Genomic DNA, 141,695 nt, shown 5'->3' with positions numbered 1-141,695 from the left:
CTTCTCTCCTCTCCAGGAGATCCTGAGAGCTTTGCAGTCCCTCTCTACCATCCCATACGACGGATTAGTGGGATGGGGGAGACCTCCAGGCTCTTGGGTGCCAGCCCATAACCTGGAGGGTGAATGCCCTTCCCCCCTGCCCCCCGCCTCGTGGCCTGCGACCCCGTAAGGAGCTCACACAAACCACCAGGGAGGGACGGATGAAAGAGAGAGTTTATTGTGGGGTAGGGGTTTATAAGGCTTTTAGGAGGGTCAAAAGGGGACCAATCACAAGTTCAGGGTCACATAGAAAAAACCAATCAGGTAAAAAGTCAACAACCAATAGGAAGGGGTTAACAAAGGCCAATGAGAAACATCTCAGGACATCTTCCCAGGACACTCCTGTATGGGAGACAAGTCCCTCACAGGGGGTGTCGGGAAGAAGAAACAGCGACTTTGCAAAAAATACAAAAAACCATTTTGAAACATGTTTAAACCACATTAAAACCTTCTGTTTCTGTAACATTTGAGCTGTTTTCTTCTTTTTCTTCACTAGTCCATCTCTGACAGGACTTCTTCCATCCTGAATATGGCAAATCCATTGCCACAATCCCATCCCCCCAGGCCAACACAAAAGCTTCTGGTCCTCAGGAGTTCTTTTTGCACTAGACACAGGGCCCACCCCAAAGCTGGGGCAGCCAAAAAGCTGTTCTCATTTCCCCTCCACTCCTGCTCTGCTGAGGATGGATCTCAGAAAAAAAAAATCAGTTTCTTACGATTTTTTTATTGCACTTGTGACACACAAGTTAAGGACACTTAAGTAAGAGGGAATAAATACCAGGATTTCTTTGAAGACAACGGCATCAGAAGCAAGGAAAAGAAATGTAAAAAAAGACAGATTTGGTCTGTCATGACATGCACTAGGAGCCACTGGCAGAGGGAGACAGACAGTCTGTGGCTGCTGGAAAGCATCATCAGTTTCCCCAGGGCATCCTTGAGCTCCTGGTTCCTCAGGCTGTAGATGAGGGGGTTAAATGCTTGAGGCACCACCGAGTACAGAACTGATACCATGAGATCCAGGGAAGGGGAAGAGATGGAGGGGGGCTTCAGGTAGGCAAATGTGCCAGTGATGACAAAGATGGAGACCACGACAAGGTGAGGGAGGCAGGTGGAAAAGGCTTTGTGCTGCCCCTGCTCTGAGGGGATCCTCAGCACAGCCCTGAAGATCTGCACATAGGAGAAAACAATGAAAACAAACCAAACAAATACTAAACAAGTAGTAACCACAAGAAGACCAACTTCTCTGAAGTAGGAGTGTGAACAAGAGAGCTTCACAATCTGAGGAACCTCACAGAAGAACTGGTGTAGGGCATTGCCCTTGCACAGGGGCAGTGAAAATGTGCTGGCTGTGTGCATGAGAGCATAGAGAAACCCAGTGGCCCAGGCAGCTGCTGCCATGTGGGCACAAGTTCTGCTGCCCAGGAGGGTCCCGTAGTGCAGGGGTTTGCAGATGGTAACATAGCAGTAGTAGCACATGATGGTGAGAAGGGCAAACTCTGCTCCAAGGAAGAAGAACTGCAAAAAGACCTGGGAAACACATCCTGTGTAGGAGATGCCCCCGGTGTCTCAGAGGGAATTGGCCATGGCTTTGGGGACAGTGGTGCAGATGCAGCCCAGGTCTGTGAGGGAGAGGTTGAGCAGGAAGAAGCCCATGGGGGTGTGCAGGTGGTGGTCACAGGCTATGGCGGTGATGACGAGGCCGTTGGCCAGGAGGGCAGCCAGGAAGATACCCAAGAAGAACCAGAAGTTCAAGAGCTGCAGCTCCTGTGTGTCTGCAAATGCCAGGAGGAAAAATCCGCCGGTGGAGCTGCTGTTGGACATTTCCTGTTTTTTGGTATAATAGCCTACTAAAAAAATAAAATAAAAGCACAGGGAACAATTGAGAGAGAGGTTCCTCTGACAAAGGCACTCCAGTTTTCATAGGAGTACTCCCAAATGAAATGCATTTCTTTTCTCTTGTTTGTTCTGGGGGGCACTTACCCCCCACTCCCTGCCCAGAGCTCTGCTGCCTGAAGCTGTCTCTGCCAGCAGCTGCTTCCCTGGGCCCAGGGCTGGGCCCTGGCAGTGCTCCCAAAGCCTAGCCCAACCCTGGGAGCTCAGTTCTGTCCTGCAGAGCCCTCCCAGCACAGGGCACTGCCCAGGGGCATCTCTGGCTGTGCAGGCTCTGACGCCAAAGGTCAGAGAAACCCTGAGGAGGCTGGAAAAACCACACTGATGCTGCCTGTAAGGCACAGGGTGCTGATTCCTGATAATTCCTGGTTTATTCACCTCTGAGAGAAGACAATTTGGATTCCCAGTATCTCACAATGAACTGAGAGGTGAATCTCTATGTGTAATTGCCCATCCAGGCAACCCAGAAGAGAAGATTAAAAAAGCAGCATTCTTCCCTTTAAGTCATCCCCTGCCTTGCTGTGCTCCCCACACCGTCTCCTTGGAAATGTCCTGGAGTTACATGGAGCTGGGAGCAGTCCTGACCGATGCAGCATCCTTGCAAGAAAAGAACATTTCCAAATCTTTTAGTCTGTCTCCTTCTACATCAAGCTTCTCCCTGCAGCACTGTGAGCATCTCATCACCTGGTCCCATAGACTTGTGAGGATCTAAGTGGCTCAGCAGGTCGCTAGCTGTTCCCTCCTGGATTACAGGGGGGCTGCTCAGCTTTCTGTCTCTGTCTACCAGCTCCGGAGGCCACTTGTCCTAAGGACAACCTGTCTTTCTGTTGAAAACTGAGGCCAAGAAGGTGTTAAATACCTCAGCCTTTTCCTCATCTTTGTGGACTCTGTTCCTCGCCATGCCCAACCAATCATGGAGGTTTTCCTTGCCCCTCCTTTTGCTATTATGTATTTGTAGAAGCACTTGTTATCCCTGACAGAAGTGGGAAGATTGAATCCAAATTGTGCCTTTGTCTCTCTAATTTTCTTTCTACATGACCTAACTATATTCCTGAACTCTTCCTGAGTAGCCCTTTTTTCCATATCGGTAAGCTCTCTTTTTTCCCCTAATTTCCTAAAAAATCACCCTATTCAGTCAGGCTCGTTGTCTTCCCCCCTGGCTTGCCTTTCGGCACACTGGGACAGCCTGCTCCTGTGCATTCAAGACTTGCTCCTGGAAGCATGTCCATCCCTCCTGGACCCCTTTGTTTTCAAGGGCTGTTTCCCAAGGTACCCTCTGAACCAACCTTCTGAATAGACTGAAATCTGCCCTCTGGAAATCCAGGGTAGAAGTTTTATTGATGGCCCTCTTTGTGTCCCTGAGTATTGAAAACTCTATTATTTTATTGTCACTGTGCCCCAGACGGCCTCCAATCACCACATCTCCCACCAGCCCCTCTCTGTTTGTGAACAGGAGGTCTAGCGGGGTCCATCCCTGGTAGGCTCATTTACCAGCTGGAGCAGGAAATTATCCTCCATACGCTCTAGGAATCTCCTAGACTGCCTCTTCTCTGCTGTGTGGAGATCCCAGTAGACATCTGGCAGGTTAAAGTCATGCACGAGAACAAGGGCTGGCGATTTTGAGACATCTGCCAGCTGCTTGTGGAATAATTCATCATCCTCATCATCCTGGTTGGGTGGTCTGTAACAAACTCCCACCAGGATATCAGCCTTGTTGGCCTTCCCCCTGATTTTGATCTACAGGCACTCATTGTTACTGACTTAACTTCTACAGAGTCAAGAGACTCTCTAACATATAGAGCCATCCCTCCACCTCTCCTGCTTTGCCTGTCTCTTCTAAAGAACTTGTAGCCATCCATGGCAGCACTCCAGTCATGTGAGTCATCCCACCACATTTCTGTGATGGTGACTAGGTCATAGCTTTCCTGCTGCCCGATGGCTTCCAGCCCTTGTAGGGCCTCTCCCCGGTGTGGCTGCACCAGTGCCTGATGAGGGTGGAGATGTGGATGAAGCTCTTCCCACACTCGGTGCAGTGGAAGGGCCTCTCCCCTGTGTGCGTCTGCTCATGCAGGAGAACACATGAACTACTCCAAAACCTCCTTCCACACTCAGGACACTTGTAGGGTTGTTCCCCCGTGTGCGTCCGCTGATGGACAAGGAGATGGGAGCTGGTCTGGAATCTCTTCCCGCACTTGGAACAGTCATAGGGCCGTTCCCTGGTGTGGATCTTCTGGTGGTAGATCAAGTTGGACCTGATGCTGAAGCTCTTCCCACGCTCCACGTCGTTCCTCCGTGTGCAGGCGCTGGTGGGTGATGAGGTAGGAGAAGTCACTGAAGCTCTTCCCACATTCCTCAAATACGTAGGGCCGTTCCCCTGTGTGGATCATCTGGTGGCAGATCAGGTGGAAGTTCTGGCAGAAGCTCTTCCCACATTTCTGACACTTGTAGGGCTTCTCCCCTGTGTGCAAGAGCTGGTGGGCTATGAGGCTGGAGTTCCAACTGAAGTTCTTTCCACATTCCAAACACTTGTAGGGCTGTTCCCCGGTGTGCAGGGATTGGTGGGTGCAAAGCTTGAAGCTCTGGTTGAAGTTCTTCCACAATTCCAAGCACATACAGGGCCCCTCCCCAGTGTGTACCCGTTAGTGGAAGAAGAGGTTGGAGATGTGCCTGAAGGTCTTCCAACATTCCAAGTACTTGTAGGGCTTTTCCCTGGGGTGAAACTGCATGTGGACCATCAGGTCAGGGCTCCAGCTGAAGCTCTGGTCGCCTTCCCGGTACAGGGTAGGTCTTTCCTCCTCAGAGCACCCTGGGCTGGCTTTGGAGCCCCTCCTGAGGGATCTCTGGGGCTTTTCCTCCCCGCTGCCTTCCTGCACCGTGGAGCCCTTCAAAACGGCCTCTCCCACCAGGGTCTGCCGGGGGGATTTGTCCTCCGGGCTCTCTGTCCTCAGCTCGGGGCCTGGGGCAGGAAGCAAGAAGGACAGGGAGGGGATTTGCCTCCGGCCCAGAGGGAAGGGCAAGGACATCCCCCCAGATCTGGCCCCGGCAGGACGTGGGCAGCAGCGGGGTTGTCCTGCAACCGGGGGTGATGCTTGGCTGGGAGATACAGGAAAAGAGCAGGGCAAAGGGGCACTGACTCCCTCCTCACCTGCCTGTGAGTCCTGGGGCATCTTCCTCGCAGCCTCGTCCTCCATCTGGCACAGGTTTGGGGAAGAGAAATCCTGGTTTGCAGGGAAAAACAAGGTGTGAACACAGTGGCTAGGGGGTTACTCCTACCAAAGTCCATATCTAGAAGTCACCGGCCATCTTGTATCCATAAAAACCTCCAAAGCCAAGATTCATCCCAAAAAACACAAACCCATGAATATTCTGCCTCAAAAAACCCTCCCAGGAGATTCCCTTCTCTGGTATCTCCACTTTGGGGTTCTGGGGTTCCCCCCTATCCAGGCTCCTGGTGGTCCCACACACATTGAAGGTACCCCCTGCCCAGAGTCCTCACCCTCTCTGGGCTTCCAGGAGTCTCACGAATCCCAGGATTGCCCCCTTTGAAGTCTCCCCACTTTGGGTTCCTGGGCTTTCCCCCCTCTCCATGGTGCCGCTTAAGGATATGGGGAAGTTTGGAAGTCCCAGGGGTCCCTTCTCCCCTCTCTCTCTGCTTGGAGGTACCGGGTTCCCAAGGTCCCCCCTCTCCAGGGTCCCACCCTCTCTAGGCTCAAGTTTCAGGGTCCCGGGGGTTCCCCCCCTACGTGCTCCCCCCCCAGGCTGCCGGGGGTCCCCCAGCTCTGCTCTCGCTTTGCTCCGCTCTCCCCACTCCGGGGTTCCTTCCCCCACCCCCGGCTCTCCCGAGGGCTCCCCAAACCCACTGGGTCGTGTCCGTCCGTCCCCCCCGACCCAGCCCCCCCGCCGGTACCCGGGGACAGCAGAGCCGGTGGGCCTGACCCAGGAACATCAACCTGCCGGGGCTCTGCCGGGAACCCACCCCGGGACCCCCAAAAAACACCTCCCGGGGATCCCCGATATCCCCCCAAGGGGCATTTGCGGTTCAGCTTTGGGGTCCTGCAACACCAAACATTCACCCCCCAAGAAAAAAAAAAACCAACCAACCAACCAAGGTTTTTCGGACGAGCTCCCCCTTCCCGGGCACCTGCGGGACGGGGCGGGCGATTCTCTCTCGTTTCCCTTTCCTCCTTTATCCCCTCCCGTTCCTCCCGCTCCGCCAGCTCCTGGTCCGTCCCTGAGGCCGCAGAGTCCTCGGGTGGGTGAGCGGAGGGGACACGATGGGAAAGGGGGGAAAGAGGGGGTAGGACCCCCAAACTGAGAGCGAGGGGCGGTGGGTCACCCCCAGACGGAGCCGGGAAGGAGTCGGGGTTTGGGGGCACGATGGGAAAGGGGTGAGAGAGGGGGAATAAGGGGAGGTGGGACAGCGGGAAAGGGGTTCCATTGGGACCTCTTCGTGTCCCCATCCCTTGGGCCCTGGAGAGGGGGGAGCCTGTTCGTTCTGAATTCCCGTCAGGCTGAACAAAGACCCGCTCCCGTGTCGGGAGCTCTTGTGTTTTCTTGTCCCCAACACTTGCAGGAGCTCCCCCCGCATTCCCAAAGTCCTGCCGGGCGCTGGCTCGCCAGGCCCAGCAGAGCCCCCCAATCCCCGCCGTGCCCCCCAGAGCTCGGTGCGGGGGTGGGATAGAACAGGAGAGCCGGGCTGGGCCCAGGGAAAGGCCGGGAAGGGAATAAGGAATGGCCCCGGTGCTTGGATCCCGCGTTGATGCTGCTGCGGGGCTGGGCCGGAGCTGGGAAACAGGGTCGGGCAAGAGAGGAGAGAGAAAGTGCTGCGGGACTCCAGAGCCGAGCCCCGAATGTCTGGGGGTGCCGCGGTCCGAACGGGGGAGGGGAATGGGGTCGCGACATGGCACGGATCCCAGACACAAAGGTGGGGTGCAGGTAGAATCTTTAATCCAGCGTGCACACGGGGTTTTTATCTGGAGGGAAAGGGTCAGAACATAGGGTGGAGCAGGAGACAGACAGGTCAGGGGACAAACCGGGATTGAGCCGTGGGCAAAACAGGGGGGGGGGAAAAGCGCAGGAGGGACCAGGGGAGGAGAGGGCGAATGGGGGCTGTCTCCTGACGCAGCTTCTCCAGCCAGTCGGCAGAGAGGACAGAGGTGCAGGGAGGTAACACACAATGTGTAAAGTCCATTCAATCGCTGTACATATTTTTCCATCTCCGGAATCGTTCCCATTCCGATTCCTGGTCCTCGACATGGGGGGGCTCTGGGTTTGGGGGTTTTGGGGTTTTTTTTTGAGGGAGAGGATGTTTGGATCTTGCAGGACCCCAAAGCTGAGCCGCAGGTGACTCTTGGGGGGATATTGGGGGTCCCCAGGAGGTGTTTTTGGGGGTCCCGGTGTGGGTTCCCAGTGCTGGGGGGGGGGTGCGGGTCCCCCCCACGGTGGGGGTCGGTGTTCCTGGGTCAGGCCCTTCATTGCCAGCCCGGAGCGAGGAGAGGGGGGACCCCTGGGACCCCAAAACAGGAAACACAGAGAGGGGGAGCCCCAAAGTGTAGAGACCAGAAAGGGGGAACTCCTGGGAGGGTTATTTTGGGCTGAGTCTTGGGAGTGCTGGGGAAAGGGGTTCCCAGGGATCCCAGGGCCAAGGAAAGCGGGGTACAGAGATTGGAGAGATGGGATGGAGGGTTAAGGGGGACCCTGTGCCCAGGAAAGGGGGATCCAGAGGTCCTCTGTGTTGGGGAAAGGGGAGGTCACCAGGTAGGGAGATGCAGACTGGCAGGAAAGGCGCTTCAGGGGGTTCCTCAGTGCTCAAACCACGGGGGTCTAGTGTTTCAGAAAGGCAAGAATGGGAGTCCAGGGGGTCCCAGGGTCAAGGAAAAGGGGAACATGGGGGTTGGGAGAGGTGGGATGGCAGGGAAAGAGGGTGCAGGGGGTTCCTGTGGCCAGGAATGGGGGCTCAAGGGGGGATCCCAGAATCAAGGAGAAAGGAGGAATGTAGGGACTAGCACTAGACTGGGTCTAGAGGGTCCCTGTGCCCAGGAAAGGGGGGTCCAGGGGCCTTCAGTGTCAGGGAAAAGTGGTTCATTGGGTGAGGAGACCCAGGATGTCCCAGAAGGGGGTTCAGGGGGTCCTGGGTGTTGAGGAAAGGAGGGGTTGGGGACTGGAAGAAGCAGGAATGGGGGTCCGGGGGTGCCAGGGTCAAGGAAAAGGGAGGGTCTGAGGTCTTGGAGAGGTGGGATGGTCGGGAAAGAGGGTGCAGGGGGGTCCTGATTCACAGCAGTGGGGGTTCAGGGAGTCCCAGGTTCAAGGAAGAGGGAGTGTGGGAGAGGTGAGATGACTGGGAAAGGGGAGGCAGGGGGGTCCTGGAATCAAAGAAAGGGGGTTCTGGGGGCTGGAAAACTGGGAATGGCTGGGAAGGGGGTCCAAGTGCCTGGGAAAAGAGGGTGCAAGGAGATCCCAATAAGAATAGGGAAGAGGAGGAGGAAACAATGGGTTGAGGCTCCAAGGTGCTGATTTCCTGTGACAGGAAGGTGGGGAGAGGGCAGGGAAGTGCCCCCAGGGAAAGGGATCCCTGAGCGGATCTGCTGGTCAGGGTCAGAGTGGGAACTGGGAACAAGGATTTTGGGAATGCAAGAGCAGCAGGAGGGGCGTTGCCCTCTCCCTCCTCCCCATCCTGTGCTTCCCAGTGCCCAGTCACTCCCAGTATGAGCCCTGTCACCTCCAGTATAAGCCTGGTGGCTCCCACTATATCCCACTTGCTCACAACATGGTCCCAATTGGCCCCGGTGTAGTGCCAGTAACTCCCAGTATGAGTCCAGTATGATCCCAGTCTCCCTCAGCAGGGTGCCAGACACTTCCAGTTGCCTCCAGGGTAGATCCAGTCACTACCAGTTGATCCCAGTTGCTGCCAGTGTAGTCCACTCACCACCAATATGGTTACAGAGACTCCCAGTATGATTCCAGTTGCCCTAACTGTGGTCCAAGTCCCCCCAGCATGGTTCCAGTATCTTCCAGTTGATCCCAGTTTGCTCCTAGCATAGGCCAAGAAGCTCCCAGTAACCCCCAGTAAGGTTCCGTTCACACCCACTGTAATCCCAGTTGCTCTGAGTATGGTCCCAGTCAGCTCCAGTATGATCTCAGTCACCTCCTGCCATTCCCAGTAGGAACCCAGTATCATGCTAGTTCCTTCCAGTCACTCCCAGTATGATCCCAGTTCCCTCCCTCATGGTTCCACTTACTTCCGCTATGAAACAAGTCACTTCCAGTATGATGCCATTTACTCCCAGTATGGTTCCAATTGCTCCCACTCACCCCCAGTATGATGCCAGTCACTCCCAGATACTCCCAGTATTATCCCAGTTGCTGGTTCCCGTTGCCCCCAGTATATCCCAGTCTCCCCCAGCATGCTCCCAATCACTCCCAGTTCCTCCCAGTTACTTCCAGCATGATCCCAGTTGCTCACAGCCACTCCCAGTCACCCTCAGTGTGGTGTCAGTCACTCCCAGTTTAACCCAGTTACCTCGAGCATTGTTTCAGTTGCTCCCAGAATATCCCAGTTGTTCCCAGCATGCTCTTTGTCCCTGCCAGTACGATCCAAGTCACTCTCAGTATGATCCCAGTTGCCCCCAGCATGGTCCCAGTTGCTTCCTGTTCCTCCCAGTGTGTCCCAGTTGCACCCAGTTGCCCCTAGCATAGTCCCAGTCACTGTCAGTATGATCCCAGTCTCTCCCAGTAGGTTCCCAGTCACACCCAGTTGTCCCCAGTATAGACCCAGTCACTGCCTCCCAGTGGCCCCCAGCATGGTCCCAGTTGCTCCTAATTTGATCCCAGTCATTCCCAGTATGGTTACAGACAGTCTCAGGATGGCCCAGTTGCCTGCAGCACAAACCCAGTCCTTCCCAGTTACTCCCAGTTGCTTCCAGCATGATCCCAGTTTCTCCCAGTTGCTCCCAGTAGCCCAAAGTGTGGTTCCAGTGCCCCCAGCACGGTTCCAACATGGTCCCAATTGCTCCCAGCATGCTCCTTGTCACTCTGTTACGACCCGCCCCAGGAAAAGAAGGGGGAGGGGGTAACCCAGGTTTTATCAATAATTCCTTTGGGGTGGATTAAAGCGAAGCGACACTAAATAATCGGTGTCTGAAAACATATATTGACAAGATTTATTTTAACAATTCCGCATCAGTAGGTATGTTAACATTTTGGGTGCTGTCATAACCTTTCTGGGGAGGAGAAAAATGCATAGGGGAGAGAAAGACAGGGTAAGAGTAAGGGAGAGCAAGAAAAAAAAAGAAGATGAGATAATCACCGCCCACTGGATCCAGCGATGTCTTGGTCCGCAGGTGGTGGGGGGAGAAGGAAAAGCAAAAACCCCGCCAAAACCCCAAAGTCACCAGTCAAAATCCATATCCTTTGCACCTCCCCTAGGGTGGGGAATTGTTTTCATAGGTTGGTGTCCCTCTTTTTGGTGCGGAGTTAACTCGGCTCTTCCCGCCTTGGCTCTTCCCGCCTTTTCGGGGCTTGCTGCACTGGAGGAGGGGGGGGGGATGGGCCCAGTTGCCCATCAGAAAGTCAAAAGCCTGCAGAAGTCTCTTAGAATGCATAAATCATTAACTGTTTCAGTCTCTGACACCACCCTGTGATTTATGCATTCAATGATTTTTTTTTTTCTTCTCTGTGAATCTTCTTTGTGGGCGGTGCTTCTCGTATAGTGGACAGGAAGACAGAAGAGTAAAGGAAAGGAAGAGATAGCCCCAAAGCACCACAATTCTCCTCTCTCAAAAAAAACCTTTATAATAAAATAGTAAACTAATTTGTATTAGCTACTCTCTCTCCACCCCGTGAGTAATCAGGGTGAGTAATGGGCTACAATCAAATTTCTTAACATTAATAAGGTTACAAACATATACACATACTTGAAATTATACATCAAAAACATTGAGTTACTTGGGAGCTGGTAAAAGGCTTTCTTATGTTCTCTTTGGGCTTAAATTTAGTTCTATTTGTTAAATTTAACCAAATATGAAATTCAATGCCTCTCAAGGTAGAAGGCTAATGTATATAATACATATTTGTATGATTTCAAATATGCATGAATACTTGTAGTAACTCCCAGGTTATATTTGGTTGAGTTTAGATATTTAAAAAGACAAAATAAACTTGGCAAAAATTAAACTAACAATACATCTCAGAAAAACTACACAAACAAGTTAACAATCCTTAATACAAGTAATTTTGGGATTAGGGGAACACAAACACAATGTTTGTGGTAGGTTCAAAACTATTAGGATCATAACATTTTTAAGATAAAACTCATGCAGACAACCAATGTGGTACAGAAAAACCCAAAAAAACAGTATAACTCTTCAGTTCTGTTGTCACTTCATGTTGTCGCAGGATAATGAGAACTAATGATAGCAGCAGTAGAAGGCTTTATCGGTATCATGTGGTGTGATCTCTTCTGCTGGTAGGTTTCTGCAAAAGGAACAAATCTGGCCCATTGCGGACCGATTGTTAAAAAGAAGGAACAATCCATCGAGTGTTTATTCGATGGTCCTTCTCATGAGCATCTGTGGCTACCCATGTATGAGGGTTAGCCGGGGTTTTTAGAGTGAGTGGCACCTGTCCCACAGAGGGTAGATTTACTAATACAGGTTGGCCTGGATAATGGAGTGGTTTTACAGGATCTTTACTTTTGTTTTCCCTCAGTACAATAGTGGGAGGTTCGGGGCAGAATGCTGTAATTCGAGGGCAACCATTTATTCCCCATCGGCTATTGATTTTGGTTACTGCATCAGAAACTCTGGAGGTCCATTCAGGGTTATGAGGTTTTATGGCTCGCTTTAGGAGCCCATTGGTACATTCCACAATACCATTTGCTTGTGGATAATATGGAGTGTGGAAGGTCCATTGAATTCCCTCTTCTCGGGCCCATTCTTGTACCACCCCGGCAGTGAAATGGCTCCCATTGTCTGATTGGATAGACTTTGGTTTGGGTAGATAACTGAACCAGAATTTTAGAGTTTTCACAGTATTCTCTCCTGTGGCTCGTCGCACAGCTTCAGCCAAGGTTAGTCCTGATATTATCTCTACCCCAACCAGGATGTATTGTTTTCCATAAGAAATTCTGAAAGGACCGATGTAGTCTACCTGCCAGGTATCCCACAATCCCTTGTTATCCCTCAGGTGCAGGGGTGGATCTTTCAGTGGATCATGATCTTTCAACCTGGTGCGGCATAGACTACAGGCAGAGATCACTGTGTTGCACAGTTCCCTGGTAACTGGCCACCCTCTACTGATTGCTTCTTTAAACAGATCTCTGTTTCCTGAGTGATCTCTTTTTACATGTAACCATTCTAACAGACGCTCCCAATTTTGTCCCTCTCCCTCTATTGTTATCTTAGCTAACCGTGTCAGTGAGTCTACTTGATTGTTTAACAGATGAGCGGGGTTGTTATCTGTTTGGTGTGCAGCAACCCATCCTACAAGGAATGTTTTTTGTCTAGCAATGTTTAGAATCTCTTTCCATTTTTCTTGTTGCCACACTGATACTTGATTCACTTCCCATTGATTTTGTTCCCAAAAAGGGAGCCACTCTGTACATCCTTTGAATACTGCATAGGAATCTGTGTAAATGTATGTGTCTCCTTCAGTGTCTGCTTCTCTGGTAAATACACTCCATACTGCTACTAACTCCCCTTTCGATAGGATCTAACCCGCCTGCCCAGTAGGCAGCTCTCTGGGTCAGCGGCCACGGTGCTCGGTTATCATTTGTGGTCAGGAAGACCCCTGGGCCCCAAAATCCTCTGGCCTCATCTTCACTTAACAAAATCCGATCCCCTCCTGTAAGGGATACTCTCCACACGTATTCAGTCTCTGATTCACTGGCCTTACGACTGTATTTTTCCTGAATTTTGGCCAGTGCTTCCCCCGTGTACGGGGTAATTTGTGTGGTAGTTTGCCGATCTGCCCCCTGGCCAGTGGTTTCGGTTTTAATGAGGGGACGCATATGTATTACCTCGTCCTCTGGGTAACTTTGCTTCAACTCTTCTAATTCCCCAGAGAGGTACAGGGATTTGTTAACATCTACCGGTTTAAGGTATTTTGAATTAATATCCCGCAATTCACAATTTTTCATTTCCAGTATCTTTTTAAGCCTTTTTAAGCAGGCGTTCTTTTCCTAATTGCTCCTGTAATGCCTTCATTGACTCTTGAAGAGATCTTATCACCTCACCGGTAGATTTTTGAATAGCCTCTTTTTCTAGCTGGTCCTGCAAAGTTCTCATTGACTCTTGGAAAGATTTTATCACTTCACTTACGGATTTCTGAATAGCTGATTTTTGCTTTTGCACTGCTCTAAGGAACACGCCTAAGACAGCACCCACAAAAACCAGTTCTAAACCAAGGATAACTATCAGGAGGGAATAATCCCCATATAGCTCAACCTGGGGTGTCATCCCCTTTGCCTCAGTCATTAACCCAGCTTAGGTTAATGTCTTTCTCCTCCTTAACCCTCTGAGGGCTGGTTTGACTCTCTCCTGGAAAACCTTTCAACAGGTCCAGGTACCAGAGAACCTTTCAACAGGTCCAGGCCACACCAGGAAACCTTTCAACAGGTCTGATGTGCCCGGGTCACACCGAGAGGAGAAAAATTCTCACTATAATTTTACAGTGAAGGGATAGTCACCATTTGACTCGCCCTCGGCATCACTTTTAGAATACACCGATTACTCCACCACATCCAAAGGACCCTGCTCGCTGCGCCAAAGAAATGTTACGACCCGCCCCAGGAAAAGAAGGGGGAGGGGGTAACCCAGGTTTTATCAATAATTCCTTTGGGGTGGATTAAAGCGAAGCGACACTAAATAATCGGTGTCTGAAAACATATATTGACAAGATTTATTTTAACAATTCTGCATCAATAGGTATGTTAACATTTTGGGTGCTGTCATAACCTTTCTGGGGAGGAGAAAAATGCATAGGGGAGAGAAAGACAGGGTAAGAGTAAGGGAGAGCAAGAAAAAAAAAGAAGATGAGATAATCACCGCCCACTGGATCCAGCGATGTCTTGGTCCGCAGGTGGTGGGGGGAGAAGGAAAAGCAAAAACCCCGCCAAAACCCCAAAGTCACCAGTCAAAATCCATATCCTTTGCACCTCCCCTAGGGTGGGGAATTGTTTTCATAGGTTGGTGTCCCTCTTTTTGGTGCGGAGTTAACTCGGCTCTTCCCGCCTTGGCTCTTCCCGCCTTTTCGGGGCTTGTTGCACTGGAGGAGGGGGGGGGGATGGGCCCAGTTGCCCATCAGAAAGTCAAAAGCCTGCAGAAGTCTCTTAGAATGCATAAATCATTAACTGTTTCAGTCTCTGACACTCCCAATATGATCCCAGTCACCCTCACTGTGATCCCAGTCTCCCCCAGCTGCTCCCAGTGTGATCCCAGGATGACCCCAGTTGCCTCCAGCATGGTTCCAGTGTCTCCCTGTTCCTCCCACTGTGATCCCAGTTGCACCCGGGTGCTCCTAGTATAGTCCCAAGCAGTCCCAGTATGACCCCAGTCTCTCCCAGCATAGTCCCAGTCACCCCCAGTGTGGTCCCAGTCACCCCCAGTATGGTTACAGGCACTCCCCGTATGATCCCAGTGTAGCTCACTTGCTCCCAGTATGATCTCAAGATGATCCCAGTGTAGCCCAGTCACTCCCAGTATGAGCCCAAAGCTCCTGGAACACCTGGAGGACCCACCCAGAGGAGGGTCCCTCCAGGTTCTGCAGCTGCAGAAGAGCCCAAGGAGCCGAGGTCCCCCCAGAGCCCCCCCAGGCAGGAGAAGGTGGTGACAACTCTCCAGCCTGGGATCCCGGGAGCACCAGGGGGTCTCCAGCCTGACCCCCCAGCAAGGGGCTCCCACAACCCCTCACGCTGCCCCCAAAATCCCTCAGGATTCCCCATCATCCATGTCTGCATGGTCCCCATCCAAGACCTCCAGGCTCCTGAGATGAGCCCAAAGGGGTGGAAGTGCCCACACAGTGGGGGCACAAACCCCAAATACACACAGGACTCCCAGCAGCCCAGACAGGGGGGACCTCCAGAATCCCAAAGTGCAGAGACCAGAGAGGAGGAGCTCCTGGGAGGGCTTTTTTGGGCTGAATCTTAGTGTTTTGGAGGTTAAACAAACTACTTAATTTATTCCCATTATTCGCTATCAGAAATTAACCTTATTTAAGTTATTGTTTCAACACTTTACCAGAACCGACCCATAAACAAATGGCTTTGAACCAAACTTAACAACTTGTTGACCTCAGGGTTTGTGCTCCTTAACTTTTGCTTAAAGGTGTTTCTAATATAGGGTTTGTTCTTGAGGGTTTTTATTCAATCTAAAAACACTTCTGTAAATGGAACTCCATTCAATTTAGGGTTACGTGTCTTCTGTTTTTTATTTAAGGGTGTTTGTGTATTTGTGAGTAAAATCAAAACATATTGTGAGTAAAATCAAAACATATTAATTATCGTATATCTACACACATATATGTATGGCCAGTCTTCGCGAACGAAGATTTGGGAAAGGTCTTTACCCTTCGAGCCTGCGCAGTGGATTTTTTAGGTGAGACACAGTGTGCGCTGAGCTGAGCCCACCCTTTAATCCTAAGGTTCATCTGCCGGGGCCGAGCAAGCTTGGACAGTGGCAGTGAGGTCCTCAGGACGTAGGTTTGTTTAGAGTGACCTTCTCTTAGATGGATGGCCTTACAGGGCTGACGAGCTCCATCTGCCCGGGGGACTTCTCTGACCGGGAATCGAACCCGGGCCGCGGCGGTGAAAGCGCCGCATCCTAACCACTAGACCACCGGGGGCCCCTACACATATATACATTTTCATTTATTCGCATTCCCACGGTGGCCACCACCATTCAAACACATTTTCACACAAACATACTTCTGAGTTTCATGTCACTGTGTTTTATGAATTAAGAAATTATCATTCTTGTGTTTTGTCCTCAGATGACTAAGATCTAATGATGCATTTCTATTTTTATGAAAATATAACCTGTAAAACACATATTTCTGCATCATGTTCAATTTAAAATTCAAATACATATAAACATTTCTATAGTGCAAAGATAAACATATACTCCTTCTGTTTCTAAAGCAAAACACACATTTCCCCATTCTAATGGGTTTTGGACTTCAAGGAGAACCTGTCAGTAGTCACTGCAAAAAACTTTAAAAACTCTACTTCCCCATTACATTTATGCATGTATCTTAAACCAATTTTTACTGTTTAAGTAAAGAACTTCAAAAAACAGTTAGACCATCTCCTGAACCTGTCTCTCCTCACTCGCCCCCCCCTTTTTTTTTTCTTTTCTTTTAGCTGGATATGGGGGGTGAGGAGGAAAAGGGTTGTCGTGTTGTCTCTCTGCTGTCAGCGTTCATGCACTGAAATTGGACTGTTAGGTTAGTTGTTACATGAATAAAAAGACTTTACAAAAAATGAAGAATAGTTCTTAGTTTTGCTGCTTTGCTTTGGTTGTTGTTGAGTTTGAGCTTGGTGTCCTGTGTAAGGACAAGTTCTGTTCTGCTGTTCCCCCAGCATGAGCTATCTGTTTTGTTATATAATTTGCCTGTGACGTCTACCTGGGCAGGTGTGGCCAGCACCGCCCACCTAGGAGGTCTTCAGTCCTTCCCCTGTTATGTGAGTGGTATTTCTTCTGTGCTGGCGTGTTGTATCTCAGGGGTCTTTCCTAAATGAGTTTGGGGGCTTACTTTATCATCTTCTTTTTCACTTTTTCTTTCAAATGCCTTTGGAGGGCTGTCAACTAATAACGAGGTACCAATTAATTTAAGTTTATACAAGATGCTTGCTTCAGGGACAAAATTCTTGTTTATCAGTGCCTGTCTTCTCACAGTCTGGCAGGAAAAGAACAAACTCTCACAAGTGGCTGGGCCAAACACAGACCAAAGCAGCAGCATCTAATTAAGCAGAAATACATTTCATCGCATGGTCTGTGGTTGGACAATGCCACTGTTGAACAACTTAAACAGCACATTGATGAAAAATAAGGAAAACAAGGAAAACAACATAAAATGTTCATAATGAGTGAGTTAACAGTAAAAGTTTAGACAATAGTATCTTTGTAATTGTATCTATCTTTAGTGAAGAGATCTGAATGTGTTCCAGCTGTTTCTGCCTCACTGGGTTAGCTAGGATCATCTGCTGTGGTTATGGGTAGTTAATAGGACTTGAGACAATTTTTTTTCTAGTTAACATACAGGGCGTCAGTGTTTCACCTTTGAACATAAACTTAGTTCCCAAGTTGGAACAGATGAATAGGAGTGCTCAATCTCACGGGTCTGGATAACACCATGAATCTAGACTATTAAACAATTTTTACAAAAGAACTTCAAATTTCAGAATTTTTGTAATTTGGCTGTATAAGAGGAATTCAGCTTTTATAGTATGAAGTGGTTGACCGCCAGTTACCAATAAAAGGCTGCAGAGAATTGTGTAGGACAAAGCAGGTAGTGCACTATAACCATGCACCAGGCACTGTCACTGTGTTAAATGTTCAGAGTCCATGTGCTGTGAAGAACCCAAGAGCATTCACTGAACACATACAGAGTAGGAGCAGGCCAACTGAAAGACTTATTTCTTATGTTCATGTGGCTGCCATTAACATGATAATAAATGCTCCATATTTAAGTATAACATAAGAGCATGAAGAAAAGTATCCAGGACATGATCAAAATTCACTTAACTAGGGTATTCAGTAAAGCAAGGCACAAGTTAGACAAAGCATTTAAACAACTTGAACAAATTATCATGCTATAATGTCTATCAGAAGATTGTAGGTATGATACGAGCTAGGGCCTGTGGGGGAAGGGGGGTGTCCAAAAAACATCAGCCTTTCATTTACAGTCTTGCCAACCAGCCACTTTCTTGCTTTCTAACACACAGCTCTTCTTCTGTGAGGCTCAGCACCTCACACATTGTTATTTCATGATCACGTAGAATCTTGTGTGGACTCGTAAACCAAAAGGTCTCTTTCATATGCTGCACCCGTCAGAGAGGAGAGAGGGATATTCTAAACAATTCTTGCCAGCTGCTGTAAAACTACTGGGACAAAACATATACAAACGAGCACTGCAAAACAATCAGTGCAACAAAACAATACCAATTTTCATGAGAGGCAACAGAAATATAATAATTAATAATCATAGTATTGTCTGGTATTTTGACAGTATTATCTGAACTATACTAGCTGTCCATTTTTTTGGAGTCTTTCTAGTTTGGATACTATGAAGGAAGTTCACTGAAGATATCTCTAAAGTCAGTGAGACATCTTCAAAAGTCACCTGATTTAGAATTTTGAGTTTGTTTTCAAATTTCAACCAAATTCATAATACAAATTCAATTATATTATGACCTTCTTTATTAGAGCCAAATGTAAGTTTGATTCCAACTCTGATTCTTGCTTACCAGCAATACAAACAATACATACAGAAAGAATAAGTTAAAATGGGCTAATGCATGGCTGTGGTTGCTGCCTTGATTAATGCAAAGATGACAAAAGCAATTAGAACAGTTTCCCCGATTTACTGTATCTTGCATCATCCTCCCAGCCCCTGGCCAAGCTCACTGGGAACCACAGTTTGGCTCCTCTGCTCAGGAAAACCAGCAATGACAGACTGAGAATGGATACATTCTGATTTGTGATACAACCAAACGAATAAGAATCACCTGAAGTGATATTAAAGGCATTGTCAGTCACACTAATCACAACATCAGGCATGGCCACAAAGGCATATAAGTGACAGATATACATCATGACTGAGTTATTATACCAGTTAGTAAGAATGAGTAGATGTAGAGGCGTGGCTAAAGGCACAAAGGATGTGCCCAGGTACAGAGCCAAGAGAGTATGCCCCAGAGTTAGTAAACTGATTGGTTAAAAAAGTCATGTGGTATATAGGGATATAAGCACCAGGAATTTTGAAATAAACGCTCTTTGTCCACACCACCGCATGAGGAGCGTACTTATTCCTTGTTATACAAGGACCCCGTCGCTACATATGGCGATCCGACAGGGACCCTTTTAGCTTATATTAAGCAGATTATATCTATCCTGAATCAGGAAATCAGCCGGTGGCTCCGGGATCGTCTCAATTCTCGGAGACGGGAGCCTTTACCGCAAAAAACCTTGACGTCAATAATCCGTGGTCTCAGTGGCGTCTGAGAAACGGAAAGTTAGTTTAGCGAGCTCGAAAATATTAGAAATAGTGCACAGGAGAAGAAGAGAAGAAAGAAGTTGAAGAAGAAGCCAAGAGGTCAGAGCAGGCAACCGGAGAGAGCGGAGAGGGTCCAACACAATACCAAAGCGGTGAGTCCAGCTGAAAGGCATTCCGCACGACTAGACTGCTCCCTGAGCGCCAGGTACCTGCAGCTCGGAGACCCGAGCCGCGGAGTACCTTAGGATCGTCAGGGAAAAGCCTGTTGGTCCCCCATGCATCGGTCCTCTGGTAAAGGCGGCTTGCCGCTGCCGAGAGCCACGGCCGGACCACGTGCGCAAAAGCGGCTCTGCCGCTACTGCCCGTACCATCCCAGCCCCACCGCACGACCCCCGCATTGCCTTTCTGCTTAGTGGAAAGCGCAAAGCTCCGTGCCGCTCCGCCGCCGGCCCGGCACCTAGTGCCTGTAGACTTTAGCAACTAAAAAAGCCGTAGTTTGAAAGTACCGGGGAAACGGCCGAGCCAAGCACATGTGCTGGCCACCCCGCCGCGCCGAGAGTGCCGCTGCCCCTGCCGAAACCGCGCTGCGCTCAAAAGCCACGTGGAAAAGGCAGAACTGCGCCGCGACCCTATCGGAGCCCCTGCTGAGTCCTGCGCATCGGAGGAGGCTGGTCGCCACCTCCTGCCTACCCCGCCTGTCTGTGACGACAGTGTAGACCCTCCAAGCTGAGGAAAAACTTTTCAGAAACCACGGAAACCCCAAAGAACTTTTTGCCGCTTTTTGCCGCTTGTTGCCGCTGGACCGGCGCTAGGACTGCCCGCTGGCCCCGCGCCACGCAGCGCCCGCCGTGTCGCGCCTTCCTGATACAGCGCTGGAGACCCCCGAGCTGCCCCGCGATCTGCCAAGACCTCGGAGCCGCACGCCAAGCTGCCTGCGTGCCGAGGACGTCCCACGCCAGCGTGCTGCCGCCGACCCCCACGCCATTGGAGCAGCACCGCACCCCCCCGCGCCACAGCCGAAACAGCCCGGACCCCCGCAGAGACGCCGAGAAAAAAACCGCAGAGAAAAGACTGCAGGACAAAACCAAACTGCTACAGAAAGACTCAGAACATGTGTGCTCCCAGCCGGTCGTAGATGAGGTAAACACAGACACTTGTTTCGATAGAAACCTCATTATACATTGAAACGAAACACAGACACAAACTTTTGCCAGTTTTTGCAACATAAAAGCAGTTTACTCGGTGATAAACTCTGCCTGCACAAGGCACACAGGGAAGAACAAAAAACCCACACCCCCACCCCCCTGCACACACTGCTGATAGCAGCACAACACAACATAGTAACAGAAACTCAGGAAACATACCAGGGGAGGGACGGGGACGGGAGTCGGGAGGACACAGTCGCTGGGAAGGGACAGAATTGCTATGCAAGTTCCTGGCCCATGGGACCACAGCAAGCAATTCTGTTACAGCGATTGGGGGGGTAATTCAGCGTGCCTACCCCATTTCCCTGCGGATGACCAGCGACCACGTGGCCCCGTGTGGCCGCAGCCACGTTCCCCACCACACGGCCCAAGCCCCGACCCTTCTCTTCCGGCCCAGGCGCAGCCCCGCCTCACCCACAGACACGAGGAGGGAGGCAACCCCCTACTCGCCCCCTGTACCACCCACCACCCCCCCACAGGGAACCGGTTACCCCGGGACAACAAAGAGGGAGAAATGGGAGGGATGGGGGGAGGGGGAGAAGGAGGGGGAGAAAGAACAAAACATGGTTTCAACGGGAGGGAACAAAGGGGCAAATAGAGAGCAATCAGCCAACATGTGGGAACAATGTCTAGACAAGGTAATTCACATGGAAAGCCTGAATGTTAATCAGGCATGCCCAGACGATATTAGCCAAAGCCAGCCCCCTCAGAGTCAAGCCCTGCATAGGGCCACAGAGAACCTGAGGCAATTGATAAGAGGTTCTGGTCTGTCTTTAACCAAAATTTTCGAATATTTGGAGGCATTGAGTTACACCTATCTTTTCACCATATATGACTGGGAAGAATTAGTAAAATTAGTTCTCAGTGACACCCAATATACAGTTTGGTTAACTGATTTTCAGAAAAATTGCTCTGTTCATATTAAATATCCACAGGCGAGCATCACGGCACACCAATTAAACGGGGAAGCAAATTATAATTTAGAATTACAATCAAAGTTCCATAGAGAGATAGCCAGGCGAGCCCTAAAAGCTATGGAAAGCATTTTCACTGCAGATCAAGATGATTATCTGTCCCCCATTAAAGGGTTGCAAAGTTATGCTGAGTTAAATTTAAGATGTGTAGACCGGCTGCAGTCTGCTTTAAACAAGCAAGCCAGAGAGATGCTGTACGAGCATTTGGCTTTTGAAAGAGAAAATGCAAGCAGTGAAAGAGCTTTGCAGAGACTTCCTGCAAGGGAGAACCATGACTTTATTGAGCTGGTCCAGCCCTATCAAAGAGCTAGCTCTGAGAAGCAGCTACCTGCCTCTTTAGCTGCAGCTTTAGATGCCCAGATAAGAGTACAGAAGGAAGTCAGACACACAGACAGTTGTTTTAGTTGTGGAGAAATAGGTCACTTTCAGGAAAGTTGTCCTTGGAAGCCCCTAATAGCAACATTCCATAAACACCCTAGCAACAGAGAAATGACTGAGTTGTACCAAGGGTGCCATAAGCAAGGCAAAAGATGTGCTGCAAGCATTATACTGCTTGTAGGAGCCCTGCTTGCTGTAATCCTTTGTGGTACTACTTTTCATGTGCAAGAAAGGAAACAAATTAAGGCAAACCACAATATGCAAATAACCAGCCCCCAAAATACCCGTGTACCCTGTACCCCAAAGAAAGGTGACAGGTGGAAAACACTGCCAAGGTTAACAGCAGAACACGCAGTCAAAAAACATGCAGAAGCCTTGCAGATCGGACTGCCCCTACCTATAAGGCTTCTAGCAAATTGGTCACGAGTGGTAACTGATTCAAAAAAACATTCCTTTACCATAATCTGTCACCCTGAGGATGCCCAGAAACCCTTCTTTTCCATCATGGTTTTAATCAGTGCACAATCTATGCAAAGTCACTGCTGGGCTGCCCTTCCTGAGGGGATGCAAAATACCTTGATAAAGTATCAAACAGCCATAATACATCATTATGCAGAGGACACATTAATAACCACGGCCACTAGAAATGAACTGCTATTTGTTCCTGCTACTTTAGCCAAAACTGCCCAAGGTACAGATCTTCAGGTTGTTTCAGGAAGAATCCGACAACCACAACTCTGGACTTGCCCGAGACAGGAGAACACAGCAAAAAGATTCTACACAGGTGACACAGCTCGAGGTAAAAAACATTTATATTTACACGAGTTGCAGAAGCCTCAGAGAGCTACTAGTTGCTTAAAACCTGTTTAACCATAACCATAGGGGACCTATACCCTCTCTTTGTGTTGCTAAGGGAGAACTCCAACTTAAAGTCTGACAAATCACTAGCTGCAGAGGCAAACCAAGTGTTAGAGAATTATACCAAGGTGATAAAAAGCAAACAGAACAACAGAGATTCTGAAAGGCAAATCTGCATAGTTTTTGTTTCCAGCAGGTATGAAGCATTGCAGTTTGTTTCAGTGGGATCAAACTGAGAGAAGCCCACTGTTGGTTCTAGAACAGCTTTTTCTGTCATACCACCAACTAAATCTGTGTAAGTTGCTAATGAGAGTTTGCAAGCTTGTCATTTAGGGCAGAGCACGACTGAGAAAACTGGACGGAGGAGATCCTGCCTTTACCAACATTCCAGCTTTGAAAGACAATTTGGATAGGATGACCGCTGAGGACACTGGATCTTAAGATACCCTGGCAAGTTTTAGTGGTAATATTTTAATTCATCTCCTTAAGCACAGATTGTGGCAGAAATCAGCAATTTACCTTTAAAGGCCACACTAGATGCAAAATTGAACCAATGAAAGGTCTCATGACCTTCACACATGCATCTAGAAAAACACAAAATGCTGCAATGACTTGAATAAATCCTGCCACTGATCAGTAAGAAAACTACAGTCATGAACCAAGCTTCTGTATAGTTCTGGAACTGATTGTCATTCGTATTACCTTGGAAAATTGTTGAACAATACTCTGATGTTATGATTGTGTTTATTTTGCTATAAGGTTGATATCCTGTCTTGAAAGTTAATTTCCTTGAGATATTGTTAACCCTTACCTGTTGTCTGAAATGCGTTCTGTTTGGTTCCTGTGAGTTACAAAAGGTATGATTTCTATACAAGTGCACACAAAATCACATCCTGACACACCACAGACAATAACTGACAGAAACTAAGAAGCTGCTAAGGCGGCAATGTTTAACACTATACCCAGAGTTTTAAGGCAAGCAATTGTCTCATTCACTACATCAGAATACAGGTTCTCTAAGAGACCATTCAAAGTAACAATTAATAAAAACTACATCATCAAAGTATACCCCCACTGTCAGGAAATCATACTAATGCCGTGTCAGAAAGCATTAACCCTAGCTGGTTAATGGCAAGTGAGATCTAGCAAACAGATATATACATATCTGAATTGGACATATTGAAATGTACATGCAAATAGATATACATCCACAAAACATAACTGCCACTACATCCACTAGACAAAACACAAAAGTGTAAAACACATGAGTTAGTTGCTTAGCAACCTTAATACACTGAAATGGATTAACATTAATAATAAGCAGCTACTTCCTATCAGATAGGAAAATTCTCACGTCACGAACATTTCACACTAAACCATAACACAGTAAAAGTAAAATCACATTTTGAAACACATGCTAAGTTTAAACAAAAAGGGGGAGAACCGGTGTAACCTGTAAAAACATCTGTAAAAAGTTATGTATGTTATCAATTTTTGAGTTGTGACAGTGCTGAAAGAAGCAGGTCTGAAAAGCAGCACACACCTTAGGCGTTTGTTTCTCCTAAGCTACTAATCATAGTAAGATTTGATTTCAGGACAACGGACGAGATTCCTAGATTTTATGACATGGAGAGAAAGCTATGCCTATGCAGATATAGAAAAAGGAACTCAAGCAGGTTTCTTCCGAGTGTGTAAAACCCTATTCACATATGTGACCACAACAGCAGGAACCAGAGCAATGCAGAAGTTTGAAAAGAGTTATGTTTCAAGTTTACATTAGAAAATGACCAACGTGGTGCAAAGCAGTCTCTGAAATGTGCGTGTGTGTGTGTGTGTGTTCGTGTGTGTGTTCAAGTGTGCGGTGGCCACCGATGAATGAGATGTGTGAATGAATGAAAATAGTTGTTTGACTGATCAAATAATAAAAAACAAACACTTCACAAATGACATTACCTCAGCCACAGGTCGCTTTTAAGAAATTGTAGTTTGCTAAGATTACCCTGTTTCTTAAAAAAAGTTGAATTCCCCAGTTATAAAAACCCTCAGATTAAGAAAAGTTATAGTTTATACACAGTTAAGATAAGACCCCTAATTTAATAAAGTTTTCCATCCAAGTTGCACTAACCTATAGGAATATAAGAAGGTTTTAAAAAAAAGGTTTACATTAGAGTTAAGAAACTGAGCAAAGCAATGTGCGGGATCACTGCGAAGCTTAGTAGTTTTATAATGTTCTGACTGTTAAAATTGTTGTTTGCATTGTTTTTTTGCATTTCTGTTCATACTGTTTTGGTGACTCCTTAATATAATTAAAAGAGGGGATGTGTAGAGGCGTGGCTAAAGGCACAAAGGATGTGCCCAGGTACAGAGCCAAGAGAGCATGCCCCGGAGTTAGTAAACTGATTGGTTAAGAAAGTCACGTGGTATATAGGGATATAAGGACCGGGAATTCCCCACCAGAACTAGTGCAGCCAAGCCAAGATGATTGACTGCAGTCTTGGGGGGACTGTGGCAGGATGTTCTACCCCAATAAGGCCTAGAATCTGATCAGAGAATGCAAACAGTACAAGCTCTCATGCAAGTTCTACTGCTGGCACCAGGGTGCTGTTTTGGTGTTGAATTGTGCTAAAACCATCCTGGTTCACCAAACCTCAAACACATATCCTGCTTTTTGAAGCAGGATTTGACAGATAAGCTGCTCACTGGCCTGTAAATCTGTAACTGCCAGTCCATCACTTTATACCTATAAAAGCCCAGTCCAATTTTCATATGGCAGTCTTCCACAGACTTCCTTGAACTGTGGAGCTCCTCCCCTGAAGCAGGGACACCTCTTCATGGTCACTCCCCAGGGATTAAGAGAGGGATGTGCCCACTGTCTCGTGTGGTTACATCAATCTCTATTTAATGATTGTTTCTTTTGACAGTTTTAATACAATTGCTTTAATATAATTGCTTTGATAGAGTGCAGTATACTACTCTCTGCTATAATATACCCTACTAGTAGGTTTTTAGTTTTCACACTCTGTAGCAAATAATTCTGATTAAGATCTTTCATCTGTTTATTTGTGTGTTCATTTCTCATAATAAATAATTCATTTTATATAAATATATTTCTTGACTGTGTTAACAGTTTCATTAATTTCCTGTAGCCTGCATCATCCTGCTAGGCTCTGGCTTGGTTCACTGGGAGCCACAGTTCAGCTCCTCTGCACATGGGAATTACCGATGATAAACCGAGAGTGGATATATTTTGATTCATGATATAACTAAAATATTGATCATTTACAGTGATGTTAAAGGGATTGTTAGTAACACTAATCACAACGTCAGGTGTGGCCAAGAAGGCAAATGAGTGAGAGACACACACCACGACTGAGTCATTGTGCCAGTTAGTGTTCATGATACAATGAAATATCCCTAGAATATTGTCTTCCATGTGACATCCAGGCAGGGCTTGTGCGGCTCAGCATTCATCGATCTCCTCCTGGGATTCTTCAGGGACAGGTTCTGCATTTGCAGGATCGGACTGTGTGTCGGGTCCACTCACGACAACATTTCATCAAACGTGTTGGAAGCCAGCAGGGTCCTGTGGGAGGCAAAACACAAGCATATCCCTTCCCCATGCTAACAACTCGATGGGACCTTATCATTAGATATCTTCTTGTGCGGTTTTGTACAATACTTATTGATCTAAATTCAAAAAATTCAGGGTAAATACAGCTTTATCTACTTGAGGTGTCATATTCCCCCTTTTTTGTTTTAAGACTATGGTTTTTAATACAGAGGACACATTTCTTGCACCGGGGGTAGGCTCAGGTGATAAGATTATATTTATGATTTTATGGGTTTTTCTTTCTTTCTTTTTTCTTTCTTTTTTTCTTTCCTTTTTCTTTCCTTTTTTTTTTTTTTTTTGTTTTGGGGGTTTCTTTTTTCTTTCTTTTTTCTCTTTTTTTCTTTTTTCTCTTCTTTTTTTCTCTTTTTTTTTCTTTGCTACATTGTTTTCTATCAGTTGTATTTTCAATGAATATTTAAACACATATCAAAACAATCTCCATGTACATATTTTAAGAGAAAAAATAATCTGGCATTATTCTAGGTTTGTGAGGATTTCCAAAATCACAAACACTGAGAAACAAAGGGTATAAGCAAAGCAACTTTATCCTATTACTTGTGATAGCAATTAATATATATCGACCCCTGAATTTCTGGAAAGCCGCTGAGCAGGAGAAGATGGAGCATGGCAGGAGGGGCAGGCAGGCCACGCACCTTCAGGGCGTCCCCTGGATCAAAGCAGTGTGCATCTCATCCTCCTCCCCCATCCAACCCAGAACCACCTCTTATATCCCCCTCACACGAGTGCGCTTCGACAGCGATTTTGGGGCACTCTGTGGGAGACATCCCCTTTGGGAGACCCAGGCCAGGCACTGGAACGGCCAACCGGAATTGCTGGAGGAGGGACAGATTCAGGTGGACACGTTTTGCCCGCACAACTACGAGGTGTCCACCCCAGTCCTCGTGAGCCGCAGAGGTGAGCACGGGGCAGAGCGTGTCCCCTCGGCCCCTGCCCCGGGAATGACCCTGGAGCCCCTCAAAACCTCCCTGGGAATCACCCAGACCCCTCCATCCTTGTGGTCTCTCACTCTATCCTCAGACCTCTCCTCTCTCTTCTAGCGACCCCTGAGTCTCTCTCAGTCCTTCCCAATCTTTCCGAGTCCATCCCAGCGTCCCCCCGCCTGTCCAGCTCGGCAATGCCCTCGTATTCACGCCCATCAGCCAATCAGAGCGCATCTCTCTGATGACTCATCAGTTGTCAGGCAGATCCTCAGTGCCAAGTGCCCCCAGCAGTACTCGGCCTCCCAGTCCCTCTCAGTCCATTCCCACTCCCTTCCAGTGCCCCCGTAGTCCATCCCAGTCCCTCCCAGTCCATTCCCAGTCCTTCCCAATGCCCCCCCCTTCCCCCTCTCTCCAAATGCCCCCCTGGCTCATCCCATTGTCTCCTCTGTCTCTCCCAGTGCCCCCCAGCGTGTCCATCTCGCTGGTGCCGTCGAGCTCCCAGCCCGGCCCCGGCCGCCTGCTCTGCTCCGTGATGGATTTCTATCCTGCGCCGGTGCAGGTGAGGTAGTTCCAGGATGGGCAGGAGCTGCCGGAGCACGTAGTGGCCTCCGACATGGTCCCCAACGGGGACTGGAGCTTCCAGGTGCTGGTGATGCTGGAAATCCCCCCCTCCCCGGTGCAGAGTCACCTACAGCTGCCAGGTGGAGCACGTCAGCCTGGAGCACCCCCTCGGCCGGTACTGGGATATGGCTGGAAAGCTGGGAGGGAGTTTGGGGGTTCTGGGGGTAACTGGGAAGGGGTTTGGAGGAGGTTTGGGGCAATTGGTACAGAGTTTGGGGGGTCCTGGAGGCAACTGAGAGGGAGTTTGTGGGTCCTGGGGGTACCTGGGAGGGAGTTGAGGAGAGCCAGGTGGGGGACTAGGGAAGTGATTTGAGCAAATGGGGAGGATAAGAAAGGGGGTTGGGGGCTCCTGGGCAGTCCGGGAAGGGACTGGGGGAGGGTTTGGGGACTTCTCAGGGGACCATGGACAACAGGGAGAGTGGTTGGATGATGCTGGAGGGGCTGGGAGGTGGTTTGGAGATTCCTAGGGGAGCTGTGTAGGGACTTAGAAGAGGTCTCAGGAGTCCTGGGTGGGCTGGAGGCAACTAGGAGGAAATTTAGGAGGTCGTGGGGGGGGTGTCTGGGAGATGTTTTGGGGGCTCCTGACCCCCCTGGGTCCCCCAGAGATGCTGCTGGACACCACCCATAGCAAGATGCTGACGGGGGTCAGGGGCTTCGTGCTGGCCTTTGTCTTCCTGGCTCTGGGGCTCAGCTCCTACCTGCACCAGAAGGTGAGGAGGGTCCCCAGGGGTCATGTCCTCCTCTCCCTGGAGTGTGTGTGCCCCCCCAGGGAACCCCCCAACCCTGGTGTCACCCCCTTTTCTCTCTGCCCAGAGATCCTGAGCCAGCGGTGGCCACAGTCCCTCCCCATGGCCTCGGACTCAGACTGGACACCCTCTGTTCCCCTGCTGATTTTGGGGTGTGTCATGTGTATCCCCGTCCCCTGCTGTCACTCTGCCCCTGCCCAGCTATTCCCAGTGGCCCCAGTAAAGCTTCCAAGCTCTTCCCAGTCCCAGTTATTGGGGGGCAGTGGGGGGGCCTTGGGGCAAACAAATAATGCCAATATCACCATGGGAGTCTCCTCTAGACCTCCCAGCCAGGGCAATGACACCGATGGACTATTCTTTGAGGAGCTATAGGACACTTCCAAGTCAACTGCCCTTGTCCTCATGGAGGACTTCAACTTGCCAGAAATTAATTGGGAGCATCACACAGGTGATACAACCCGGGCCAGAAGATTCCTTAAAAAACCTGGATGACAACTTTATGGAACAGGTTCTAGAGGAGCTGACTTGGAAAGACACCCTCCTTGATCTGCTGCTTGTCCACAGAGAGGATCTTGTGAGCAAAGTGGAGATTGGGGCCATCTTGGCCACAGTGACCTCAAAGTGATCAAGTTAAAAATCTCTGTTGACAGAAGAAAAAGTGCCAGCAAAACCTCAGCTCTGGCCATGAGGAGAGCAGACTTCAGGCTGCTCTGGGAATTAGGAAGGTGCCCTGGGAAAATGCTTTTGCAGGTGCTGGGGTCCATCACTGCTGGTTACTTCTCAAACATCACCTCCTAAGGGCACAGGACCAGCAATTCCCAAATGCTGGAAGTCAAGCAGGTGAGACAGAAGGTGGCTTGGCTGAGCAGGGATCTTGTCTTGGAGATAAGGCAAAAAAGGAAGGGGGGTGCCCAGGGGAAGCAAAGTCAGGTGACATGGGAAGAATTCAGAGATTGGGAAGAATTCAGTGCTTGGCACTGTAGGGAGAAAAACCATTGTGCTGGTTTAAAGGTAAACCAGCAGGGGAAATGAACTCAACTCAAAAGAGAGATTATAAGTCAAAATAACAATTTAATAAAATAATACAATAAGTACAATTATACAGACAAACAATTGGTTTTAACCCACAAAACCCAAATTTATAACCCAGCACCCTGGGGCATGAACAGAGTGGTGTTCTTTGGGTCTCCTGAGTCCAAAGTAAAAGGAGAGGGGAAAACCTGTTGGTGAGAGTGGTGATTGCAGTCTGGTTGAAAAGTGGTGGTTGCAGTCTGGTCGAGAGCGGTGGTCTGCAGTTTGGTTGAGAGCAGTGATCTGCAGTCTGGTTGAGAGTGGTGATCTGCAGTCTTCCTCTGGATCCCATGAGTGGTTCCAAAAGTTCCAAGACTCCAAGATTATATATTCTCCAGTTCAGGAAGGAATGCTCAGTACTTCCCTCAGGGTGGGGAGTTCCACAAAAGAGTGTGAGGACAGGGAGGCACCCTCCTGTCTCGCAGGCTTCTTAACACCTAGTTTATAGCCTGAGGAGTCAGGCTGCTCTGGGCAGAAGGTGTAAATAGTCTATTGATACCAGTTTCTGGGAAATGGTATGGAAGGCTATAGAATACACAGTTTTGGGTTACACCCACACAGTGATGAACTGGTCCCAGCTGTTCTAACTAGGACAACCATGTGGCCAAAGCGCCCCTCCCCTTCAAACCACCAGGAGCCCACTCGCTCTCCCTGCGCTCACCACCCCTTGCACAAGCCCCAGAAGGACTCCTGGCAGAGCCAAGGGCTGCAGGGCACACACACAGGGCCTTGCCTGGGGCTGGCACACAGGGAGCTGACACTGCTTTGGGGCAGTGGGGACGGGAGCCTCAGGGATGTGGTCCTGCAAAGACGGGGGCCCAGGCAGCTGGGGCTGGTCCTGCAGGGGCAGAACCCCCTCCCTGGGGTGGCCTTTCTGACCCGGCTCTGGGCTGGCCCAGCCTCCCCCCTGCACACTCCCCCACAGCACAGGCCTCACTGGGGCATTTGCTGCTGGGGCCCTGCAGAGCTCCCCCATGGGAACACCTCCTCTGTGAGCTCCGGGATGATCCTCTCTGCCCATGAGTGGCCCCTGGCAACCAAAGAACCAAAGCCCCATACCCCCACACTGCAGCCCCACCCATGTGCAATGGGCCTCCAGGGCTTCCCTTGACAAAGCACCCCCTCCAAACTCTTGCCAGATGGAAAATGGGGGGACACCACACAGGGATGCTTTTAGGAAATAAGTACAAGCTTATCTTGACTATTGGGGGGGTATTTTTATTCTTAATGTTCTGAATTATCCATTTGGATACTGTTGTGTTCCATTTGGAGGGAGAAGTATTTTTAAAAGAAATCCAGGCTGCATGCATGATACAGAGGAAGCTATCAAGCCTTTGACCCACTTCTAGAAAGTTTTGAAAGAACAGCTACCAAGCCAGGGGAGCGCCTCCAGGACCCTGAATTTCTGTTTCCCCTTCCATTTCTGCTTTCCCTTTTCCCCTTTCTCTTTCCCTTTTTCTTTTCCTTTTCCATTTCCTTCCAAATTCCAGGTATTGGGAAACACATAAATAGCCACGAGACAGAGGAGCTAACTAAAAAAAATAAACTTTTATTTGAATAAAAGGGAGTGGTCACTGAAAAAATCTCAGTGAGATCCATCAACTCAGTGGAGGCATCAACCTCTTTTATCCCCTTTGCCCTGAGCACTGGTCCCTCCCCGTTTCTCCATGGGCTGAGATACTCGGGGGTTACAGGCTTCCCGACACACCTCCTGTATGTCCCCCATTATGTGCAGCTCCCCCAGCAGCAGCAGCGAGATGCCACACTGGGCACCCCATAAATATCCTGGTAGCTGATACGAAATGTGTAACAGTGTTTAATTAAGGGCTAGGTAAGATCTGAAAACTCATTGGCTGGTTGGCCAGTCTTTACCTTTTTTTGGGAAGATAAGACCTTGCTGACTAGCAGTGCTTTTCTAAAAAAGGGACATATTTAATTAAGGCCACTTGTCTGTAACAATTTTTGTATTGAACTGTCCTCTTTCTTGCTAAAAATAGATCGTCTCGCTGCTGCTGCTTCCCTGTTCCTCTGTTCCCTCTGCCCCTCTGCCTGCTGGTTTGCTCACCTGACATTGTGGTCCTACAAGCTCCTGTGCCTGCTTGGGTGCTGTTGGCTGTGCCAGCCCACACCACTGACCTTGACCCAAAGAATCCAAAGCCTTGTCACATTCCTACTGCTTTACTTCCCATGGAAGGGAAGTGCCTCTTGGGAGTGTTGGCACCAAAATCTTGCTCTTGAGGGGGTGCAGGGACACAGGGGACACGAGGCCTTAAAGGGCTGGGCCAGATGGTGTGCAGGGGTGGGTGGCAGCAGTGGCATTTCCTCGTGGTGGCCGTGGCACAGCAACAAGGGCCAAGGAGCCACATGTGTCACCGGGAAGGGCAGTCGATGTCCCTGTGGCTCCCAACACTGCCCAGACATTCTCCAGCCCTCCAGGAGACACTGGGGACATGGGAGACATGGGGGAATTGTGGATCATGGGGATGGGGAGTCCTGGCAGATCTCCAAGAGGATACAGGGGCAAAAAGGGGGGTAGGAGGATCCCCACTGGAGGACATGGAACTGGGGGGGTCTGCTGGGTCCCCATGAGGATAAAAGGACAAATGGGGCTGGGGAGTCCCAAGTGGAGGACATGGAATTTGGCTGTTGACCTGGAAGTGCCCCTTAATTCCTCAAAGAATAATTCATTGGTGTCATTGTCCTGGCTGGGAGGTCTGTACCGGACTCCCATGGTGACGTCAGCATTATTTGTTTGCTTTGGATTCTTAGCCAGAGGCTCCCAAGTGTGCCATTGCCAACTGTAAGCTCCACACATTCTAACCCTTCCATTACATACAGTGCCACCCCTCTGCCTCTCCTGCCCTGCCCATCCCTCCTGAAGAGCCTGTAACCATCCAACAGGGCGCTCCAGTCACAGGGCTCATCCCACCAGGGTTCTACTTATGCCTCTGAGACTGGGCTTAACCTTCAAGCTCCTCTTTGTTCCTCGTGCTGGTGCATTGGTGTAGAAACATTTCAGGTGTGGTCCATTGCAGCCAGTACTCGTGAAGCAGATTGAGGGATCCCATTAGTGCTCATTTTCTCAAGTTTTGGCACTACATCACTCATCACTGGTGAGCCTGGTTTTGTTCCTTCCCCCTTTCAAGCCAGTTGAAAGCTCAGTCAACAATCCCTCTGGCTCCTGTGCTAGAACTCTTTCTCCCCTCTGAGACTGGTGCATCCCATCAGGTATCAGCAGACCAAGTATTGAGTCGATCAACCCATGGTCAAAAAAACCCAAAATTTTTCCGATTACACCAGTCTCGGAGCCACTTGTTGACCTGATGGATCTGCCTATTCCTATCAGTATTATTCCTTGTTATCAGAAGAATCGAGGAAATCACCCCCTGTGCTCCTCATCTCTCTAGACAAAACACAGGAGGCCTCACAAACACCCTGAAAGGCCTTTCCAAAACCTTGGCCCAAGGTCTCAGAGCCAGTAGGAAAAAAGAGAAATTGGCTCAGGGCAGGAAGGGGACAGTGCTGAATGTGTCTGAATTTCAGCTCCCTCCCGGTGCCATTGAGGAAAGGAGAGGGCTGTGGGTGTAAGGCCCAGCAGCAGAAAGTCCCCCATCATGGTCCCTTTCAGACATGTAGGAGAACAAGCTGGTTTTGTGCCCCATCCCAGTTCAAAGCTTGCAGGGTGAAGGAGGCAGCACTGGCAGAGCCTGATTTGCCCCCGGTGGGCAGATGAGTGAGCAGGCATGTGGCAACTGCTCAGAATAACCGCCCTGAAGCAAACCAGACACAGAGAGGAAAGGAAACACACACCTCAGGTCTGGAGATGAGAGCGCCCTCAGCGTGTTGGAGGATGATCCCAGACTGGTAGGTGTGGCTCATGTGCTTCGGGGTCCTGCTGCCATCCAGATGGGCCTGAACAGGCTGGAGAAAAAGGGGCTGACAGGAACCTCTGCAAGGTCAGCAAGGAGAAGGGCAAGGAACAAGGCCAGGCATCAGCACATGCTGGGGGACACCCAGCTGCAAAACATCTGGGCAGAAAAGGACCTGAGGGCTCTGCTGGGCTCCAAGCTGAGGAACCTGCTCTTCCCACAAAGGGATAGTGGTATCCCGGGCAATACTGGAGGAGTGAGGCCACAGGTTGAGATGGGATCTTTGCCTTCTGCTCAGCACTGGAGAGGCTACAGCTGCTGTTCGGGGCTCCCCAGGACAAAAGAGATACAGACAGATTGGAGAGAGTCCAGGGAATTCCCACACAGATGACTTAGGGACTGGAGGATTTCTCCCATGAAGTGATGCCTTAAAATCTATATCATATAGATTTTAGTATAGCTTGCTAGTACCTGTAGACAGCTAGTAGTTTTGTGCAAAATTCCTAAAAGTTCTGTTTAATGGTCTTTGTTAAGATTTTCAATAGAAAAGGGATTTTAACGAGATGAAGAGTTCTCTATCAAATTCGGGAGGCGTACTGAGGGTGGTACTAAGACAGGAATGGCTTTGGAAGTGAGTGTAACAGGTGAGATAATGTCCAAATATTGTCATTAGATGACAGTATAAAGTTGTAACACCTATGTAGTTTGGGATGCACACTTTGGAAAATATTCCTGTGCATCTGGCTTGTTGTAATAAATGAGTGCTTTTGCTTCCTAATCCTCAAAAAGAGTTTTAAAGAGTTATTTTCTGGCTTTTCAGGCATCAGAAGAAAGGCTGGGAGAGCAGGGACCATTCAGCCTGGAGAGCAGAAGGCTTGGGGGGATCTCAGCAATGTTTATGAACACCTGAAGGAAGCTCTTCCCAGAAGTGCCAGGGACAGAACATAATGCAATTGGAAAAACTGAAACACAGGAGGGTACCTCTAAACATCAGAAAACACTTTCTTACTTTGAGAGTGACCAAGCCCAGGTTCAAGTTCCCTAGAGAGGCTATGGAGTCTTTGCCTTGGAGACATTCCAAAGCCATGTGGAGATATGTGGTGGGGTGACCTTGACTGGTTTCCAGGTGCCCACAAAGCTGCTCCATTACTGTCCCTCCTCAACAAATGTCAACTCATAGACAAACAGGAAAAAGATACTAGGATTTTCAGAAAAACTCACACTCAACCTGTAAGACCCCAGGCTCTTCTCATGAGCTCATTGAAGGGGTTTTATGTCAAAAGGTACCCGGTTTCAAAAATCCACCCGAGAGATTTATTAAAAGGGCCTTTGGTACTTTTATACCCTGAGGCCACACACTGGAGAAATGCTGCAAAGCTTTTCAGGGGGTCAAAATAACACACTTTTACTGGCAAATTTTGGAAAAAGTTTAAAAGAAGCATTCAACCAACATAAAGCATTTCACAAAGCATTGATTTAGCAAATTCCAGCCCATCCAAGTTTAAGTTACTCAAATATTAAGAAAAGGAAATTAAGAAGTAAAAAGAGAGAGAGAGAGAATTATAGCTACTGCCTTAGATCGAGCATAGAACCAGCTAACACAAATCGAAGAACGATAGGGCCGTGCACATGGAGGGCCTCATGATGTTGGTTGTATTTGCTCTAGACTCCTGTGGCCATGACCCCCAGGTGGGGTTCTGGTCTGCCGGCCATTTGAGATCTGGGTTAGAGGTCCCCTGGGGTGTGGTGTGGGGCAGTGCTACCGGTGTGCCAGTGATTGACAGATGCACGAGATGCTCTCATGGGGGCAGAGCACCATTGCACCTTGGCAGAATCTGATCTGTCCCCTCTCACACACACAGAGCTGTTTTGAGCCAGTAATAATTTTAATAACTTTTTTTTCAGTCCCTCACACCACTTTTTTTCATACAAACATTAAAGTACATTTATTTTTCTTGAGCACATAGAATTTCCCTCAAAACATTCTTCACTCTGATCCATAAGGCAAAAAACTCAGAGCAGACCACTCTGAGAGATCTGTCCTGTCCTTCATTAGCTTTGTTCAGGAGACACAAATTAGGCAGCAGCCTGGTTACAATGGGATTTCATCACTGGCTGTACATTACTGAGCTTTGAAATGTGGAGTAAACTATTCAACATCATCAAAAATCTACACTATTACCAGAGCCCGATGATCATGGTTTGCAGTAGCAGAGCCTAAGGAGAAGAAGGGAATGAATTCATCTCTCTGGCTGCTGCCATCAGCAATGCTAAAAGTGTACAGAGCTGCTTCCTTATCGTACACATGGTAGAAAGACACCTCCTTGGCTAGGATGTCTAGGAAGATCCCAATGACTTCCAACTCCCCACTCACACTCAGACGGGTCTGAGGATCTGTGTAGGCCCAATAGTCTCGCCCATCTGCCAACCCGATGACCCAGAAGCCATTCTTAGGGGTCAGAGTCAGTGGCCCTTTGCGAGTCACAGATTCCCGGGCAATACCCAAGGCCCAGTTTCTTCTTCCCTGAACAGACACTTCCCAGTAGAGCCTCCCATATCTGAATCTTTGCTTTGCCAACACAAACAGATGGGAATCAAATCTCTTCTCATTGCTGGAGAAGTCTCTGATGATATCTTGCATGCCGAAACCTCCCTCTTTCACTCTCTTCCCATCTGTAGATATTCCCAATCCGGGATGAGCTGTGGCAGCGTCCAGGGTGACAACAACTGCAATGGTCACGTCAGGCCGTGAGGAGCAGAAAACACAAGCTCTGCTTTTCTGAGCCTTTCTCTTCTGGGCCCTCATCCCCCTCCCATTTGTCCTTCCCCCCTCTCAATGCTCAGGTTCCCTGGGTAGCCTCAGGGCACCTCGAGCTTCTCCCCTCCCTTCCTTGAGCTGTTGTCACAGAGAGTGGCAGCCTGCACACCCCGAGTGCCAGGCACTCAGCCAGAGCTCCTGGGCCTCCAGCAGGCAGCCTCAAGGAGGAGCCTGTGGGGCTGGACACCCTCTCCCTCCATCTCTGTGTTGCTGGGGAAAAGGACCAGGAGGTGACAGCAGCTGCAATTAGTTTTGGGTGTCAGGATTAACTCCTAGGCAAAGTCTGAAGGTGATTTTCACACTTTAGGCAGTTTCTCCTAAATAACAGGACAGCACCAGTCTAGATATTGCTGCCACATGGTGAAAGAGTCATCTGCACTGCCACAAAAATGTTTCTTGCCTCAGCTTTCCATGCTCAGCAGTGAATGGGAAGAACCCCTGGCAGGACTCGAGCAAGGGGCAATGGCATGAACTGAGCTCCTCTAGCTCTGCTCAGATTTAAAGAAGAAGGAGCTGATCTTGCAGTGGAACCAAATCAGCTCCAGACACTTTTCCTGAAAGACCACAGAGGCCAAAGCAGGAGTGGGAGGGGGGGCTGCAGTGGCCAGTGCAAGCCGGCTGCCCCTGCTTCCCACAGCTGAGATGCTCCTGACAGGCACAGGCAGGGCCTTTGGCAGCACAGGGCAGGGAAAAAAGTCATCAAACTACCCTTGATCTGAGCATATTCTTCTCCAAACAGTTCTCTGAGGGGGTTGGACATGTTTTCGAGAGCTGCCCTCAGGCTCTGAGGACTCACCTGCACGATATCCTCTATGCTTCTCTTTGTAGTACTGTATTTTGAAAAGCTCTGTGGGAAAAGAGAAAAGCAGGCAATTAGTGGATTTGTCAAGGCTTGCTGGGCCCCAGTGTGCTCAGAGTCAGCCCAAGCTGTTGGCCAAAGGGATGATGTTCTCCTGGAGTAACACGCTGCTTCTCTAACTTATGAAGTACTTTGAGGAGTCCGAGGCCATCCTCCAAAGAGAGCAAAGCCTGAGGCACTGGGATGCTTTGTCTTTTAGCAGCAACAACTCCAACTATCATTGAAATCAAGGCTGGAATTCTTGAGGAGAAGGAAAATGGTCTGCTGGTGGCAGGGGAGAAGGGATAGGAAACAAGGAGCTGAATTTCCCTGCAGGAGATCTGTTTGGTTTGCCACAGAATGGCAGGAGCTGTATTTTCACTGGTCCCATCTGCCTGCAAGGCTACCCCTTCCTCAGGCAGCAGCCCAGCTACTGCCTGAGTATCTCCTGGACACAAGACTCCAGATGTGCATCACCAGGGCTGCTTCTCCCCTGACCTGCTGGCAAAGCTCCTCCTAATGCACCCCAGGATACCATTGTCCTCGTCCACAAGGGCACATGGCTGACTCTGGGAAAACATTTTGTTCACCAGGACCCCCAGGTCCTTCTCGGCAGAGCAACTTTCCAGCAGGTCACCCCCAGCCTGGAATGGTGCCTGGGGTTATTCCCTGCTTGGTTCTTTGAACTGCTTTGGATTGACTGACTGATTGAGGGCTGGGGAAAGAGCAGAGGTCCTGTGACCCTTCCCAAAAGGCCTGATGGGCAGGATGGAGGGTAGGAACCACCCCTTTCCATCTCTCCAGAATGAATCTGTGAACCATGGGAGACAACACACTTTCCCATGAAGAAGAGAAGTGGGGAAAGGGAGAGACGTGGAAGAAGGACTTCAAATTGCGAACCGTTCTGACATATCAGAGACATAGAGAGCTCAGGACATGGGCTCTGTGCCTGCCCAGGGGAAGGTCCCCAGACATTGGGCAGAGAGTGCCGGGTGCTGCCAGTGCCCTCCCCTGCCCCACCTCCTGCACTGCCTGCTGAGATGCCCCTGAACTGAGCAGGGGAGCACAGGTAGGGCTCCTCATGGGCACAGACATGCAGGGTGGGCACAGCCCAGCTTCCCCCAGCCTGGGACCAGCAGTGGAGGAGTAGGAGAAGGGCAGTGGGGACAGTGAGAGAGATGGGGACAGGACTTCAAGGGGGAACCTTAACAAGTATCAGGGAATGAGGGGACCCACAGTACACACTCTTTACAAAGATGAAGGAGAGAAGAGGGCCCTTGAGCTCCTGCAGAGAAAATTTCAGCATGGAGGTGTTCCAGTGTCAGGATCACAAAAGCTGTTCCCCATGTAAGGACTGTCCTTCCCCATCCCCTTTGAGAAGTTGTGCAGGATGAGCTCACAGGACAGTTTGCCTGTAGAGCAGCTTTTGCCTTCAGAGACGTGAAGGTCTTGCTGGGGAATGGCCCTGCTCACCTAGTTTGTTCTCCAGGTCTGTTCTGAGCAACTGAATGTCACACTGTGTGGACTGCTGCATGTTCTGGAAATCTTCCTGCAGAGTTTGAATTTTCTGGGAGACTTCATGGAGGTGTCCCTCTTCCACATGGATTCCAGGGCCCCTGTGGTATTTTCCACCACTTTCATTTCTGTGAAAAAAGAGAGGTATCCCTATGACACTGACATTACCCCCTTGAAGAGGAGACCACCCATCTGCCCTGCAGATGATAAAACTTCTGTTTTAAATTGTCTTTTTGAGGGTCTCTTCTCAGTGTGTTTTATTGTTCCTTCTCTCTCTCCTCACCTCAGAGAAACAAAGCTTGCACTTAAGGGGGCACCTGGAAATGGTTTTGATTTTGCCTTCTTTTTTTGTGCAGGGATGGGACAAGAAACTCAGACTCAGTTCCCACAGAGAATAATAAAATGTTAAGGGTTGGAAGGGACCTTAAAAATCATCCAGTCCCAACACCCCTGCCATGGGCAGGGGCACCTCCCGCCAGACCAAGTTGCTCAAGGCCTTATCCAACCTGGCCTTGAACCCTGCCAGGGTTGGGACATCCACAGTCTTCCTGGGCAGCCTGTTCCAGTATCTCACCACTCTCACAGGAAAGAATTTCTTCCGAATATCTAATCTAAATTTCCCCTTGTCCTATTACTATAGTTCCTCATGCAGAGTCTCTCTCTGCCTTCCCTGTAACCCCTTCAGATACTGGAAGGTGCTGTGAGGTCTCCACACAACCTTCTCTTCTCCAGGCTGAACAGTCCCAACTCTCTCAGCCTGTCTCCACAGGGGAGGTGCTCCAGTCCTCTTATCAACTGTTTGGCCTCCTCTGGACTTGCTTCAACAGTTCCATGTCCTTCTTTTCTTGGGGCACCAGAACTGTAGACAGGGCTCCAGGCAGGGTCTGACAGGAGCAGAGTAGAGGGGGAGAATCTCCTCCCTTGACCTGCTGCCCCCCCTCCTTTGGGTGCAGCCCAGGATCCTGTTGGTTTCAGGGCTGTGAGCGCTCACTGCTGGCTCATGGTGAGTTTTCCATCAACCATCATTCACAAGTCTTTCTCCAAAGGGCTGTTCTTAATACGTCCTTCTTATTTACTGATTTGTGTGCTCCAAGCTTCTCTTTCCTCAGAGAATCTTTTCTAGTTCAGTGTCCTTGGAAAAGAACTCACTCATCCTTGGAAAAAAAAAGGATGGGGCATTCCCATGCTTGTGCACCTGTGGGCACCACGACTGATCTCTTCCCTGGCTTTTAAATCCTCATATTGAGCTGTCTGTCAACCAGCACCCCTAAGTCCCTTTCTGTGGAACAGCTCTCAAGCCACTCCTCCCCCAGCCTGGAGCTGCAGGGGGTTGGTGTGACCCGAGTGCAGGACCCGGCCCTTGGCCTTGTTTAACCTCGTGCATCAATAAAGATGTTAAACAGGAGCGACCCCAAAACTGAGTCCGGGAGACACCACTAGAGACCGTCCCCAACTGGATGTAGTTCCATTCACCACAACCCTTTGGGCCCAGCCAGCAGCCAGTTTCTTACCCACTGAAGAGTCCACCCATCCAAGTCATGAGCAGCCAGTTTGTCCAGAGGTGTCTGCAACAGCCCCCGTCTGCCATGGCTTCATGAGCTGCAGTTCTCCCTTCCCTGTGTGCTCACAGTGATCATTCCCTGGGTGTTTGTCATCCTCTGTGGGAACTCTCCAGGTCCATGTCCATTCCTGACACATGCTCAGATGCAGCTTCAGCGCAGATTTCAGAAGATGCAAGTGGTGTGAGCTCAGGAGAGCTGCGAGGGAAGGGTCAGCCCTCTGCCCAGCCATGGCTGCGGAGACAGAGATCTCTGGAGAGGCCCTTTCCAAGATGGGAGGCACCATGGACACTTTTGGGGAAAAAGGTCCAGCTCCGATGAACAAGCTCCACTGGAGGCTTGGGTAGATGAGCCCAGTGGAGGCAGAGGAAGGGACCCTTCTAATTCATCACAGGAAAAGTCCACCAACCCACCCTCCTTCCTCCTCTTGTCTGTAGGTACCATGGTCCCTCAAGCTCTCAGCTGCCTGTGGAGGCATCTCCCTTCTGCCTCTGGATGACAGAGGAGCACATGGAAAGCTCCTACCTGCAGGAGAGCTTAGGTCTGCTTACTCTACAGACCAGAGGCAAACTCTACATGATATTTCATGCTAATTGTCAGACCAGTCTCACAAGGGGCTGAGAAATGATCCCTTGCAGTCAAAGAGTGAAACTAAACCCCAGAAGTGATGTGTAAAACCCTCAGCCACTTCACCTGAGCCATCTGTTCAGAGCCTTCCTCTACCATGCACAAGGAACACCCTCTGCCAGAGCAGGTTCTGCAGAGAACTTTCTCACAGGGATTGACCTCCCACAGCCTTCTGAAAACATGAGGTCCTGTGAACCAAGAGCCCTTACCTCGAAATACCAGAACAGCACCAGCAGCCAATGTGAGAAGGAATAAAGTGAGTAGTGTCCAGAAGGCAGGGACAAATGGAGACACACGGGGAAAAGCAGCACCTTTGAAAAGAAAAAACCTGAGTCATCAGTGGCAATATTCAATCTTTTCCCCAAAATCTGAGCACCCACTCAAAGAGTTCCTGTGGAGATGAAGGGACAAATAGTCCCAGTCAGTCCTACATGGGTGGGCAGAACCTGCCTTCCCTAGGGATCTGCATCTGGGGCAAGAGGGACCCTGCTCCTTTCTCACTGCAACCTGTCCTGCCTGCAGTGCCCCAGGCTGCTCTGGGATCTGGCTGAACTGGAGAGCTGTCATCTTCCCTGGCACTGGAAAGGGCCTTCCAGGGCTCCTGAGACAATGAGCCTTCAGCAAAGGCTTCTCAGAGCGATGGGACTCACCTGAGAGACGCGCAGTAGTTTTCTTCTCCATCTGCACCAAGGGGTTCAGGATTTGACAGGTGACTTTTCCCACTTCCTCTCCCGTAACTGTGACTCGACTCCACACACTGAAGACTTTCTCACTGTCCTGCTGTATTTCAGTGTCTGCAAACAGACCCTGCCCATCCTCAGTCACCCACTGGACAGTAGGTTCGGGGAACCATCCGTGTGATCTGCAGCCAAGCTCGAGCCCTTGCCCGTGAGGGCCCAGAATTTCAAGGAACACTTCCCCGGTACCTTAAAGGCAAGAGAGTTTGTGAGTGGGAAAAGTGTGTTTCCATGGAACCAGCTCTACCTTGGATTCACAGTTCTTGCTTCTTCCAGAAGTTGCTGCCACTTTCTCTCAGTCCTTAACCCAACCTTTGCAATGGTCTTTCTGAGATCCCCCACTCCATCTGCCATAAATGCCAAATTTCCTTTGGCTGAGAAAGAGCTACAGTGTGGGATGGGTTTGTCTCTCAGCTCCCCACTATCCCATGGAGCTGGCAGGGAGAAGTGTGTGGTTTGTATCCCTCTTTTAGAATGAATCTGTAGGAGGCTGGTCCAAGTTTGAGGATTGTCAAAGCAGGACACAGGGCACTAAAGCCCACTCAGCTTTTTCCCTGGCACCTCCCCAGTCCATGCCGGCACTACAGGTGGGCACAGATGGCCACTGCCCAGGGACTGTGCCAAAGCTGTGCCAGGGTGGTGAGGGGGATGCACCACACATGGTTCTGAGTTCCACTGCTGGGTCAGAGCTGGATTTCATAGAAATTTGTCCTGGGCAATAGTAGCAAATGGAAGGTCACTTCCAACCCAAACCATGATATGATTCAGTGCTATTTTTGCTCAGTGACTCCAGGCTGACCAGCTCCACCTGACATTATCGATCCCTGCACACAAACGATGCCAACTGTCCATCTGGGGGGAACTGGGAGCCCAGAACATCTCCTTAGCCCAGCTGAGGAGTCCCCAGAGGGAGGGCACCATTCCTATCAGTCCCACAGCCAGGGATGCTGAGCACTTATCTATCTCCCAGGCAGGCTCACACCTCCCCAGCAGGGATTGCTGCAGCTCTCCAGCCCCACACGGGTCATAACAAGGCTCAGGCTGGGCATGGGGCTTGCACAACATCGCTTGCCACAGGAACTCAGCCCCAGTCTCTTTGCAGCTTTACCAAGCTATTCCTGCCTGCTCCATTTCACCACACAATGCAGCTGCCTTCCAACAGGCAGTGCAGGCTCTGTGTCTCCTGCAACATTCAGCTTTAAAGCTCCTTCCTTCTTGCCTAAAACTACCAGGGCTGCCATGACCCTCATGGGCCAGTCAGATCACCAATTCCCCTATTACCTCCTGGATGTTGGCACATGGGTTGAATTTTCTTGGCTCCTTACAGACCCCTCAGTGACTTAGAAATCAAGTGTCCCATGGATCAAAAAGCAGGAGCCATGTGGCCCAAGGGCTGCTGTGAGTGGGGAGGTGACATTTTGGGTCATATGAGGGGCATCAGCTGGGGAACAGTGACCTTTCAGAGAGCTCTTTTCCCTCTGGAAGAGCTTCCCCCCTTCCCCTCCCAGCCCAGGGAGTCTCCAACCTGCAATGCTGAGCTCGGTGGCTCTGTCAGCACTCCAGTCCCTGGATGTCACAGTGCAACTGTACATTCCTTCATCTGCTGGCTGGACATTCTTCAGCATCAGGGACACGTTCCCAGTGGCAAATCCATCTCCCGGCAGTGATGTCCGCCCATGGTATTTCTGCATTGGTTCACCACCAGACTGTCCGTATGTGTAGATGTCCTCTGGATGTCCATCTGTGATCTTCTTCCATTGCACTTCAGGGTTGTCCAGTGGCTTTGTGGAAGAGATGGTGCAAGGAAGGATTGTATCCTGGCCAACAATTCCAACTACATTCTGGGGAGAGCTAAGCTCAAAATTTTCTGTGGAAATCAAACATGAGTGAGCATTTGGCTGGAATCAATCAGAGAAAGTACTGGTGTGAAGGACACAGAGTAGTGGGGGAACACAATGAGGAACAAATGACAGTTGCAAATATTCACTAATAACATTGGTCCCTTCTGTTCATGCACCTTCATCAATGAAGAATGCCAGAGAAAAAAATAAAAACCTCAGAGATCTTTTGGGGAAATTGTCAGTTCTGAAAAAATCTTAGGAAAGCAGAATTAATGGCCTTTGAAAATGGCTCACGTGTTCTTTTTATAAAAGATAAATTCATTGTGGTTTGGAGCATTTACTCACTTTCTCCTTTTCTTCTTTCCTCTGAGACAAAATTGTAACTGGGGAAATTGAAAAGCCCAAAGTCATAGGAGAGAGGGAGAAACCAGGCTGGAAGCAGTGTCAGAGCCAACGGGAGCCATCTCCTCTGGTCCATCCCTGCAGTCACAGAGGTGGGACAATCCTGCAGCTGACCTGGAACAGGCACAGAAGGGAAGTGGACAAGGAAGGGAAATCCTGTCCCAAAGCCCCCTGATCTCTCTCACCTGGCACTTGCCAGCTGTGATTTCTAAAGGTGCAAAGCACTCAAACAGTTGAGTTCAGACATCAAGAGAACTTGTGCCTTTCCAGAGATCTCAATTATCCTTGCAGCTTCTGGGAATTTCTCTCAGTCACACGTGCTCCCAGGAAGTTGTGACAGGGGATGCAAGAGAGGAAAATTCAACCCAGCCCCCACTGCCTGCTGTGAAATTTGATGGACAACTTAATTAATACACCAGTTTAAATCTCTGGTCTGGGTTGCAGGAGTCTCTCTGTCCATGCTCTGAGCTGGGGGGAAAAGAAGGAAGATATAATTTACCCCCTCCCACGCCTACATTTGGAGATGGGGAATCCATGGTGTTTGCTATCCTGAAGTTCCCTCTCCCTGGGAACCCTCAGGCTGCAGGGTGACAGTGCATCAGCTCCAGCACAAACCTGGAATCATTTAGGGAGCTGCACCAGGGTCAGCTTTGCTGCACTACACTAAAGATCCTTCCCCTCTCTGGCTCTGGCTCTCTCTGCGAACTTTGACATTTCCAGAGCGGGACTGACAGTCCTTATCTCAGTCCTCATAGCAACACTTCTAGTTTGGTATCTTTATGACTTTATTAGTGTTCAATATTCCATGGTTAGTGAGCAGTGAGGAAGGTGAGACACCCTGATGGTTTCCAAGCAAGAGTTAATCACCCTGCACTGCAGTTCTGGATACATCCCTACTTCCAGCCATAAGGTCTCACAGCTACATCTCATGGGACTAAATCAGATGCAGTTGGAACAGGCCTGGTGGTGGATCAAGGCAGACATCAGTAATTCTGGATTAATTCTTGTCCTGGGATGTCCTGCCATGTTTGGCCAGCTGGGTAGGCACAAGTGGAGTGACAGGGGAAGTGTTCAATTCACCTGGTTTTAATCACAAATTGTCCCTCTTCACTTGCTAAGGAGGGACATGGACTCCTGGAGGGATTTCATCCAATTCACCACAGATCACCATGATGGGGATTTGTCTCCACTCTGATCTCCAGAGCAGAGGCTTTTTCCTCTGAGCTGGTTGATCTCAGCTCTGTTTCTGGCACATGGAGATAAACAGGCACTCAGAGGTTTCTGTTCTGGTTTTGGACAGGATAGAGTTAATTTTTTTCCTTGTGGCTGGTGCAGGGCAGTGTTTTGGATTCAAGATGAGAATAATGCTGATCACACACTGATATTTTGGTTGTGGCTCAGTTGTGCTCAGCCCAAGTCAAGGACTTTGCAGTGTCTCCTGCTCTGCCAGTGAGGAGCTGCACAAGAAGCCAGGAGGGAGCACAGCCAGGACAGGTAACCTGAACTGGCCAGAGGGATATTCCAGACCATGGAGCATCATTCCCAGTATATTATCTGAGGGGAGTTGGCCGGAAGGGGACTGATCTCTGCTCGGGGACAGGCTGGGCATCAGTCAGTGAGTGGTGAGCAAAATTGGACATCACATGGGTTTTATTCTGCCCTCTCGCTCTCCTTCTCCATCTTCCTCTCCCTCTCTACTTTAAATTACAATTCTTATTATTTATCTTATTCTAGTTATTTTTAAAATGTGTTTCAATTATTAAGCTGTTATTTTTTTAACCCACAAGGTTTACTGTTTCTTTCCAATTCTTCTCCCCGCCCAGGGGGTGCCGGGGGCCAGGGAGTGAGCGAGCAGCTCTGTGGTACTTAGTGGCCATTGGGTTTAACCAGGACAGTCTCACATCGCTCAACAAGCCACAGGTCTTGGGGTGACATGACCACAGCCTCAGTTCCACCAACCACATGGCCCACATGTCCATAAACTCCACAGGCAGCTCAGGGCATTGAATGTCAAACTGCAACTGGAAACTGTCCTGTTAAATTCTGCTCTTCCTCCTGTTTTCATGGGCTTGGACATGCACTAAGTTTGTTCTTTGCAGTCCATTATCCCATGAGGCCATATGAAATTTTGTCAGAGGTATTAATTTAGACATCTACTATGGGAAAGAGGTTAATCCTGATTAGAGATGAGAGGGCTGCTCCTCAGTCACCTAAAAAGAAGTCTCAGGGGTTGTTTCAGATATTATCAGGGTTGGATACTAAATCAGGCATTTGGGAAGGGGCAGATATGACACAGGACTTGCAGAAACCTCTTTGCCTCTAGATCAGGAACTAGAGGCTTGGAAATGCAAAATGTCACAAGACTGGAACATCTTACCTATGAATTCCATCCAGAACTTGCTGAGACCTTACATACCCTGTTTAGCAACACAGATACTTCTTCTGACAAATGTCATGGTCTTTTTACATCCAACTTTTACAAATTTCCCTGTCATCCAAGGAGGGCTCAAAAGAAACCTCGCTGTTTAACAAGTCATCAGTTACTACTTCAGAGACCAAACCCACATTCCCAAACAAGCTGAATGCTTTTCAAAAGAAGACAAGTGAAAATAGGCCTAAAAATCTCACCACAACAATCAAACACAGAGTTTCTCTGTCCCCTAAGGCTTCATGTTCAGCACTGCTGAACAGACATACCAGGACACAGTTTAAGCTCAGTAACATTCCTGCAGATGCAGCTGAGCCCTGGGTGCTCTCAGAGTTATTGTCATCCCAAATTCCCATAAAATCAGGGCAGTTTCCTACTGTTTCAGCTTCTGGCAGGAAACAGTTCCAAGTGGGCACAGCTGGAACCAGCCTTGCTTACGGAGAAGAAGGTTCCAGAGTTATCATCAGCCCTGCTTTGCCTCAAGGCCCTGCCCCCAGGGGGTCCCTGGGCCCAACAGCCCTTTCCAGAGGGGGAATACCACCACATTCACCACTTGTTCAGGAGGGAGAGAAATAAAAGAGACCTGCTTACCTGCCTGAGTCAGGAAAGGTGAGCACTGATATAGGACAGCTATTTTTCCTCTTGCCAGAGAAACTTTCACCTGCAGGAGGGAAATGAACAGAAGGATCAGGTTCTGAATTTTAAATGCAGCATTTCTGTGCCCAAGAGTTACTTTGCTGCCAGAAGGTCACATCTCCTCTGCCACAGGAGGGCTCCGTGTTGGTGTTGTAGGGAATTAGGTGCAAATGGAGCTTTGATGCTACTGAGAAGTTTAAGACAAGCAGAGATCCTGCTCAACGCCCACAAACTGTGTCTTAGTTCAGAATTAGAGCTGGATTTTACCGGTTGTCAGGTGAGAACGATCCCCGTGTCTTCAATCTGTGGATCAGAGATGATCAAGGATTAACTCAGGGTGTGGCTCTGCCTGAAGATCACAGATGATTTTACTCTAAGACTGATGTTTCACTGACAGATTACATAGAGAATGAAGGTGGGGTTTCCCTGGGAATTGACAGTCACCAGTCAATCAGCTTGAAATGGGAGTAATTCTGCTTTTCAAGAACTTCAATGAACTGAAGTGCTCTTGGATTTTCCTCTTAGTCTTACTTTTCGCAGCTGTTTCTTCCTCCAAAGACTGTGCCAGAAGTATTTCTGTGAGAAAAAACTTCTCCCTTGAATTCAGGATGGCAAAAACTCATGAAACAAAAAGAAAGAATTTATTCAGCGTGCTGGCTCTAGTCTCACACCGAGTTCTTTGGGGAGAAAAGACCCCTTGGGTTTAAATTTCATGCATTTTTATAGTTTTACAAAATCCCACCTTTTTCAGATAAGCTTAATATATTCGCTTTTGCCTAAAAAGGTTTCTTTTCTCTGAAAAGGGGCTTTCCCTTCTTTCTAACTGGCCACTGGCCATCCTCTGTCAAAAGTGAGGGATCTTCCTTTGTTCTTAGCCCAAAGAGAGAAAAGAAACCCCTGTGTACCAAACTCTCACGTGGCCCCGAAAGATTTTAATTTTGGGAATTTTTATATTTCCCTTAACCGGCTGAAAAAGACCCTGACACCCAAGTCCACTCTGAGACTTGGATATCTTACCACTTTGCGATACGCCTACAAACCCATATTTTTATTTCTGATATTTCCAGCTGGGGTTAACAAGTGAAGTGACTGAGAGAGTGAGTTAAAAAAAAAAAACACATGAGAGAGAAACGCACCGATCTGCTGCTCTTTGTAGTTCAGCTGCTGCTCTTTGTAGTTCAGCTGCTGCAGCCGCTCACGTAAAACTGCCCACAAAGTTTTTTGGCGCCCTCTTAGAGGAAGTGAGCCCGGGGAGGAAGAGGAGGGGGAGATGACGCAAACATCCTGAACAGGAGTCTTAAGGGGTGAGAACTGAGCTCATGGCTCAGAACATGCTGCTGCACCTCCATGGGACCCTCTCTTACGATCACAGTTTCCCTCTCCCAACAATCAGAATGCCTGAGACAAAACGTGCTGGTGTCTGGTCCTCCACAGCACCTGAAGGAGGGTCAAACTTTGTGAGCAGCCGGGGCTGGAGCTGGACCTGAGACCCTGCGAGGGTCAAACACTGGAGCACTTCGTGAAGAACTGCAGCCGGTGGGAAGTGACACTGAGTGTGCAGAGAGAGAATCACTCATCTTCAGTGGCTCTCCCTGCCTGGGAGCTGGACCTGCTACCTGGGAGGAGAAAGGCACAGGCTGAGAGCCTGCAGCTCCCCCAGGTACTGCACAGACTCAGCCACTGTGGGGACCCCGTGGTCCACTATCTATCAACTGTGGGGATCAATAAATGAATGCCCTGCCCAGCTGTGGCTCTGCATTAGATGTGACACCACCACTCTCCCCTTTCTGTGATGCTGGGACAGGAGAGGAGCAGGATGCTCTCCTGGGACTGGGAGGAGTGTCCCTGGTGCCAAAGGCTGTAATGAACTGCTCACTGAGGTCCAGCATTCCAAATGCCAAGGGATATGCCACGGAGCAGCACAGGGTCCCCTCCCTCACCTGGGGGCTCTGCAGCCTGGGAGTGTTTCCTGTCCGTGCTCCAGTGCCAGGACTCACCTGTGACACTCAGGTTCTGGGGAGCACTGAGGGCAGAGTTCCTCACTCGGTTGCTGTTGTCTCTGTGCTGGTATCCACATGTGTATGTCCCTGTGCTCCCCCTCATCATGGTAAAGAGCACGTGATGGCTCCCCTGCCCCTGTTGCCCTTTAAGGCTGTTCACCTGCACCACATCCTTGCAGAAGACAATTTGGGTGGCAGAAGACTTCCAGCAAATTTGGCACCAAAACAAAACCTGTTCATCCTCATGTGCAGCAGTGGGACCGTGTGGAATGCAGAAGCTAGGAAGTCACCTGGAGAAATGGCAAAGGGATGGCCAAGGACAGTGTTACTGTAGTGTTCCACATGGATCCAAGTGATTCTGCCAGAAGAAACTGGGGGTGGTAGCCAAGGCCATGGGGGACCATGTGGTTTTCTTGTCAATCCTGTTGTGCAAGGTGGAAAGGAGATGAAGAGGAAACTGATGTCACAGGTCAAGAACTGGCTGTGATGCTGATTTGGGCAACAGTTTTGGGCTCTCTGATCAATGGACACTGTTTGCAGCTCAGCATCCACTGGGCAGAGCTGGGACCCACCTCACCAAGCAGGACAAAGCTACTTCTTCCAGTAGAATGGATGAGCCTGTAAAGAGGGCTTGAAACTGGGAATGATGGGGGAAGGAGAGATGAACTGACTGTCCTGGGAGGGAGTGACAGACTGGGCTGATGAGCAAAGGCCAGGGGGTGATGGGACAGAAATGAAACACATCCAGATGAGGCTCCAGCAGGGTCACCTCCAGCAATGGCATTTTCCCCAGGAAGTGCTGACAATGCTCCACTGTGGAGAAACCGCCAAGCCCTTTCTGGGCAGTCCTTGTGCTGAGGGGCTTCTGGGAAGGGCCTGTCCACTAATGCAGCCCCTGTGGGGAATAAAGAGGGTGAGACAGAGACCTGGGTGTGGTTTCAGGGATGTGGCCTTGTTGGGATCAGGGAGATGTGATGCAATGGCTCCTCTGACTGCTCTTTTGTACTGGAGCCATACAGGATTTTAGGAAGGACAGGCAGGGAAGACGACGATGAAAAGTTACTTGTTGACAACGGTCAAGAATGCACTCAGGTAGCAATTAGGCAGGCAAAGGCACAAGGCAACTTTATTTACAATAGGCTTAGATTTATATTCTTTTTCTCTGTCCACGTGCAAGCATATTATATTTCATTGGTCAGGTGCTCCTGTTCACGCGCCTAAACTCATCTTTTGATAGGTGGTCGACGCTTCTTCACGTGCTGGCAAATCTCAAAAACAGCACCTGTTATTTACAGCAGTTTTTCTCCTTTTCTGCTTTCTCATCCTGGATTGTTTACATTCCTTACAACTTCACAGCTGCAACTGCTCAAATTCAAGGCCTACCATCCAGTCGTTTCCCACAGCTTGTTATGTGAGAGTCCATGGAGCTCCCCTGGGGATGGATGAGGAGCCAAGGGAGAGCTCCTGGGCTAGGAATAAAGAGAGGAGAGCTCTAGGTGACATTACGGTGGGATTCTGCTCCAGGCCATCTGAGCAGGAAGGACAAGGGAATGAGACAGGAGCAGCTTCACATTCACAGGGTCTGGACCTTCTGGTGAAATTCAACAGCTCTAAGAGCTGCTGAAGGGACAGCACAGCAGGACAGCACCAATCCACCAGGTTTCTGGAACTTCCTCTTTCGAGGGATAGAGGAGCTGATGAGGAGTGGGGCTCTGCTAGACCTTCTACTCACCAGCCGCAACAGACTTGCTGTTCTGCCAGCCCGTGCCCAGGGACCTGCCCTTACCTGAGCATATCAAGGCTGGCTTTTGCTATGGGAAACGTTTTGCTCCTCTGAATTCCCCCCTCTGGGTGAGATTCTGGCCAAGTGGCTCCAGGTGTCCCTGCTTGGGAAGGGGGTTTGGACCAGATGATCTCCCCAGGTGTCTTCCAGCCTCAACTTCTCTCTGTCTCTGTGATTCTGTACAGGGCCCAAGAAATGTCAAACCACAAATTTCAGAATCTGCAAAGTCAGAGGTAGCTGGATCTGTACCAATTCCCATGTGTGTTTAACTTTCGCTTCCCCTTGGCTGTTTATTTTCAGGCATGGTGATAGAAAGTGCATAAGAAGATGAGTGGTGTGATCCAGAGGCACAGAATCCTTCTGAGGTAGTGAAGTATTGACCAACAAAAAATATGGAAGTCAGGAAGATGTTCAAAAGTGTTTGGAAAAATCATTATAGTGTCTTGTCTGCAATTTTGGTTGTAGTTGAAGAAATACAGGAGCTGAAATTTCAGTGTCCTCAAGAGAAGTCATTAAGGGAATTGTGTGTTGCTTCCTATTTTTTATGTCCAGCTTTCATTTCATTTTTCCTGAGCTGGACCTCCCAGCCCCCTGCATTCCCTGGGCTCTCTGTGTTGGGAAGTGTTGGTGCTGCTGGAAGACTCGGATAATTTTTAGAGCATTTCTCCCTCCTGTGACTTGGTGGCTGATCCTCCTAGAGACAGAGAGGAATTGAGGTCGGAAGAGGTCATCTGGTCCAACGCCCTGCTCAAGCAGGGACACCTGGAGCCACTTGTGCAGAACCTCATCCAGAGGTTTTGAAGATCTCCAAGGACAGAGACTCCATCACCTGCCCAGGTAACAGTGTCTGTCTCAGGGACCAGTCTGGGGCTCATTGCTCATGTAGCTGTCCTTGCTACATTTCTCTCTCCATATGACATCCCTTGCAGATGTACCTTGGTCGGGTAAGAGGGAACAGGCACAAGCTGCAACATGAGAAATTCTGTTTCAATGTGTGGAAAACTTTTTAGTGCTTTTTATCATGAGGGTGATCAAAGATTAGAACAAGCTGAGTAAAATCCATCCACAGAGATTTTTTTTCCCTTGTTGCTATAGGGTAAAGGGGAGACTGGAAATAACTCTGTGAAGCCACTGCCTCTGGAATTGCATTATGGCCATAACCAGTGTCAGGCCATAGGGTTTGCAAAGATGATGAGACCTGAAACCAAGTCCCAGCCGAACTTCTACAGACTGAGACCCCAAAATACAGAGGTGTGAAATTAAACACACCTGTGCATGAGTGCAAATAGTGCTCAAAATCTGGAAATTAATATTTTTCAATAAAATGGGGACCTGAGTAGGGTGGGATGAGAGATGCCTTGAGAAAGAACAATAAAGTCGTGAGGTGGTGATAGAGATTTCAGGGTTTAACCCCAGGATGTAAAATGGGATTTGCTCCTCCAGTCTGAGATGCCTCATAGACAGGTTAGGGATGTCAATTCTAATGCTGATTTAGTTGTTAAAAATCTCAGTAAGAATTACTACCCATGAATATTCCTGACCTGTAAACTCAGACTAATAATAAGCAGCTATTTTGCCTTGAGATAAAGGAGGTGCAATAGAACAACATGCTCCAAAAACACCGTATAATATCAGTTATCAGGTGGGACATCTCTGTACTGGCTGAAGGTGTAAAAAGTCAAGGCCATTTGTGATGAAAGCTCCCGCAGTGCTTTGAGGTTTTGGTGGCAGTTGTTTTGAACACTGTTTGCACCGTTTCACACCCCACCTTTGCTCTCTGTTCATCTGTTCTGCAACAACTCACTTGTAACTGGGCTCTGAACTGTGTCTGTTTTGTGCCTCAGGGATGTGCACGGGCTGCACCAAATGTGACCCTCTTCTGCCAGTGCAACCACCACAGGGTGGTCCTGCAGCCCTGGACTCTCAAATCCTGTGTGACACACATGTGCAGGACCTGCAGCTCCAGCTGTGCAAGAGCTACAGCAAAGCCCTGTCTCCACTTCTATGAACTAAAGCACTCACTAGGGAGACACAACAGAGCCTTCCCTCCTTCTCAGTCCCCAGTCTCCTGCCTTCATCTGCCAAATGAGCAGCAGGGGGACTCAGGGCAGCAAAAGGTTTCCCATAGAAAAAGCCAGACTTGATATGCTCAGCCAAGGGCAGGTCCCTGGGCACAGGCTGGCTGGTCACAGTGCCCTTGTAGAGGCACCTTGGTGGGCAGAAGAGCAGTGCCTTGTGGGTGGTGAGTAGAAGGTCCAGCAGAGCCCCACTGCTCATTGGCTTCTCTATCACTTGGAGGAGGAAGTTCCAGGAACCTCCTGGATTCTGTGTCCTGCCATGTTGTCCTTCTGTGTGGAGAGGTTGAAATACCACAAAATAACACGGATGTGGAAACGTGAAGCTGCTCTTGTCCACACAGGCCCCCATGGCCTTGGCTACCACCCCCAGAGCTGTGGAGCCACTTGTGCCCATGGCCAGTTTTCCCTTGGAGAGTCCCCTGGCTCCATGTGGCAGAAGAGCTGGGAGGAGCAGTGAGAGCAGGGCAGAGCAGGGTGGGGGCCAAGGGGCAGGAGGGCTTTGCAGGGAGGATGCTGCCCCAGAGGGACAGGCAAACATGGCTCATGCTCCGGGCTCGCAGTGTCCGGAAATGAAAGCGGGGGCTCTGCAGGCTCAGCGGCCGCAGTGGGGGCTGAGGCAGGGCCCCCACTCACCACAGCCCCTCCTCGTGGGAAAGGCCCTGCCGGCCACAGACCTGCAGCAGGACCAGTCCCAGGTGCTCTGCAAGGCACGGGCCAGGCAGCTCTTGAAGCGCTGTGCAGAGCTCAGCCCACAGCAGACACTTCCAGGAGAGGCTGTTCCTGCAGTGCCCAAACAATGCTGGGGCAGCTGGGATGTGCCAGGCTGTCTCCTGCTCGCCCAGCCTTCCTCCTCCTTCCCCTCTTCCTCCTCCTCCTCCTCCTGCTGCTGCTGGTGCTGGGTGAGCTGGGGGCTGGCTGTGCCTTGGGGCTGAGCACTGGAGGGCTGCTGAGCAGGGCAGGACAGGGCCTGTGCTGAGCACAGGGCAGGACCCAGGGAAAGGGTGTGTGGAGCAACTGTGCAGCAATGAGGGGCAGAGCTGCTTTGGGATTGCTTCCTCCAGCTCCCATGGACCTCCAAGCAAAGGGTGTACTTTCACACCCCTTAAAGAAGATTCAGGTTGTAGTCTAAAACTAGGCAGATGCTGAAGTGCTTTAGGGCATGAAGGGCATCTACTTGGAACCAAAATCCGAACCAAAATGGATTTCTGGAGATGTCAAGACAGGAGACAAAGGAGAGCTGGGATGGAGCCCCATGGGTGGAAGGTGCTCACCCAGCACAGACTCAGCAATGGGAACGTGGGCGGGGGCACGGTGCTGAGCTGGGTTGCTGCCCCTCTGACCAAAACCCTCTGTGCCCCACGGTGCAGGTGCCGGTGTGATGGCCCAGGACATCTGCAGCTCCCCAGGTGCTGGTGAGTACAGAGACAGGTCCTATAAAGGGAGTTATGAGGGAGGGGAGATGGGAAGGGAGAAGGCTTTGTTCCCCCTTTGTGCACCCCAGGAGAGCAAATTCTTCTCTGCTGAGATCCAAGCCATTGGCCAGCTCTGATGACAGTAACACTCTCCCTGTCCATCCCTGTGCCATATCTCCAGGTGATCTACCAGCTCCTGCCCTCTCTGTGACCCCCATTGCTGCACAGGAGGGGGAAGAGGTTTATTTTTGGTGCCAAATTGTCTGGAAGTCTCCTGATACCCGAATTGTCTTCTGCAAGGATGGGGTGGAGGTGCACAGCCTGAAAGCCCGACAGGGAAAAGGGACCTACTCCATGTTCTTCCCCATGATGAGCAGGAGCACAGGCACATACACATGTGGATACCAGCACAAGGACAAGAGCAACCAAGTGAGGAACTCGGCCCTCAGTGCTCCCCGGATTCTGAGTTTCAGAGGTGAGACATGGAACTCACTGGGGCATGTGCAGGCAACTCTTGTAGTCCCCACAGATCCCGTGTGAGGGAGGGGACCCTGCCCTGTCCCATGGCACGTCCCAGGCTCTTGGGATGGTTGGAGAGGGAGGTGTCTGGCTGTGGGACACTTGGGGGCCTGGGATCTATCAGCAGCCCCCAACATGCACCCCAAGCTCAAGCCATCCCACAGCAAAGGAGCCTTTTGCAAGAAGCTTGCTTGCATCAGAGACAGTTTTGGTTGGGTTTGTGGTTCCAGGTGGATTCTTCTGGCTCCCTAAAACACGTCAGAATCTGCCAAGTCTCACACCATGAACCAAACTCCCTCCGAGGGGTTGGAAATCACCCCCTTTGCTCAGAGGTCCATGGGATCTGGAGGAAGCAATTGTCCTCCTGCCCTCCCCAGAGCAGCTCTGCCCCTCATTGCTGCACGGCTGCTCCACACACTCTTTCCCCGGGTCCTGTCCTGTGCCCAGCATGGGCCCTGTCCTGCCCCGCTCAGCAGCCCTCCAGTCCACACTTCCCACCTTCCTCCTGCACCTCTGTGTCCAACCCCCCACCCTTTTCCAGACTCACAGGCACCCACAACAGGATGGTGGTGAGCTCAGGTCAGGAGCTTTGACACCACCTCCCCAAATTGTCCCAAAACAGCTTCCTCCCCCTGTATGAATCCTGCATCCCTGACAAGGGAAAACAGTCCAGCTACACAACACATCCCCCTGCCAGTTTGGGCAAGGATTGATGGCATCAACAGCATCCTCTAGAGAGAGGGATGGAGCCAGAGGACAAGAAATTGCAGTTCAGGTGCCTGCAGCCCTCCAGGTCCCACCTGCCCAGCTCAGCCCCAGGCTGCCCTTACACTGTTTGTAGAGGACAGACAAGACCTGGCCTTTCTTCATTGGTTTGATTGGGTTGAAACAAAAAAACATCTCTGTGGTAGGAAACAGTTGTTCCTTCATAATGAAGTGTTTGAGGGCGCTGTTCTGATCCCCCTCAATTTCTCTCTCTTCAATACGCTTGGGGGCATTTTGGAAAAGAGGATTAAAAATGTTTTTGGCTTATCATTTGCATTTTTCTTCCAAACTGTCATGTTTTCCACACATTTCCCATGTCTTCTTTTCTCTGGGATCAACTGTCACTGGTTTTGGTTGTTTAAAGCCCTTTATTTTCATTTTCTCACTGACTATCCAAAATTTGCTCAAGACTGGAGAATAATGGTTTTGCTTGGAAGGGTTCTACCCTTCCTGGGTAGGGACAACTCTCAATAAACCAGATGGCTCCAAGCCCTGACTAGACAATTTTGACCACAGGAGTTGCTCGGGACACATTTAGAGACTCACATTAAATTTTTGGAAACATCCTTCAGGGTAAGTACATTCCAAAGGTATTAAATTTCTCTCCAAAATATGTTATGGTCTATCTAAGACCATTGTCTAATCCATGCTAAGTATTTTGGTCATGGTGTGAGATTTGGCAGATGCTGAAGTGCTTTAGGGAGCCAGAGGCACCCACCTGGAACCACAAAACCAAACAAAATGGGCTTGGGGAGGTGTCAAGCCTGGTGACAAGGCAGAGGCAGGATGGAGCCCCATGGGTGGAAGGTGCTCACCCAGCACAGACTCAGCAGTGGGAATGTGGACAGGGGCACGGTGCTGAGCTGGGTTGCTGCCCCTCTGACCAAAACCCTCTGTGCCCCACGGTGCAGGTGCCGGTGTGATGGCCCAGGATATCTGCAGCTCCCCAGGGGATGGTGAGCACAGGGACAGGTCCTGTAAAGGGAGGTGTGTGGGGTGGGAGATGGGAAGGGAGAAGGGCTTTGTTCCCAGTGTGTGTGACCCCTTGGAGAGGGGGTCTTCCCTTCCCAGATATGAAGCATTTTCCACCCCGACAGCAGTAACACCATCTCAGTCACTCTCTGTGCAGTCTCTGCAGGTGACCTCCCAGCTCCTGACCTCTTCATAACCCCCATTGCTGCACAGGAGGGGGAAGAGGTTTTGTTTCAGTGCCAGATTGCCTGGAAGTCTCCTGATACCCGAATAATCTTCTGCAAGGACGGGGTAGAGGTGAGCAGCCTGAAAGCCCAGCAGCAGAAGGGGAGCTACTCCATGCTGTTCCCTATGACGAGCGGGAGCACAGGGACATACACGTGTGGATACCAGCACAAGGACAAGAGCAACCGAGTGAGGAACTCAGCCCTCAGTGCTCCCCAGAACCTGAGTGTCACGGGTGAGTTGTGGCACTGGGGAACAGGCAGGATAATATCACAGACTCCCCAGACCCCATGTGAGGCAGGAGACCCTGCCCTTCCCCATGACGTGTCCCCAGACAGTTGGGATGCTGGGGGTCAGTGGGCAGTTCATTACAGCCTTTGGCACCAGGGACACTCCTCCCAGTCCCAGGAGAGCATCCTGCTCCTCTCCCGTCCCAGCATCACAGAAAGGGGAGAGTGGTGGTGTCACATCTAATGCAGAGCCACAGCTGGGCAGGGCATTCATTTATTGATCCCCACAGTTGATAGATAGTGGACCACGGGGTCCCCACAGTGGCTGAGTCTGTGCAGTACCTGGGGGAGCTGCAGGCTCTCAGCCTGTGCCTTTCTTCTCCCAAGCAGTGGGTCCAGCTCCCAGGCAGGGACAGCCACCCATGGTCAGTGATTCTCCCCCTCCCACCCACTGTCTCTCAGCATTGGGCCAAGGCTGCCCAGGACACTGGGAGGTTCATCAGCTGGGATCTTGCTTGGCTCTAAGGGCATATCCTGCTCTCTGCTGCCACTTCCCATAACTGCCCCTCTTCCCCAACAACTTTTCTGCCTCCAGCCATGAAACCTCAGGGCCTCCAGACCTTTTCCCCACATCTCGTGATAGGCTTGGTGACCATCTTTCTCCTCCTTCTGGCTGCAGCCACCTACTGTTTTGTGAGGAAAGGTGAGTGATTTGGGGATATTGAGGAGTAAATCTGAGGCCGAAATTGCATCCTGATGCGGGGCTGCTGCTGTCTGGCGTGTGCTGGTTTAGGATGGCTGGATCCTCACCTCATTTCTCAGGAAGCTGAGCCTCTCAGGTCTTTCCTTTTTCAAATGAGGCAAGTAAAGCTGCTGAGATGACCAAGACTTTACCAAAGGGGTGCCCTGCCCCAGGCACACATTGACTGCCATCCTGTGGGCACAAGAATTGAGTCTCTGAGCTGGCCTGAGTGGAGCCAGCACAGCTCCTCCACACTCTGGCTGTGCACAGCTGCTGAGAGCTTGAGAGAGGCCAGGCTGGGAAATGGAATTCACTGTTTTATAGGCTGGGCTTAAAAAATTCCTCTCCCAGTGAGGTGTGGAGGTTCAGCCTAACATCTTCACTGCACAGCCCAGAGCATGGAAAGCTGTGCAGGAACTCTGCCTCCCACCTCTCCCTCTCTTTTCCTTGCAGGGGCCTGCAGAGAGAGATGCCAAAGGTGAGCAGCAATCCCTGTGGGCTGTGGGGCTGGGGGGTGATGGACACGGGGCATTCCAGCCCCCTGGGGTGGTCCTTAGGCAAGGGCAGCCTGGTGTGTGCCCATGGGTGGATTCCCCCATGGTGCAGGCAGGGAGGAGCAGGGCTTGCCCCGCCTTGACTCCAGCCATGGACCCGGTGCAAGACAACATCATCCATGGCAATGACTCCAAAGGGCTCATCAGGGTCTGGACACAGACCCCCAAACCCTTTCCCCCAACTCTCTCCAGGCAGCAGCAAGTTCCGAGCCACGAGGCTAAAGGGACTGAGGACAATGAAATGCACTGTGAGTACCAACCCCTCCCTTTGGGTGACACACGGACTCCTCTGTCTGTGGAACCCCCCTCTTGTGTCCTGGCTGCCTCTGGCACCACCAGCAACCCTGAGACCATCAGCCAGCTGTGGCACTGCCTCAGGAGCTGCACTGAGTTATAGGGACCTGCCCCAAATCCCCTTTCCATCCTCTCCATCTCTCCCCTCATTGCAGTGCCTTTCCCAATTCCACATGCAATCCCAGCAATTAATGTCCCAGCAGGATTTGCAAAACAACTGCCCACTGAACAAGGGCAGATTTCTCCCCACATTGTTGCTCCCCAGCTTCTTCCCTGCACACAGGGCCCAGCTCCTGCCTGCACAGGAAAGGTGAGCACAGAACCCCATCCCTGCTCTGCATCCACAGATGGAAGGGCAGCTTCCTCTGCTGCCAGGAGTGGGGTGAGGTTACAGGCAAATAGGGCAGGGGATCAGTGCTGACCCCGGGGGATTTGCTGTTCAAAGGCAGGGTGGGGCTTGTCCCTCCCAGAACAGGAAGCAAAGGCTCACTCTGTGCTTTTTGCCCCCCACCAGACTCCACCATCGCCCACGTTGGACGTAAAGGGGTGAGTTGTGGCACAGCCTTGGTGCCAAAGCAGGGAGCAGGGCCCTGGGGATGGGTATCAGGGTCTGTGCAGGTGGGTTGGGCTGGGGAGTCTCAAAGGGCCAACCCCACCAAAACCAAACGGGAACCACTTGGGGAAATTATATTTATAAGATTTTTTTTTACCAAAAGTAAATTATTTTGTCTTGTTTTCTTCTGCAAGCACTTTCCCTTTAAAAATGGTTCTCAAGTAAATGCCTAATGTAAAATTTGTGTATATTCAAGTGGGAAAGAAAGATAAAGAACCCAAGTTTTGCAAAAACAACAACAAAAAGCAATTAGAAACACAATAGTGATTCCAATTAGTCATTATTCCTGCTGCCATGTTAGTCAGTCCTAGTTATGCAGCTCTCCTGCAGCCCAGAGCCAGAGGCTTGTGCAGGGCTTGCAACCAGCAGGGGAAATAACGGGCTCTCCTTTTCCCTCTGAAGCCTCGTGTGCAAGAGCTGAACAGCAGCACAACCTATGCCCTGGTGAGGCCCTCCCACAGCCAGCCCAGGGAGCGCTCCAGCACGTCCAGTGCCCAGGGAGAATGGCCCAGCCCGGCCTGTTCTCTCTGACAGAGCTCCTGAGCTGGGAAAACGGGACTGGGGGACCCAGGCTGGGCTTGCTTGGCCTTTGCTGGGCTGGGCAAGGACTGGGAACTGGGAGCCTTGGGGCTGCTCCTCCAGCTCCTCCTCTCACCATGTTCTCCCCCTTTCCCTTCCCAACCCCATTTCCACCCCCCATGGCACGGGGGGTTTACAGACATCCCTGCAGCTCCCAGCGGGTTTGTCCCTGTCCCCAGGAACCTGCCCTGGGCCAACCCCTGGGCTCGTCTGCACCAGTTCTGGTGGGGAATTGCCAGTGCTTGGCTTGGCAGGGCAACACCTCCCCCAAGCCCTGGCCATGCCAACATGTCCCCACCCAGCCCTTCCACCATGCCCAGCCCTTCCCACACCCATCAGAAATATGTTCTGAATGCCTTGAACCCAAAGGATCTCTGTGACTTGCACATGTATTGGCAATGTCTGATGGATAAATCCAGATCAAATCTGTTCCCTGTATTGTACATGGACACGTGAGCACCTCAAGTGAGGAGGAACATCAAATTGATTGGGAGAGATTCAAAGCCTGGAGAGACTTATATGGAGCCTGAAGGAGCTAATAACTGATGGACTTTCATGTTATTCCCCAGTTTATTACCGTGTTCAATGTACCCCCACAACCATCCCTATGTTAATCCCCTTGGTCTGTACTGTTCAGGGCTTGTCTGGACTTGCCCTCACGTTTTCCCTCCAAAAGTTGTTTACCCCCTTACTTTCCCCTGGTTTCCTGCTCATCTCTCACTGATTGGCTGATGGGTGCCGCAGTGCAGAATGAACTCCCATTGGCCCCCTTCCCTAGATACTCCTAAATTCCTCCCATTTTCTCTGTGTTCCCCAATCCTGTTATTCCCCTGAGATGTCAATCCCATGCTCCGCCCTAGTTATTAGACCTCCCCTTACCCGAACCTTATATAAGTCCTTGTTCCCCTCAATAAAGTGGCCATTGCACCCTGACCTTCTACCATGTCAGAACCCTTTGTGCAGTGTCGTGTCCCTATTCGCTTTCCCTTTGTGCCGTGGCACTCGAGTGAAGACATCTCCATCCCCCTGTGTCAAAAGAAACCTGTGTGTCCATAAACCACATGATCAAAGTCCAGGTGTGCTCTTCTCTGTGCCCACACCGATGCTCCCTTGGATGCACAGGTACACAGGGGCACAGTGTACCTGTGTACCTGTGCTCACAGGGCTCTGTCTGTGGAGGGTGTGCAATGATCAGGTGCTTCTGCTCCAGTGGAGAACAAACATGGATTTCTCTCCCAGACTGCACCTCTGCCTTCCACAGTCCCTCCCGGAATGGGATTGAGCTGCCTGGTGACAGCCCTGAAGATACAAAGGGGTGGCTGAAGAGACATGAAGGGACTCTTGGAGGTACACAGGGATAGAAACGGGAGATGTCTCTGGTCTGAGCTCAGCTGAGACATCCACCAGACCCTCAAAGCTTCATATTTGTACTTTCCTTCTGTCTCTTCTCTCTTACCTCTGCTTTTCTTCCCAAACTTCATTGTCTGCCAAGTGTCGTCTGTAGCCCTGGCTGGACCCAGGATGGCCTGTGCCACTGGAGTGTTAAAATACCATGTGATGTCACAATCCAGAAACCTGCCCTGTCCTGGGCTCATCCACAGTGTGGGCAGCAGGTGAGGGGGGATCCTGCCTCTCTGCTCCTCTCAGGGGAGACTTCACTTCCAGTGCTGCCTCCAGCTCTGCTGCTTCCTGTGCTGTGTTGTGCTTCTCTCCAGGAGCCAGAACAAGGATGTTTGTACCAGAAAAGTGCTGTCCTACCTCTGTGTGGCCCCTTCTCCAGCCCCATCTCATAGTGTGTCATTATCAACAATCCTTGGTTGTCTCCATGGCCATCCAGCTCTTGGTGTTTTAGATACAAACACCAGCCCCTGATCTTCTGGGCTTCTACAACCTCACTGAGTGTTCACCTCACTGCCCACTTGTGTGACCCCTACTTTGTCAGCTTGTCTATGGGAATGTTACTGCAAACATTGTCAGAAACCTCAGAAAGTCGAGATAAACAACATCCACTCCTCTCCCACATCTATGAAGTTTGTCACCTCTCTGAAGTTTGTCACCTATCTGAGAGCACCTCAGTGTAGAAGTTCTCAGATAGGTTGAGGTATGTTTTGCCCTTTGTAAATCCATGTTGACTGTTCACAATCACCTTCTTGTCCTTTGTGTGTTTGCATATGATTTCCAGGAGGAAACCTTCCAAAGCACTCTGGTCAGGTTGCCTGGTCTGCAGTTTATCTGTATCTTCCTCTTGCTCTTCCTGAAGTCGGAGGTGGCATTTGCTCTCCCACTCTTTAGGATCCCTCCCTGTCATCATGACCTTCCTAAGACAATCAAGAGTGGCCTTGCAATGTCATCAGGCAACTCCCTCAGCATTTGGAGGGACAACCTATGAACTGACCTATGTCACATTTCTTCAAGGCTCCCTAACCTGGTCCTCCTCCACCACAGGTAACACCTTCCCTTCTCCTTCCTCCTTTCAGTTTTTCATGGAGAGAATTTTGTTTTAATGTCTCCATTTCCCATCTTCCTCAAACCTTCGCAATATCCTAGGGCAGCAAGAAATAACTCTGGCACAGTATTTCAGGGAAGAGGCAGCTGTGAAAAGTGGCAGTAAGAGTCAAGGACAGTGGGAATCCACTGTCAAATCCCAGGGAAACCCAACCTTAATTCCCCATATAACCTGGCAAAAAAGCATCAGTCTTGCAGAAAAAGGACAGTTGATCTCCAGGCAGAGCCTGGCAGTCTCGGCACTACATGCACAGCAAGAGCTTTCTGGACGGGCACATTTGGTCTGGGAGGAATCTTCGTCCGTATTCACTTTTGGCCCTTGGTTGGCCGATTTAGGAACGGGGTCCTGCCCACCAACAATTGACTTTCCAACCAGGAAAAAAGCCTGACCCTCCATCTCTCCTCTGACGTTGGTGCAGCGCTGTCGGCACTACGTGCATCTGGGAGGAATCTTCGTTTGTATTCACTTTTGGCCCTCGGACGGCCGATTTAGGAACGGAATTCCTGCCCACCATCAACTTCCCTTCCAGCCAAGAAAAAAGCCCTGACCCTCCGTCTCTCTCCTGTTGTTGGTGCAGCACTCTAGGCACTACGTGCACAGCAAGAGCTTTCTGGACGGGCACCTTTGGTCTGGGAGGAATCTTCGTCCGTATTCACTTTTGAGCCTCGGACGGCTGATTTAGGAATGGGGCTACTTCCAATGAACAACTGCCCTTCCAGCCAGGAAAAAGCCCTGACCCTCTGTCTCTCCCCTGCCATTGGTGCAGCACTCTCGGCACTATGTGCACAGCAAGAGCTTCCTGGGCAGAAAAGGGAGGGGAAAGAGGAAAAGGAGAAAAAAGCCTTACTTGAGAATCCAGACATCCTACCATCGGTCAGGAAGAAGTCCCGCACCTTCTATAATGCAGGTAGATACTGGGGCACCCACTGGCAGACAGGGGTACTTGTAGTGCCAGTGGCACTGGTGTTCCTTTCCCCATGCTGAAGGCCCATGGTGGTGCTGAGCTGCCCTAACTGGTGCTGCACTGCATTCCACACCATCAGATGTGTGAGGATCTTCAAATAGGGAAGATCTTCAAATAAAGTGTCTTATGTTTGAAGCATCTCTAGCAGTTCTCTTTGTTTCTACTGTAAAAGAAGAGTTTTGTTTATTTTTGTGGTTTACTTTAAAAAAAAATCTTTTATGTTTTTCATGTGTTTCTAAATATAGTAAAAATGTTCTCGTTTTTTTCTGCTTCCCTCTTCTGGTTTTTTTTCTTGTTTATCACATGCTCCCCATCTCCCACTATCTTTTTGAACAATGCATGGTTTCTAGAGCAGCTAGAAGAGTTGGAGGTGTTCCATGAAGACCACTATCCCAACACTGAGAAGAGGATGGAGTTTGCAGCTGCGTTTGGTGTGATGCCAGAGCGAATCCTGGTAACGCCTGCGTGAGGGACAGTGGGTTCTGTGCAGAAAAGGGATGGACAGGGTCTGGGACAGAGAGGAGGTGATGACTACACCTGCCACTGGTGACAAGGAAGAGAGCTCACAGGGATGGACACTGCTCAACCCTACCCAAAATGGCCATGGGTTGCATATCTTCCCATTTCCTAAGGTGAATCATATAATGGCTAGATAAATGAGGCTAAGGAGACCAGAGTTAATCTCTTTTGTCTTGAAAATCATGGGCAGCAAAGGAAATTGATGTTTGGGGGTGTCTTTCTGCTATTATTTTTCTGTTTGCAATGAACTGTGCAGGTTCTTGGGAAGAAAGGTTTCTTGAGGTTCCTTTCTGTCAAAGAAAGGGTTTTGGGCTCACCTGGTGATGTGTGGAAGCAGTCACTGCTGATTTGTTGCCAGCGTCCCCACGTGTAGATGTTTTCCTTCCTGAATGCATCCTTTCTTTCCATTTATCAGATCTGGTTTCAGAATCGCGGGGCAAAGTGGCGGAAATCGGAGAAGTTGAATGCGAAAGGCAACAGAAAACATCCAACGTCGTCACCTCTGTCACATGATTATGGATGGGGGACCTACTCTGTTTTCTCATCTTTCCACAACAGGTACCTAATGAATTAAATGTTTTCCTTTGCCATTCCCCCTTTACATTTAAACTATGGAGAGCTGACAATCGAATTGGACCTCGGTAGCTCATCAGATTTCTTGGCAAATTGTAGTAGACCCTCTTAAAAGAGAATTTGAAATAAATCTGTTGAGATTGCTGTGGCTAAAGTCATGTGGAGAACAAGGGATGAGATAGAAAGGTCTATGGATCACCCCTTCATTTTATGTTTTTGTGAACGGTCAGGAGCCCATTGCATTTCCCACCATTGCTTTCCATTTCCATGGATTTTCACTTGGTGATGGAAGTGCTGCTTGCTTAGATCAGTCTTACAACGTCATGGGCTTCTTTGAACAAATATAAGGTAGCACCTTTCATAGGTGAGCAGGGGATATTTACTGGGGGGGGGGAAGGGAGTATGTGAGAGGATAGATAGTCTTTCAAGGGGTAGTGAGTGAATGTGTGAGGGAAGAAATTAGTTTCCACAGGGATATATTTGTGGCAATCTGGAGTGAGAAAACAGAATGCAAAGAGGAAAAATTAAGTTAAAGATTGGAGACCACCTGACATTTCATTGCATTGTCCCTGCTGCCTGTCCTACACTGGGGACTTGAGGCTGCTTCCCCAAATACTGTCAAGACAGCATTCCTTGCACACCTAAATCAGCCACTGCTTTCTTTTTCCACCAGCTAGTGATGTAGGATCTGCCCATTGTAGGGTAGAAGAGTATGTATTTGGTCATAATGCCCTGCCTTGTCTTCTGGTTCATCCTCACACCCTTTTTGCTGCCTCCAGGGCACCTCCTCTGCCTGTGCCTCTGTTGCCTGATGTTGCTCGTGACCAATCTGCCGTGCTGGGAGGAAAAGTTGCAGTTGGGAACTGCTCCAGCATGCTCAGAGCACAGCTTGCATCACTCTCCTCTGCCTCAGGTGAGACCCCGACCAGCATGAGCGTTTTCCATAACTACAGCATTGGCAGGTGGAGCTAGGATGTTCCCAAACACTTTAGGGAAGGTCATGTGAATGCCCCACGCCATCAGTGCAAAATGTGACACCAGGTCACTGGACAGGCTGAGAAAGTTGGGATTGATCAGCCTGGAGAAGAGAAGGTTGTGTGGAGACCTCACAGCACCTTCCAGTATCTGAAGGGGCTGCAGAGAAGCTGGCGAGGGACTCTTCATCAGTGACAGGACGAAGGAGAATGGCTTCACACTGAAAGAGGGAAAATTTAGGTTAGATATGCAGAAGAAATTCTTCCCTGTGAGGGTGGCGAGACCCTGGCACAGGTTGCCCAGAGAAGCTGTGGTTGCCTCATCCCTGGAAGTGTTCAAGGCCAGGTTGGATGGAGGTTGGAGTAACCTGGGATAGTGGAAGGTGTCCCTACCCATGGCAGGGGGTTGGAACTGGATGGTCTTTAAGGTCCCTTCCAACCCAAACTTTTCTATGATTGGAGGTATAGCAGCTCTCTGCTAATTGAGTCTGTACCAGCTATGTACCAGCACGGTGGTGCTTCTGTGCTGATGACGGAGCCAAATTTGCAGTCCTTGTTCATGTCCTAGCCCAAGCCAAGGAATTCTGGATATGACTTCATAAGGATAAGTGATAGGGGCATTCTTCCATAATAGCTGTTTGACACTGGTCCTGCTGCTCTAAATGATGATGAAAGTATTATTCTGGTTATGATGTTCTTCATGGCAGATATACACATCCCATACTCTGGTTTAGATGGAAACATTCTAGCTACAACCAGAGTCAGGTGAGGTGTGTGAGGAAGGTGCACTGTACAAACTGTTGGTGTTGTAGAGGCTCCCTCAGGTACTCCATACCTTTAAATGTCCAAGAGGGTTCCTTGGCTTCCCCAGAGGCAGTGCAAGTTTCCATTTTGTGCAAGACCTCGAGGGAGGGAGACTAGTTGAGTTCCAGAGCTGACGCTGAATTTACTCTCAGTTGCAGTGGAGCTGGAGGTCAGTGGGGTGTGCTGTTTGACCAGGGTTCTACCTGTGCTGTGCTTAAAGGTTAATGGCCACTAAAGACTGTTCAATTGTTTATTCCTGTGTGGAGCACCAGAGCATTCCCTGGAGTCAGGAATGCTCCCTAAAGCATTTCCTATGTATGTTTACATTTCCAAGTTGGCACAATTTAAAAAGATTTCCAAAGTGATGAGGACTTTATCACTTCCTTGGGAGGGATATCCCAAGCAATATATGTGCTGACATATGATACTACTGTGTGCATTTTTCTACTTCCCAGTGTAATTCATTCATTGGAATTTCTGCTCCCTCATTTTATTCTAAATGTGCCAGTATTTAGTTATCAGTATTAAGTCCAGTTCTTGCAACTCATTTTCTAATAATGACTCAATTTTTTTTTAATAGTGCTGATACCTTAAAAGTACTTTGGCACTGTAGAAAGCACCTGTAGGATTGTATCAGTAAGCTTAGAATGCTAATAAATACTTATGTGTGCTAAAAGTACGTAATTGAGATACCTAATTTAGTATTTCTGTCATTTAAATTTACCTGTCATCCTCTCAAGGCAAGGGCTACTTTAGTCAATCCTATGACCTATTTAATCAATAGGACTGTAATTCAGTTAGTTCTGGTTTTTCCACTCCTTACAGCAGGGTAAATATGGTCAAAGTGTTTGAATAATTCACTGCTTCCCAGAGTGCTGAAGCAGTGTTGTCTGTTGAGCCCTGTATTTAATTAGAATTAGATAAAGACTAAGGTTTTGCAAAATAATTCATTTAAAGGAAACAAACCAATTATCCTCTATGATTGGATTTCTATGCTGTAGGAACCTTCCTAAAATACATCTGCAGATGTGCTATTTAGTCAAGAGAGAATATAATAGAATCATAGAATGGTTTGGGTTGGAAGGGACCTTAAAGATCATCCAGTTCCAACCCCCTGCCATGGGCAGGGACACCTTCCACTACACCAGGTTGCTCAGAGCCCCATCCAACCTGGCCTTGGACACTTCCAGGGATCCAGGGGCAGCCACAGCTTCTCTGGGCAACCTGTGCCAGGGCCTCCCCACCCTCACAGCAAAGAATTTCTTCCTGATATCTACTCTAAACTTTTAGTTTTAATCCATTTCCTCTGTTAGAGAAATAGAAGTTTCATTCAGGGATGTGATCTTGTCCTCTGTTTTCAATGAGCCATTTTTTTCTGGGGAATCTGCACACTGGGATGCAATTCTCCATGTGGAAAAGACAAGTAATCCTCCTGATAGGAGAGAAAGGTCCCATCTGAATTCTTGGTGCAGTGTGTAAGGAAGAAAAGGGGCAACTGAATGTCCCTGAGGGTGAAATGGGTATGTGGAAAATGAGTGATAAAGAGAGCTGGGTTTTTACTGCTGGAATCCTTTCAGCTTGCTGCTGACTGCCTCCTATTGCATTTGCTGTGTGTGCATCCAGCTTTTAGGAAACACAGGCTTCCTCTGCTTGTCTGAAATCCGTGTGTCTTCAGTGATAGGGATGTGTGAAAACAAGACTTTACTTTGTTCCACTAGATCTGTGTGAGGGAACAAGCCTCCCCTTGTTCTCTTTAAATCAGGCTGGGCAAGAAGTAATGAAATCTATTTGTGTCAGCTAAGGCTGGTAAATACTTTCCAGATACAGATCTGTTTGAGGGGATTAAAAAAAGTACCTTTTCTAAGTCACTGTTCAGAAAAGAGTCTTGCTTTGGTAGTGCACATGAACTGTGAGGTTTGGTGAGTGGTTTTGGACCCGGTTGCCTGAGGGAAGGGAGGAATAAGGTCTGTGTAAAGAGCCACATTCTGCTCTCTTTATTTATGAAAACCACCCTGCCCTCCAAATTTGTTCAACTCTAATCAGATGGAAGTTAGAAGTCCTAAAAATTACATTCCTACAAGTCATGGGAGAACTGGTGCCTGGGCAGAGTAGAGACCTAAGTTGGTGCATTCTTTGAGGGAGAAGACTGATATTTGGTGTAGAGAGTCCTCATAGAAGAGCGATATGCAGGGCACAGTGGCATTGAAAGCTGCAGTTGCAGTTTTGCCTTAACTAGATGCAGGGTAACAGAGCTATGGGGAATAAAACAATAAAATTTGCTTTTTGTTTGTTTGCTTGTTATCTAGCATTGCATAGGCAGACTTTTCTCTTTAAGAAAGCAAAAACTGAAACAGGGAAAATGAAAGACAATGTGACCTGAATTCATTCATTAAAAAAACTTGCCAAGAAATAGAGCCATCCAGGGTCCACCTGTTAGCTTTATTAGAATATCTCAGAACATGAAGGAGGCAAAACTTGAATAGGATAAAATCCAAACTAGCTGAAGAAAAATAAAAGAGGAAACAAATTAGAAAAAAAAAGTTATCAGTTTACAAGGCAAAACCAATTGCTTAGTAATGTTAGATTTCAGCAAAATAATTTGTGACCTGTGCATTGTGGTGCAGTTATACCTATATATTTTGGCCTGCTGGAGTGGCTGTTCAGGTGCTTTCCTTGGTACCAGTGTATTTAACCACTTTCAGCAGGACAAGAAAATGATGAGGACAGTATAATCTGTTATCTTAGACCTTTGGAGGGTGTTCAGTGCTGCCTTTTCCACTGTTTTTCTTTGCTTTGGCCAGTACTTCTGACTGTTGATTTGTGGGTTCTTTTTTTTTCTAACCACCGTTTTTTCCAGTTTGCCAAACAAACTGATTAAAAATGTCAGCACGTTGTATTTAAGATGTATCTCACCTTGATGGCAGTTATGGCTTCTGATTTGGGTATTGGGCACACCGCTTGCTATGAGAGCCTTTTGCGCCTCAAAACTTCCATTTGGAGCTTGCTTTGGTCTTAGAATTGTTTTTTACTACTTTTGCTGGACAGCATGCTTGAGATTAATAGATGTTTTTGACACTGGCAGTTCTTTAAAGTTTTTCTTGTTTTCTTGAGATTCCTTACTGATATAAATATATCTGTGATTCATTGACTTAAAGCATTGGCTTATGATTTTTTTTGAGTTAACCCTTTAGAAAGAAAAGTTCCTCTGGTTTGTGGGAGGAGATTTTTCTGCCCCACTGGTGATTTTGCAGGAAATCCTTTGTTTCATGTGGCTGTATTGTGAGGACACCTGTCAGGAGCCCAATCTGTGCAGATAACTATCAGAGGTGGAATGGTTGTGGAAGTCTTGAGAGCAATTGGATGAAGCTGGATATGATCTGTCAGAGAAGAGTGAATAAATGACAAGCTCTAATGATTTTGTGGGAAATATCCCTCTCTTTAAATTTAGAAAGACGGCATAAACTTAGGGAACAAAGAAACAAGGAAGAATTTATTCAACGCGTTGGGTCTTTCTTGCACCAAGTTTCCAGGGAAAAAGACACCTTCGGTTTAAATTCCATACATTTTATAGTTTCGCAAAATCCCACCCTTTTCAGATAAGTTTTAATGTATTCATCTTTATCTAAAAAGGTTTCTTTTCTCTGAAAAGGGGCTTTCCCTTTTTCCCAGTTGGCTGAAAGCTATTCCCTGTCAAAGGTGATGGATCTTCCTTTGTTCTTAGCCCAAAGAGAAAAGGAACCTCGTGTACAAAATGGCCCTAAAAGATTGAATTTTTAAGGATTTTCTCATTTCCCTTATCCCACCGAAAGAGACCCTGATACCCAAGTTCAGCTCTTGGATATCTTACAGCTTCACGGTATGTCTATTTATAAAAAACCCATGTTTTTATTTCTCAGAATTTCACTCACAGGATTCTGGCTTTTGAACAAATTACTTTAAAGCTGATGATGTGTAGCTGACATGGCAAGCAGGAATCATATCTTTTGAACAAGTGGTAGGTTCTGGCCTACTGAAAATCCAGAAGAGGATCAGACTGACAGGCTTCTCAAAGCAATGCATTTAGAAACTGAATTGGTTCATTGACCATCACTCCAATTAAATGAAGAGGCCATTGCTCCTAAGTTTGATTAATATTTTTTTTTCTACTTTCAAGATGTCATTTGCACGAAAGGCTGTAATTACTCAGCATTAAAAGAAACTGTTCGTGACATCAGTGTGTGACACAGGCTTGTGAAACCAGACCCTGCTGTAAGTTCATGGATACATCTCTAGGACAAGCCTCAGTGTCCTTCATGACTCGTGAAAGACAGACATCCCAGTCATGCCGACAGAAAAACACACATCCGTTTCTGTCACTTTAAGACGCTGTCCCACTCATTGGAAGCTGTTTGCACTAAAGAATGGATCTCTGAACTCTGCCAGGATGTTGAGGAAGCAGCTATAGTAGGGGTAAGGCAGGTGTGTAGGTGGAGACTTAGAATAGACATTCTTGAGTTAAGGCACATGTCTTAACCAGGGCTGGTTCAGAGATCTGAAGCTGCAAATTATTAAATTGCTCTCCAAAAATTCCCAAGGCTGTCTCATGGACTGAAAATCCAGAAATAATGGAAGTGATAAACAAAAATCCTGCTGTTACATTCCCATGTTCACTGGAAAGCCTTCTGAGGTTATTTATCTCTATATCAGTGTCAGGAAAAGCAACAGAATAGTAAAATGTAGGTATTATCTCAAGCCAGTGATCAGAATTCTCCATCAAACAATTCTGGAATCTTCTGTAAATATGCCAGATTTAGCAGATACTGCTTCTCCGGGAGTTGTTTATTCCCACTGCATTTGTGACTTTATTCAGAAGGTACAATTTCAGCATCTGTCTTTGAAAGGACTGAGAAGCAGAGGAGTCTTGAGAAAAGGCTAAACCAGCTCTTTGGAGGCCATGGGTGTCCCTTCACAATCTCTTTGCCTGGGGGTCCTATTGCCATGACCCACAAAGATTTCAAAAAACAACTTAATTTTTAGTAGATGTGAAAGTGGGATTAGAAGTGACTTCCTGGGCTGCTTGTATTCATCCTGAGGAAGACTGGAATCTGCAGAACAGCTCACCCTAATGTCATTATTGAACTGAAGCTTTACCTGGATGTAGACTGGTTTTCAGGTAGGTATGTTTCATAATGTTTGTGTAAACATTCTGGGACACGATGGTTAGGAGAACCTGTGCAAATGAAGGTTTTAAAAAAAAAGTCGGGAGAGATCTTCGGTATCATTTCTGGCTAAGCCATTTTGATTTTGAGGACACTAAATATTGGCTTCCTTGTGCTTTGTTGTGTGGGAGTAGATCTGTGCTATGTCAAACACCGGGAGTGGGACAGGTATATCAGAGATGCTGCCCGACATGGATAAATAGTATGTTCAAACAGAAAAGATAAACTGCTGAGAATTGCACGGGCATGTGAATGTTTGAGAGATGACATCCTAGCTCTTGCTCCGGTTTTCTAAAAGAGCCCAAAATCAAGGTTATTGAAACTTGAAAAGTTTTCATTGAAACATCATGATTCCCTCTCTCCTTGGTTGCAGAGAGTTGGAAAAAACTGCATGTGGGAAGATGCAATAAGAGAGACAGAAATGCACAGTGTGATGGGGAATCTGAGAAACAGTGCTATGAGGTGCTGAAGTGGAATCTCCTCATCAGCTCTCTGGGCTTGCATTCCAGAATTCTCCGAAGGTTGCTAATGCTTGCTGTGGCATCTTTAGGTTTTATGCTTGAGGCCTTTCATTTGTACTTGGTGGAGTGCATTTGATGTTAAAGGGTGAAGTACAACTGTAAACTCTCCCTAAAGCTTTCCTATGAGTGGGAGTAGACCAGCTTTACCTGAACAGTTGGCTGGTTCAGCCCAGCTAGACTCGAAAAATCATTTAAACTTGTGAAGAGAGAAATCATTTGCTAATTGCCATAATGAAAGAAAATCTTGTTCTCTTGCCCCATGTGCAAGCTCCTTGAACTTCTGTGTATAGTTGTTACTCTGGATCACCAGCGTATGTGACTCTGACCTTTAATGTCCTCTATTGTCCTGTTTCCACAGAGGCTCTTCTGTAAGAAACTCTTCCTCTCTCATTTTCCAGCAGTGACTGAGGAGAGAGGTCGCCAAAGAAGATTCTAGGAACCAAAAGGTGTTGGTTTCTTTTTCTGTGTCCCAGCTTCTTTTTCCAGAAGATCATCAGCTGACATCTCTGCTCTTTTAATTTTTGTTTCTGGCATGACTCATCTGAGTGAAAACATGGTCAAAACAATGACTGAGGATGTGGATGTGTACGTGCACGTTTTTATTTCTTTCAAGCCACAGTTAAATTTTTCAAAAGAGTAATCTTTTGAGCTGAGTGCAGCACACTCCTCCCAGAGGACAGTAGTGATGGAAGATGACTGGGGGATAATTCCTGGCTTTTTTCCAGGAAGTACTTTGCTTCACTTGGCTGCCTTCTTGAGATCTGAATAAATATAATATGCAGAGGCTGAAATCATGAAGGTAATTTTATGTAGCCAATAAACACCATCCTGTGCTCCAGAGAGCTTGCTAGTACTTCCTTGTGCTTCCCTACAACAATGCCGGTACTTGCTCACTTTTATTCCCACCAGTTAATGTCTGGCTTCTTGCTTTTCTGTTCTGCTCCTCCTTCCCTCTGCTTGCTCCTGTTCATTCCTGCTATGACAGCCCGGTGTGACAGTCTCTCTTTTCATTCACAGCCTCCTCGGTGGCAGGAACGGTGGCATCTTGTGAAGAAGTTCAGGCGAAGATGTCGCTACAGCTCAGCTTCAACTCCAGCAGAGTGGACAGCTTCAACTCCAGCAGAGTGGACAGCTTCAACTCCAGCAGAGTGGAGTGCTTCAACTCCAGCAGAGTGGAGTGCTTCAACTCCAGCAGAGTGGAGTGCTTCCCAAGCCTTCCCAGCCCTCCTCCCATCCTCAGGGCTACCAACCTGTCCTTCAACCCCCACAGCCCTGCTGTTTCCATGGTGCTGGACACTCCCAACAGTGAATGCTGGTTGTCCAGTCAGGAAAATGGCTCCAGGGAGGCCTTCACTTACAACATCCAGAATCAAGGGTAGGAACAGATGAGAAGGGAAATGAAAAAAGCAAAGCCTGGGAGGAGCCTTGCGAGAGTGAATGTGGGACATGGGACAAGGAATTAGGTGGGAGCATAAGTGAAAAGTGAGGTGCAGGAGTGACAGTATCTTTTAAATGAAGCATGAAAAGCTGCATGATGTGCATAGTGGGACAGGGCACCTGCTGTGAGACAAGTGATACCTCTGGTCAGAATGCTTCCAGAATTGCATACTTGTCAAGCAAAAGAGAGGATGTTTCAAACTTCGGGGTGTGCTTTGGAGAGTGGGAAGATAATCCCCACTAATGCCCATTGGTGAAGAATCCTGCTGTGAAACCACTTGGCTCAAGTGGTTTCTGTTGCCCTTGTCCTGGCATCTGGGAGGAGGGGTTGGAGTCAGATCAGGGTTGGCAATAACACAGTTGTTTACTGTATGGGTTGCTGTAGCTGTTGACCCTACTTTAATCTCTGGATTGCCTCTCCTTGCTCTCTGCAGCTTTAGTCCACCACCCTCCTGCCGTTACCCTGAGCAGCTGGAGACTGCAGGGAACCTGGAGTCCATGTACTGCCAGTACAGCAGCCAGGGGAAAATTTACCAGCTGTCCCAATATTCCCAGCAGCACCAGCTCTCCCAGTTCTGCCAACTGCCAGATCACCTGGCCACCAATTTGCTCTCCAGTGACCACCTCCCTCCTCCAACACCCCCTGAGTCCCATTCAGCTTTCCTGGCCTTACCTGGTAACACTGGAGCAGTAACCTATGGAGCCACACAAGGCTATGGACAAAACCACGTGGGGGGATAGCTCATGCCGCAGAAGTCAAGTGGAAACTCAGGTAAATTTCTGAAATATTTTGTCATCCTGCATCTCTGGAGTAACTAAACCATACCCTGAAACACTCAGGATGATCAGTGATTTTACTGGTGGCTGTGACAGAAAGCAGAAACGTGCACATGCATGCACAGATATAGAGAGAGATATATATATGGGCCCATCTTTTTTTCTAATTTCCTTGTATGTTTGTTTTTTTTTTTAAAGTGCTGAGTGACCCATTCATTTGAATCAAAAGTTACTACACAGGTTGCACATGTCAGAAAGAGTATTAAATGTGAATGTGTCAGGTAGTGCAGTGGTTTTTCTCTGGACTGGAGAACTAACTTTTGCAGGAGTGTACTGTTGTGCAAGTGAACATGCCTTTGGTATATGTGGGTGGGAATCAAGGGTGCAAAATGGAAAAGGTGCCACAGCAAGTGGAATAGTTGGAGGTAGAAAGAAAAACAGACTTCTCACTCTGTTGGGCTTCTGCAGAAACCAGTTTGAAGTTTCATATCTTGGGGTAGTGCAAAAGAAGAGAGAGACAGAAGCCAGCAGAGTATGCATATAGAGTCTTTCTTTTTCTTCCTCTGGTTTGAATTTGCAACAGATTAAGGCAGTTCTGCATAATTGTCTGAAAAGTAACTAGGTGAAACTGGCACTGTTGGTCTCCTTGTTTTGTGTCCAGGCTTTGTATTTTGAAGTTATTCAAGCCCGAGTATAATCGAATGATAAACCATTGCAGTTAGTTTATTTGGACTGTGAGGTTTGTTGAATTAAGCTCACAGTCCAAAAACTACATGTCTTGTCTTATCACATAAGAGAATAGTTTCAGACCACAGATGCTGCTGCCGGTTTTGTACCAGTCTTGTGGACCTTGTTAGGGAGGGAAGTCTGACTCACAGCAGGCTGCAAACTGGCTCTTGTTCCCATTATTCCTGCTGACATTGTCCAGGCCAGGTTGGCAGCACCTGTGCTATCTACCGCACTTGGCCTGTCTCCCCTCTCTGGTTTCAAGGCATAATTGTTCTTTTCAGTCTGAAGTGCCAGAAATAATGAGAGGGTTGTGCCCCAGAGCACCAAATTAGCATTTTTATAGCGTGATGCCAAAGTGTGTGTTGCATTCTTTGAGGCACATTGTGTGAGCATAAGGGGTGTGTAAAGGTGCAGGCTGATAAAGTTGAAAGATTGTTGAAGGAACAGAGGCAGAGTTGATATTCTCTTACTCTGTCCAGAGCACAATCAGCAGTGCGTGGCTGTTCTGTTCAAGGAAGGGATCCTACAACTGTTATGACCAAGTTCACAGAATCATGGAATGGTTTGGGTAGGAAGGGACCTTAAGGATCATCCAGTTCCAACCCCCTGCCATGGGCAGGAACACTTTCCACTATCCCAGGTTGCTCAGAGCCCCATCCAACCTGGCCTTGGACACTTCCAGGGATCCAGGGGCAGCCATAGCTTCTCTGGGCAACCTGCCTCACTACTATCACAGGGAAGAATTTCTTCCTAAAAAGGTTCCAGGTTCCCAAAGTGCAGTGGGCAGGGAACCAGTCTGTCAGTGCAGACACACCTGTGAGTCTTACTTCACCGAGTAAGCAAGTGAACAGTTTAGTTGGATTATAGCTATTACTTAACAATACATTTCTGCTTCCAGCTTCTATAAATGAAAGTGAAGATTAAACATTCAGGTTATGCTTGACAGAGTTGGAACCTCTTGGAAAATAGGAGTGGAGAAAAAAAATTGGGGAGTGGGTGTCTCTAATATCGTTACATACTCTCAGGATCAGTGCTGAGTGACATCATGATTTCTTTTTACATTATAACAATGCTATGAACTTCCAAGATTTTTCCTCCTAAGAACTACCTTTTGGATAAAAACACTGCAGTGTAAACAGCAAAGTGATCCTTTATCTATATGTGGTGTCTGCTCTACTGCAGTGACCACCAGAGCATGGGTGCAACGCTGTTTGCACTGAGCACAGACATGCTGCTGTTATTTTCATTATTCTGTCTTTCCTTTGTTGCTTTTCCCTCAGCGGACATCACTGCCTATCAGGCTGTCCCCTGGAGTGATTTCTACATGCAGGGAGCTCAATTCTCAAATCAGCTGCACTCCCAAATGCCATTTTTTAGCACAGCAGAAGACAGAACTTCACAGAGCCATCTCTTCTTCAAGTGCCCAATGGAACAGCACTGGGATCCATGTCACAGGCTGGAAAGCAAAAGGGAGTCACACCAGACCAGAGTTCAAACCAGAGCCACCAAACAGAGCCAGAGTTGGCATGGCCATGGCTCACTGAAAGAGAGATGATGTAGAGTGTTGTAACAAGAAAGGAGACACCACTGTTGGTAACTGAAAGGCCAGCTGATTCTTTTTTTGGGGGGAAAAGGAAAGAGTTCCAAGACTCTTGGAGTAGCTCCTCTGAATGCAGGATCAAAACTGTGGCATGAATGGGAATGGAACTTCCTTTTTTCTGGTCTGCCATCCAAGGCTGGTCCCGTTATCCTGTACCTGGTTCTTAGATTCATCTGTTCATAGAAACGGGGACTTAGAAGTCAGTAAAATAGATGCCAAAGTTCTGTCCTCTCTCAGACAACATCTGTTGTGAGCTGAATGGCTGCACAGGACTGACAATTTCTAAGATTTCCAGAGGTATAAACACCTCTCTTCAAGGCAGAACTTCTTCAGCACGAGAGGGGAAAAGGGAAGAGAAGAGAGAGCTTTCTGTCTGGATTTCCATTTCCAGGTTTGTTTTTTTTTTTTGGAAACAAGATTATCCTACTTTCGAATGGTTGAAAGGTGTCATATGCCTTAAATATTCTTTGGATGTGTATGGGGGTATATGTGTGTCTAATTTTGAAATATGAGACATTTGAAAAATCCAAAGTATTTTGTGTCATGTTGTTATGACTCACCCCAGAAAAAGGGGAGTGGGGGTGTATTAGGGAGGGGTTCGAACATACTGAAATCTTGAAACCATGACACTGTTGCAAACTCAACAAAACTGATATTTATTACCAAGAGGTGGCCAACAAAACAAACCAACCCAAAAGGGAGGAAGGAGGAGAGAAATAAGCCCCCAGCACGACCTCCCCAGTTACCCAGCTGTTGCCCATAAAGTTATCTTACCAACCTAGCATGCCTATAATTACCCATAGCAGAAGCTGCATCCTTGGAGAGTCAGTAAGTTCACAAACTGGCAGGCATCCCCACCAAAGGCAACGTTGTCCTTGATGTGAAGCTAGCTCCCTCCAAGAAAGTACTGTCTGCTTTTATACAATTAACTGAGTGGCCTCAACCTGTGCAGGCGTGGTCATCACTGCCCAGCCAGAGGCCCTCAGTCCCACCCCCTTGGTTATGTAAGTGCATCTCTTCTGTGCACGCGTGGCTTTCCCTGCACCCGCGTACTGCACTCGGGGGAGTCTTTTCCAAATGAGTCTGGGGGCGTCCTTCATCTTTATAGTCTTCACTTTCTCCTTCAAGTGACCTTGGAGGACGATTAACCAATCATAGAACACCAATTAAATATAGTTTATACCAAAACTCCCTTCAGGGACAAAGTTCCCGTTTTATCAGTGCTTGTTTTCTCATAACTTGGCAGGGAAAGAACAAAACTTTCACAGGTGGCTGGGCCAAACACAGACCAAAAGCATCAGCGTAATTAACCCTTGATACATCCCACCGTGTGGTCTGTAGTTGGACCATGACACTGGTGAACAACTCGAACAGTGTATTGATGAAGTGTCATCTCCAAAAATGTAAAACAACATAACAACTGAGTAACAGCAAAAGTACAGACAATAATATAATCATGTCCATCCTCAGTGATGAGATCCAAGTGGGTTACAGTGGTCATTTACTTGGAGTCAACAGCACTTGAGATAATCTTTTCCCAGTTGGCAGACCTAGTTTTCAAGTTTGGACAGATGAACGGGTGCGTCCAATCGTATGGGCCCGGACAACGCAATGAATCTCAGGAATTTCTGCAAAGTATAAAGCCTAGTACGACAGCACTTCGCATTTCAGAAATTTTGTAATTTGGATTCATCTTTTATAGTATGAAGTGGTTGACTGCCAGTCACAAATTTATGGGCCTATTAGGAGCCATCACAGGCGATGTATATCTGGAGTTTGATGCAGCACCAGACAACATCCTGGTCTTACCAACCGCTCCTACAGAAAGCTTGCACACTCTGTACAGATTCCAGGCCTCATCGGGGGCAAACCGTCCTGACACAGTTTACCCCTGACTGCAGTCAATCCCCCTCCACTTCATGGAGTGATACTACAGGTACCTCTTGCTGCCATGCTATAAAAGAATGTTTTATTCATTTTCACGTTAACTATACCATTGAGTGTGAAACCATTTCTGCACTTAACTAGAATGTTACCAGTTCATCACAAGAAAATTGCAGGCATGATGTGAGCCAGAGCCCATAGGGAGGTCCACAAATATCAGTCCTTCATTTGCAGTCTTGCCAACCAGCTTTTCAACATAAGACTTTTCTTCTGCGAGGCCCAGTACCTCACATATGGTTATTTCACAATCACATATATTCTTGTGCAGACTAGTAAGCCAAAAGGTTTCTGTCATATGTTGATTCCAAATAATTCTTGCCACCTGCCGTAACGCTACTGGGATGAAACACATACGAATATGAGCACTGCAAAACAATCAATGTCTGATTTAGAATCCCTAAACCACACTGATCTCCACAAACATCACTGGTGTGACATGAACAGCACAGAAACGGATCACCATTAGGCCTCAGGATGTTACAAGTTCTATAGTTTTCCATTGTCTTCTTTCGCCCCTTAGTGACACGTCTGCCCCATCCCAGGAGGCAAAACCAAGCACAATTGCAGACACCTTGCACCCAGCATCACATATTTCCTTCACATCCTGAAGCCAGGGCTTAGCTCTAGCCTTTACCTTTAACACTGCTGCCAGAACAACTTGGCAGCACACAATTCAGGAATAATATTCCAGTTCAGGTCTACCTGCCCCTAGGGTCAGCCGCGGCACTCAGGATCCAAGTCCCGTCGCCGGCAACAGGTCTGCCCCCCTCACCTAGCAACGCGGAGAGCCAACCCTCAGCGCCACACCCGCACGCGCGGGGGTGGGGACGGAACCACCTCCATTCCGCACCGCCCAGGCGCGCCCGGGGGCGCCGAGGCTCGGCCGCTTCCTGCTGTGCGGGGGGATCACCAGGTCTGACCCGTAGCGGGGAGATGTCGGAAGCAGGGCCCCTCCGCCCTGCGGCGAGGGGCCCCCTTTGCTGCCGCCCCTCAGCACCGGAGCGCCCCCGAGCCCCCCGCCCCGCATATCGGGCCCGAGACCCACGCGGAGGGAAGGCCAGGCCCGCGCCCGGCGCCGGGCGGCACGAGGCGGGAAGGCCGGCGGGCTCCGCCGCGCCGCGGCCTCGCCCCCCCGCCCCACGTACCGGGCCCGGGAGCCGCACGGAGGGAAGGACGGGCCGCCGCCGGCGTCCCGCGCGCGTGTCCCCCTTCTCTCTTTCGCCCTTAGGCCCGGCCCCCGGGACCCCGCGTCTCGGGCTTTGGACCCGCGCGGAGGGAAGCTGGGCCGAGCGCGGCGCCGGGGCCCCCTGTCAGCACCCGGCCCGCCGTCTGTCAGCGAGCGATCGGTGGACAAAAACTTGTGTCGAGGGCTGATTCGCAACAGATCGCAGCGAGGGAGCTGCTCTGCTACGTACGAAACCCTGACCCAGAATCAGGTCGTCTACGAATGATTTAGCGCCGGGTGCCCCACGATCATGCGGTACGCGACGGGGGAGAGGCGGCGCCGCGTCCGTCCGCCGCTCCGCCCCGGGCCCGCCCCGGGCGGGGCGGGCGGCCGGCTATCGCGAGCCCACCGAGGCGCCGGCGGCGCTGCGGCATCGGTACGTCTAGGCGGGATTCTGACTTAGAGGCGTTCAGTTATAAGCCCGCAGATGGTAGCCTCGTGCCAGTGGTTCCTCAGCCAAGCGCACGCACCAGGGGTCTGAACCTGCGGTTCCTCTCGTACTGAGCAGGATTACTGTTGCAACAACACATCATCAGTAAGGTAAAACTAACTGCCGGCGTCGGCAGCCCGGGCGGACGGGGCGGCGCCTGGGCGGGGAAGGTACCGCGCGCGAGGGGCCCCGGCGGCGGGTAGACCTGTTGTCGGCACGGGGACTTGGAGCTGGAGCTCCGGAGCTGGCCTTAGCGATGGGTAGACCTGTTGCCGGCGAGGGGACTTAGAGCCAGAGCGCCCGGGCTCCCCCTGCCGGGCCGCCTGCCCAGCGGCAGGTAGACCTGGTCTCCGACCTCAGCCGGTCTCCGAGCTGGGGTCTCCAACCCCTGGTCTCCGAGCCCCGTGGGTAGAGCTCTTGTCCAGGTCCGGCAGCTTCCCCGTCGCCCCGGCCGGCGTCCGCGGAGAAGTCGTGCGGTGGCAGCCGAGGTGCGTCGTCCCCCCCGGCCGAGCGCGTGCCCGCCAAGAGGGGTCGAGGGCGCCAAGCGGCGGCGGCGGTGCCGGCAGGGCCTCCGCGCCAGCGGCGGGCCGTCGTCCGGCCGGCCTCGGGCGCTGCCGACGCCGGCTCGGGTGCCGGCGCCGACCCCGTCTGGCCGGCGGTGGAGCCGTCTGCCGAGCTCGGCCCGGCGGCGCGGCGGTCCGCCGGTGAGGCGGCGGCGTTGGCGTTGCCCGCGGCCCCGAGGGTGTGTCGGGCGGGTGCAGAGAAGAGAGGAGTGGCGAGTGCGGACCGAGGGCCGCACCCCGCCCCGCGGGCGCGTCATCCCGGCTAGGAGGCGGGGCGGGAGACGGGCGGCGTGTGGTCTGGCGCGCGCGCTACCGCTCTCCGCGCGGAGGCCGGGCGCCTGGGCCGCCTCCGAAGGCGGCGCGAGGCGCGTTTCTACCCCGCGGCGCCGGTGATCACCGGAGGGGGGGATTCGGCCGCGATCGCGGGCTCCCCGCCTTGGCCGTCCTTGGGAGCCCGGCGGGGTTCCTCCCCGCCTCTCCTTCGCTCCTGTGCGTGCTCGTGCGGTCAAGTGAGATGCGACGTTCTCGCCGGACGAGGGGCCGCTCGACGCGAGCGGTCCCGGCCCCTCCGCGCGTGCGGGGCGGTGCCGAAAGTCAGACAACTCTTAGCGGTGGATCACTCGGCTTGTGCGTCGATGAAGAACGCAGCTAGCTGCGAGAATTAATGTGAATTGCAGGACACATTGATCCTTCGAACGCACTTGCGGCCCCGGGTTCCTCCCGGGGCTACGCCTGTCTGAGCGTCGCTTGACGATCAATCGCCGCCCGGGGGCGTCCCCGGCGGCGCGGCTGGGGCGCCTCGCAGGCCCGGCCGGGCGGGGGGGGCCTTCGTACCCCTAAATGCAGACTCGGGGAGCGCTCCGTAGCTCCCCGCTCTCGGAGCGAGCCGCTGGGGCGGAGCTCGTCCCGGCGCGGGCCGCCGGGCTCAGCGTCGGCGGCGACGTCGGGTCCCGGTGCGGCGGTCGGGGAGAGAGAGGCCGCGCGACAAAAAGGGCAGGGTAGCGAGGGCGGCTGTCTGCGGGTGGGTACCGCGCGGATACCGTGCCGTGCTGCCGCGCGCGCGCGAGGCGCGAGCGCCGGGGGTCACCCCCTCCTCCTTTCCCCCCCCTCGTTCGCCGCGCCCTAAGAGCGCCGCTTCTTTCTGTCCCCGGCGGTTCCGCGGCGGGCCGTCTCCGGCGACTCCTTTAGGGTCTCGTCTCCGGGCTGGGGCTCTGTCGCCGGCCGGCCGGCGGGTGCCTTTTCCCCCCCGCGCCTCCCTCCCTCCCCGAGCTCGCCTCCGTCCGTCCGTCCGTCCGTCGGTCGGTCGGGGCGCGCGGCTCGGCGGGAGAAGGGCAGTGGGGGTTTAGCCCCGCGAGCGCGGCGGCGGTGTAGCGGTCGAGCGTGCGCCCGACGGCCGGGGCGCCTTTGGGCTTGCGACCTCAGATCAGACGTGGCGACCCACTGAATTTAAGCATATTAGTCAGCGGAGGAAGAGAAACTAACGAGGATTCCCTCAGTAACGGCGAGTGAAGAGGGAAGAGCCCAGCGCCGAATCCCCGCCCCGCGGTGGGGCGCGGGACATGTGGCGTACAGAAGCCCCCCTTCCCGGCGGCGCTCTCGGGGACCCAAGTCGAGGCCGCAGCCCGCGGACGGTGTGAGGCCGGTAGCGGCTCCCCGGCGCGCCGGGCCCGGGGCTTCTCGGAGTCGGGTTGTTTAGGAATGCAGCCCAAAGCGGGTGGTAAACTCCATCTAAGGCTAAATACGGGCACGAGACCGATAGCCAACAAGTACCGTAAGGGAAAGTTGAAAAGAACTTTGAAGAGAGAGTTCAAGAGGGCGTGAAACCGGTAAGAGGTAAATGGGTGGGGTGATTCAAAGAAACTTTTGAACAATCTGAAAACCACTTTTATTACGGCCGGGGAATGTGAAAGGGGCAGATGTTCTCCCCAGTGCGCTCCACTGAGCAAAGGAATACCATAGCTTTTTATACAGTTTGAAAATAGCAAGTTTAAAATTATCTATACACACGCTCTTTTTGCAGTCTGCCTTATCTAAATAGACACTTAGTTTTACCTCCTATTCTTCCCATTATAGAGTAGTTACATAAAGTTTTATCATTTAAAACAGTTTCAGGTTCCCCACCCCTCTCTACGTGCTAAAAAGCTTTCCCTGTTCCCTAAGCTATTTTTATCTTAATTGTCCAGAGTTTGGGCAGAAACTTTTTAAGCAGTTTTACATTTTGCAAAGTCATGCTTACATATCTAAATTAACTTAGCTAAATTTTATTTTATTTTCTATTTCAATTCCCCCCTTTTCTTTTAACTAATGCAAATTCTTTTGCATCACTTTTTGTACAGTCCAGGGCACATGTACTTGTTGTGCTATAGTCTTTATTTTCCACTACATCCATAGATTGACGATTGTAAGGAGGAGAGCTGCCAGCATCAAAACCGAGATCAGATGAATCAGGAAGTTACATAGCTGAGCTGCCGTGGGTGAATGTCTATTGGTTAATCTCAGAAATATGCTCCACCAATGATGTTCTCCAGTCTTTGTCACTTTTGTAACGAGGTTTTTTTATCTCCCCTGTGTCATGTTTCAGTTGCCACAGCATGCGATGTGAAGTAGCATTTACCTTTTCCATCATTTGTTCAATATCGGGATGATAGAGCATTTTCTGGAGGATATTAATGTCCATGCCTATTTGTAGTTTAGGCACCTCGTGATATAACATATGTTTATCTGAGATCAATTGTATGGTGGTCACAGGAGCAGTGTATCTAAAGTCACATCTTATTATTTTAGTAAAGTTGCAAACACAGAAGTTAGTACCATTAGTTAACTCTTTACAATTATCAATTGTTATACTTGTGCAAGGTGTCCTGATGCAGGCACATCCCTTACCCACATAATACACTTGGGACTGTGTCTGTGTATTTGGGAACATTTCAAATGTACACACACTGTCTTCTGTATCTAACCATAAATCCTCCTTCTCTATTACAGCATTTTCACACAGATATCCTAGTTGTTCTCTAGGTATACAGGCCTTCGTGTTGACAGTTTGCCACCTCCCCATGTCCTTGTCATAACTTGCCCAGACATTATGCCCTATAGGTCTAACTACAATGTCCCAGTGTATTGCTCCTAATGCTAAGACAGGAAATATGGTCTGTTCTTTTGCCTCACGGATGGTAAGAACATATGCCTCTATCTGCTCCTGCTCTGTGTTATACGTGAAGTTCACTAACTGCCACCATGCCTGATGTTCTTTTTCAAATTTGCTTGTGGTGTCTTGTCTGGATATGATCTCTCTTATCTCTTGAGGTAAAATTCCTGATGTTCCTTCTCTTATAATTCCTGCAGGTACAGATTGTATCCATTGCTGAGTTTGGATACACTGTATTGCTACTGAAACATTTTTTTGTAATTTTCCAAAGACATTAGTCACAACCTGAAAACCTTTAGATGTGTGTTCAGTTAACAAGATCATCAAATCTGTAGTAAGAGATTGTGTTTCAGCTATAGTCATTAATGATGATCTTAGTGGTACCTCCAGTTTTCCCAAATCAGAGGTTACAGTGCTGAGTTTATTAATTAACATTTCCTGATCTATTGAATTTAATACTCCTAGCCCTGATCCAAACCATCCCATTAGATCTCTCTGGGCTCTTTCATGATGGGATCTAGTTTTTAACTAAGTACTCCATCTTTTAAGACTTTGGAGAATGAAGGGTTGGCAATCCTCTTTTATAGAGGATATATTTGATTGTATTTTTACTTGGACCTTTTTCAGAGAATATGTAGGGTCCAAGAGTAACTTCTGCTCATTAGATTGTCTAATTACATAAGGTCCTACAAGGGAAAGATTATGATTTCTTTTTGTACATTCTGAGGGTGTATGTAATGAAGGAGCAGGAGTCTGTGTTGTTGCTGTTGTTGTGGTGTAAATTTTTTTGATAGTGCTTTGTCTCCTTTCAGAGTAGCCCAAAGACATATTACAAAAACTGGTGTATCTATGGTAAAGTTGTGCCAGCATTGATCAGACATACAGACGGACTTACCAATCAGGTTTCCTTTTACGGATTCTCTTACAGTGATTTGTGTTTGGGATATTTGTTTCTCATTGTCAGGTTTGTTAATTCCTCTACATCCTATCTGTGTTTTCCCACTTATTCCAGTTAAGGTACTAAGCCCATTTCTTTTTTCCCAATCAAAATATGGTCTATTTTTGTGCATGACCACAGTGGCCAGGTTTAAATTAGAAATGTTTTTTCCAGACATACCAGAATAGCCAATATAAGCCCTAGACCATGGCCAGTCTAAGGTAATGGCTTGAGCCAGAGTTATTATACTTATCAGAGTTCCAGCCGCTAGTGTCGAGTAAACTTGAGGGTGGTTGGTCCTACAGGTTCTGACATCCATGTTTCTCAAGGTGCCTTCTTCACTCATGAATAATGAATCTAGGTGGGCTGTTCTTTAATTTTGATTGCTGTGTAGGTTGTCAGAAGCACCTGGTATGGTCCTTTCCACTTCTCTTCTAGTGGTTGGCCTGAAAAAGTTTTAACATACACCCACTCCCCAGGGGAAATGTTATGTAAGGGTTGGTCTATTCCTCTTGAGTGAGTACTCATTACTTGTTTGTTAATTTTTGACAACTGTTTACTTAATGAGATCAGGTATTCCCGTACATATCCTTCCCCAACTAGTATGAGATCTTCTCCTTGATAATAATTCCCATAGGGTCTTCCATATAACATTTCAAAAGGGCTTAGCCCTTCTTTAGTCTTAGGTTTGACCATTATTTGCAATAAGGCCAGAGGTAAAGCTTGGTACCAATGTAGGTTTACTTCTTGACAGATTTTTGCCAATTGCTGTTTTATCAAATGATTAATTTTCTCCACCTGACCACTCGCCTGTGGTCGATATGGAGTGTGTAATTGCCAATTGATTTGCAGAATGCTGCTAATTCTTTGTATAGTGCTAGCTACAAAATGTGGTCCTCTGTCCAAGGAGACGATGTCAGGTACTCCAAACCTGGGGATAATGTCATTAAGTAGTACCTTGACAACTTCTCGAGCCTTATTGCTTCAGGTCGGGAAAGCCTCTGGCCAATTTGAGAAAGTATCTGTCAAAACCAACAGGTATCTGTAACCTCCTTTCCTAGGCAACTCATCTGCCAGTGTTGCCCTGGAAGATTACCTTTGCCAATTGTCCCTATCTCGATTTTATTGGTTGTGTGAGGATTATTTTGAAGGCAAGTCTTGCATTGTTTAGTAACCTGGATTATTGTAGTGTATAAATTTAATCTTATAATTTGTTTCCTTAGGTATTTGTGTAGTGCATCTGCCCCCCAATGAGTTTTGTTATGTTCTGCCTGTACAACTTTCCATAGTACCCTTTCAGGTACCACTATTTGTCCTGTTTCTAAGTAGTACATGTTACCTTTGCGTTGAGCTTGTTGATCTTTTATTAACTTTAAGTCCTCCTTTGAATATGATACATTAGGGCTTACCTCTATGATTTTGCCATCAGGAACTAGGGAGGCAAGTTCTACCTGGCCGTTTTCTGCTGCCTTTTTTGCCTCTCGATCTGCCAATCGATTGCCTTTTTCTTGAAGGACCAACAGTGACCAAAATAGTCTGGTCTGTGACCCTATTTTCTGGGCCCCCTGCTCAAGGGGCCCCAGTGCACTCATCACAGACCAGTCCCTTGCAATCACTGTTCCCAGCACTGGTCTATCTCTCCACCTCATAAGGATTGTTTGTCCCCCATGGAGGAACATCAAATGAGCATATTTGCACTGTAAAGAAGAGAGTTAAGCATTCACACTGCGTGTGTGTGTGTGTGTGTGTGTGTGTGTGTGTGGAGAGAGGAATCAGAGTGAACACAAATGCCATCAGTTACTTTTAGAGAGGCCAGGAAGGACAGTGTCTTGAGATCACTTTCATTTTGAGAGTCACATCCCCTTGGAAACCACCGGAATGCAACCCTGGGACGTGCTTCTGTGAACACAGCTCCCTGTGTCTGTCCCTCAGACCGTGGGGCATCTCAGAAAGGGGCAGAGCAGGGTCTCTGACAGCCCAGCACAAGGCTGTGACCAACAGGCTGTCACAGGGACTGGGAGATCCCCTCTAACTGAGGGCCTGGGCTCACTCCAGCAATGGGGCTTCTCTTTGGGCTGCCCCGTCCCTCGTGCTGAGCGCAGGATGGGACAGCAGCTGGCACAGCTGGGCCCTGTCTGTGCCAGCAGCTGAAAGGAGCAGCCTGGGGACAGCACATGGAAGCTGCTGCTGTCAGGGCAGGGGAAAGGCCCCAGGAAGGCTGAGGGCTTGGCATGCTGCTGGAAAGGCTGTGTCCCACCTGCTGGACCTTTCCTAGGAGGAAGGAAACTGCCCGAGACAGAGACACTGCCCCACACTGCAGTTGGAAAGGTGGAGAGAGGGGACGAGGAGAAAGAAATGTCCCTGCAAGGGCATTGCTGTGGGAGGAGAAGCATGCAGAAGGAGGAGGAGATCACTCCATGTGTGTATTTGGAGAAACAGAGTGTGAGGGTGGGCAGCGGTCAGGGAAGTGTTGCAAATGGCAGGGGTGAGAGCCGGGGGGGAAGCCAGATGGGTGTCTGCAGCCTGCAGGGAAACAGAAGCAGCTGTGGGACAGCACAGGACAAGTTGTGCTGGAGATGGCCAAGGGCACTGGCAAGGCATGTTAACTATTGCTTTTAGGACCAGAGCTTGTGCTTGCTTCATAGATGTCAGAAGATTGCTTTAAAACATATTTTTGCAGCCAGACCTTATCACCACTGATGATAAACCTTACTAACCTGTCACAATTTGTATTAATAAAGAGTGTTATTCCCTGAACTGTTAGAGTGAGTTCTTTCAGTTGCCAGCAGCGGGAAACACTTCAGCAGGGTCTGCTGAGGGGCCTTCATGTTGTTGGCTGAGATCCCCCTGACAAGGGCACTCAAAGCACTCTGATCTTGTGAATCTTTACGTGAAGGATCTCATTACAAGATGCCACGGACTGGTTGGACACAAGGGTCTCGACTTTCCGGGGGGCACTGACAGGCAAAAATCTAAACTCCCTCCTTTCGGGTGGCATTAAATTGCTGCAGCGAAGCAGGGTTGTCAAGGATAATCTGCTGCAAAAATACAAATCTCTGCTTTCCCAGGCTTGGAAAGACTTGGTTCAAAGGTTTCAGAAAGTTAAGGAGAAATTTGTGCTATGCATGGAACAATGTCAGGCTAAGCAGCAATGTAAGGAAGGAAATGGTAAAGGTACAATTCATGTAGTGTTATATAAGCCTGTTTGTCTTGTGCACAATAAGAAGCTAAAAATTCTCCTGCTTCTGAATGGATTTCTGATGTTGAGTCTACTGTTTTGAAATCAGAAAATGTGCTGTTGAAGTCATCGTTAGCCTTTGAGAGGGAAACAGGAGAAAAATTGGATAAACTTGTTGCTAAAAATGAGCTGCTACAAATTGAGGTTGACCACCTTCAAAGTCTTGTTGCACCAGAGTGCAGAGAGAAAACTGTTGCTAAAAAAACAGGCTCCTGCTTTGGTCAGGCAACTTCATAAAACAGTGTCTTACCCTGGCATTGAGACTTGGGAAAACACAGAGAACCCTGATTCTGAGGAGAGACAGAAACCAGGAGACTTTGAAGTTCAACTGATGTTTTCTACAGTCTCCCAGCTTTCCTCACATTAATGAAAATTGGCTCATTGAGGATAATGAGGATGCAGCTTCTGCTCTGGGGAATTCTAAGCATTCTGGGGTCGGTAAGACAACCTGGTAAGTAACACTTGAGTGAATGGGGGGTTATCTTGGGGGCTTGTTTCCTTTCTCTTTTCTGTCTCTCGGTTTCTCATTTTGTTTGCTACTTTCTTTGGAATAAATGTTGTTTTGTTCAGCTTTCAACTGTGTACTGGTTTCAGTTTTGGCAATCTCCCTGCTACACACAGACATAACAAACAAATGACAGCATCAGCAGATGCCTTTCCATTCCTTTTTCCCTTCCCATTCCCCGTTCCTCTTCCCTTCCCGTTCCCACAGCCAACACACTATTTCACTTCTCACTTGAACAAAGCTCTTTTCTCCTTCAAGCCCCACAGCACAGGCTGCACTGGGCAGCATCCCCTGATGGGCCCTGCAGAGCTGCCCCACGGGGACACTTCCCTTTTATGTCACAGGTGCCACAGCCTGTCCCAGCCAGCCCTGCCCATTGTCCCCACGCCAGCTCACTGACTCACAGTGGCCCCTGGCAACCAAAGAAATAAAGCCCCACACCCCCAGAGTGCACCCCACGCATCTGCAAGGGGCCCCCAAGGGTTCCCTGCACAAAGCAGCCCCTCCAAACCCTTGTCAGATAGAAAACTAGGGTACATGACCCTTGGATGCTTTTAGTACAGAGATACAAGCTGTTCTTGAATAATGGAGGGGCTCACTTTTTTATTATTAATATTTACAGTTATCCAGTTGGGGACAGGATGTCCTACAGGCTAATCTAGTGTCACATTTGAAGTGAAAAGTACTTTTCAAAGAAACCCATTGTGCGTGGGTGATGCAGAGGAAGCTGCCAATCACCCAATGTGAAGCTCAAAACACTGCTTTGCACCAGCACTGCCCTTTCACACACATCTTTTGCAAAGACAAAGATGTCAGGGTTTAGTTTCTAAATCAGTAACACTTGACAAGACCTCTTTATGAACTGACAGCAAGAGAACTTTGGAGCAGCTTAGGGTTGGCAAGTGTAGGAGCCCACAAGAGAAGGGGCTGAGGGGTATGTCGTGAACACTGACAGCTGCATGGTCGTGGAGCCGACCAAGGACTACTGGTAAAATAGAAAGAACATGTGGGGGAAGGGGGGAAGGGGCCACGTGGAGTAGGGCAGCACTTTTCCCGGACAAACATCCTTGCTCCAGTTCCAACAGACACAAAAAACAAGTGACAGCATCAGCACAGAAGCTCCTCTTTGCCTTGCCTTGCCTTGCCAGACACAAAAGACATCACCTGCTGGACTCTGCCCAAACACCAGTCCCCTCCTCTCCCTTCTCAACCACTCAACCACAACCTGCACACCCCCAAACCTGCCAGGGCCAACTGGTTGTTTCTCTTCTCTTTTCTGCCTGGGGGCGAAGGAAGAAGGACAGGGAGGGCATTGGCCTTCGGGCCAGAGGGAAGGGGAAGGAGATGCCCCCAAATCCATCCCCGGCAGGATGGGGGCTGGGGGGGACATTGGGGGACCCCCAAGAGTATTTTCGAGGGGGGGAAAGGATGGGGGCACCCACAGGGGGTTGGGAGGAGAGGGACCCAGGAATCTCATGGTGGGACACTGAGGGGTTCCCAGTAGTTTCTGGGGGGGGTTGACCCCCAGCAGTCTGGGGGGGAAAAATGGACAGAGGAATCCCTCATAAAGGGTTGGGGAGACCCAAAAGATTCTAGGAGGGGGTCGGGAGGGGCCCAGGAGTCCTGAAGAGGGTTTGGGGGTCCCCAGGAGGGAGTTTGGGGGTCTGAGGTGGTGCCAGAAGATTTTCAAGGGATAAGGGGATGCACAGGAGATTTGGGGGGGGAGGGGGAGAGGCGGAGGGGCGGCCCCCAGGACGGGGGCTTTCGGAGGGTCCCCAGGAGTCTTGGGGGGGATCTGGGCAGTTCCCGAGAGTCTTGGGGGAGATTCAGAGGGGTCACCAGGAGCCCCCGGACCCCCTGAACTCACCCGACACCACCATGGCCTCGTTGGGGCCGCACATGGAAAACATCGCGGCGGGGGGAGACCCTGGGGCCGGGATCGATCGGGACCGATCGGGTTCAACCCCCATCCTCCCCCCCCACCGCCCGCTCCCGGCAGCCCCCGTGGAAGTATCGACGTTCTGTTGGATGACTCACCGGCACGAGGAGAGGGGCCGAGCAGAATTTGCCAGTGACGTCATTCCAGCAGAGCCGTTCTATTGGCTGCGACCCACGAGGGAGCCCCAAAACCGGTTCATGGCTTGGGGGGAAGGAGAGCCGGCATGGCCGGGAACGGGGGTGCAGAGGGTGTTCCAGTGCCCAGGAAAAGGGTAAAAATCTTTCCCCTCTCTCTCCCAGTGCCCTCTCAGCCCATCCCAGTGTCTCCCCTCTCTCCCAGTGCCCCCGGCCATGGAAGCCCCAGCCCGGCCCCATCCCCTGCTCTGCTCCGGGCTGGTTTCTCCCCTGCAGGGGCAGCTGAGGTGGCTCCAAGGCGGGCGGGAGCTTTCGGGGCAGGGGGTGGCTCCCGACGTGCTGCTGGAACCGCCCCCTGGCAGGGCGGGCCCGTCAGCCTGGGGCACCTCCTCAGCCGAGCCTGGGGCACCTCCTCAGCGGAGCCTGGGGACGGACCGGCAACTGGGAGGGGGTTTGGGAAGGACTGGGGAGGCTGAGAAGGGGTTGGGGGTCGTGGAGGTAAGTGGGAAGGGGTTTGGGGGAACTTGGGGGGTTGGGAGGGAGGTTGGGGAAAGTGGGGCCACTGTGAGGGGGTTTGGGGAGATTGGGGGGTTGGGAAGGAAGTTGGGGAAAGTGGGGCCACTGTGAGGGGGTTTGGGGAGCTTGGGGGGTTGGGAAGGAAGTTGGGGAGAGTGGGGTGACTGTGAGGGGTTTGGGGAATCGTCAGGGGTCTGGGAAGGGACTGGGAGAGAGTTTGGGTGCGTCCTCGAGGGGAAGGGGGCAACTAGGAGAGGGTTTGAGGGGTCCTGGGAGGGCTGGAGGTGACTGGGAGGGGTTTGGGGGCATCTTGTGGGTTTTTGTGGGTCTGGAAGGCAGTCTGGGGGCCTGGGAGGGTTTGAGGGGAAGTTGGGAGTGTCCTGTGGGACCGGGATGGGATTTGAGGGCTCCTGGAGGGGCTGGGAGGGCTTTATGCCTTTACACTGTGGGCATTGTCTAGCACTGATGGGGGTAATTGGTGAGCTGAGTGTTTCAGAATCCTCCAAATTTTATCAAGACTTTGAAGGTGGTCAACCTCAATTTGAAGCAGCTCATTTTTAGCAAGAAGTTTATCCGATTTTTCTCCTGTTTCCCTCTCAAAGGCTGACGATGACTTCAACAGCACATTTTCTGATTTCAAAACTGTAGACTCAACATCAGAAATCCATTCATGACTTCCCTGTCAGCACTCCATGCGAATGTCTGTGCACTCACTTTGACCTAAGAGAAACCTGCCTGTTTGCAGGGCACTGACTGGGCAACTTTTCTTTTTGCAGGTGGAAAAGGGCAGATCAAGAAAAAACAGATGGGTCCAGCAGAAGTGATGCTGCTTCCGTCAAAAGCAGAGCAGAGGCCGAAAGCACTTTAGGATGTTGCTTGCAGAAGCATTGTGCATTCCAAGTTACAGCTCAGGAGTCTCAGTGACTTGTCCAACATGAGAGCTCCTTTTCCATTTCTCAACCCCCAGATTCCTCAGGAGCAGGAAACTGAAAACACTGACTCAGAAAAACTCCTTTCCTTCCTAATAATTGTTCTTTGTCCTTCCCATTTGACAGTGCTCTTGGAAATGTGCTGGTGTGATCTGGACCTGGGAGCAGCCCTGACCTCCCACAGCACTCATCCAACGGCAGGAAGACCCCGCCTGGCTCCTGCTGGGGTTCTCGCCACCCACCGACAGCTTCTCGCTGCAGAGGTGTGGGCAACTCCCCAGGCAGGATGAGACCTGACCCCGGCAGGCAGCAGGGTCCCTGCCCTGACACGAAGAACCCCGGAGCACAGGGACCCTGCTCTGCAGGACAGCCCCGGGCACCCCTGGCTGCACCCCCACCTTCCCAGCCCGCAGCCATCCCTGGGAGAAGGAGCCCACCTGCGCTGTCCCTCTGACGGTGCTGCAGGGAAGGTCTGCCCTGGAGAACATCCTCCTCCTGTGCAACAGAGAAACTGGGAGAGTCCTGACAGATGCGCAAGGCTGTGGGATGTGGTAGCTTTAGGAGATTCCTCCAGGAACACAAGCGACATTGCCCTGCACCTGTAGACTCACTCTGCAGAGCAGTGTGAAGTCGTGTCCCCAAGGGAAGTCTCAGCTGAACACCTCCCATCTTTCTGCTGCCTTTAACCTCCCTCTGCCTTGCTTCTCTTCTCTCGTGGCTACAGGCAGTGCCCTCGACCCTGCTGGGCTGTGCAGAGGAGCTGCTCCTGGGCAGAGCTGTCTCTCTGCAGTGCTGCCCGCTTGCCAGGAGCTCCCTGTGTGCCAGGAGCCCGGCCCAGCTGAACAGCAGAGCAAGAGCCAAAGGCAGCCCTTTCTCTGCCCCTCTGGGTTCCCCGCAGGTGTCCCTGGGGCTCCAGGGGAACCTGCTGTGGAACAGGCTGAAGGAAACAATGATGTTCCCTCTTCTCACCTCTTCAGTGACACTTCTTTCCAGCAGTGACATTTCTCCCCTTAGAAAATTAACAGGATAAGATGATCACCTTTTCTAGTTTCATCATTACACAGCACACCAGGAGGGTGACAGCAAAGGATCTGATAACTCCCTGGCACAGTGGGGGTTTTCCTGGAGTCACATCCAGAAATGTGTCAGGGCTCTGAGAGGTGTCCACACCTGAGCTGGACTGATGCACTGCTCACACCCACTGGGGTGTTCAGAGACACGAGTCCTTTCCTCGCACACACACAGGCAGTTCATTGCAGCAGGGGCAGTGTCTCCCTGGGCTCCTGCTGCCACTCCCAGAGCCTGGAGCCACCTCTGCCCTGTAGTGCTCCCACCCTGCCCACTGTTACACTTCAGATGAACACTGCCCCCAGGCAACTGCTGCCACATGGGCACAAGCTCTGCTGCCCAGGAGGGTCCTGTAGTGCAGGGCTTTGCAGATGGCCACGTAGTGGTCCTAGAACATGATGGTGAGAAGGGCAACCTCCGCTGTGATCAAGAAGAAAAGCAAAAAACACCTGTGCAGCTCATCCTGAGTAGGAGATGCCCCTGGTGTTCCAGAGGGAATTGGCCATGGCTTTGGGGACAGTGGTGCAAATGCAGCCCAGGTGCGTGAGGGAGAGGTGGAGCAGGAAGAAGTCCCTAGGGGTGTGCGGGTGGTGGTGGCAGGCTACATCGCTGAGGATGAGGCCTTTGCCCAGGAGGGCATCCAGGGAGATGCCCAGGAAGAAGCAGAAGTGCAAGAGCTGCAGGCCTCGCATGCCAGGAGGAGGAAGTGGGGGATGGAGCTGCTGTTGGACATGAGCTTCCTCCGGGCATCAGGAACTGTCCGAGGAGGAAAAGGCAGTGAAAACATTGGGGACAGATTTCCTAGACCAAAACCCATGAATTCCTGTGAGCATCTACCCTCATCCCAAGTATCTGCAGTCACACATATGTGTAGATTCTGGACTGTAGAAGACAAGCTTAGCATGACTTTAAGATGATTTCTTCTGAATTTTTTGATTTATTTTTCTACTGCCAGGTCTGACAGCTGTGTCACGGTGACACGGGGGGCATCGTGGAACCAAAGGAACCCTGAGACATTTCAGAATCCCACGTGTCTTGGGTCTGTCTGAGCTGCAGTTCATTTTCTCACTGCAGCCGTCACAGTGCTGTGCTTCGCATTGGGAGCTACAAAGGGGTTAATCACACCAGTGCTTTGGCAACTGCTGAGCAGGGCTGGCCCAGCATCCACATTGTCAGCTTCCTCCCTTGAATCGGGGGCAAGATCATGGGAGGGGAGACAGAGAGGCCAGTTGAGCCAAATGGACCAAAGGGACATTGCAGAATATATGGCGTCAGCTCAGCTACAAAAACTCAGGAAAGGAACAGGAAAGGGGGGAAATCCATTTTTTACAACACTTGCCTTCTGAGCGGCCTCCCTGTGTGGTGAAGCCCTGCTTCCCGTGAAGTGGTCAGGCATGGTTGCTGACGGGAAGTAGACAATAAATCTCTTTATTTTCCTCTTCACTTATGCATGCACAAACTTTGGCTTTTGCTTTAGTAAAGTGCCTGATCTCAAGGTAGAAGTAATTTTCCATCTTTTTCTGTCTCTCCTGTCTGGTTGGGAAGGGTAGCGATAGAGCGGCTTGGTGGACACCTGGTATCCAGACAAGGTCAACCCACTGCAACATTGCAGGGTCTCATGCAACCAAAGGACTGCTGGGACACTGGGGGAACTCATGGAATCGAGCGACCGGCGTGACACTGCCCTGCATCATGGAAGCAAATGTTCCCTGGGAAACTACAGAAAACCAGGGAATTAAGGGAGGTCATTGGGACTTGCGGGACCTCATGGAATCAAACAAACCCTGGGATATCTTTGGAACTTCATGGAATCAAAGGGATAAAACAAAAGAATTAAACCCAATGACCAGAAAGCATTGGATCGAACATTTCTTTAATAGTTCAGCTGGGGATTCATGGGAGTACTCTGCAATGCATGAACCAAAGAATCAGTATAAATTTCGGAATATAAATACAGTGATACTTGAAAGACCCCCCCTTCACAAGCAGTCCATACTTACGATTTTGGGGTCAAATAGCATCTGGGATTGTATTCGTGGAGCAAGACTGCCATCTAGCGTCCATTTCTTCTGGGAGGGGCAGTCATTTTCGCAGAGTGGTCTTTAGCTTAGCAGGCCTCGTAGCATCTCTGATTGATCTATCCGACCTCTAAGCCCTAAACTCAGTGTTCTAGGACCAACTAAGACATGTGTCTTAGAACTTCCCATTTGCTTAAACAATGTAGAATTGACTTTCTTCTTAACAGAACAATGAAACAAGTTTCCTGAGGCATGTAAGCTAATTTCTTGAAGATGGGCAGACGATACACTCTCTATTAGTTTTCATGTCTCATCTACATTCTCTCTCCTAAAACTAATTGTAGTCTTAAAAGAAAAGACCACTACCATGCCAAGAAAGCAAATCCCTTTGTTGATTAGGATTTTTATCTAAGAAAAAACTTCTGATTTACGAAGTCGTTTAGAAAGGAGATCCTCTCTCATTTCAGTGCCATTGTGACAATATGGGGCCTCATGTAACACATGGAACACTGAACACTGCAGATTCCCATGAAATCAAGGGACCATTGTGACACTCTAGGGCCTCATGGAAGAGGGAGGCCCTGCAGAGAGACCTCAAATCAGGGGTTTGGGCAATCCTCAACCAGAGGAAGTTCAACAAGGGGAAGTGCCGGATTCTGTCCCTGGGATGGGGCAATCCCGGATGTACGGACAGACTGGGAATGACATGCTACGTAACAGTGCTGGGGTCGTGGTGGATGGCCAGCTGACCAAGAGTCAGTGGTGCCCTGACAGGGGCTCACCGCTCATTCACGCAAGGGTTTTCAGACACACGACTTCTTCCCTTGCACACAGACACAGAGAGTTCACGGCAGCAGGGACAGTATCTCCTGGGGCTCCTGCTGCCACGCCCGGAGCCTGGATGCACCTCAACCCTTGTGGGGTGCCACCTGCTCTACCACTATCTGAGATGCCCCACGGCCTGAGAGATGAACACGGGGAGCTCTGTCCACAGAAGCACATCCCAGAGCTGCATCCAGGGGCTTTGCCAGGCTTTAGTACCATAAATGCAATGTGACACCGAGACACTCTTTGCCCCACATAACTTCAAGGCTCCCCCAGGAGGCTGATGGCGTTTGTACTTGCTCAGGGTCATCTCCCCACACCAACACCAGGTGTGTGCTCAAGACTTGTCTGTGCAATGCAAACAGAGACACCCTGTTTAGTCCTTCTGTGTCTCTCCAGGGAAGGCTAAAGAACCTCTGTGGTCTGGGTGAGAAACCAGTGCTGGAAGTAGTGGTTCCGCTGTGAGTGCCAGCCTAGAGTGGTTGGCAGGTCTGGGATGCGTGCCCTGGGGAGTTGACCTGGGTTTTCCCGTGCACATGGTAATAGATCACACCCTGCCCTCGTGGTCCTTCATGTCCTCCTACGGAGGTGACAGCGATGGGAAAGAGAATGAAATTTTTGGCTGTGCCTTTGAGTGGCCCTCAACCCGCTGCAGATGTGCTGATTCCAGCACATCCAGTTCAGGTGTGACAGGCTGTTCCCTGGTGCTCTGAGCAAGAGGAGCAGGAGGAGGGACATGGCAGAGCCCAGTTACGGAGACTACTTCTCCATGAAGTCCAAAGCAGGTGGGAGATGCAATGCCACGCCACGTCCGAGCTGTCTCTGGGGAAGGTGCTTCGCCCTTGCGCTGCCTCGTCGTAGCACTGGTGCCAGAGCCCACGACACCCAGACCCCGAATCCTCTGCAGTGAAGGGAGGGAGGAGAAGGCAGAGGAGGGAGAGGAGGCGGAGAGGAGGCGGCCCACCCGGAGTAGGGAGTCGGGGCTGGCGGGGGCAGCGAGACGCCGGGCGGCGGATCGGCGGCTGCGGCGCTGGCGGGGAGCGGGGCTGGCGGCGCTGTCCGCGGTTCTGCTCGGTGCGCACTGCTGGCGGCCAGGGACAGCGAGGGCCGGGGCAACGACTGGGACGGCCGCGCAGGTCCCTCGAGATTGCCCTCCTGCCAGGCACGTTCTTCACAGAACTCTGCCCCCGAAATATCCGGCCGTCCGTCCCTCTCTCTTCTCCATAAAGCATTCCCTCTCAACACTCATCACTCTTTTCTTTGCCTAGCCGTTCCTGTTTCCTTGCTTTACTCTCTGTCCTTCAGAGAACTCCTGCAGTCCGTCCTTCTCCTTTCCTTCTTTTCTTCCTCTCTTTGCTTAATCCCGCAGCTTTCCATTCTTCAATGACTCCACCAATCCACCGCTCTTTCCGGTACTCATCTCTCCAGCAAATGCTAATGGACACTTCCACTACTGCACACCTTGACGTCCTCTTAAAGTTCTTCTCCGTATGGTCCTGACTGCTTCTGTGCCCTTTGTTCTGGGAAACAACATCCAGTGCAAAAAGCACTTCTGACGGCTTTTCTTCTTTATCTCCCCACCAGTGTCTGCAGACAGAGCCCAGGTGCATCTGGACCCATTGGTAGAGACCACCGAAGGCAGTGAAATCACCATCAAGAGCTCACACGCCAACATACGAATCTGTCATTTTATCCATTTCTACCGGCAGCTCCCGGGCCACAGCCACGAGCTCCTGGCACGCGCTGTTAAAGGGTCTAGAGAGCTGCGGGCGCCAGCGGGGGGCTGTCGGTGTCGGGAAATCGTCGTTGGACCGTCCTCTGGCTTCCCCGACCCCGTCCTGGGGACGCTGGTTGTATTCCTGCGCCCTGGCGGACACGCACTAATTGAAACCATCGTCTTTGGAGCTTTCAGGGGATTTTCTTAGAAATGCACAACTCGGTTTATTGGTTCTACAGCAGAGCAAAATAGCACCCCATGAAAAGAGGGCGTTTCAGTCCTGCACAAAGCATAGGCTTGTGACAGAATGCCAAGTGACGTATGCAGCACAGGGCAGCGCTAATCCGGGCATCCTGCAGTCAGCTGCAACGTGTGTCCCTAGCTTCTCCTGAGGCATCCAAAGAGTTCAGGTACTGAAAGAACAGTCCATTTCCCTGCCTTCCCACCTCCGTAAATTGTGAGGGTTCCTCAATCCCCGAGATCCTCACTCCCTGAGTACACACAATGCTGATCCTGCAGACAGGGAGCCCTGCATGTGTTACAGCTTAGGGAAAACTGGAAGGTGTGCCAGAGGCAGACTGCAGGTAGAATGGGGTGCATTATTAAAGTTAGCGAGATGAGTGCTTGATAGGCCTGGGGCAACTTTCAGTACCTGAACTCTTTGGGTTTCTCCCTCCCCAAGCAGCAGCCCCTGAGTCTCCCTCCACTGATGGCTTTCTGAGCATTTACCGGGCTCTGGGACCTCACTCATGGGCAGGAGCTGCTCCCAGTCAGTTCACAGTGCAGTCCTCCCCTCCCCAGATGCAATCACCTGCTCTGCTGCACACCTACTGCTAGGCTTTTGGGAGATCCGGTCTTTTTCCCTGGTGCCCCTTTCACATCTTCCCCTGCTGTCCTCAGCTCTCTGGGTTGCTTGCAGCTTCCTCGGGGAACACGTGTCTCCTCCGCCTCTGTGGCTTCTCCCCTGTCCTTCTTCATCTGCCCGGGAAGAATACCTCTCTCCCAGCTCCCCAAGAAAGGGAGATGAGCCCTGCTGGGCAGCAGCCCAGGGTCTCTGGCTGTGCCTTTCTCTACTGGGAAAATGCAGAGTGCGAGAGAGGAACGTGGCTCCAGCAAGGCTGCTGGATATCCCAACCCCAGCGGTGGCAAAGACAGCACTTTCCCTAGGGAATGTGCTGAGGGTTGAGAAGGGAACAGGATGAAGGCCCTCACACACACCCAGGGAGCACAAGGGGCAACCACCAGAGTGCTGCCTGCTACTGGTGGGGCTGGGACAGCCCTGGTCCACCCATCTGAAAGGGTAGATGAAGGTCTGGGGGCTTGGCAGATGGAGACCCTTACTCCCAGCCCCTTCTCTTGATCGAACTCCAGAGCGATCCCAGGCACACATCACATCACAGGAAACTGTGGCTTTCACAGTCTCCCCAGGCGGAAGAACAGCATCAAGTTCACCCTCCCTATGCCTGTGTGCTCCTGACATGGTTCTGCCCTCTTAGGTGTCAGAGCAGAGATAACACATTTCCAGGAAGGTGAGCAGTCTGCAATTGTACTGAACCAAGGGCCAAATGGCTGGAGGTCTCTCCTTTCTTACTGCTTTTGTCTCGTCTCTCACCACTTCTAACACTTGGTCTAGTTTGGTTGCACCTCGCTCCGTCGCACTGTCTGCCTTCACAGCTTCTTCAGCACGCGTCCGAAATGTAGTGTTCAGATCCTTGACGAGTGACACTCCAAGTCTTGCGTACCCTGACTGTGTTTTTCCACACTAAGGCAAGGCCAGAACCCTCCTCCTATCCAAAGAGAAAGATCTTCATGAACCAGAGAATCGCGGTACCTGCCTGGAGTGGATCAGAGTACCCAGGAGACGATGCCTCAGGAGAAGCTAGGGACACACGTTGCAGCTGACTGCAGGATGCCCGGATTAGCGCTGCCCTGTGCTGCATACGTCACTTGGCATTCTGTCACAAGCCTATGCTTTGTGCAGGACTGAAACGCCCTCTTTTCATGGGGTGCTATTTTGCTCTGCTGTAGAACCAATAAACCGAGTTGTGCATTTCTAAGAAAATCCCCTGAAAGCTCCAAAGACGATGGTTTCAATTAGTGCGTGTCCGCCAGGGCGCAGGAATACAACCAGCGTCCCCAGGACGGGGTCGGGGAAGCCAGAGGACGGTCCAACGACGATTTCCCGACACCGACAGCCCCCCGCTGGCGCCCGCAGCTCTCTAGACCCTTTAACAGTGCGTGCCAGGAGCTCGTGGCTGTGGCCCGGGAGCTGCCGGTAGAAATGGATAAAATGACAGATTCGTATGTTGGCGTGTGAGCTCTTGATGGTGATTTCACTGCCTTCGGTGGTCTCTACCAATGGGTCCAGATGCACCTGGGCTCTGTCTGCAGACACTGGCGGGGAGATAAAGAAGAAAAGCCGTCAGAAGTGCTTTTTGCACTGGATGTTGTTTCCCAGAACAAAGGGCACAGAAGCAGTCAGGACCATACGGAGAAGAACTTTAAGAGGACGTCAAGGTGTGCAGTAGTGGAAGTGTCCATTAGCATTTGCTGGAGAGATGAGTACCGGAAAGAGCGGTGGATTGGTGGAGTCATTGAAGAATGGAAAGCTGCGGGATTAAGCAAAGTAAAGAGAGGAAGAAAAGAAGGAAAGGAGAAGGACGGACTGCAGGAGTTCTCTGAAGGACAGAGAGTAAAGCAAGGAAACAGGAACGGCTAGGCAAAGAAAAGAGTGATGAGTGTTGAGAGGGAATGCTTTATGGAGAAGAGAGAGGGACGGACGGCCGGATATTTCGGGGGCAGAGTTCTGTGAAGAACGTGCCTGGCAGGAGGGCAATCTCGAGGGACCTGCGCGGCCGTCCCAGTCGTTGCCCCGGCCCTCGCCGTCCCTGGCCGCCAGCAGTGCGCACCGAGCAGAACCGCGGACAGCGCCGCCAGCCCCGCTCCCCGCCAGCGCCGCAGCCGCCGATCCGCCGCCCGGCGTCTCGCTGCCCCCGCCAGCCCCGACTCCCTACTCCGGGTGGGCCGCCTCCTCTCCGCCTCCTCTCCCTCCTCTGCCTTCTCCTCCCTCCCTTCACTGCAGAGGATTCGGGGTCTGGGTGTCGTGGGCTCTGGCACCAGTGCTACGACGAGGCAGCGCAAGGGCGAAGCACCTTCCCCAGAGACAGCTCGGACGTGGCGTGGCATTGCATCTCCCACCTGCTTTGGACTTCATGGAGAAGTAGTCTCCGTAACTGGGCTCTGCCATGTCCCTCCTCCTGCTCCTCTTGCTCAGAGCACCAGGGAACAGCCTGTCACACCTGAACTGGATGTGCTGGAATCAGCACATCTGCAGCGGGTTGAGGGCCACTCAAAGGCACAGCCAAAAATTTCATTCTCTTTCCCATCGCTGTCACCTCCGTAGGAGGACATGAAGGACCACGAGGGCAGGGTGTGAGCTATTACCATGTGCACGGGAAAACCCAGGTCAACTCCCCAGGGCACGCATCCCAGACCTGCCAACCACTCTAGGCTGGCACTCACAGTGGAACCACTACTTCCAGCACTGGTTTCTCACCCAGACCACAGAGGTTCTTTAGCCTTCCCTGGAGAGACACAGAAGGACTAAACAGGGTGTCTCTGTTTGCATTGCACAGACAAGTCTTGAGCACACACCTGGTGTTGGTGTGGGGAGATGACCCTGAGCAAGTACAAACGCCATCAGCCTCCTGGGGGAGCCTTGAAGTTATGTGGGGCAAAGAGTGTCTCGGTGTCACATTGCATTTATGGTACTAAAGCCTGGCAAAGCCCCTGGATGCAGCTCTGGGATGTGCTTCTGTGGACAGAGCTCCCCGTGTTCATCTCTCAGGCCGTGGGGCATCTCAGATAGTGGTAGAGCAGGTGGCACCCCACAAGGGTTGAGGTGCATCCAGGCTCCGGGCGTGGCAGCAGGAGCCCCAGGAGATACTGTCCCTGCTGCCGTGAACTCTCTGTGTCTGTGTGCAAGGGAAGAAGTCGTGTGTCTGAAAACCCTTGCGTGAATGAGCGGTGAGCCCCTGTCAGGGCACCACTGACTCTTGGTCAGCTGGCCATCCACCAGGACCCCAGCACTGTTACGTAGCATGTCATTCCCAGTCTGTCCGTACATCCGGGATTGCCCCATCCCAGGGACAGAATCCGGCACTTCCCCTTGTTGAACTTCCTCTGGTTGAGGATTCCCCTAATCTCTGATTTGAGGTCTCTCTGCAGGGCCTCCCTCTTCCATGAGGCCCTAGAGTGTCACAATGACCCCATTAGAATCTGCAGTGTTCAGTGTTCCATGTGTTACATGAGACCCCATATTGTCACAATGGCACTGAAATGAGAGAGGATCTCCTTTCTAAACGACTTAGTAAATCAGAAGTTTTTTCTTAGATAAAAATCCTAATCAACAAAGGGATTTGCTTTCTTTGTATGATAGCGGTCTTTTCTTTTAAGACTACAATTAGTTTTAGGAGAGAGAATGTAGATGAGACATGAAAACTAATAGAGAGTGTATCGTCTGCCCATCTTCAAGAAATTAGCTTACATGCCTCAGGAAACTTGTTTCATTGTTCTGTTAAGAAGAAAGTCAATTCTACATTGTTTAAGCAAATGGGAAGTTCTAAGACACATGTCTTAGTTGGTCCTAGAACACTGAGTTTAGGGCTTAGAGGTCGGATAGATCAATCAGAGATGCTACGAGGCCTGCTAAGCGAGAAGAGCACTCTGCGAAAATTACTGCCCCCCCGAAGAAATGGACGCTAGATGGCAGTCTTGCTCCACGAATACAATCCCAGATGCTATTTGACCCCAAAATCGTAAGTATGGACTGCTTGTGAAGGGGGGGTCTTTCAAGTATCACTGTATTTATATTCCGAAATTTATACTGATTCTTTGGTTCATGCATTGCAGAGTACTCCCATGAATCCCCAGCTGAACTATTAAAGAAATGTTCGATCCAATGCTTTCTGGTCATTGGGTTTAATTCTTTTGTTTTATCCCTTTGATTCCATGAAGTTCCAAAGATATCCCAGGGTTTGTTTGATTCCATGAGGTCCCGCAAGTCCCAATGACCTCCCTTAATTCCCTGGTTTTCTGTAGTTTCCCAGGGAACATTTGCTTCCATGATGCAGGGCAGTGTCACGCCGGTCGCTCGATTCCGTGAGTTCCCCCAGTGTCCCAGCAGTCCTTTGGTTGCATGAGACCCTGCAATGTTGCAGTGGGTTGACCTTGTCTGGATACCAGGTGTCCACCAAGCCGCTCTATCGCTACCCTTCCCAACCAGACAGGAGAGACAGAAAAAGATGGAAAATTACTTCTACCTTGAGATCAGGCACTTTACTAAAGCAAAAGCCAAAGTTTGTGCATGCATAAGTGAAGAGGAAAATAAAGAGATTTATTGTCTACTTCCCGTCAGCAACCATGCCTGACCACTTCACGGGAAGCAGGGCTTCACCACACAGGGAGGCCGCTCAGAAGGCAAGTGTTGTAAAAAATGGATTTCCCCCCTTTCCTGTTCCTTTCCTGAGTTTTTGTAGCTGAGCTGACGCCATATATTCTGCAATGTCCCTTTGGTCCATTTGGCTCAACTGGCCTCTCTGTCTCCCCTCCCATGATCTTGCCCCCGATTCAAGGGAGGAAGCTGACAATGTGGATGCTGGGCCAGCCCTGCTCAGCAGTTGCCAAAGCACTGGTGTGATTAACCCCTTTGTAGCTCCCAATGCAAAGCACAGCACTGTGACGGCTGCAGTGAGAAAATGAACTCCAGTTCAGACAGACCCAACACACGTGGGATTCTGAAATGTCTCAGGGTTCCTTTGGTTCCACGATGTCCCCCGAGTCACCGTGACAGAGCTCTCAGACCTGGCAGTAGAAAAATAAATCAAAAAATTGGGAAGAAATCATCTTAAAGTCATGCTAAGCTTGTCTTCTACAGTCCAGAATCTACACATATGTGTGACTGCAGATACTTGGGATGAGGGTAGATGCTCACAGGAATTCATGGGTTTTGGTCTAGGAAATCTGTCCCCAAAGTTTTCACTGCCTTTTCCTCCTTGGACAGTTCCTGGTGCCTGGAGGAAGCTCATGTCCAACAGCAGCTCCATCCCCCACTTCCTCCTCCTGGCATGCGAGGCCTGCAGCTCTTGCACTTCTGCTTCTTCCTGGGCATCTCCCTGGATGCCCTCCTGGGCAAAGGCCTCATCCTCAGCGATGTAGCCTGCCACCACCACCCGCACACCCCTAGGGACTTCTTCCTGCTCCACCTCTCCCTCACGCACCTGGGCTGCATCTGCACCACTGTCCCCAAAACCATGGCCAATTCCCTCTGGAACACCAGGGGCATCTCCTACTCAGGATGAGGTCCACAGGTGTTTTTTGCTTTTCTTCTTGATCACAGCGGAGGTTGCCCTTCTCACCATCATGTTCTAGGACCACTACGTGGCCATCTGCAAAGCCCTGCACTACAGGACCCTCCTGGGCAGCAGAGCTTGTGCCCATGTGGCAGCAGTTGCCTGGGGGCAGTGTTCATCTGAAGTGTAACAGTGGGCAGGGTGGGAGCACTACAGGGCAGAGGTGGCTCCAGGCTCTGGGAGTGGCAGCAGGAGCCCAGGGAGACACTGCCCCTGCTGCAATGAACTGCCTGTGTGTGTGCGAGGAAAGGACTCGTGTCTCTGAACACCCCAGTGGGTGTGAGCAGTGCATCAGTCCAGCTCAGGTGTGGACACCTCTCAGAGCCCTGACACATTTCTGGATGTGACTCCAGGAAAACCCCCACTGTGCCAGGGAGTTATCAGATCCTTTGCTGTCACCCTCCTGGTGTGCTGTGTAATGATGAAACTAGAAAAGGTGATCATCTTATCCTGTTAATTTTCTAAGGGGAGAAATGTCACTGCTGGAAAGAAGTGTCACTGAAGAGGTGAGAAGAGGGAACATCATTGTTTCCTTCAGCCTGTTCCACAGCAGGTTCCCCTGGAGCCCCAGGGACACCTGCGGGGAACCCAGAGGGGCAGAGAAAGGGCTGCCTTTGGCTCTTGCTCTGCTGTTCAGCTGGGCCGGGCTCCTGGCACACAGGGAGCTCCTGGCAAGCGGGCAGCACTGCAGAGAGACAGCTCTGCCCAGGAGCAGCTCCTCTGCACAGCCCAGCAGGGTCGAGGGCACTGCCTGTAGGCACGAGAGAAGAGAAGCAAGGCAGAGGGAGGTTAAAGGCAGCAGAAAGATGGGAGGTGTTCAGCTGAGACTTCCCTTGGGGACACGACTTCACACTGCTCTGCAGAGTGAGTCTCCAGGTGCAGGGCAATGTCGCTTGTGTTCCTGGAGGAATCTCCTAAAGCTACCACATCCCACAGCCTTGCGCATCTGTCAGGACTCTCCCAGTTTCTCTGTTGCACAGGAGGAGGATGTTCTCCAGGGCAGACCTTCCCTGCAGCACCGTCAGAGGGACAGCGCAGGTGGGCTCCTTCTCCCAGGGATGGCTGCGGGCTGGGAAGGTGGGGGTGCAGCCAGGGGTGCCCGGGGCTGTCCGGCAGAGCAGGGTCCCTGTGCTCCGGGGTTCTTCGTGTCAGGGCAGGGACCCTGCTGCCTGCTGGGGTCAGGTCTCATCCTGCCTCGGTAGTTGCCCACACCTCTGCAGGGAGAAGCTGTCGGTGGGTGGCGAGAACCCCAGCAGGAGCCAGGCGGGGTCTTCCTGCCGTTGGATGAGTGCTGTGGGAGGTCAGGGCTGCTCCCAGGTCCAGATCACACCAGCACATTTCCAAGAGCACTGTCAAATGGGAAGGACAAAGAACAATTATTAGGAAGGAAAGGAGTTTTTCTGAGTCAGTGTTTTCAGTTTCCTGCTCCTGAGGAATCTGGGGGTTGAGAAATGGAAAAGGAGCTCTCATGTTGGACAAGTCACTGAGACTCCTGAGCTGTAACTTGGAATGCACAATGCTTCTGCAAGCAACATCCTAAAGTGCTTTCGGCCTCTGCTCTGCTTTTGACGGAAGCAGCATCACTTCTGCTGGACCCATCTGTTTTTTCTTGATCTGCCCTTTTCCACCTGCAAAAAGAAAAGTTGCCCAGTCAGTGCCCTGCAAACAGGCAGGTTTCTCTTAGGTCAAAGTGAGTGCACAGACATTCGCATGGAGTGCTGACAGGGAAGTCATGAATGGATTTCTGATGTTGAGTCTACAGTTTTGAAATCAGAAAATGTGCTGTTGAAGTCATCGTCAGCCTTTGAGAGGGAAACAGGAGAAAAATCGGATAAACTTCTTGCTAAAAATGAGCTGCTTCAAATTGAGGTTGACCACCTTCAAAGTCTTGATAAAATTTGGAGGATTCTGAAACACTCAGCTCACCAATTACCCCCATCAGTGCTAGACAATGCCCACAGTGTAAAGGCATAAAGCCCTCCCAGCCCCTCCAGGAGCCCTCAAATCCCATCCCGGTCCCACAGGACACTCCCAACTTCCCCTCAAACCCTCCCAGGCCCCCAGACTGCCTTCCAGACCCACAAAAACCCACAAGATGCCCCCAAACCCCTCCCAGTCACCTCCAGCCCTCCCAGGACCCCTCAAACCCTCTCCTAGTTGCCCCCTTCCCCTCGAGGACGCACCCAAACTCTCTCCCAGTCCCTTCCCAGACCCCTGACGATTCCCCAAACCCCTCACAGTCACCCCACTCTCCCCAACTTCCTTCCCAACCCCCCAAGCTCCCCAAACCCCCTCACAGTGGCCCCACTTTCCCCAACTTCCTTCCCAACCCCCCAATCTCCCCAAACCCCCTCACAGTGGCCCCACTTTCCCCAACCTCCCTCCCAACCCCCCAAGTTCCCCCAAACCCCTTCCCACTTACCTCCACGACCCCCAACCCCTTCTCAGCCTCCCCAGTCCTTCCCAAACCCCCTCCCAGTTGCCGGTCCGTCCCCAGGCTCCGCTGAGGAGGTGCCCCAGGCTGACGGGCCCGCCCTGCCAGGGGGCGGTTCCAGCAGCACGTCGGGAGCCACCCCCTGCCCCGAAAGCTCCCGCCCGCCTTGGAGCCACCTCAGCTGCCCCTGCAGGGGAGAAACCAGCCCGGAGCAGAGCAGGGGATGGGGCCGGGCTGGGGCTTCCATGGCCGGGGGCACTGGGAGAGAGGGGAGACACTGGGATGGGCTGAGAGGGCACTGGGAGAGAGAGGGGAAAGTTTTTTACCCTTTTCCTGGGCACTGGAACACCCTCTGCACCCCCGTTCCCGGCCATGCCGGCTCTCCTTCCCCCCAAGCCATGAACCGGTTTTGGGGCTCCCTCGTGGGTCGCAGCCAATAGAACGGCTCTGCTGGAATGACGTCACTGGCAAATTCTGCTCGGCCCCTCTCCTCGTGCCGGTGAGTCATCCAACAGAACGTCGATACTTCCGCGGGGGCTGCCGGGAGCGGGCGGTGGGGGGGGAGGATGGGGGTTGAACCCGGTCGGTCCCGATCGATCCCGGCCCCAGGGTCTCCCCCCGCCGCGATGTTTTCCATGTGCGGCCCCAACGAGGCCATGGTGGTGTCGGGTGAGTTCAGGGGGTCCGGGGGCTCCTGGTGACCCCTCTGAATCTCCCCCAAGACTCTCGGGAACTGCCCAGATCCCCCCCAAGACTCCTGGGGACCCTCCGAAAGCCCCCCTCCTGGGGGCCGCCCCTCCGCCTCTCCCCCTCCCCCCCCAAATCTCCTGTGCATCCCCTTAACCCTTGAAAATCTTCTGGGACCACCTCAGACCCCCAAACTCCCTCCTGGGGACCCCCAAACCCTCTTCAGGACTCCTGGGCCCCTCCCAACCCTTTCCTAGAATCTTTTGGGTCTCCCCAACCCTTTATGATGGATTCCTCTGTCCATTTTTCTCCCCCAGACTGCTGAGGGTCAACCCCCCCCAGAAACTACTGGGAACCCCTCAGTGTCCCACCATGAGATTCCTGGGTCCCTCTCCCCCCAACCCCCTGTGGGTGCCCTCATCCTTTCCCCCCCTCGAAAATACTCTTGGGGGTCCCCCAATGTCCCCCCCAGCCCCCATCCTGCCGGGGATGGATTTGGGGGGATCTCCTTCCCCTTCCCTCTGGCCCGAAGGCCACTGGGATGCTGCCCAGTGCAGCCTGTGCTGTGGGGAGCGCACACAGGGAGAGGCTGGGCCGGACGAGGGCCGGGGCAGCAAGGCCGCCCCAGGGAGTGGGTTCTGCCCCTGCCTGCAGGGCCCAGCCCCTGGCAGGAGCGCCTTGGGCAGGGCCCGGTGCTGCTGTTGGGGCAGGGGGTGAGGTCTTGCCGCCTGCCAGCTGCCTGGGCCCCTGTCCTTGCTGCGCCACATCCCCGAGGCTCCCGTCCCCGCTCCCCCAGCGCCAGCTCCCTCCTTCCCAGCCCCAGCCAAGGCCCAGCCAAACCCAAACCCTTCTCTGTGTCCTCCTGCAGGCCGTGGCTTTCACAATATTCCTTTTGGTGTTTGTGCAAAGCATCATCCAGTCCCTGCAGGCGGTCGGGGAGGGGCTGCACAAGACTCAATGAGATTGGAGGTCTTTTCCAAGCTGAAGGACTCTTGGATTCTGTGATCATGTGCTGGATTCAGCTGGGTCCATGTTAGCAGCATTAGTTTGCTCCCAAAGTTTCCTCGCTGTCAGTACTTGTGGCCTAAGGCTTGAGTTCCATTAGCTCCTTGTGCTGTGCTGCTGATGGGAAACAAGAGGCCTCTGTGAGCAGATTCATGGTGTTCCCTGTAGAACAGTGAGGGGGAAGGGGTTGTCAAGTGGGAAGAGGAGTACTGTTTGTGTGTGGCCTCCTATGTGGCCTTGGTGCCTTTGAGGGGCTTGAAGGAGAAAAGAGCTTTGTTCAAGTGAGAAGTGAAATAGTGTGTTGGCTGTGGGAATAGGAAGGGAAGAGGAACGGGGAATGGGAAGGGAAAAAGGAATGGAAAGGCATCTGCTGATGCTGTCATTTGTTTGTTATGTCTGCGTGTAGCAGGGAGATTGCCAAAACTGAAACCAGTACACAGTTGAAAGCTGAACAAAACAACATTTATTCCAAAGAAAGTAGCAAACAAAATGAGAAACCGAGAGACAGAAAAGAGAAAGGAAACAAGCCCCCAAGATAACCCCCCATTCACTCAAGTGTTACTTACCAGGTTGTCTTACCGACCCCAGAATGCTTAGAATTCCCCAGAGCAGAAGCTGCATCCTCATTATCCTCAATGAGCCAATTTTCATTAATGTGAGGAAAGCTGGGAGACTGTAGAAAGATCAGTTGAACTTCAAAGTCTCCTGGTTTCTGTCTCTCCTCAGACTTAGAATCAGGGTTCTCTGTGTTTTCCCAAGTCTCAATGCCAGGGTAAGACACTGTTTTATGAAGTTGCCTGACCAAAGCAGGAGCCTGTTTTTTTAGCAACAGTTTTCTCTCTGCACTCTGGTGCAACAAGACTTTGAAGGTGGTCAACCTCAGTTTGAAGCAGCTCATTTTTAGCAAAAAGGGGTGTTGTTTCCTGTTTTCAGTCCTGCCTTTCAACTGCCAGCCAGACTCCCAAAATTGTATACGGGCAAAGATTCCTCCAACATCAAAGGTGCCAGCACACAAAGCTCTTACTGCCAATAGATTACCCATACTGACAAACTAACTGAACCACCAAGCTAAAGCTTCCAGTCTTTCTTTCCTGGGGATAAGGGCTGTTGTTTCCTGCTTTCACTCCTGCCTCCCAACTGCCAACCCTATTCTCAAAATTGCATACGGATGAAGATTCCTCCCACACCAGAGGTGTCAGCACAGAAAGCTGTTGCTTTCCATAGAGTCCATAGAGTGCCCAGGCTGACCCACCAAGTACACCAGAAAATGAAATCCTCCAGTCTTTCTTGCCTGGCGTAATGACTGTTGTTTAACTTTTTCAGATCTGCCTCCAACCTACCAGCCCAACTCCCAAAATTGCATACAGATGAAGAATCCTCCCACACCAAAGGTGTCAGCACAGAAAGTTATTGCTGTACCTGAAGTGCCCAGGCTGACCCACCAACTTCACCACAAAACCATAGCTTCCAGGCTTTCCTTCCTGGCGATATGGGCTGTTATTTCCTGTTTTCAGACCTTCTTCCCAACTGCCAGCCCGACTCTCAAAATTGCATATGGATGAAGATTCCTCCCAGAACAAAGGTGCCAGCACACAAAACTCTTGCTGTTCATGGAGTGCCAAGCCTGGCCCAACAACTGCACCACAAAACCAAAGGCGCCAGCCCAGAAAGCTCTTGCTGCCAATGGAGTCTCCAGGCTGACAAACCAACTGAACCACCAAGCCAAGGCTTCCAGGCTTTCTTTCCTGGGAGGTGGGCTGCTGTTTCCTGTTTTCAGGTCTGCCTCCCAACTGACAGACCGACTCCCAGAATTGCATATGGACAAAGATTCCTCCCACACCAAAGGTTCAAGCACAGAATGCTCTTGGTGTTCATGGAGTGCCAAGCCAGGCCGACCAAGTACACCACAAAGTCAAAGCTTCCAGGCTTTCTTTCCTGGCGATAAGGGCTGTTCTTTCCTGTTTTCAGACCTACCTCCCAACTGTCAGCTCGACTCCCAAAATTGCATACAAAAATTCCTGCCAGACGAAAGGTGCCAGCACAGAAAGCTCTTGCTGCTCAAGGAGTCCCCAAGCTGCTTGACCAACTGCACCACCAAGCCAAAGCTTCCAGGCTTTCTTTCCTGGGAGGTGGGCTGTTGTTTGATTTTTTCAGATCTGTCTATCTGCTGCCAACCCGACTCCCTAAATTGCATAGAAACAAGGATTCCTCCCACACCAAAGGTGCCAGCATAGAAAGCTCTTGCTGCCCATGGAGTGCCGAGACTGACACACCAGCTGCACCACAAAACCAAAGTTTCCAGGCTTTCTTTCCTGGCGATAAGGGCTGTTGTTTCCTGTATTCAGTCCTGCCATTCAACTGCCAGCCCGACTCCCAAAATTGCATATGGATGAAGATTCCTCCCAGAACAAAGGTGCCAGTACAGAAAGCTCTTGCTGCCCATGTAGTCCCCAGGCTGTTCCACCAACTGCACCACCAAACCAAAGCTTCCAGTCTTTCTTTCCTGGCGATAAGGGCTGTTGTTTCCTGTTTTCAGGTCTGTCTCCCAACTGCCAGGCTGACTCCCAAAATTGCATATGGACGAAGATTCCTCCCACCCCAAAGGTGCCAGCACAGAAAGCTTTGCTACCCATAGAGTTCCTAGGCTTGCCTATCAACTGCACCACAGAGTCAAAGTTTTCAGTCTTCCTTTCCTGTTGATAAGGGCTGTTGTTTCCTGTTTTCAGACCTGACTCCCAACTGCCAGGCTGACTCCCAAAATTGCATATGGACGAGGATTCCTCCCACCCCAAAGGTGCCAGCACAGAAATCTCTTGCTGCCAATAAAGTACCAAGGCTGGCAAACCAACTTTACCGCAAAGCCAAAGTTTCCAGTCTTTCTTTCGTGGTGATAAGGGCGGTTGTTTCCTGCTTTCAGCCCTGCCTCCCAACTGACAGCCTGACTCTCAAAACTATATACAAACAAAGATTCCTCCCACCCCAAAGGTGCCAGTACAGAAAGCTCTTGCTGCCAATCGAGTCTCCAGGCTGACAAACCAACTGAACCACAAAACCAAAGCTTCCAGGCTTTCTTTCCTAGGAGGTGGGCAGTTGTTTCCTGTTTTCAGACCTGCCTCCCAACTGACAACCTGACTCCTATAATTGTATACGGACAAAGATTCCTCTCACACCAACGGTTCAAGTACAGAATGCTCTTGGTGTTCATGGAGTTCCAAGCCAGGCCGACCAAGTGCACCACCAAGCCAAAGCTTCCAGGCTTTCTTTCCTGGCGATTAGGGCTATTGTTTCCTCTTTTCAGTCCTGCCTCCCAACTGCCAGCCCGACTCCCAAAATTGCATATGGACGAAGATTCCTTCCACCCCAAAGGTGCCAGCACAGAAAGCTATTGATGCTCATGGAGTGCCCAGGCTGGTCCACCAACTGCACCACAAAAACAAAGCTTACAGACTTTCTTTCCTGGCGATTAGGGCTGTTGTTTCCTCTTTTCAGACCTTTTTCCCAACTGCCAGCCCGACTCTCAAAATTGCATATGGATGAAGATTCCTCCCAGAAAAAAGGTGCCAGCACACAAAGCTCTTTCGGTTCATGGAGTGCCAAGCCTGGCCCACCAACTTTTTCTGTTTTCTGTTTTCAACCCTGCCTCCCAACTGACAGCCCGACTCCCAAAATTGCATACGGACGAGGATTCCTCCCACAACAAAGAGACCATTACAGAAAACTCTTGCTGCCAATGGAGTCTCCAGGCTGACACATGAACTACACCATAAAATTGCATACGGACCAAGATTCCTCCCACCCCAAAGGTGCCAGTACAGAAACGTTTGCTGCCTGTGGCAATGGATTTGCCATATATAGGATGGAAGAAGTCCTGTCAGAGATGGACTAGTGAAGAAAAAGAAAACAGCTCAAATGTTATAGAAACAGAAGTTTTTATTGTGGTTTAAACAGGTTTCAAAATGGCTTTTGCTTTTTTGCAAAGTCATTGCTCCCTTTTCCCGACACCCCCTGTGAGGGACTTGTCTCCCATACAGGAGTGTCCTGGGAAGGTGTCCTGAGGTGCTTCTCATTGGTCCTTGTTAACCCCTTCCTATTGGCTGCTGACTTTTTACCTGATTGGTTTTTTCTATGTGATCCTGAACTTGTGATTGGTTCCCTTTTGACCCTCCTAAAAGCCTACCCCACAATAAACTTCCTCTTTCGTCCATCCCTCCCTGGTGGTTTGTGTGAGCTCCTTACGGGGTCGCAGGCGGGGGGCAGGGGGGAAGGGCATTCACCCTCCAACTTATGGGTTGGCACCCAAGAGCCTGGAGGCTGTCGTTTCCTGTTTTCAGACCTGCCTCCCAACTGACAGCCTGACTCCCAACATTTCATATGGACGATGATTCCTCCCTCCCCAAAGGTGCCAGCACAGAAAACTCTTGCTGCCCATGGAGTGCCCAGGTTGACCCACCAACTGCACCACAAAACCAAAGCTTACAAGCTTTTTTCCTTGGGATATGTGCTGTTGTTTTCTGTTTTGATCCGTGCCTCCCAACTGCAAACCTGACTCCCAAAATTGCATAAAAATAAAGATTCCCCCCAGTCTAATGTTTCCAGCACAGAAAGCTCTTGCTGCCCATGGAGTGCCCAGGCTGGCCCACCAAGTGCACCACAGAGCCAAAGCTTCCAGGCTTTCCTTCCTGGCGATATGGGCTGTTATTTCCTGTTTTCAGACCTTCCTCCCAACTGCCAGCCCGACTCCAAAAATTGCATATGGACAAAGATTCCTTCCACCCCAAAGGTGCCAGTACAGAAAGCTTTACTGCCCGTAGAGTTCCTAGGCTTGCCTACCAACCGCACCACAGAGCCAAAGTTTCCAGTCTTCCTTTCCTGTTGATAAGGGCTGTTGTTTCCTGTTTTCAGACCTGCCTCCCAACTGCCAACCCAACTCCCGAAATTGCATACAAGCAAAGATTCCTCCCACACCAAAGGTGTCAGTACAGAAAGCTCTTGCTACCCATGGAGTGCCTAGGTTTGTCCACCAAGTGCACCACAAAGCCAAATCTTCCAGTCTTTCTTTCTTGAGGATATGGACTCTCGTTTCTTGTTTTCAGATTTGCCTCACAACTGACAGCCTGACTCCCAACATTGCATATGGACGATGATTCCTCCCACACCAAAGGTGCCAGCACAGAAAGTTCTTACTGCCAATGGAGTCTCCAGGCTGACAAACCAACTGAACCACCAAACCAAAGATTCCTGGTTTTCTTTCCTGGGAGGTGGGCTGTTGTTTCCTGTTTTCAGACCTTCCTCCCAACTGCCAGCCTGACTCCAAAAATTGCATAGGGACGAAGATTCCTCTAACACCAAAGGTTCAAGCACAGAATGCTCTTGGTGTTCATGGAGTTCCAAGCCAGGCCAACCAACTGCACCACAAAACCAAAGCTTCCAGGATTTGTTTCCTGGGGATAAGCGCTGTTTCTTCCTGTTTTCAACCCTACCTCCAAACTGTCAACCTGACTTTCAAAATTACATACAAAGAAAGATTCCTCCCAGAACAATGGTGCCAGCACAGAAAGCTCTTGCTGCCCATAGAGTGCCCAGCCTGACCCACCAACTGCACCACAAAGCCAAAGTTTCAAGGCTTTCTTTCCTGGCGATAAGGGCTGTTGTTTCCTGTTTTCAGACCTGCCTCCCAACTGCCAGCCCGACTCCCAAAATTACCATCAAAGAAAGATTCCTTCCACCCCAAAGGTGCCAACACAGAAAGCTGTTGATGCTCATGGAGTGCCCAGGCTGGTCCACCAACTGCACCACAAAAACAAAGCTTCCAGGCTTTCTTTCCTGGCGATTAGGGCTGTTGTTTCCTCTTTTCAGACCTTTTTCCCAACTGCCAGCCCGACTCTCAAAATTGCATACGGATGAAGATTCCTCCCAGAACAAAGGTGCTCAGGACCTGTTAAAGCAGCGGGGCGTGCTGCAGGATCTGGATCTGATTATTTTCTACCCTTCCAGGCAAGTGTTTCTACCACGCTTGGAAGGCACAAGTTGCTCGGAGAGCCTGGGTGCATCTGGTGCTTGGTAAGGCGCAGGTGAGCTCCTGAGAACTTTTTCCTAGTCGCCATGGGGGTAGACCATGCATGCAAATGAAAGGCGTGTGTTTATCACCTGAAAAGCTTTGTTACGGTGTTTCGGTGTTAGACTGACGAAGCTAAGTTATGTCGCTTGTTACTTTTATGTCTCCGGAATGGGAGAGAGGCTGCTTTGCCTGGGAGGACATTAGAGAGCTAAAGAAGAGGGGCCGGACGGAGCTGAAGGGAACCGAAGTGGGACTGGAGGTTGCAGAGTGGGGCCCGGGGCAACCAAGCGGCCCCGCCAAGATGGACGCGCTGCTAGCGATTCGGCAGTACTTGTCCAAGATAATCAAGGACAGCTACGGCATGAATGTACTGCTGATGGACCGGGAGACTATCTTGTGGACACGGTGACTGGTTTTCACCTTGAGGAGCTTTCTACGTCTCCTCCGGACGGTGTCGTGTCTGGTCCGCCCGGTGTGGGTGTATGTGGGGTGGCCCCGGGTCGGGCTTCAGCGCCACCGAGTCCATCTCTGCCCGCGCGGGCAGCGGCAGCTGTGGTGCAGCCCCGGCGGCAGCGGTTGCGGCTCTGGGTGCCGGCGGACTGGTACCGGCTGCAGTCCCAGGCGCCGGCACCAGGTGGAGCGGTCCCGGCCCTGGCCCTGGCCCTGGCCCCGGCATGGTGGGCCAGTGGCATTGGCAGCGGCAGTGTGCGCGGTCACGGTGCCGTGCGTGGCCCCGGTCAGTGCGGTGGGGGGGGTTGCAGAGCCAGGGGCCATGCGCAGAGGTAACTCCCTGCCCAGCGCCCACGGCACCAACCTTGGGCAGAACCATGCCCTGTTTGGCGCTGGTTCTGGGCAGCGCGGCCTTGGCAGTGGCGGCCATGGTGCTAGGCGGTGCAGTGGGGGGGCTGTCTGTGTTCTCCCCTGTTCTACACCCCCCACCCCCACCCCCCTCCCCGGAACGTGTCCATCTGCAGCTGTTCCTTCCCTCCTATGTATCGTTCTTTCTCAGCGGACCATGTAGCTAGCTTGTGACATAAGGAGAGCAAAGGTAATTTGACTTCTCTTCCTGATTTTTCTCCGAAAGAACCCAACCTCTGTTCCCCCTCCTCCCCCTCCCTCCCTCCCTCTCCCCAGTCCTCCAACAAATGCTAGTGAAAGCTCCCTCAACGAAGCAACACTTACTTCCAGGGGGGCCGAGTGCTCAAGAGAAGCAGGAGACACAGGGGGGCAGAGGGCGGTAAAAGGTGAAGAAGGGAAGACAAAAGGGGGTAGTCCTGCCTCTTGCAGAAGTGGTTCTGTTGCCCTTATGACAGATAGAGTGTCCTTGCTCTATGAAAAAGGTTGAAAATTTCCAAGGTAATATCCTGTCCGTTCCTGTCGTATTTGTCTTTTGCATGGAGAGTTGTACAAGATTTACAAGTTAATATTAGCAAATATACCTTAAATTCCCTTTAAGTTATAAGACTGATGAGAACTACACAGCCAATAACACCTTACAATGTGTGTGTGAATGATGGATGACTGAGGTGGCCACCTATGTATGATTGGAAAAAGATTGTGTGAAAGAGAAAAGCTACATGAATGTGTAACTGTGTAAACTCAAAAATACTTTCTGCCGGTGTCAAGATTTTACAGAGATGTGTAACATGATTCTGTTGAACCATAGTGAGTCCTTGTTCTGGATGGTATATGAACTCTACAAATTCCCACCATGAGTAATTCCACTCTTATGAAAACTGGTGAGGTTTTAGTTATTTCAAGACTAACCCTGTCTGGTTAGCCATTTGATCAGGACTGAAGTTAAATAAGAGATTCTTACACAAATTTGGTGTTCTATTTCAATCTTGTTTCAGAGGTTTATAGAGGTTAAATCTCAGGTGGAGCCTTTCCACTGGTGCTGCTCTTTTTTCATGTGTCGTGCTGCCCATGAGCTGTAGCTGTGAGGGTTGTGTAGGAGGCAGAGTCGTTTGAGCTTTTCTGTGTTTTCCAGGGTTTAAATCAAGGGTTGTCAATGTTGCTGCCCTGCTTGATCAACCTGTTGCGGGGGGGCCCTGTCAGGGCCATCCTGCGTCCTTTCTCAGAAACATCAACAGCGTTATAGATAGTGCGTCTCTAGGCCTCCTGATTGGAGACCTGAGTACACCAGTTATGTTGATCAGTGTGGCCAGGGCTGCGATGTCATTTCAGGGAGTCCTTGTGTCTTCTCTTTGGGGTTCCTTTCATGCGGCAACTGGTGGCAATATTCATCGTGAAACAGCTAGTCCTTCATCCTTGGGACGTTCCCTGCCTATGGCAGCTGTGTTCTCAGAAAAATGTCCTCAATGCTTGTGACTGCTGCTTGTTCTATACCAGACATATTGATCACATAATCTGACTGGTGGGTGTTTAGCACTGTACGAAGGCAGCGTGGGTTAAGTGTCTTGTTAATCAGCCATTCTAGTAGCCCAATTGCTGGATTTTGGGATTTTTTGTTCATGTTGCACTCATTGATGCTAACTATACGAGGCAGATTTGTGCTATGGTCTCCACAACTTATCCTCCAGTGAGAATTCCTAAAGGGACACAAATAGCTCAACTTGTACCTTTTGTGAGTTGTGTTCCCCAAGCAGAGCCTCGTGAGTGTCAGGATGGAAGATTTGGTTCTACTGATGCACCACAAGTCTTTTGGTCAGTGTCGATCTCTGCACAATGTCCACAGCTGACCTGTACTCTCTACGATACTTGAAACTGGCTGTCAGTTGTCCAGGCGGACGAACTTCTGCACTCGGGACCTGACGTAACTATCATTGCACGGACATCCTGGCCGGCCTCCTGACCTGTGGTCACGCCAGGGGTTTGGGTTGTGAGACTGGGAGGTACTGCTCAGAATTTTCTTTTACAACGTACAGATCTTGTTCAGCAGTGGCTCATACCTACAGAACAGCTGTTGACTCTGCAACAGCTTGTTAAAGAGCAACTTGATGCTGATCACATTGAACCATCTCAGAATCCTTTAATCACCCCTGTCTTTGTGATAAAGAAAAAATCTGTGAAATGAAGACTGTTGCATGATCTCAGACAGGTTGGTGCAGTCATGGTTACCATGTCAACATTGTTTTATTGACCCCTTCTATGCTTCCTGTTGAATAACCCATTGTTATTATTAATTTGACAGGTTGTTTTTTCACAATCCAGTTAGACTCCAGTTATAGAGAAAAAATTGCATTTTCAGTTCCATCTATTGATCGTGCAGAACCTTACAAGTGTTATACATAGAAAACCCTCTCCCAAGAAATGAAAATATTCCTATAATTTGTCAGTGGTTTATGATTCCAACATTATCTCCTGTAATTTTCTTGCTGTCTTTTGTTGTCATTATATAGGTAGTATTTCTGCTGGCTGTGGCCACTGAGGATCAGTTGGGTGTGTTGGAAGCTGAAACCAGAAAGAGTCTACAATCCTTTGGCCTAGTAGTTGCCCCTGAGAAGGTGCAGCGAGAGGAACCCTGGAAGTATTTAGGGTTCAGAATTACACGGAAAGCAGTTATTCCTCAGCCAGTTCAATTGGATATTGATGTCAAAACTCTTACTGACGTATAGAAGCTATTAGGGTCTTTGAATTGGGTTAGGTCCTATTTGGAATTGGCAAATTTGACCAATTCAAACATTCTGACAATCCTCGGAAACCAAGGGAACTGACTAAAAGAGCAGTTCAAACCATCCAGTAAGTAGGGCAGGCTTTACATTCTAAATTTGTTTCACGAATTGATCATTGTCAAATTGTCTAATTTTTTATTTTTGTAGATCACAATGTTCCTTTTGGGGCATTGGTACAGTGGTTTGACCATTGGTCTGATCTACTGCACATCATAGAGTGGCTATTTTTGCCTTATCGGGTTCAAAAAACCGCTCCTGGATTGTTTGAGCTCATAGCTCAAATCATCATTGAGGTTAGAAAAAGGTGCGTAGAATGTACTGGCAGAAATCCACCTCGTATTGTTGTACCTGTACAATCTTGTTACTCTGAATGGTGCCTGGGAGACAAACATGAATTGCAGGCCGCTTTAGCTGGGTTCCACGGCCAAATTTCTTATCATTTACCTTTACATCCCCTTCTTAAGTTTTTTTTAGGGAAATTCCAGTTGGACAAAAACACTATGCAGCACAGAGCCCCTCGATGGCCTTATAGTCCTTGCGGATGACTCGAGGAAGACAAATGAAGCTGCGGTAGCGTGGAAAGCAGAATGTGGATGGCAACATCAAATTGTTCATCAAAAGGATTCTCTTCAAATTGTGGAACATCGAGCTGTAACTCTTGCTTTTCAGTTATTTCCTAATCGGTCTTTAAATGTTATTACTGATTCTGCATATATTGTTAATTTATTACAGCAACTCGATCAGGCGATGTTGTATTGTCCATCTCCAGGTCTTATTTTTCAAGTTTTGTCTGAACTCTGGAGAACTCTTTTGCAGAGGCCTGTTCCTTATTTTGTGCTACGTTTGTAGTCATACCTCTTTGCCAGGTTTCTTCACATCTGCCTAAACAGATGCTCTTGCTTTTGCTGTTGCTTTGAGACTTGTTCCTAACATTCACCAACAAACTGTGTTGTCTCATTAGATTTTTTTTATATCAAGGTGCAGAAGCTTTCAGAAGTCGATTTGGCTTGACTCATTCTATTGCTCGCTTAATTGTTGCCTCTTGTCCAGACTGTCATGATGCCTATACTCTTGTCCAGATTGTCATAATGCCTATACTCCTGTCTATTGTGGTGCTAACCCTCGAGGCCTTAAAGCCTTACAGATGTGGCAATCGGATGACACTCATGTCAATGAATTTGGTAATTTAAAAGCATGTCCATGTGTCCACTGACATGTTTTCCCATGTGGTGGTTGCTAATGCACATACTAGACAAAAAAGCCATGATGTCATTAAACACTTCCGTTGTGCTTTTGCTACATCTGGAGCACCCGCTCAAGTGCGGACGAACAATAAACTGTCTTGTGTCTGTAAATCTGTCCAAATTTTCTTTGCTTCGTGGAGGATCACTCATGTTACGGCTATTTCACATTCTTCTACAGGATACGTTATTGTGGAGAGAGTGTATGGTGCCCTGAAGCAATTGCTTCAAGAACAGAAAGGGGGAATGAGGGGATAACCCTCTCAGCCTCTAGGCTAGACAAAGCTCTGTAAGTCTCAAACCTTTTGACCTTCTCTGGCAATTGTCTTTATTTACCTTCTTTTAGAGTTTTAGGAAAAATATGCTGTGCTTGGTAAAAAGCCTCCTCCAAACTGATAATCTTGTGGTCCCTGTGAGAGCTGAGGACAGAGCACAGCATGCAGATGCAGAACTTGTCTCTGGTCAATGGTCTGATCCACATGACTTGATAACTTGGGGAAAGGGATATGTTTGTCTCTACAGATAATAGTCCTCGCTGAATACCTGCGCGGTATGTACGTCCTGCTGTTGGTCCTGGAAGTCATCAGTGCAGTTCCTGACCTGCCAAAGTTCACTCCATGGCATAGTCGAAACGTCTGGGTGACTCTAATGAAGAAACTGAATCACACGACCTTTTGTGCATCACTAGCGCATCCAGAGTAGCCATTTCACACCTGTCTTGTTGGTGTTCCTCTGGGTGACACGGAAGCATCTCTCCTGGTGCAGGATGTTGTCCGACAGCATGACTTATTGAAACGGGACTGTCATACTGTCTTGATCCTGTTGATAGCTCGGATGATGTGTTGTCTGTTAACACTCCACTTCAAAAGTTAGGTATTTTAGAGTCACTGTAAAGACTGTGTGTATTTTAATCATCGTGTAGGTTATGATATGGAACGAGTACCTGGTGAGTCTATGGTACGGGATGTGTTCCCTGAATCGTCTTTCTATAAAAATAGTTCCTTCTGGTGTCGGTAAGAATCCGACTTGGAGTACTCCAGCAGTGAGTGCACCTTGTCAACTCCCTACCAGAGAGTTTCTTCTGTGTGGAGATAGAATCTAACCAGGAATCCTTGCACAGCCAGTAGGGGGGCCTTGTACATCTAAAAAGTTGGTGTTTGTAGTTGTGTTGCTGATGCAGCCTTGTCTAGTGTCGTTCCAGCAAAAGACCCTGCAGGATACGATACGGGTAGTCTTTGCTGCACAACTACAGAATAGGGGGGAATTGTGGGGTGAAGTCACAGCCCCACAACTGAAGTTTGAGGGGTTTGGAATATTATAAAGTGTTGGGTCGTTTTCCATGGGAGCAGTGGAGCTCATTAGATAGTTCCCATGGACACAGCCTTGAGCTCTGTGGCTGAGTGCAGGTGCCACATTCCGGGGTGGTGTTGTAAGAGTATGTTTATGTTATATGTGTGGGAAAGTAGAAGTTAGAGAATTTAATAAAAAGCTGCCTGCTGCGCTGAGCAGGCAGACATCTCTCTGGCTCCTCATCCTAGGGTCCCATCATCCTAGTGTGTGTGCGTCACGTGTCTTTCTTCCCCCAAGGACCAAGGCCTCCGAAAGGTACCCTACGACACTATTCCGAAACTTGCATACAAACAGAGATTCCTCCCACACCAAAGGTGCCAGCACAGAAATATCTTCCGGGCAATAGAGTGCCCAGGCTTACAAACCAACTTCACCACAAAGGCAGAGCTTGCAGAGTTTCTTTCCTGGGGATAAGGACTGTTCTTTCCTGTTTTCAGACCTGCCTCCCAGCTGCCAACCCGAGTCCCAAAATTGCATACGAACGAAGATTCCTCCCAGAACAAAGGTGTCAGCACAGAAAGCTCTTGCTGTTCATGGAGTGCCCAGGCTTGCCCACTAAGTGCACCACAAAGCCAAGGCTTCCAGGCTTTCTGTCCTGGGGATAACAGCTTTTGTTTCCTGTTTTCAACCCTGCCTCTAAACTGCAAACCAGACTCCCAAAATTGCATATGGACAATGATTCCTCCCACACCAAAGGTGGCAACACAGAAAGCTCTTACTGCTCATGGAGAGCCCAACCTACCCACCAACTGCACCACAAAGCCAAAGTTTCCAGGCTCTCTTTCCTGGGGATAAAGGCTGTTGTTTCCTGTTTTCAACCGTGCCTCCCAACTGACAACCCGATTCCCAGAATTGCATACAAACAAAGATTCCTCCCAGATCAAAGGTGCCAGCACATAAAGCTCTTGTTGCCAATAGAGTGTCCTGGCTGACAAACCAACAGGAACACAAAGCCAAAGCTTCCAGGTTTTCTTTCCTAGGGATAAGGGCTTTTGTTTCCTGTTTTCAGCCCTGCCTCCCAACTGAAAGTCCGACTCCCAAAATTGGATGCAAACAAAGATTCCTCCGAGAACAAAGGTGCCAGCACAGAAAGCTCTTGCTGACCATGGAGTGCCCAGCCTGGTCCACCAAGTGCACTACAAAGCCAAAGCTTACAGTCTTTCTTTCCTGGAGATTAGGGCTGTTCTTTCCTGTTTTCAGGCCTACCTCCCAAATGGCAGCCCGACTCTCAAAATTGCATATGGACAAAGATTCCTCCCACCCCAAAGGTGCCAGCACAGAAAGCTCTTGGTGCCCATGGAGTCCCCAGGTTGACACACCAACTGCACTACAAATCCAAAGCTTCCAGTCTTCCTTTCCTGGGGAGATGGGCTGTTGTTTGCTTTTTTCAGCCCTGTGCTGAAACTGTCAGTCTGACTCCAACAATTGCATATGGAAGAAGATTCCTCCCCTGGGGACATCAGTGACATCACAGGGACATTGGTGACATCACTGGGGACACCGGTCGAGACAGAGTCATGGTGCAGTAAAAGAGGTGGAATTTTATTTTGAGAGAGAAGGAGGGAAATAGAGGACTGTTGGGTGCTGGAAGAGCATTAGGAGAGTACTGGAAGATTTGGGTGTTCCCCCAAATTTGTGAGGGACTCACAGTGATAGGCAAGTCTTCAGAAAAGCACCAGATCAAGCATCCGGATATTTTTGTCTCATTTGAGGTCTTCTTCCTACGTTTAACACGTTGAGCGCTCCAGACACCCCTTTCTCTAACCTTCCCTTCCATGTCTCAAAAGCCTGTCCCTTATCAAGGGGCTTTTTGGCCAAAGGGATTCCCCACCAGTGTCTGGGACTATGTTCCCTGTTTCTCACAATTGGTCAACTTACCCTTGCAGTTCTTCGCCTGTATTTTGGATCATTTCTGTCATGCTGCTCACAGCAGCATGACCAGGGAACATCAGCCTTTGGTTGTTCCAGAGCTGTTGGTGTAAGATCCGAGCGCTCTGGAAGTTTAAGTCTAAGGGCTGTAGCGTGTCAACCCTCTGGCCTGCAGGCAGGGACAGGCAATTAGCACTTCTGTGGCACAGCCACCATCCGTAACAGTATTTCCATCCTACCAAGGGATCTCCTCGGGGTAGCACCTGAAGGTTTAGGTGCTTCTTCGCTCAGTGGAATGCACGGGTGGGCGAAACCCCCTGTATCCCCTGGTCATAATAAAAGTGTGCTTTACATATTGTTTAAGGATTTCTTTGAATCAGTCTCTGTGTTTAAAAATACAAAGGGTCCTTGGGTCTTTTTTTTTTTTTTCCTGAGATCCTTTACCTTTTTTTTCCTGAGACCTTTCTTTGAATTTCAGGGACAGTTCTGTGTGCAGGGATGGATAGGAAAAGACTCCTGGCATGGTAGATCTTCCAGGAAGCGACAGTACTTGGTCTTCCAGAGCTGCTCTCTTTAACTTCCACCCTCTGATCTGATCCACCTCTGATTGCTGGTGTAAAGCCTGAGTACTCTGCCAGCTTGGTCCCAGTTCTGCTGTGTGTCACTCCTGCAATGCAGGCAGGGACAGGCCACGGGCACTGCTGGGACAGAACCGAGCTCCAAAAGGAAAGGGGATCTCCTCAGGGCAGTGCCTGAAGGCTCAAGTGTTCTTTCAAAGTTGCTACCAAGAACAACCTCCAGGAAGTTTCCTGCTGCATAAAGCACCACTGAAGAGCTGAAGTTGGTGACTGTACAGGATGGGGGCACACAACCCTGTCCCTTCCACAGCCAGGCCTCCATGAATACTCTTGAAGGACCAACAGTGACCAAAATAGTCTGGTCTGTGACCCTATTTTCTGGGCCCCCTGCTCAAGGGGCCCCAGTGCACTCATCACAGACCAGTCCCTTGCAATCACTGTTCCCAGCACTGGTCTATCTCTCCACCTCATAAGGATTGTTTGTCCCCCATGGAGGAACATCAAATGAGCATATTTGCACTGTAAAGAAGAGAGTGAAGCATTCACACTGTGTGTGTGTGTGTGTGTGGAGAGAGGAATCAGAGTGAGCACAAATGCCATCAGCTACTTCTAGAGAGGCCAGGAAGGACAGTGTCTTGAGATCACTTTCATTTTGAGAGTCACATCCCCTTGGAAACCACCGGAATGCAGCCCTGGGATGTGCTTCTGTGAACACAGCTCCCTGTGTCTGTCCCTCAGGCCGTGGGGCATCTCAGAAAGGGGCAGAGCAGGGTCTCTGACAGCCCAGCACAAGGCTGTGACCAACAGGCTGTCACAGGGACTGGGAGATCCCCTCTAACTGAGGGCCTGGGCTCACTCCAGCAATGGGGCTTCTCTTTGGGCTGCCCCGTCCCTCGTGCTGAGCGCAGGATGGGACAGCAGCTGGCACAGCCGGGCCCTGTCTATGCCAGCAGCTGAAAGGAGTAACCTGGTGACAGCACACGGAAGCTGCTGCTGTCAGGGCAGGGGAAAGGCCCCAGGAAGGCTGAGGGCTTGGCATGCTGCTGGAAAGGCTGTGTCCCACCTGCTGGAGCTTTCCTAGGAGTGATACAAGGGGTTAGACCCAAAAGAGTTAACTAAGAAATTTGGGCCTGCAAACAAGTTATCAACATCTAAAACGATCTGTATCCGTTCTGTTCTACTTACTGGACCAAAAGCTTAAGAGAACAGTACAAGAACATGTAATAGGCCTAGAGGCAATAAATTAGGACTACAGCAGGATCAGGCAGACATTTGAATAGGAGAAATAGGCCTGGAGTCAGGGCCTTTTCCGAGCTTCAGTGAGCGGGTCAAGAACAATGGAAAGGAAGAAAGGTCAAGCTGAGGAAGAGGAGTTAAAGCCCCCTGCCCCATGGAGGAAGATGGCAATGACCCCTCGAAATGGGGTGCCAAGGGAAGCACCGCCCCAAGCTCCACCTATTCTCCGCCTATTTTTAATATGTATTGGTAGATGTAGTGGCGGTCTGAAAAATAAAAGCTAAACACGATCCCAGTATGGGGGAACTGGAATAGTTTATTGAACAAGAGGACACTATTTTAAAGGCATCTGGGGCTGGACATGTTAATGAAGGGGACGAGCTATGTTAATTAGGGAATTACACAAGTTTTTACTACCATTGCCCAATGGGTTAAACATTTCCTTCAACTAAGATTACACAGGGGGAAAGGATTAAGGGGTTTAGACATGGTTTGATACAATCATCTCAAAAGTCTTTTCTGATATCTGCTGGAGCCAGGCTTGATCAATGATGTAGAACTTTAACAGGTCTTGTGAGAAGGGTCCAGCTCCTTCAGATCACAAGGTTTTTGTGAGCCCTTGTTTTCCTTTGCTGAAAGCTGGGTTTGGGCTCCCACATTTGCCCCTTCTTTTTTTATTTTTCTAAAAACCAAAAAACTCAGAAAAAACTTTGATCAAACATTTGCCAATGCAAGACAAAATACAAGGGAATATAAATATTACTTTAAATGTTTTCTTTTAACTTATTATGCTAACTAAACATGAAATCTAAGCTTTGATTACTATTTTTTCTGCAACTTATCAATGCTTTGAAGTATCGGTTCAGACTGAGGTAATAACAAATTCTATAGCTGCATTTTAGAAGCAAAGGTATACTTAAATGGATCTATCAAGAAACATTGCAGTCTTACTTTTAGTACCACAAGTGAAATTAATTTTAGCAAGGAGGCTCTTTTTTCAAGGTAATGTACAGTCTTTTACATACCTGAGATGGAAAGTATGATTATGCAAAGGCCACAGAATAGTTTGGGCCACAAGGTTTGGCACTATAAAGGCATGTGAAGGAATCATAGCTGTTTTAAGGCATTCTGCATATTGCTACATAAATTATTTTTTTAAACTTAGCATTAACATTAAGAACATTTAACTAATCAAAAAGACTATCAGACATTTTTGGATATAGAAAAATAAACAAGGACCAAAATGCAAGAAGGAAAAATTCCCAACAATGCTAAACTAAATAACCCTGGATTAATATAAAACTTGTTTAAACAACTTAACTTATTCCCATTATTTCTTATTAGAAATTACTCTTATAAAATCTTATTTAAGCTATCCTCTAAAAATCCTATTGACTTATAGGCAATTGATTTTGAACCGAACTTAATAACTTGATGACTTCAGGGTTTGTGTGCTCCTGATTTTTACTGAAAGTGTTTTTTAGTGTTTGTTTTTGAAAACTTTTATTTAACCTAAGATGTCTCTGCAAATGAAATTTTATTCAACTCAGGGTGATATGTTTTCTGTTTTTTATCTAAGAGTGTTTGTGCATATGTGAGGTAATGCACATTTGTGTATAAATCAGAACATACTATGTATTCACATGCATGCATACATTCACACATTTACACTCGATGGCCATCGAACACACATCATACAAACATACCTTTGGGTTTCATTTTACAGTGTCTTTTGGTTATGAACTGAGAAATTGGCATTTTTTGTTTCTCATCCTTAGATTACTAATAGAACTATGTTTTCTGTTTTGATGATAGTATAACCTGTAAAAACATAAGCATATTTTACTTCATGTTCAATTTAAATTTCAAATACATATAAACATTCCTATAGTTCAAGGATAAAATATATACTTCTTCTATTTTTAAGGCAAATATATGTCTTTCTGTGTTAATTTGGCTTTTGGACTTAGGGAAAACTGTTATTGCAAAGACTTAAAAATTTTCAAAAATACAGCTATGCATGCATTTAAAAACTATTCTGGCTATTACTTATGGAAGGGTATCTTCATTCAGCAAGGGTTCTTTGCTTTCCCCGCCTTCCCCCCCCCCTTTTTTTTTTCTTTTTTTTTTTGTTTGTTTGCGGGGTGTGGGGGGACAGTCTATTGGTAGCGTTTTGTTCGCCTTACACTATGAAACTGAAACAGGTTAATAAGCAAAAAGGGTTTGCAAAAAAGACCAGTTCTTAGTTCAGGCTGCAAAGAAAAAGGAAAAAAATCAAGGAAGGGGGTTTTTGCTGCTCTGATTACTGCTGAAGTCGGCAGCTTTGTGTCTGCCCCGCTTTGTTTGTCTCCGGGGTCACTGTTCCTGGGTGTCTCTCGTGCTGTTACTCCCGGGCTTCCGCTCGCTCCCTCTTTCGCTGACGGTCCCGCTCGGGCTGTTTCCTCCCTCGGACCTTTCCCGGAGCCTCTCAGGGATTCTGTGGGATTCTCTCCGCCACCCACGCTCCATAGCCCCGGTTTTTGCGTACCTCGTGCGCTGTTTGTGTTTGTCTTTCCCGGTGCCTCTGTCGTTTCCGGGTTTCTCCGGCCTTCTGAGTGGTTCCCGCTCGGGTCCCGCTGCTGCTTCCTCCGCCGCGGGTCTCCCGATCTCGTTGTTTGCTGGGGCGCCGGAGGTGGTGGCCCTTCCTCAGGGACCTGCTCTGGGGTGTTGACCTCGCGCCTATGGCCGCTGCTTGGCTGCTGCTGCTGAGAGCGGTAGCGGGCGGCCGAGGAACTTGCCGAGACAGCGCGGTAGTTTGCTGGCGCTGGCTCGCACCCTGACCCTGCATGGGGTGACTGCAGCGGCGGTGGCCATGGTTCTGTCTCACATGGCTCTCTCCGGGCAGCGTGTGTCGGGCTGCAATGTGCTTGTGCGCTCAGCTCGGCGGCTGGGGCCCGTCCCGGGCAGCAGCTGCTGAGGTTTTTTCGGGCGGTTGCCGAGTCCCACAAGCGCGTGCCAAGAAGGTTGGTAACATTCAGTTCTGACATGTGACGCTGGGCCCACAGCAACAGGTTCTGCAAGGGCTGTTCGTCAATTTTCGCGCTGTGCTGCTTAAGCTCGCGTTTTAAGATTAAATAAATGTGGTTTTGTTCAGAAGATATTTGAGTCCCCATTGTACCCTACTTATAATGTTACAAAGTCTTTAAAATAATTACCCAATCTGGAGTTCGTAGTCAGCTCGCTCAGCAGTTCCCGCCTGCTGAGGACAAGTTTCCGTGCACGTCTTCCGCTTTCTCTCAGTTCTGACTACGCACACACCACCGAAACACAAGGAGTGCTGCTTCCCTTGGTCCAGTCAACCGATGGTCGAGGAATCTTCTAAATGTTAGAAGGTTCTCAGCCCCACAGTTGTGGCGACATTAGTGGCGGTCTGAAAAATAAAAGCTAAACACGATCCCAGTATGGGGGAACTGGAATAGTTTATTGAACAAGAGAACACTATTTTAAAGGCATCTGGGGCTGGACATGTTAATGAAGGGGACGAGCTATGTTAATTAGGGAATTACACAAGTTTTTACTACCATTGCCCAATGGGTTAAACATTTCCTTCAACTAAGATTACATAGGGGGAAAGGATTAAGGGGTTTAGACATGGTTTGATACAATCATCTCAAAAGTCTTTTCTGATATCTGCTGGAGCCAGGCTTGATCAATGATGTAGAACTTTAACAGGTCTTGTGAGAAGGGTCCAGCTCCTTCAGATCACAAGGTTTTTGTGAGCCCTTGTTTTCCTTTGCTGAAAGCTGGGTTTGGGCTCCCACAGATGTTGTAATCATTTGAATATGCATTTAATCACATCAAAAAATTGTATAAAAGTGCTGATTTTCTGAAGAGCCGGTGAGCAAGTTTGTCCAGCGCGAGCTGGCTTGCTCCCAGCGCTGCAAATAAATACCTTTGCTGCTCAAAAGATCAAAGTCTCTGAGCAGTTTCTTAGACCGATTTTTCGGATTCATTTGGCGACCTGCGGCAGCACACCTTCTCCACCCGGCTGCGGAGACCCTCGGAGGACGGGACCCCCTGTGTGCCCTTGGGTAAGTCTTTCTACCTGAAGGGGCTCCCTCCTTCGGTGATCTCTTGCAGGGGCTGGACAAGAACACTGCCTATTGATAAAAGGTATTTATATCTGGTTTCTGGTTTTGTTTATTCTGGTTCTGGTTATTGGATACCTGTAAGTCAAAAACAGGACGCCGTCTAGCAGGGAATACGGGAGAGGATGCTCTTCCTGGGGAATAACCCCTCTGGGCTGTTATGTTCTGGTTTTGTCTGTACTTGGCCTAATAGTGTTTACATCAAGGAAAACAAAGCACCTACGTTTCCTTTGGTTATTCTTTTGTCTGTGTTTTATTATGTACTCCTGGAAAATAGCAATTGTCATAGCAGTTTGTGTGTGCTATATCGCTTTGCTAATTTTCTGTTTTCTTGCTTTGTGTTGTCGGCAATTTCGAACTTCTGAAATCTCTGTTCAACCTAAACCAATCATAGAAACATGCTGTTAAATGTTGTATGGGGAGGGGATCTGAGAAATTGACTGTGAATATACCACACAGCTTAAAACCCAGAATTAAGATTTGTCCATTTTGCAATTGTTCATTGTATGTGCGTACTCTATGTAACAACTGTTTTAAGTATATTCTAGGACCCAGATCCTCCCAAGAAATAAGGTTAGGTTGGGCTTTAAATTTGTATTGTGTTAGATGTGGAAATAATCAAACTATAGAGGAAACTAGGTGCGTTAGGTATTATTGTTGTAGGATTCATAGGCCAGTGTCTCTTTCAATATGCCCAGAATTTTAACATCTGTTCTGGATTTTGTGTTTTGAGTATACAGATTTGTTATAAAAGTGGGCGTTTGGTGGTTAACAGCAGTATCTTGTGGATTTATGTGGATATATAGGCTCGTTGTGAGAGTCAGGTGTATTTGTGGTCTAAGGGTGACATCTTGTGGATTTTTCTATTAGTGCAAGTTCGTTATAAAAACTAGTGATTTTAGAAGCTGGTTGTAAAGATGATAATTCTAGGAAATCTTTGTTGAAAACCAGTATTAGGGCTTGGTGGTTGAATATTGTGTAGTAGTTGTGGTTGTTAGCACATTTCAGATCTAATTCCCTGCTTCCGTAATGGGAATCGGTGGAAGTAAGGAGATAAATTCTAAGACTCCTGTAGGATGTATATTGAGTCATTGGAAGGAATTAGGAGGAACTCCTGGGGGTAATCTGAGTAAAAAGACCTTTTTAAAATATTGCCAGAATTGGTGGCCTTTGTATACTTTGGATGATGGTGAAAAATGACCTCCACAGGGGAGCCTTAATTACAATACCATCTTACAGCTTATGTTATTTCTCCCTAGGGAGCAAAAGTGGGATGAAGTCATGTATGCCGACATGTTTTTTACGTTAAGGAATAAACCAGAGTGGCAGAAAAGTTGTGGAATTAATGTAGCCCCCCAGGACCCTCTTGAGCTGGCATTAGAAAGAAATCAGAAAAATACTAAGCCGAAAAAGCATTGCTGTGATGCCTGTAGAATAGGTCAGAGGTGTCTTAAGTTGGGAAGGAGAGAGAGTGATGGAGATAGTATCTTGGACCCTCAGGAATTGCAGTCAACTTGTTTTAGAGGACCGGAACCAGCTAGGCAAGGACCAGGCAGCCCGCAGGAATCGGGATTAGGAGCAGATGATTCCAGAAGTATAGCTGAGAGTGTAGATGACCCCGAAGATGGGATAAGTAGCACTCATCGTGGTCAGGCTTCGGCACAAGGTGGTAGAAGAAGGAGACGGGGTCAGGACAAGGGCTCAAACAGCAGAGACTGGTCATATGTTTGTACCTCTGCGTCAGGTAATAGCACCGACAGGCACGCAGGCAAAAGTGAAAGTACCTTTTTCGGTTAGTGATTTGAATAGCTGGAGAGAGGAAGCTAAGTGCTTCAGGGGAAATGCTGAGAAAGTGGCTAAGAGATTTGAATTGATTGCAAAGAACCAAGAAATAGACTGGAATGATATCGACTTGATGTTATCAGAACTGACAGAAACAGAGAAAGACCTGGTAATAAAAACAGCTAGACGAGAGGTGGTGAGCCAGATTGCCACGGGAGTTCTAACAGGAGATGTAGATCAAATTTTTCCATTGCAACAACCTAACTGGGATCCAAAAAATTCAGAACATTATAGAATGCTGATGAAATATAGAGATTTGATTAAGGTGGGATTGCAAAATGCTATCCCTAAAGCAGTAAATTGGGCAGCCTTGTATGATGTAAGGCAGGGACGAAATGAAACCCCCACAGAGTTTTTGGATAGACTGAGGGTTGCTATGAGAAAATATACCACCTTAGATCCGTCATCAGAGGAAGGTAAACTGCATTTAGTGGGGTTATTGATGGGACAAAGTAATCCTGATATTACAAAAAGATTGCAGAAAGTAGATCACCCTGCCAATAAAGATTTAGAGGTTTTGATGAATGAAGCCTGGAAAGTGTATAACAACAGGGATAAGAGGGAAGACAGAAGGCTTACAAGAGCAATGATTGCAGTTTTAACACAGAACCCAGTAACAGCTGGACGATATTACAGAGGTCGTGACCGGGGACAAGCAACCCGGGGAAGGGGAGGTTCACCCTTTAGGCAAACAGAGATAAGTCAAAATCAGTGTGCTTATTGTACAAAGGAGGGACACTGGAAAAGAGAGTGTCCCACTCGGGCAAATAGAAATTCGGGGGGGGCTGTCGTAGCCCATCAAGATAGTGATTGACAGGGACCGGCTGGTTTTTCCCTGGCAGACCCGCTGGTTACAATTCGGCTAGGGGAAGAAGAAGAAAAACTGGATTTTTTGATCGACACTGGGGCAACATTTTCGGTTTTAAATCAAGAATTGATACCTAAAACTGATGATTATGTACAAGTTGTTGGTGCCACTGGCCAATCAGAAAAAGCCTTCTTTTTAAAACCTCTAAAGTTTAAAATCGGGAAACAAATGGGATTGCATCAGTTTCTGTATTTACCAAGTTCACCTAAACCCTTATTGGGTAGAGATTTATTAGAAAATTTGGGAGCTGTAATAAAATTTAAGCAAGGCAAAATTGAATTCAAGGTAAATGAAGAACAATTGCTGGCAGCTCTGAGTTTAGCTATGAGCTGCATGGAACCAAAGCCAAACAACCAAGATATTGATCAAATCATGAATCAGGTGTACCCTCTGGTATGGGCCACTGACACCCCGGGTAAGTCAAAATGGGCAACTCCTATTCAGATAGAACTACAACCAGGAGCTAAACCAGTAGCAAAGAAACAATATCCACTGAGGCTTGAGGACAGAAAAGGAATTGAGCCAATAATTGAAAACTTTTTGAAATTAGGACTGCTGATAGAGTGCGAATCAGATTTTAACACTCCAATTCTTCCAGTAAAGAAACCGAATGGAACCTACCGGTTAGTACAAGATCTGAGAGCAGTAAATCAAATAACCAAAACTATACATCCTGTTGTGGCAAACCCTTACACACTTTTGACTAAATTAAGGGACTATTTGATTTGGTTTACAGTGTTGGACCGAAAAGATACCTTTTTCTGTCTACCCCTAGCACAGGAAAGTCAAAAGATTTTTGCCTTCGAATGGGAATCTGTTAACAAAGGGAGAAAGATGCAAATCACATGGACAGTCTTGCCTCAAGGTTTTAAGAATAGCCCCACACTTTTTGGTAATGAACTAGCCAGAGAGCTAGAACTATGGCAACAGCCACCGGGAGAGGGCGTACTTCTGCAGTATGTGGATGACCTCCTGATAATGACAGAAACAAAAGAGGACTGTATTCAGTGGACAATATCTCTCTTAAACTTTTTGAGTTTAAGTGGTTATCGAGTCTCTCAACAGAAAGCCCAGCTGACCCAGGAGAAAGTCGTGTACCTGGGATATGAAGTATCGGGAGGACAAAGGTCCCTGGGGACGGTGAGGAAAGAAGCCATCTGCTAGACACCCAGACCAGAAACAGTGAGGAGCCTCCGAGCCTTTCTGGGGATGACAGGTTGGTGTCGTTTGTGGATATATCAGTATGGGATAATTGCAAAACCTTTGTATGATCTGCTGAAAGTGAACAAAGATCACATAACCTGGACCCCTGAAGCAGATAAAGCCTTCAAGAGACTGAAGCAAGAACTCATGAGGGCTCCGGCGTTGGGTTTACCCGATGTGACGAAGCCCTTCTGGTTGTTCTCGCACGAATGTCAAGGGATGGTTTTAGGGGTCTTGGCTCAACAACTGGGACCACACAAAAGAGCAGTGGCCTACTTCTCCAAACAACTGGATGAGGTAAGCAAAGGATGGCCTACCTGTCTGAGAGCAGTTGCAACAGTGGTTGTAAACATAGAAGAAACCAGAAAGCTTACTATGGGACAGAAAATGACTGTGTTAGTATCCCATACTGTATCTGCAGTGCTAGAACAGAAAGGGAACCATTGGCTGTCACCTTCTCGGTTCCTGAAGTATCAGGCAATCCTAACTGAGTCAGATGATGTTACCATTCAGGTGACTAACATTGTCAACCCATCTTCATTCCTAGAAGGAAAAGCCCCAGCAAAACCTGTTGTACACGACTGCTTGAAGACCATTGAAGCAGTGTACTCCAGTCGCCCAGACCTCAAAGAAGAACCCCTCCAGGATGCAGACGACTGGTTCTCGGATGGTAGCAGTTTCATGAAAAAAGGCACAAGGATGGCTGGTTATGCAGTAACTACAACAGAACAGGTAATCGAATCCAACCCCTTACCTGCAGGAACCTCAGCTCAGAAAGCAGAACTGATAGCTCTTACCCGAGCTCTTGAACTAGCAAAGGGAAAGCGAATCAATATTTGGACTGACTGTAAATATGCCTTTGCTGTTGTACATGCCCACGGAGCGATCTGGAAAGAAAGAGGACTGTTGACCACACAAGGAAAAGCTGTAAAACATGCTGAGGAGATCCTGCGATTGCTAGAAGCCGTCCAACTCCCATCACAAGTGGTTATAATGCATTGCAGGGGACACCTGAAAGGCAACACCGTTCCAGAGATAGGAAACAGAAAAGTTGATGCAGAAGCCAAATTGGCTGCTGCAAGAGGTACTGAACAACCAGTAGCAGCTCTAGTCCCAGAAGGATTAGGCACAGATCAACAGGTAGAGTATCAGGAAAGAGATCATCAGTGGATACATAAAAACGGAGGTAAACCGCTACAAAATGGATGGGGACAATTAAAGACAGGCCAATTAGTATTACCAGAAAAATTAGTATGGCAATTTGTGAAAACAGAACATGATAAAACTCATTGGGTTGTGGATCCACTCTATCAACACTTAAAAACTAGAGTAGCAGGACCAAATTTGTTCACCACAATAAAGCAAGTCATGTCTCGATGTGAACTCTGCCTGAAAAACAACCCAAACACTAAACTTAAAATTAATTTAGGAGCAATAAAAAGAGGAAGCTTTCCTGGTGAGAGTTGGCAAATTGATTTTTCTGAACTTCCAAGAACAGGGGGGTACAGTTATTTATTAGTTTTGACTGATACATTTTCTGGTTAGCCAGAAGAATTCCCATGCAGAACAAATAAGTCAAGGGAAGTAGTTAAAGTCCTGTTAAATGAAATTATACCAAGATTTGGAGTACCTAAGAGTATCTCTTCAGATAGGGGCTCACATTTTTGTGCAGAGGTGGTACAAGCAATAAGTAAAGCTTTGAAAATTGATTGGCAATTGCACACGCCCCACAGACCCCAAGCAAGTGGACAAGTGGAGAAAATGAATCATCTCATTAAACAACAAATTGCTAAGATATGTCAAGAGACAAATTTACACTGGTATCAAGCTTTACCTATTGCTTTAATCAGATTAAGGGTCAAGCCAAGATCAAAAGAGAAGTTGAGCCCATTTGAGATCTTATTCGGCTAAGACCCTACATGATGCAAACAGTGAACAGTGAAGCTGTAGATCAAATTGGTAATCAGTATGTGTATGATTATGTTATGGTTGTTGGGAAACAATTACAGAAAAATGCTACAGTAGTGCTGGAACATCAACCCAAGCAGCCTGATTGTAAATTACATCCATTCAACCCTGGTGATTGGGTATATGTTAGAAATCTTTCAGGAGATCCACTATGAGAGAAGTGGAATGGACCCTTCCAGGTGTTGATGACCACCTTCACAGCGATCCGGGTGAAAGAGAAACCCACGTGGATCCACTACTCTCGAGTCAAGAGGGTTCCGGAGGAAACATGGACCTCGGGAGAAGAATCATCTACTGTCAAGCCTCCTCAGTGCTGATCTTTGGACTGATAAGTATAGTGGTGTTTGATCAAATTCTTGCCCAAGAATCATTATGGTCCCAAGCCTATAACAGGAGTTCTGGTCTACAATGCTTCATAGACCCAGAACTCCCCCTTCTTCCAAACAAGCTGAATGAGTATAACCCATCTGTCCTAGTCCTTCAAGGACCAAGAGTACTAGATAACTGGAACCACACTGGTAGTTCTTACACTACAAGTACCTTAATAGGAAAAATTGGAGAACAAACCCGAATTGGATGTAGAGTATATAAACCACCTACACGGATTGATTGGTCACCCAAAACTGAGGTTACTGTACGAGATACAGTGTGAGAAAAACTCCCCTACCAGTATGATTTTGGGAGTGCAATTAGTGGACATGCATGTGATTCTGATCAGTGTTGGCATGCCTTTATTCTAAACAAGTCATTTTCTGGATTATGTATGTGGTTACTTGACGAAGGAAACATAACTAGGAGATTTATAATTAATGCTTCGTCAAGTATCCCTACTACCAAACCCCCTACCACTACTACTACCATCACTACTACAACAACCACCACCACGACTCCTCCTCCAACCTGTGGTAACATTCACAATTTGACTTTTGCTGGACCGTATGTGATCAGGTACTCAAATGAGCAAAAGCTGTTGTTAGATCCCACATACTCATTGAAAAGAGTTCGAATAAATCTCCAAGTGAACATATCAAGTACACAAAAGGATTGTCAACGTTATATACAACTAGCCCTTAAAGGCTGGCATGCATGGATGGAGGTCAGATCCCCTCATGCCAGGATTCGGAGGGATGTAACTGGGTGGTTCGGTACAGGATTAGGTGTATTAAACACCATAGATCAAGAAGTACTAGTGAATAAACTGAGTGTTGTCACATCAGATCTAGGAAAACTTAAAGTCCCTTTAAGATCATCTTTACTCACTCTGGCAGAAACACAATCATTGGCAGTTAAATTGTTAACATTAGTAGCTAATCACACTGCAAAGGATTTCACCAAAATCGTTGACTATGCTGGTGCCATCCATAAAAGATTTGCACTTGCAATACAATGTCTCCAAACTCAACAATGGGTACAGTCTGTAGCTGCAGGAACACTAAGAGAAGGAACTTCAGGAATATTACCACAAGAAGTAAGGGAAGTAATAGCTAGGAATAGTTCCACTACACAATTTGAGAAAGATTACCAAGCGTGGTGGCAATTAGTGAATTTCGCTTACAACCCTCAACAAGAACAAATTGAAGCTTATGTACTCACTATCAGTGCAGCTAAAGAAAAGACCATCTTTCCTACCCTGACATTAGGAGCCATACATCAGAATGTAACTGTCAAACCAATAGACCATAATGTCTGGGCAAGCTACGATCACACCAAGAAAAAGTGGCAATCGGTCAGTACTGAGGCATGTACTCCTAAAGGACAATTGGGGTATATCTGTGAAAATGCTGTGGTAGAAAATGAAGATTTATGCTTAGATGCTAGAATAGTTTGTGTACCTTTGAGAAGTTTCCCCATGCTAAGGCCCAATCACAAGTCTATTACGTAGGAAATGGATGTGCATGTGTTAGGACCCTTTGTGCTAATTTTACTGTAGATGCTTGTCATGAAATCACGAATGGTACTAATTTTTGTGTATGTAATTTTACCCGAATCACAGGTTGCGACTTTGATTATACTGTTCCAGTGACTACTAGACAATTGATTGAAGCTGATTATATAATGTATCATGATGTGCCAAAATTGCAGATAGGAATGAACATTAATCTTTTCAAGGCAATGTTTAAACATCCTGATATAGAAGAACTGGTCCAAGAAGTGAACAGAACGACTAAACGAATGCTCTGGCAAGTGGAACACGACACTGAGAACATAAAAACTGTTTTAACCAAACTGGAAAAAGTGGGAAAACACCACTGGTGGGACATCTTCACTGGATACTCCCCTACAGCATCACAAGTGTTCCACTATTTGGTATATCCAATATTGGCATGATTATACTGTTGATCCTAACCGTCTGGTTATGGTACAAATCAAGCATCATGGTTAGAAGGATACAGATAATTTGGGCAGTGATGCATACCTATCAAAATCAATTAAAACTTAAAAAAGAATTCGTAAATTCTAAACAAAAAGGGGGGAATGATACAAGGGGTTAGGTCCAAAAGAGTTAACTAAGAAATTTGGACCTGCAAACAAGTTATCAACATCTAAAACGATCTGTACCCGTTCTGTTCTACTTACTGGACCAAAAGCTTAAGAGAACAGTACAAGAACATGTAATAGGCCTAGAGGCAATAAATTAGGACTACAGTAGGATCAGGTAGATATTTGAATAGGAGAAATAGACCTGGAGCCAGGGCCTTTTCCGAGCTTCAGTGAGCGGGTCAAGAACAATGGAAAGGAAGAAAGGTCAAGCTGAGGAAGAGGAGTTAAAACCCCCTGCCCCATGGAGGAAGATGGGAACGACCCCTCTAAATGGGGTGCCAAGAGAAGCACCATCCCAAGCTCCACCTATTCTCCGCCTATTTTTAATATGTATTGATAGATGTTGTAATCATTTGAATATGCATTTAATCACATCTAAAAATTGTATAAAAGTGCTGATTTTCTGAAGAACCGGTGAGCAAGTTTGTCCAGTGCGAGCTGGCTTGCTCCCAGCGCTGCAAATAAATACCTCTGCTGCTCAAAAGATCAAAGTCTCTGAGCAGTTTCTTAGACCGATTTTTCGGATTCAGGAGGAAGGAAACTGCCCGAGACAGAGACACTGCCCCACACTGCAGTTGGAAAAGTGGAGAGAGGGGACGAGGAGAAAGAAATGTCCCTGCAAGGGCATTGTTGTGGGAGGAGAAGCATCCAGAAGGAGGAGGAGATCACTCCATGTGTGTATTTGAAGAAACAGAGTGTGAGGGTGGGCAGCACTCAGGGAAGGGTTGCAAATGGCAGGAATGAGAGTCTTGTTGTACCAGAGTGCAGAGAGAAAACTGTTGCTAAAAAAACAGGCTCCTGCTTTGGTCAGGCAACTTCATAAAACAGTGTCTTACCCTGGCATTGAGACTTGGGAAACCACAGAGAACCCTGATTCTAAGTCTGAGGAGAGACAGAAACCAGGAGACTTTGAAGTTCAACTGATCTTTCTACAGTCTCCCAGCTTTCCTCACATTAATGAAAATTGGCTCATTGAGGATAATGAGGATGCAGCTTCTGCTCTGGGGAATTCTAAGCATTCTGGGGTCGGTAAGACAACCTGGTAAGTAACACTTGAGTGAATGGGGGGTTATCTTGGGGGCTTGTTTCCTTTCTCTTTTCTGTCTCTCGGTTTCTCATTTTGTTTGCTACTTTCTTTGGAATAAATGTTGTTTTGTTCAGCTTTCAACTGTGTACTGGTTTCAGTTTTGGCAATCTCCCTGCTACACGCAGACATAACAAACAAATGACAGCATCAGCAGATGCCTTTCCATTCCTCTTTCCCTTCCCATTCCCCTTTCCTCTTCCCTTCCCGTTCCCACAGCCAACACACTATTTCACTTCTCACTTGAACAAAGCTCTTTTCTCCTTCAAGCCCCTCAAAGGCACCAAGGCCACACACAACAGTACTCCTCTTCCCACTTGACAACCCCCTCCCCCTCACTGTTCTACAGGGAACACCATGAATCTGCTGTCAGAGGCCTCTTGTTTCCCATCAGCAACTCAGCACAAGGAGTTAAAGGAACTTAAGCCTTAGCCCACAAGAGCTGACAGCGAGGAAACTTTGGGAGCAAACTAATGCTGCTAACACGGACCCAGCTGAATCCAGCACATGATCACAGAATCCAAGAGTCCTTCAGCTTGGAAAAGACCTCCAATCTCATTGAGTCTTGCGTAGCCCCTCCCCGACCGCCTGCAGGGACTGGATGATGCTTTGCACAAACACCAAAAGGAATATTGTGAAAGCCACGGCCTGCAGGAGGACACAGAGAAGGGTTTGGGTTTGGCTGGGGCTTGGCTGGGGCTGGGAAGGAGGGAGCTGGCGCTGGGGGAGCGGGGACGGGAGCCTCGGGGATGTGGCGCAGCAAGGACAGGGGCCCAGGCAGCTGGCAGGCGGCAAGACCTCACCCCCTGCCCCAACAGCAGCACCGGGCCCTGCCCAAGGCGCTCCTGCCAGGGGCTGGGCCCTGCAGGCAGGGGCAGAACCCACTCCCTGGGGCGGCCTTGCTGCCCCGGCCCTCGTCCGGCCCAGCCTCTCCCTGTGTGCGCTCCCCACAGCACAGGCTGCACTGGGCAGCATCCCAGTGGCCTTCGGGCCAGAGGGAAGGGGAAGGAGATGCCCCCAAATCCATCCCCAGCAGGATGGGGGCTGGGGGGGACATTGGGGGACCCCCAAGAGTATTTTCGAGGGGGGGAAAGGATGGGGGCACCCACAGGGGGTTGGGGGGAGAGGGACCCAGGAATCTCATGGTGGGACACTGAGGGGTTCCCAGTAGTTTCTGGGGGGGGTTGACCCCCAGCAGTCTGGGGGGGAAAAATGGACAGAGGAATCCGTCATAAAGGGTTGGGGAGACCCAAAAGATTCTAGGAGGGGGTCGGGAGGGGCCCAGGAGTCCTGAAGAGGGTTTGGGGGTCCCCAGGAGGGAGTTTGGGGGTCTGAGGTGGTCCCAGAAGATTTTCAAGGGTTAAGGGGATGCACAGGAGATTTGGGGGGGGAGGGGGAGAGGCGGAGGGGCGGCCCCCAGGAGGGGGGCTTTCGGAGGGTCCCCAGGAGTCTTGGGGGGGATCTGGGTAGTTCCCGAGAGTCTTGGGGGAGATTCAGGGGGGTCACGAGGAGCCCCCGGACCCCCTGAACTCACCCGACACCACCATGGCCTCGTTGGGGCCCCACATGGAAAACGTCACGGCGGGGGGAGACCCTGGGGCCGGGATCGATCGAACCGATCGGGTTCAACCCCCATCCTCCCCCCCGCACCGCCCGCTCCCGGCAGCCCCCGTGGAAGTATCGACGTTCTATTGGATGACTCACCGGCACGAGGAGAGGGGCCGAGCAGAATTTGCCAGTGACGTCATTCCAGCAGAGCCGTTCTATTGGCTGCGACCCACGAGGGAGCCCCAAAACCGGTTCATGGCTTGGGGGCGAAGGAGAACCGGCATAGCTGGGAACGGGGGTGCAGAGGGTGTTCCAGTGCCCAGGAAAAGGGTAAAAAACTTTCCCCTCTCTCTCCCAGTGTCCCCTCAGCCCATCCCAGTGTCTCCCCTCTCTCCCAGTGCCCCCGGTCATGGAAGCCCCAGCCCGGCCCCATCCCCTGCTCTGCACCAGGCTGGTTTCTCCCCTGCAGGGGCAGCTGAGGTGGTTCCAAGGTGGGCTGGAGCTTTCGGGGCAGGGGGTGGCTCCCGATGTGCTGCTGGAACCACCCCCTGGCAGGGCGGGTCCGTCAACCTGGGGCACCTCCTCAGCCGAGCCTGGGGACGGACCGGCAACTGTTAGGGGGTTTGGGAAGGACTGGGGAGGCTGAGAAGGGGATGGGGGTCGTGGAGGTAAGTGGGAAGGGGTTTGGGGGAACTTGGGGGGTTGGGAGGGAGGTTGGGGAGAGTGGGGCCACTGTGAGGGGGTTTGGGGAGCTTGGGGGGTTGGGAGGGAGGTTGGGGAGAGTGGGGTGACTGTGAGGGGTTTGGGGAATCGTCAGGGGTCTGGGAAGGGACTGGGAGAGAGTTTGGGTGCGTCCTCGAGGGGAAGGGGGCAACTAGGAGAGGGTTTGAGGGGTCCTGGGAGGGCTGGAGGTGACTGGGAAGGGTTTGGGGGCATCTTGTGCGCTTTTGTGGGTCTGGGAGGCAGTCTGGGGGGCCTGGGAGGGTTTGAGGGGAAGTTGGGAGTGTCCTGTGGGACCGGGATGGGATTTGAGGGCTCCTGGAGGGGCTGGGAGGGCTTTATGCCTTTATACTGCGGGCATTGTCTAGTACTGATGGGGATAATCGGTGAGCTGAGTGTTTCAGAATCCTCCAAATTTTATCAAGACTTTGAAGGTGGTCAACCTCAATTTGAAGCAGCTCATTTTTAGCAAGAAGTTTATCCGATTTTTCTCCTGTTTCCCTCTCAAAGGCTGACGATGACTTCAACAGCACATTTTCTGATTTCAAAACTGTAGACTCAACATCAGAAATCCATTCATGACTTCCCTGTCAGCACTCCATGCGAATGTCTGTGCACTCACTTTGACCTAAGAGAAACCTGCCTGTTTGCAGGGCACTGACTGGGCAACTTTTCTTTTTGCAGGTGGAAAAGGGCAGATCAAGAAAAAACAGATGGGTCCAGCAGAAGTGATGCTGCTTCCGTCAAAAGCAGAGCAGAGGCCGAAAGCACTTTAGGATGTTGCTTGCAGAAGCATTGTGCATTCCAAGTTACAGCTCAGGAGTCTCAGTGACTTGTCCAACATGAGAGCTCCTTTTCCATTTCTCAACCCCCAGATTCCTCAGGAGCAGGAAACTGAAAACACTGACTCAGAAAAACTCCTTTCCTTCCTAATAATTGTTCTTTGTCCTTCCCATTTGACAGTGCTCTTGGAAATGTGCTGGTGTGATCTGGACCTGGGAGCAGCCCTGACCTCCCACAGCACTCATCCAACGGCAGGAAGACCCCGCCTGGCTCCTGCTGGGGTTCTCGCCACCCACCGACAGCTTCTCGCTGCAGAGGTGTGGGCAACTCCCCAGGCAGGATGAGACCTGACCCCGGCAGGCAGCAGGGTCCCTGCCCTGACACGAAGAACCCCGGAGCACAGGGACCCTGCTCTGCCTGACAGCCCCGGGCACCCCTGGCTGCACCCCCACCTTCCCAGCCTGCAGTTATCCCTTGGAGAAGAGCCCACCTGCGCTGTCCCTCTGATGGTGCTGCAGGGAAGGCCTGCCCTGGAGAACATCCTCCTCCTGTGCAACAGAGAAACTGGGAGAGTCCTGACAGATGCACAAGGCTGTGGGATGTGGTAGCTTTAGGAGATTCCTCCAGGAACACAAGTGACATTGCCCTGCACCTGGAGACTCACTCTGCAGAGCAGTGCGGAGGATAAGGCCGTTGGCCAGGAGGGCATCCAAGGAGATGCCCAGGAAGAAGCAGAAGTGCAAGAGCTGCAGGCCCTGCGTGCCCGGAGGAGAAAGTGGGGGATGGAGCTGCTGTTGGACATGAGCTTCCTCCGGGCATCAGGAACTGTCCGAGGAGGAAAAGGCAGTGAAAACATTGGGGACAGATTTCCTAGACCAAAACCCATGAATTCCTGTGAGCATCTACCCTCATCCCAAGTATCTGCAGTCACACATATGTGTAGATTCTGGACTGTAGAAGACAAGCTTAACATGACTTTAAGATGATTTCTTCTGAATTTTTTGATTTATTTTTCTACTGCCAGGTCTGACAGCTGTGTCACGGTGACACGGGGGCATGGTGGAACCAAAGGAACCCTGAGACATTTCAGAATCCCACGTGTCTTGGGTCTGTCTGAGCTGCAGTTCATTTTCTCACTGCAGCCGTCACAGTGCTGTGCTTCGCATTGGGAGCTACAAAGGGGTTAATCACAC

The 141,695-nt window shown here is 49.5% G+C and overlaps 3 protein-coding genes, 2 long non-coding RNA genes and 1 other non-coding gene across 6 annotated transcripts; 3 read left to right on the top strand and 3 right to left on the bottom strand.

The window, feature by feature from the left end:
* Positions 1-34,997: 34,997 nt before the first annotated feature.
* On the bottom strand, positions 34,998-48,043 carry LOC116800111 (butyrophilin subfamily 1 member A1-like). Its single transcript, XM_032713690.1, has 10 exons — positions 47,948-48,043; positions 47,079-47,407; positions 46,767-46,836; positions 43,691-43,861; positions 43,030-43,371; positions 41,418-41,693; positions 40,829-41,078; positions 38,540-38,709; positions 37,025-37,075; positions 34,998-36,137 (listed from the first exon to the last, which is right to left on the bottom strand). Exons 4-10 carry the CDS (start codon positions 43,821-43,823, stop codon positions 35,581-35,583), a joined length of 1,779 nt encoding a protein of 592 aa, XP_032569581.1. The 5' UTR covers positions 43,824-43,861; positions 46,767-46,836; positions 47,079-47,407; positions 47,948-48,043; the 3' UTR covers positions 34,998-35,580.
* A 4,922-nt stretch (positions 48,044-52,965) lies between these two features.
* On the top strand, positions 52,966-59,475 carry LOC116800110. The gene is made up of 8 exons (XM_032713689.1): positions 52,966-53,125; positions 54,040-54,084; positions 54,266-54,559; positions 56,507-56,800; positions 57,391-57,498; positions 58,284-58,339; positions 58,900-58,931; positions 59,401-59,475. The coding sequence occupies exons 1-8, from the start codon at positions 53,020-53,022 to the stop codon at positions 59,417-59,419; spliced, it is 954 nt and encodes a 317-aa protein (XP_032569580.1). The 5' UTR covers positions 52,966-53,019; the 3' UTR covers positions 59,420-59,475.
* Positions 59,476-62,782: 3,307 nt separating this feature from the next.
* Positions 62,783-79,574, top strand: LOC116800109 (homeobox protein NOBOX-like). Its single transcript, XM_032713688.1, is given in 11 exon segments — positions 62,783-62,990; positions 63,398-63,501; positions 63,982-64,124; positions 64,919-65,052; positions 72,654-72,743; positions 72,834-73,011; positions 73,508-73,845; positions 75,860-75,961; positions 75,964-76,130; positions 76,133-76,168; positions 79,050-79,574. Coding segments are annotated over 11 exon segments (2,025 nt in total).
* Positions 79,575-80,941: 1,367 nt separating this feature from the next.
* Positions 80,942-81,087, top strand: LOC116779891. The gene has a single exon (XR_004354239.1). It is a non-coding gene; the product is annotated as a 5.8S ribosomal RNA (ribosomal RNA).
* Positions 81,088-108,690: 27,603 nt separating this feature from the next.
* On the bottom strand, positions 108,691-140,824 carry LOC116779890. Its single transcript, XR_004354238.1, has 2 exons — positions 140,163-140,824; positions 108,691-108,729 (listed from the first exon to the last, which is right to left on the bottom strand). It is a non-coding gene; the product is annotated as an uncharacterized LOC116779890 (long non-coding RNA).
* On the bottom strand, positions 108,884-123,196 carry LOC116779888. The gene is made up of 3 exons (XR_004354236.1): positions 122,713-123,196; positions 111,419-111,424; positions 108,884-108,894 (listed from the first exon to the last, which is right to left on the bottom strand). It is a non-coding gene; the product is annotated as an uncharacterized LOC116779888 (long non-coding RNA).
* Positions 140,825-141,695: the final 871 nt, after the last annotated feature.

Source organism: Chiroxiphia lanceolata, chromosome 31 (genome assembly GCF_009829145.1).
Source record: "Chiroxiphia lanceolata isolate bChiLan1 chromosome 31, bChiLan1.pri, whole genome shotgun sequence".
Taxonomy (NCBI): Eukaryota; Metazoa; Chordata; class Aves; order Passeriformes; family Pipridae; genus Chiroxiphia; species Chiroxiphia lanceolata.
The sequence above is the reverse complement of the archived record's forward strand: the minus strand, read 5'-3'. Positions and strand labels throughout refer to the sequence as shown.

Coding starts and splice junctions, on each gene's coding strand:
- LOC116800110 (XM_032713689.1), top strand. CDS start 53,020: ATGGCCTTGGCTACCACCCCCAGAGCTGTGGAGCCACTTGTGCCCATG. Junction 54,085..54,265: donor CTGCAGCTCCCCAGGTGCTG/GTGAGTACAGAG, acceptor CCATATCTCCAG/GTGATCTACCAGCTCCTGCC. Junction 57,499..58,283: donor CTACTGTTTTGTGAGGAAAG/GTGAGTGATTTG, acceptor AACTCTCTCCAG/GCAGCAGCAAGTTCCGAGCC.
- LOC116800111 (XM_032713690.1), bottom strand. CDS start 43,823: ATGGACCAGAGGAGATGGCTCCCGTTGGCTCTGACACTGCTTCCAGCC. Junction 43,372..43,690: donor GGAAAGAAGAAAAGGAGAAA/GTGAGTAAATGC, acceptor TGATTTCCACAG/AAAATTTTGAGCTTAGCTCT. Junction 37,076..38,539: donor AGACCTGGAGAACAAACTAG/GTGAGCAGGGCC, acceptor CTTTTCCCACAG/AGCTTTTCAAAATACAGTAC.